Source organism: Gossypium arboreum, chromosome 8, assembly GCF_025698485.1.
Source record: "Gossypium arboreum isolate Shixiya-1 chromosome 8, ASM2569848v2, whole genome shotgun sequence".
Lineage (NCBI taxonomy): Eukaryota > Viridiplantae > Streptophyta > Magnoliopsida > Malvales > Malvaceae > Gossypium > Gossypium arboreum.
In genome coordinates this window covers 5,444,201-5,588,379 of record NC_069077.1, presented here as the reverse complement: position 1 = coordinate 5,588,379, position 144,179 = coordinate 5,444,201, and the positions used below count along the sequence as shown (strand labels likewise).

The following is a 144,179-nucleotide window of genomic DNA, read 5'->3' as shown; positions in this document are numbered from 1 at the left end:
GGAGTTGTCAGAACACTTAGTGAGGTACGACATGTTCCAGAATTGAAGAGAAATTTAATTTCGTTGAGTACTCTTGATTCAAAAGAGTACATATATACAGCTGAAAGTGGGATTTTAAAGATTTCTAAAGGTTCCCTTGTTGTGATGAAAGGGCAAAGAAAAACTTTCAGGTTATATGTTTTGCAGGGTTCTCTTTATTCTTGGTGATGCAAATTGCCGCTTCCTCTTCCTTGTCAGATGATGATATTACTAAATTTTGGCATATGCGCCTAGGGCATATGAGTGAGAATGGCATGGTAGAATTGAGTAAAAGAGGACTTCTTGATGGGCAAGGAATTTGCAAACTAAATTTCTGTGAGCATTGTGTTTTTGGGAAGCAAAAGAGAGTTCGATTCACTAGATGAATCCATAACACAAAGAAAATATTGGAGTATATTCATTCTAATCTGTGAGGGCCATCCAGAGTGCCTTCGAGAGGTGAAGCTAATTATATGCTAACCTTTATTGATGATTTTTCCAAAAAAGTTTGGGCGTTCTTCTTGAAGTAGAAAAGTGATGTGTTTTCCGCATTTAAGTCTTGGAAAATTATGATTGAAAAATAGACTGGAAAACAGATAAAATACCTCAACACAGACAATGGCTTAGAGTTCTGTTCTGATGAGTTTAATAGATTGTGCAAGTCAGAAGGGATCATGAGACACTTGACAGTTCGTCATACTCTACAGCAAAATGGCGTTACAGAACGAATGAACAGAACGATCATGGAGAAGGTTCGATGTATGTTGTCAAATGCCAACTTATCGAAGTCATTTTGGGCAGAAGCAGCCTCTACTGCATGTTTTTTAATCAACCAATCTCCATCCATTGCCATTGAGAAAAAGACTCCACAAGAGGTATGGTCTGGTAATCCTGCTAATTATTCTGATTTAAAGATTTTTGGGTCTCCTGCGTATGCTCATGTTGATAGTGGAAAATTGGAATCGAGATCCATTAAATGCGTTTTTCTTGGTTATAAAGCTGGTGTAAAAGGGTATAAGTTATGGTATCTTGAAAATAGAAAAGTTGTGATTAGCAGAGATGTTGTTTTTGATGAAACTGTTATGCTACCTAACTTATCTCTTAAAGACTCTTCCAATAAAGAAAATCAAAAGCAGGTGGAGCATCAGATTAATACAGAGTCAACTCCTCAAGCCAGAACAAAAATTGAGAATAGAGTTGCTTCTTCACCATAATACTCTATCGCCAAAAAAAGAACTAGAAGAGAAATTAAACCTCCAAAGAAGTATGCCGAGGCTGATCTAGTTGCTTATGCTTTAAATGTGGTTGAAGATATAGATGCGAATCAAGAGCCATCTAATTATTCTGAGGTGGTTAGCTGTGAAGACTCAAAAAAGTGGATGTTTGTTATGCAAGAAGAGATGGAATCACTCCACAAAAATAGAACATGGGACCTTGTGAAACTTCCTAAAGGTAAAAAGGTTGTTCGTTGTAAATGGGTGTTTAAAAAGAAATAAGGGACTCCAGGAGTTGAAGAACCCAGATATAAAGCAAGGCTTGTTGCAAAGTGTTACAGTCAAATTCTAGGAATGGACTTCACAGATGTGTTCTCTCCAGTTGTTAAGCATAGTTCGATTCGACCTTTGCTTGGTATTGTGGCCATGCATGATTTGGAGCTTGAGCAGTTAGATGTAAAAACTGCATTTCTGCAGGGAGAACTTGAGGAGGATATTTACATGCAACAACCAGAGGGTTTTATAGTCTCAGAAAAAGAGGACTATGTTTGCTTACTGAAAAAGTCTCTTTACGGTTTGAAACAGTCACCAAGACAGTGGTACAAGAGGTTTGATTCCTTTATGACTTCTCATGATTTCAAAAGAAATAGTTTTGACAGTTGTGTTTACTTTAAGAAAAACAGTGATGGTTCTTTTGTGTATCCACTTCTTTATGTTGATGACATGTTGATAGTAGCAAAAGATAAAGGAGAGATAAGAAATGTCAAAACCCAACTAAGTAAAGAATTTGAGATGAAAGATTTAGGACCAGCAAAAAAGATACTTGGAATGGAGATTCTTAGAAATAGAAAAACAAGTAAATTATACCTAAGTCAGAAGGGGTACATTGAGAAAGTTTTTTGCAGGTTCAATATGCAGAGTGCTAAGCCTATTAGTACTCCTTTAGCAGCCCATTTCAGACTTTCATCAGTTTTGTCTCCACAATCAGATGATGAGATTGAGTACATGTCACATGTTCCATACTCTAGTGTAGTGGGATCTCTTATGTATGCTATGGTTTGTTCACGTCCAGATTTATCATATGCGATCGGTCAGATTAGCGATACATGGCGAATCCGGTAAAGAACACTGGAAAGCGATTGAAGAGATTCTAAGATACTTACGAGTACTACTGATGTTTGCTTACGCTTTGGAAGAACTAGAGATGGAGTCATAGGGTATGTTGATGCTGATTTTGTCAAAGACCTTGATAAAAGAAGATCTCTCACAGGTTATGTCTTTACAATCGGAGGTTGTGCAATCAGTTGGAAAGCCACTTTGCGATCTCTGATTACTTTGTCTACCACTGGCTGAGTACATGGCGATTACTGAGGCTTGTAAAGAAGCTATTTGGTTGAAGAGACTCTTTAATAAACTCAATGAAGACCTTCAAATTAGCACAGTATTTTGTGACAGTCAGAGTGCCATCTTTCTTACAAAAGATCAAATGTTTCATGAGAGAACAAAACACATTGATGTTCGGTATCATTTTGTTCGTGATATTATTGCTCGTGGTGATATTGTTGTGAGCAAAATTAGTACTCATGAAAATCCTGCAGATATGATGACTAAGTCACTTCCTATAACCAAGTTTGAGCATTGCTTAGACTTGGTTGGTGTTCATTATTGAAGTTAAACCCTTAAGGGGTTTTATGGAAGAGGTGGAGAACTTGTTTATTGAAAGTTCGCGATGAAGAACTTGTTCATTGAGAATTTGTGTCAAGGTGGAGATTGTTAGAATTAAGTGACCCAAATTCTTATTTAAATAAAATACGATGGAAAATAAAATAAAAGTAAAATCCATATAGAACTAGACTTCTTTTATTTTATTTTAGAATAAGGTTTTTAAACCTTATTAAACTTCATCTATTTTATATTGATTAGGATAAGGTGTTTCAATCCTACTAGAATATGGCTTTACAAGCCTATAAATAGACATAGTCTATTCCTCTTGTATTGGATTAAAATTTTCGACATAGTAAGTGTTCTTTATTTTATTTATTTTATTTTATTTTTCACAGTTTCGAAGAATTTCAACTCTAACAGACTTGTTCCATCCAATCCAAATTCCCCTAGCATAGCCAAAAGCCTCCACATGGTGTGAAAATTGAAAACCCAAATTACCAATAATTTTTTCGGCCTTAGATCCACTAACTCTAGTTTCCAACAAGCTAATAATATCTGGTCTATGTTCCATATTATACTCAGGCAAAATGCGGGGAAATCTAGCATTAGCATATCCCTGACAATTCCAAGAAAAAATTGAGAGGTTCATAATTAAAAATAAAAATAAAATTAATAAAGAAACCAAACCTCTATTGTCGGGAGTCATTTAAACCACTAGTATCAGATTCGGTATGCATTTCGGTTTCAGCTTCATTCGAAAGGTCAGAGGATATAAGCTTCGCCACTTCTTTCATGGAGTCAGCTAAAGAAACCCGTGAATTTGCAGAAGCTTTAAAGCGACTCCTACATTCCTTTAAAACATTACTGTTTTTTCCGTCCTCCCCTGGTAATGCCAAGTTTCTCATTACTCTTTCGATCCTTATTTCCTGTAATGCCTGTACTCATATGCTCAAAAGTACAACTTTTAGGCTGACCAGGGGAATTAAAAAAATTTGTAAAAGTGACAGCAGATTATTTTCCACGATCTAAAATATTATTATTCAATTGGACCTCCACCTCTACCGAACCTTCAAAGGCTAGATTAAAGTGCGACTTAATGTCATTCGAATTGCTGGATTACAATTTTGAGTCAAAATAATTTCCAATGTTACCCGCACCCAAATTCAAGGTTTGTCAAAATTAAATTTATACTGGAAAGAACCTGGGAATTTTCAGCATTGGAACATGTAGGAGGGGCCTGCTGGTCACTAACAACCTTGGAAAAAGACAAAGGTCGGTCTTGTTTTTCCACCGATCCAACAGCTTGTAACCCTGTATCCCCTGGGCTCATAATAGAACTGGACGCAATTATGTTTTCTCCAGATGGATGGACCTGCAAGTATGATCCATTTGGATTTTCTTTAGATGACGACCGCCCAAGTAAAGATCCATTCAACCCACTATCCAGTATTGTCTTTTTCCCTAGGCTTTTCAGCCTTATACTGTCATTTTCTTGGCCCAAACAGGTTCCTCCCCTAGCACATTCAACATCTGACTTATAAATATTTTTTGGGGCTTCCGAAACCAAGCCTGGATTGCAATTATTCTTTTGGGTATCTGAAATAAAACTCGAGTTTTTAGCAGATTTAGTATGCAAGGAAGGCAATTATTTAAAAATTTCTTCTTCCCTAGAGTCAAGAATAATCAATTCAGAATCCACCGCATGCTCATTTAATCCCCCTAAATCTGCCTTTGTCGTCCCCTCTTCACCGCCGATTTTCTTGCCATCAAAATTAAGGGCATTAAATCTAGAGCCTATCTTTCCTTTTCCAACAACTATACCGCTAGAATCTTAATATTCCCCCGATCTTTGCTGGGATCGACGCTCCACCAGCATCTAAGGTTTGAAAGTTGGTTCAGAGTCCTTCCCAAGACCGCCGTTGTTGCTGCTAGAGCTGCCATCTGCCACCACTTTGTTACCATCTTTGCTCGAATTTTTTTCAACATTGAACACAACTCCCTCACATGCTCGTATTTTCCACAAGTAAAACAGACCGTTGGTAAGTCGTCGTATTCTACCCTTTGAATTTCCCCATTAACACAAATCTGAGAGATGAAGGGCTTATCCAGATTGATGAACAGAGCCATTCTAGCGAATCTTCCTCTAGTTTTATTATCGGTCTTGAAGTCAAGCTTAACAACCTTACCAATCATGCTTCCAATTGCCTCGAGAATTTTCCTCTTATACATAAACCCCGGTAATCCAGGTAGCCTGATCTACACCATAACTACACTTGGGTATGATGGAAGGGGAGAAAAATATATTGTCCACGGTAACACCATAGCTAATATTTCGGCCTAGAAGTTTTAAAACAACAGTCATCTCCATCTCCTTGTATAATATTTCTTTGACCCAATCAGAGAAATCAATTGCCGGAATTCCATTAATGGTGGTCCTTATGATATCATCGTCTAATAGAATAAAATCTCCATCGTTTCCCTCGACAATCCCCGCAGCTTCCTGACTGGTCCCAGACGAACCAGTCCCAATGAGTTTGTCTTTCCATGATGTTGTCGCACTCAAAGGTGGATCAGAATCCACAGCCATATATGCGTGACCTACTTTAAATATAACTAAAAAAAGGAAACATTTTAAAATTTAGAGAATTAATACAGAACTCAATACTTTCATATATGCTCCTATACCTTCTTTTATACTCATGTTGATTAATGGAAACATTTTTAAATAATGTCAATATATGATTTCATATATTATCAATAAAACAAATATAATTATTATCGATAGATATGTCGTTTCATGTGTTAATAATACATCATCAATAAAGTCAATATAATTATCAGTTTAAAATTAATATATTTAAACGTCTCATTAATGTAAATATACACCATCATTGAAAATTGCAAACAAATTCTAATTAAAATGACAAAAAATCATATTTAAAACTTAATTATAAAATGAGACCCACTTTAAATATAACGAAACATTTTGGAACTCAAAAACTAATCTAGTACTCAATGTTTCCATATATTTTCTCGTACCTTCTTTTGTATTATATATATATATATATATATATATGTGTGACTTCGTTTATTCACTCCAAATTCTATGGATCTTATTTTGACTCAAAATTTAACACTCTCATTGGTTTTTATATAAATTTTTCGTAAATATAATTTTTACATGATTTTTTATCTATTTTAGAAGGATAAATGTACTTAAAAGTTCCTCTAGTATAAGAACTTGATCAAATTAGTCTCTCTACTATTAAATGGATCAATTTAGTTATTGTATTATAAAAGATAATTAAATAAGGTCAAATCGAATAAATTTAAAATTTATTGTTTAACAATGTTAATATTTTTAAAGTTTTTATAATTTTGTACATGAGATCTTTTGTTTGAAATTGAACTTGGTAAAAAAACTAATCTTTAAAATATTTTTATACAATAAAATTAATTCTATTACAATTTAAACTTATTTAAATTTTTAATAATATAAAAACTAAATTAATTTATTTAATAATAAATAACTAATTTAATTCATTCCTAGAGGACCTCCCAAAACAATATTATAAATGTGTTATAATCTCTAAATAATTAAAGTTGTGTGAAAAGCTAGTACAAAAGATTGGCACCTGACACAAAATACTGTACATGCACAGCAGAAATCCGCCACCCTTGTCTCTTGAGGGGACCTACTACCCTCAGTAAGACGACCACTGAGGTTGTGAAACCTGACCAAATCTCATGTCACACAGTGAAAAGATTACTATAATAATACTTGTTATTAAAATATATAATTATGATATTAATAATGTATCTTAAATATAATTAGGGTAAATTACATAAGTAGTTATTAAATTATTAATAAATTTTATTTTAGTTACTGAATTTAAAAAATTATAATTTGGTCATTAAACAATTTAAAAATTTTTATTTAAGTTACTGGGTTGTTAAAAGATATGCTATATAATTTTTTCTGTTCACACTGCATGTACCAATAAACAACTCTCTTTCCCTATTCTCTTTTACAATTTAATTTTTTTTGTTTCATGAAACAACTTTGAATGTCACGAATCTACGAACAAAAATTTAAACAGTTTTTGTCTCTGATTTTCGACATTGATCGTCAGATCGACTTGGATCTAATGTATGTTCTTCTACTCGTCAATAAATACTGATCTACTGCACCGATCATTGGATTGTCGTTCGGAGCTCGTTGACGAAATTTTAGAAAAACGTAACATTTTTATGACTTAAATGAAAATTTTTAAATAATTCAATAATCAAGTTATATTTTTTTAATTAAATAACAAAAATAAAAATTTAACCATAATTTAATCATAGTTTACTCACAATTATTAATAATATATAAAATACAAAACCTTCTATTAAAATGCATCAAACAGTGCATAACTGAAAACAAAATCTGAACTACTACTTTTAGGCATTGACACATCCGCATCCAAATGCTTCCACCTTCATCAATATACATGTATATATCTAACTACTGTTGCAGAGCGTGTAAGAACGTGTAGTTAAGACCCCCCCCCCCCCCCGGCTTCCGGACCTCCCCCCTCATTTTTAGCTGCCTGCCTCTCTTCCTAACTATCACTCAGCGCAAACGTGTAAAAAAGCAATCCGCACCCAACATATTCTCTCTTTATTTCTCACTCAGGTTACTACTTATCATGTCTTGGAAAAGAAACCCATCCTCTGGTCTTTTTCATTACATGAAACTTTAACCAACATGTGTGAAAAAAAACCACTTTTCCTAAGCTATTTCAGTCAGATGTTTTTGCTTCCCAGCTTTGCCTTCCCAAAGCTTTTCTTAGAAGGCTTGCATGTTTAGTGCTGGTCTTGGTGTAAGGTCATTATTAGATTTTCTAGCTAGGGCATGTTTGAGATCTTTATAGTGATAAAACCCAAGTTGCCTCATCTCTCAAAGGAGCTCGATTTAGGTTTTGTTATATATGGAGGACTTAGACAGGCTTGATGATCGTACAGTCTCTTCTTCAAATGATAGTGCAAGGGTTAATAATAACTTAGCTGCAACTGTTACCACCACTGGTTTTCACAGTCCAGTCCATCATTTACTTCAATTTGATCATCAAGCAGCTGATACAGATATGCCTGATGTGATCAAGACCCAGATCGCGAATCACCCTCGTTATCCAGACCTAGTATCTGCTCATATAGAATGCCGAAAGGTGGTTTTTGTGTTTTATAATTTTTCTCGTTCACTTTTGCTCATAGTTTAGTACTAACAAGCTTATATATAGGTTGGAGCACCGCCTGAGCTGGCTTCTCTTCTTGAAGAAATTGGCCGAGAGAACCACCACCCCATAAGTGGTTGCAGTGAAATAGGAGCTGATCCAGAACTTGACGACTTCATGGTACTTCAAAAGTCAGAAGATTCCTTTTTTTTTTCTTTTCTGGAAAACACAAGTCCTCTTAATGTAATATTTTAATTATTTTTTGTTGAAATTTGAAGGAATCATATTGTGATATTCTCCATAAGTACAAAGAAGAGTTATCAAAGCCGTTTGATGAAGCGACAACGTTCCTCAGCAACATTGAATCACAGCTAAGTAATCTCTGTAAAGGAGCACTGACAAAAACTTTGGATTATGGCTCTGGTAAAGATTTTAAACTGCGGATTTTATTATCTCAAACTACTGTATATTTACAATCGGTAAAAAGGGTAAATATGTTATTCTGCAAATTATAGATATTATTTTCAATGAATGTGAAGAACTCTCTCTCTCTCTCCAGTCATTTAACTCTCCTCTTACCGTGCTGTGCTTGTAAATTAATATATGTATGTGTAATGAAATGTTCAAACTTTATCCTTAGGCCACATTTGGTTGGGCTATTTTCATATTTCTGGGATAATATAAACGTTAAATAGTTTAAATTTCCAAAATATATATTTTCCGAAAATTTACATTCTTAAGAATGTGGATATTTCAAAATATATAGTTAATCTCAATATCAATTTTTATGTAATCTTACAATACCTTCATAATGTGAAGCCTCTTATAATTTTACTCTCATTTTTAATCACTTTGATTTATTTTATTTAAATTTTCTCAATAAATTTATTATTATTAATCGAGAAAAGTAACATTTTGTCTACTATATTACATTTAATTTGAAATGTTACAATTATACCACATTTATCATTTTTTAATATTTTGATTAAATTTGAGGTTAAACTATAACAAATAACATGTTTTTATTAAAATATATATTGTTCCTTTTCTTTTCTTTTCTTTTCTTTTCTTTTTCTTTTTATCATTTTGATCAAAAGAGAAGTCTTAGTTAAGAAATGCCTTAATTTATTAGTAAATTAAAATACTATCAGCTCCAACCTTTAATAGTTAAGAATAATAATAAATAAATTTTACAAGAAGAGTTTAGTAAGTTATGTTTTTATGTAATTTTATATTCTATTAATTAAATAATAAAATTCTTTATTACAACCAAATAAATTAATGTAACATATTCATACTAATTAATTTTACATTTTAATAATCATGAACCAAAGTTAAGTTACAAATTATATAATTTTATTTTGTCCAGTTACCTATTACTTACTATGCTCGAATTTAATTGTGTTTCATGAATTAAGCTTTGAAGATGGGGACCGGATGTAAGATTAATCTGGGTTTGTTTAAGAAGACATTATTGTTTGTTTTAATTATAGCTGTATAATTTTTATTGTTAATTAATATTCAATTAAATGATTGAACTTTGTGTGTTGACTTGATGGTTAAAGTGTTCACTGTCCTAGGCGTGGTTTAAGTTCGAGTCGCACTAATCGTGTTGTTGTTAGGGCTTTATTCTCCTCTTATAACTTAAAAAAAAAACCAATTAAATAACTCGTTGTATTTAACTTAGCTTAAATTGAAGCTCCTCAAATAAACATAATAACATTCAAATATTTAATTAACATATAGTTTATTAATGTTTAATTTTGGTTTACGTCGTAATTTAGTTAGTAGTAGATTACCTTTATTAAAAGAATCAAATAATATCAAAGTAAAATAGAACTAGTATTTTTAAAATTTTTATGATTCTGTAAATGGAATTTTCTGTTATGATTTAAACTTATTTGATTCCTTTTAATGGTTTAAGGAAAAAATTAATTCATTTAATAATAAAAATTAATTTAACTCAGTCCCTATGAACTCTAGGTAATTTAACCCATTATATTATATATTTGACCTTCGAAATAGTTTAGTTAGTGTTATATGTAATTGATTTTCAGATGAAGCTTGTGAGTCAAGTGGTTGGGAAGCGGAAGCTTATGAAAGTGGGCAGGAGGACATCAAAGGAATGCTGATGCGCAAATACAGTGGCTACCTCTGCAATTTGAGAAAAGAATTCTTGAAGAAGAGCAAGAAGGGAAAGCTACCAAAAGATGCTAGGATGGTACTTCTACATTGGTGGAACAATCATTATAGATGGCCATATCCTACGGTAAATCACAATGCTTCACTTTGCAATTGCTTGTTTGCTCTCATTAGGGTTAGGTGTTCACTGAGCCTAATGTTGTTACATCATTTACTATATATAGCATCATGCATTGCCCTTGAACCCTATTTGGCTAGAAAGTATTGGTTTATAATGATTAGGAAGGGTGGTGTGTGGATATTTGCAGGAGGAGGAAAAGTTGAAGCTATCAGAGATAACAGGTCTAGACCAGAAGCAAATCAACAATTGGTTCATCAACCAAAGGAAGCGCCATTGGAAACCATCAGAAGATATGAAATTTGCTCTTATGGAGGATTTTGCTGGAAACATTAATGGAGGACCTACTTAAAAAAGACTACACTTGGAACTGGAAGTGATGATCAAGCAACTGGGTTTTTAAGGCATCCCTTTTCCATATGTAAATGTTCGTTTCAATCTTTTACATATATAGAATAGTCTTGATGCATTGAATGGGATTGGTGTTTCTAAATGAGTCGAGTAAAGTCCCTATTGTGTGTTGGATTTATAATTTCAGTGGAGGTAGCATGCAATTGAAGCTCCTGAAATTATTGTTGCAATAAAGACAGACCCAGTGGGTTGCATTGAATGTGAAACTAAGTTTGCTTTAGGTTTGATATAACATTTGTTACATCAATTTAACACTTTTTCTTAATTTAATATCTAAACATTTTTTGGCTCAATTTAATAATTAAGTTTTTTTTTGTAAATATAAAGTATGTTAATATCATGTTTAGACTCGGCCCAAACCTGACACGGCCTAACCTGACCCGGCCCATGAGCACCTCTACTATTATATATCCATAACCAATGACAAATTCCAATTGCAAGTGTAGTACAATTTACAGCCAAAAAGCAAGTTTCATCTGTAAAACTTTTTGCTGTGAATTCACAGCCAAAGGTGGATTCCAACCGAGGGGACTTATCGTATGTCCACAGCCAAATGACAGTTATTATCCACAAACCTGTAGTGGTTTATCCACTACTCGGTGTGTTAGAGAAAGGAGTTCTAAGGAACTCCTATTGTGGTATGTAGCAGTGGGTAAGATCTATTCTATTAAAAATTGAAATTATATGACATTTTTAAAATCATGAGCATATAAATCTTGAAATTTTGTTATGATATAAATATGCATGAGAATTGTATATTAAGGGAAAAATCTGAAATTTGGATTATTCTAATATCTGCTACTATGAGTTCTAATATATGTTAATGATGGTTGCATTGGAAGAAAAACAGATACCTTGAATTGATTGTCTAAATATGATCATATTATGTGATATTATTTAATGTGTCTTATCAATTGTTTGCACTGGTTTTCGTGTGAATGGACTCGCACTGAGCATCATAGCTCACTCTCCCTTTAAATTTCCATCCTTACAGAGAACCAATCAGGATAGGACGCGAACATAGCATCTAGAGGGTTTCATCTCGAAAGAATTTATTTTTTTTAAAGCATTATAAGAGTATTATTTTTATTGATAGACTGTATTAATTATTTTATTTTGAACCATGGCATGAACTTAAAATTTGGGCTTGAATTACTTTGTATGACATTTAACTTAAATTATTAGGATATTATATTATGTTTATTAATTAGTATGTATGAACCCTTTTTTACTAAAATTAAACAGATCAATTTTTCGTTGTAAATATAGAGTTTAAAACTTAGAGGAGTAATAGAACATTAACTAAATTTCTACTAAATTTAATAAATGTTTTAAAGATGATTGTTTTCAAAATTCTGACAATCTGTTAGGCCATCTCGGTGGTTGATGTAATTTTTAATTTGGGACTAACGTCTAGGTCGGATTAGAGAAGTTATAAAAATTTTAAATGTTATATAAATTACATAAAATACTAACGGTGTTAAATTTTTTTTTGTTATGCTATAAAAATATTGTCGAAATAGAGAGAAATATATGTTAAAAATAGGTATTGAGCAATACTTAACAATTAATATTAAATAATAAAAAATATTTTAAAACTCCAAATTAAAATTAAATTCATTATTTTCAATTAATAAAATAAATAATAAATAAATAAAGCTAAAAGTAATTGATGAACGTATAAAATACAAAAATATCATATCATCTATCACATGTCGGTTATACATTGATTATTTTTGCTACCTCATAAAGAACATCTTTAATATATTGAAGTAATTTATAAAATATTTAACAAGTACCAAATCGAACAAAAAATTTAAATACAAAATTAAGAAAAATGTCAAATTTAAATACTAAATTTAAAAAATAAATAAATACCAAATTAAAAATTATCAAATTCAGATATCAAATATTATATTAATCCTTTCTTTCACAATAGTGAATAGCGATGGATAAGTATTGAAGTGGCTGTAAACAACTCAACGGTCAGCTTTTATTTAGTGTTCTTTTCAAGTGTGTAGTCTTGTAATAAGTAGAACTGTAGAAATATTTGTAAGGCACTCTTATATTCTGTAAAGTCATGTCTGCTTTAGCTAAAAGGGTTCTTTTTATGGTACACTTTTTTGAACTTTTATTTGTTATGCCTTTTTTTGTTCACTAATCTTGTATTTTTATAGGAAAGATTTTGGATTTTTCTAAAATTAATTTTCTTGTCACTAGTGTTTTCAAAAAGATAAATTATTTTCATAAAATATGTTTTATTTTTATAAGTGAAGATAAAATCGACGATAACATAAATAAAGAATAAGGTAAGTAACTACTACATTATATCGAGAGTAATTACATATTTTTAATTATACTAATATTTGGTAATACAAGGTAATCTCATTCTCACCTCTTTCGTAAGTTATATTTAGATAATTTTACCTTTAATTTTATAATTTTATTAAATGAAACCAAGAAACTAGTTTAATTAAAATTAGTAAAACTCTTTTTTCAAAATAAATCCACTTCAATTATATTGTTAGTGTCGATTATATGGACTAAATGCAACTCTAGTTTCAACTTAGTGTGTAAGTTAGACTTAAATCCTATATTGTATTTGTTGATTAGTAGTGGATTACTGATCTTTCAGAAAGGCACAATAGAAGTAAAAAGTTCCTCGAATTGCACAACCAAATCTAGAGGTGAGCATTCGATCAAGTCGAGTAGAATCAAGTCAAAAAATTTTGAGTTAGTTGAGTTGACAAATCCTATTTTAGCAATCGAACTCAATTTGAAATTTTTTTTGAATCAAATTAAAAAATTTCGAGTCGAGTCGAGTCAAGTTACATTTACATAGACCGATTATTTAACTAGTAGACGAAATACAAGATTATTTAACTACATAAATAATATAATTTACTTAATAATTACATGTAAAGAACTATTTTAGACATACAAAATAACTATACATAACGCTGCAAGACGATTATTGTAGTCAAATTTGAATTAATTACATAAGCTATTAGACGCATAATTATATTTACCGTACGGGCTTAGGGGAAGGAATCGAAGTTAAAAATCAACAAAATTTTTTAGATTAATATTTTTGGATTTGACTGACTTCAACTACACAAAAGTACTTTACCCAGATTTCACATTTTGATAGGTATAGTTTTACATTTGAATTAAGAATACATATACTTATCATAAAAATTTTAAAAAAATTCATAAGTACGATTACTTTTTTAAGGAAAAATGTTAAATTTTAAATATATTTTGAGATATATATTTTTTTGTTAATTTTATTGTAAATTTTAAAATTTTATCAATGGGAAAGAAATAATTTGCATGTTAATAACATCTAAAATTGTTTCAACTTTTTACTTGTTAACAAAAAGAAAATAAATTCTTTAATAATGATAATTTAGTAAAATGTTATTTTAACCTTTTATCAATCAAACAATAAAATCTTACATTTTAATCAAATAAATCAAATAGCATGTTGTTACATACCCAATAATGTGCTAACCAAATGCCCCCTTGAAGTATAAGGAGTGTGTAAATATTGATGTACGAAATGAAATGTTTATTATATATGGGTTATTATTAAGTATACCGGTAGTGGAATTAAAAAACTTTATAAATGAGTAGATTAAGTCTTAGTTCGATTGATATGGGCATTATTATTGTTATAATAAACGTTGATAATTGCGGTAGAACAATCACAAAGAAATAAGAAAAAAGAACATTAAGAACACACAAATTTTACGTCGAAACCATTTTGGGAAAAAACCACGGGCAGAGGAAGAGAAATTCATTGATGCTGAAAAATGAATGATTCATGAGGACTTTCGACTACATTTATTTAAGGGTTAAAAGACCATGTTCTAATCAAAGTTAAATAGAAGAAGAATAGTTATATACAGATTCAACTTGTATTGTATGGTCTGTACGGCCTTAGGTCGTAGCCCGCCACAGATCCCCTTATTTTGTTACTATATTTATTTCTTCAACAAGTGACGGGATTCGGGCGCACAATCTCTAACAATCTTCACCTTGACACGAATTCTCAAAGAACAAGTTCTCCACCTCTTCCACAAAACCCCGTAAGGGGTATTCTTAAACAATGAACACCAACCGAGTCGAAGTAATACTCAAAGTTGGTTCTAGGAAGTGACTCAGTCATCATATCGGCAAAATTATCATAAGTACTAACTTACGGTAAACAGGGCTTTACTATTGCTATCAAAAAGTGTTTTCGAAAAGATAAAATATCTATTTTAGACATGATGTTATAAAATAGAAAATATGTATTTAAATGTTATTTAAATCCATTGTTATTATGATATATGGAATAAATAAACTTAAACTATAATATTATAAAATATTTAAAATAATTTATTAAGCAATTAATATTATGATGTAAGTAATAAATGAAATATATAAGTTCAAATTCTTTAATATTATGATATATGGAATATATAAATTGTAATTGTAATTGATTATAATAAAAATTATAATTGACTAAAATGTAAAGGATCTTTATTTTCACGTGTTATTATTACCATAATACGAAGCTATTACTATTTTGGTATTAACAAATATTTACAAATATAATAAAATAATTTATGGCAACCCATTGTTAATATTGTGATATATAAAATATATTTTTAAACAATTAATATAAATTATTTGTAAAATTTAATTGGAGTATATAATAATATTTATATTTGATAGTTAATATAAACGAAAGACAAATATATAATTTGTCTAGGTTTTGACTTCTCAAAAGCTGGTTTGAAAAGTTGGTTTGGTTTGAAAAACTATTTGTTTACCATTTCTTTTGGTTTAAAAAGTTGGTTTAACTTTGTAATGATAAGTAAAACATAAGTAAATTTGACTAACTTTACGAGAGTTATGCATAAATCAAATTTATAATAAAACAAATAAATTTAGGCCTAAAAATAAATTTTCTAATTGAGCCATTGATAGAATAGAAAAAAAAAAAAACAATTAAGTCTTCAAGTAATTCAAATGAGCTTCAAATTGGTTGACCTTTAAGGAAGTTCGTTTTTAGACTGCTCACTTCAATACTTTAACTCATCCCAGCTTAAAAGTATGTTTCAATCATATTTAACTTATAGGCTTAATTGGACCTCGAGGAAAACTAAATCCATGACATCTGTTCACTTGAAATTAAGCATTGATACTCGTATCACAAGTCAAGTGGCTATTAAACTATGTATTTTTTTTTAATATTTGATCTTTCTTATTATAAGAAACTAAACATTATGAAATTTAAAATATTTTTAAAATAAAAATTTAAGTATAACGCAGAGATTTAAAGGTAGGTAGTTTTTATTTTTCTTTAAATATAGATTAAAGTTGGTTATTATTAAAATTCGGTCTCACCAGTTGGAAAGTATTTGATTCTTATTTTGGTTCAGTATAACAACTATATATGCTTATGCTTTCAATTTTAGTGAGTAGCAGCTGAAATAATTTATTTCCTAACTTTGAATCATGGTGCCAACACAAATATTGTGGGATGCAACAATTGTCACTCCTAGCAGTGCAACGATATGAACGAAAACCAGGAAAACATACAACCGTAATTGTCTTAAAGAACAAGGAAGTGTGTGAGATGTGTTAGATCAACCTCCACCTAACCGGGCTGTCTTGATGAGGTATTTGTTCGCTGCAGAAGTGAACATCATCCTCATGGTCAGGAATTTATTTTCCATTATTCATTGGAATATTAGCTTTCTATCAACATAAACAATGGGTATGAATTATTTAGATGCCTACAGATGCCGTGTTCAAATGGATAATAGTACGCAACTTCCCTACTCATAACAAAGTAGAGTAATCTTCACAATTAGACTTTTTACGGACAGTACACAATAGCTCACACAGGTTGCAAACTGAACCACAACCTCTTTCCCAAACTTAAAACAGATGGAGAAAAACATGAAAGTCAAGGATTGTTATTCATTACATGATTTTGGCTACTATCATCATATATTGTCCTACTCCATAATTGGTTGGCATAGGCAAAAAACAAGAGAAGACAATGGACACGTTCAATTTTCTGACTATTTTATTATTTTATTGGCCAAAACAACAAATTTCAATGATCCCCTATTCCTAGACACTGCACAATCTCCTATGCTCTTATGGATGTGAACTAGGAATCATATTTTGCTCCTAAGTTGATCCAAAATAACCATTTCCCTTGATCATACCAATAATTCATAAATATTGTAAATGGTAGACTTTTTTTCCTTTTTTTCCCCTAACTGTTGAGGTGAGAAAATATTGAAGTCAATAGATAAATTGTGCAAGCAACTGCTTTACTTTACGTAAGCATAAGTAGAATTCTCACAAACAAATTTTTATATATGCAGTAAATGAAGGTGAATAGAAATACTTGCTTGCATGCTATGTGTACATACCCCCATATAACATGGCAACCAAAGCAGAAAAGATCAATCACCTTGATAACATGTCTTGAACCTGATCAGGCTAAACTGGATATCCTAATTTATTGAGACGTAAGGTGCAACTGCAGAGAACCGATACATGTTGCAAGTAGACAACTTGTTAGACAAGCAGAACCCATATAGCTAAAAGCAGTTGGAATGAGGGATTTCAGGAGAGTTGTTCCTCAATATCAAGTTCCTCCAACAGGTTGACATGGTTGAGGGGATTGAACATTTCAATGTCAAAACACTTGTTGGGAAGCTTTGTTGGGGCAAGAGGGTACTCAACGGAGCATTGTTTAGTGATTGGAATTTTACGTGCAATGACCACAGAGTTAATGACTTCATCAGTGGGATGGAATATGGAGAGGACTTCAAATTCCCGTAGATCACATGGATCAACAACTGGATAAAGGAAAGCCCTAGCACCATGAGCACTCCTCAGCATCAAAAGAGCCCCAGGGGCCATGTACTCAGCCAAATGATCGATGAAACGAACTTTTGTTTCCTTGTCCATCCCCACAAGAGCCGCCAAGAACACAACATCATAGTCCTTCAAATCATTTGTAATATCCATTATATCTGAAGTGTGAAAGAACATCCTTTGAGATAAATCAGGGTCAGATGAAACCAGTTGAAGAGCCATGGAATTGGCTGAAGGGTCGATATCATAGTTGTGGAAAGAGGTGGTGGTAAGATGGAAAGACGCCAACACAATTGAGGTGAGGGGAAGAGGACCAGAACCCACAAAGGCAACTTTCGTCGGGAGATTAGAGCAGTGTTTGGTAAGGATATTGAATTCAAGTTGGCTAAGCTTAAGATAGTTAGAATAGTAAGGGAAAATGTTAAGATGGTGAAGAGGGTTATCATAGGATCCCAAGATGGTTGAGAAATGGCTCTCCAAGTGTCCCTCAGCTTCTCCACATAGTCGAATCAACTTACACCTGATGTCTTGAATTGATTTGCAAAGGTTGGTAACATCGATAGGGTTGGGTGGCATGCATGTGACAACAAGTTGTGTGAAGAGCATGTTGACATCTTTGCAAGGTTTGAGACTCTCGAGGCTTGAGATTTGCTCATACAACTCGCAGACCTTTTGTACCAAGGGATCTTTCTCGCAAACCATGTCGACACTATGAGGTTATGAAAAGAAAAATTGATAATAAAAAAAAGAAAAGAAATAAACTTGTTTGAAGAGGTAGAGACAATCTCAAAACCTCCAATGGAGTCATTATTTATGGGCAATTGTGGGGACCACAACATGCTGAGCCTCGTTTTGCTTTATTAACAGTAGAAGTTGGTTTTGATATTTACAAGTTTTTTACCCTTTTTCTTGGAATATTTACTAGGTTTTCTTTTGTCCTAAGTGCAGAAAGCAAACTTTGGAGAGCTAAGAGTATAATTCGATCTCTTCAAGGTTTAGCAGATCCATGGGGTAATATTTTGCGCGCCCACACGTATATATGTACATAACAGGTCCTTGTAGTAATAACAAATATTTGGCTGAACTCTTTTAATTTCATAATTTATATTGTAGACTAATAATTTCTTCATCCACAATTTTATAATCCCAAAGATTTATTGCCATTAAAAGAGTTAAAATTCATATATAACAGGCTTACTTCAAAAAAACTAATCTTAATTTTTTTATTATTCATAAATTTCTTATGAAACTTATTGATACAAAACTGGGATGACGATAGTTAGAGATATTTTATTCGGTGCATAAAGAGTTGTAAAATACATCATGAGTGTCAGAGAGAAAGAAAGATATAGCTGAGAGATAGTCGTTGAGAGAGGAAGAGAGAAGAGAGAGATCCTAATTTCTTGGCCCTACGAGATTTTATAAAGGACACCATTGATCTTTTCTAAGGTATCACATGTCATTCTATTGATGATTCCATATTTTTTAAAACTCAATTGAGCTATCGACGTCAATTAATCTTAAGAATATGGATAGCAAGTATGACACCTTTGCTAAAGGTATTGTCCTCAATGTGTGTGCTCACCTTGCCATGGGTTTACAAAGTAAAGAGTCCTTAGCTTTTTGTTAGTAAGATATTGTTCTGACAATTGACCTTAACTCACAAAGCAATGAATAATGTCGGTATGTAACAAAATGAACTCACGAGCTATAGGCATAACAAAACTATAGTCATAAAAGTAAAACATTTCATTGTCTCAATGCTAAGGTCTAATTATATGCTCCATCGTACATAACATACTTGTCTTTGTTCATTGTTTATTGGAGTTTGCTAAGTTGCTTAGCTTAGTTAGTTAAAGCTAGTAGAATGTTTTGTTAGTATATAATGCAACTTCATGTAATCTTATTTTCAATTGAATCTGAATGCACAATTCATCCATTACCTCTCAACCTTATCAGCTAAGTTTCGATCACCATTATCATCTTAACAGTTTTTTTTTTTTTAATTTTCTATTAATTTATTAATTTGTATTAAGAATAATATCTTAACAAATTAACATTTCTTATGTTGAAACTTAGCATTTGCCTTATTAGTTATTGGTGTTCACCCTATAACTCATGTTGTGGGATTGAGTTGTAAGAATTGTGCGCTTGTGACGTGTGTGAGACAATAAATTATATATATATAAGGAAACATTTTTTATTTCAACTTTTAACCCCTAGTCCGTAATTAATATTAATCAATAATAGAATCTTTTACCTTTCATAAGGGTGTTTAGATAACCTTTGTAATTAGTGCGGCGCCTCACTGAACTCACTAAATGAATTGGGTGTAATTGGAGCAATCCAAGAGGGAGAGTAAGAATTACAATAATTACACGGGTAATTACAAATAATTATATTCAAATCCAACTACCTATTACTTTCTAAACATGTTTGTACATTATTTAAGTTTAAAAGTTATTTTATATATAATAATTGTATTTTAATTTTAGGATATATAAAACATAATTATATGCTATTTTACTAATCTCATTCAAATAATTTAAATTTTTATTGATTGGAGATAATTTTTATATTTTTGACATATTAAATAATTAACTAAATTACATAGTATTTATTATAAATTATTTATACTTAGATCAAGGATAAACCGATGATAAAAATGATTATATGTTTCATGTTAGAAAGAGAATAACTCAATGAACATGAAGTTTATTAGTAATTAGATAAAATTGCATAGGATTTTTATTTTCTTGTTAAGTTTATGAGTAACTGTATTGTTAAATACTTTTTAGGTAAACTACACCTATGATCACTCTAAAATAGTGTTTGTCTTATTTTAGTCAATTCAATTTTTTCTCAATTTAGTCACCTAAATAAAATAATTATGTGAATTAGTCACTGTCGTTAAAATTTTTATTTTCTTTTAACAAATTGCTGATGCGAACTAAATGACTAACATATGACATTTTTTAAACTTTTGACTAAAATTTATGGACCTTTCTATAATTAATCCAAAAAAAATTTCCCCTCTTTCCCCCTTCAAAGACGATGGCCGAAAAAACCACCATCCCACTGCTCACCCCAAATGAAGGATCTGATGATTACTCCGAAGTATACCTTATCCACACTTCCTTTAACGTTTCTATTCCTAAGCTTATCCACAACGTGAGGGACATCGTTTACCCTTGCAATTCAAACCTCGCAGCCCTTCTCGAGTACATGCTTCGTTCCCTAATGGATCTGCTTGAACGAAGAAGGAAGGAGGCCTAATTTACCTATTTTAAAGTGATCATGGTATAATTTAGCCTAATATATTATATAGGATGGTTTGATGGTATATATGTTTTGCTACTTGTTTAGAGAATTTTTTCTCTCAAGTATTCTTGATAATTTTATAGTAATTAGTATTTTTGAAAATTTATATTTATGTAATTATGCAAGTATAATTTATACTACCAAACATGATATAGAGAATTACAACTAATTACACTTAGTCGACTATATCCAAAAAATTGAATTCATTGTAATTACAAAAAAAAAAAAACTATTATCTAATAATTACATTTTCATCTAAATATTTTATGACATACACAAGAAAATGATTTGGCTCTAGATTTCAACTACTTCTCATGTTTCAGCTTTAATACTATTGAAGTCCCCCAAGATTCCTTGCCTTTATGCTTTCACACTGATTTCTTATATCATATATAATTAAGAACCAATAAACTATAATGAATTAATAACGTTTCTTTCACGTATAAGAAAGAAAAAAGTGAAGGAACATTGTTCACCAATCACTCCATCCACACTTGGAGTGCCAATGACACTTGATGAAATATATATGTTGGTATTTTGACTTTAGGTTTAATTCAAATTATTTAAATAATTTTTAAAATAATATGTAATTCAAATTTTAACATTTATAATCTCTAATTCTAATTTTGTAATTGAATAGACGAATAAATAGTAAAATTTAAAAGATTACATTAATTAATAAAATTTTGATGAAATACAAAACCAAAAATCGAATTACCTTAAAATCTTAGTATTCACCTTAAACAAAATTATCATCTAACAACATATTATTTTTCTTCTTTCTCACATTTCTCACTTTTTTTTCTTGTGATAGTTCAACTATCTAAAAGACAAGATGCCCCTACATAAATTGGATGGTCACCTTTGAAGCTTCAATATATATGTGTTGACATTCCCAAGCTTTGAAAGCAACATACTTTCATTTTAAAAATAATTTAAGTCTTTTGCAATATCATTAAGATAACATATAGTAATAATGGTGCCAATTCCTTGTCTAAATATTATATATGTTTTCTTTATTCAATTTCAATGGTGAATATTAGAGATCATCAATCTCTTAAAGTTAGTGCTAGGTCTAGCTAGTGCTGCCCTAGCCGTTTTGGCTTAGATCTTCTCTCCTTTGTTTTCATCTCCATGTCCAGAAAGTAAGTTTGAAGATGCATGAAAAGCTTCTGATGTAGGAAAATACTAATCAGTAAAAATAATATTAAATATAAAAAGAATAACACATGAAAATATTTAATGGAGAAATAAATTAATAATACAAATTTCATTTTAAAAATTTTCATAAAATAAGTTGTCCAAATAAAGATCTTCTACTTGCTTCTTTGAAGGTTCAAACTTGATTGAGTTTTTTTTTTTTGAATGTATTTACCGGAATGAGCACATTCTGTAGATCCATTAAAGGAGGCCATGAGTTTTAAAACTACTCAATACCTAAAACAAAAATCAAATCCTCGACCACTAGTTAAATAAGAGAGACCATTATCATTTTACCTAACTATCATGATTTGTTAATAACTATCATTTGATTTTTTTTTTAATTGTATGCCAAATCTTATTTTATTACTTTGCATCATAACATGTACATTTTTTTTCCATTTGCATTTTCGTTCATAAAAAAAAAAAAACAAAAAACAAGGTTAAAAGCATATATTGAAGTCCCCTAAGAATTTGTATCCAATGATAAACTTTATTATATAATATCCTTTTTTCCTAACGCATTGAAATTAGCATATCACAAAAACAATATATCTAATATGAATAATTGAATTAATCTTAAAAGGTATCTTATGTGCAGATATTTTGGAAGAATGCATGTAGAAAACCCATAAACTTCATCATCATTTTTGGCCAATAAAAATGGGCTTTACAAAAGAAGGGTGGCAAGTGGCAAGAATTTCATTCCAAAATGAATAGTGAAAGCACAAAATAAATATTTGTATATTATGATTGCGATGAAAGAAAGAGAGAAGAAAAGCCAAATCAAATTCCAAATGGTTGGATGAATGAATAAATAAAGGCAGCTTTCGATTTTCGAACAATGTGATGATGATTGATTCTACTTTATTACCCCAATTTGGCCACTTTCTAAGTCGTTTAAACCACACCAATTTATAGGCCTGGCAAGCAGCCGCGACTACTCGACGTCGAATTTGCCCATGCTTTTTCATGGGGCCGCTCAGCTTTTTAAAGGCTGCTATAGCTAGGGTTTGGTTGACACACACTCCAACACTCTTCCACAAATTGCTTCAAATCTAATGGAACCCAAATTCAAGATCTGCCTTTTTTTTTTTTTTTTCCTTTTTCCTAAAGAAAATTCGTTAAGTACCGATAAATTAGTCAAAAGTAGATACAACTGTTATAAATAGAATGTCAATGGCGTGGAAGGAATTCGTTTTTAAATTCATCACCACTTCATAGTTAATATAGTTTGTTGTACCATTTGATTAATTTTGCTATAGATATATAACTTTATGGAGGTCAGATTTATTTATATTCTCTTTGCCTCATCTCATCCGATTTTGTTTCGCTTTCGTTTAATTTAAATTTTAATTTCTTATCTTTAATAGTTTCAATCTTTTAAAGTTAAATAAATATTTAAATATAATTTTTAAAATATTTAAACATAAAATATATGAATTTTTATTTTATGTTATTATATTTTATTCTTTTAATAGTTATATATATAAAAGGATAAAATGATAATTTTATATAGTGGAATAAGGTAGGACAAGGCAAGAAATTACTATATTTGTTCTATACCAATTCTCCAAAAAAAAAATCTATCGCATCTCACTTTGCATCCAAAGAAAATCGCTCTATTTGGAGTAAATTGATTTAGAATCCATCAACGATTCAAGTTTGCCATCGCAAAAAAAAAAAACAAAATAATAAGGCCAAACAGGAAAACCTTACAAACAAGCCCAAAAAATAAAACAAAATCCAACAAATGCCTGAAGCTCGACTACTATGCAAAACAATCCTTCATGCTTAACCATTATCATCTTGGCTTAAAATATTGTTTCATCTTGAGCCCATTCACCAAAAACCACATGGGGCATCGACAGTGCAAAAGCTTGAGGGTTGAGAAAATGATAAAGCTAATTGTGAAAATGAAGTGTGTTGATTCCTTCTAAAAGGACATAAAGATATATCATTTATCGCATTAGAAGTCGGTATAATCCCCTGCTTGAATGGATAGTACCAGGTCTCACCCTAGGAAATAGGTGAGGCCATACCTCATTCCAAGGACAAGAGAGCTTATTAACAAGCAAAATCAATAAGGAGGGGGAGATGAGTATAATGGTGGTGGTTCACCCTTAACTAAGGCAGAGAGCCACTAGTTCTAATGGATTGAGTGGTTGTTTAGTGGATTGGTTTGCTTGGAGTCTAGTGTCTTAGTCTCACTTTATCACTCCGCCCTCTCGAGTGTTGTGGTTGGGCTTATATATGGAGACATTGGGGTCTATGCATCCCAAGTTTACTAACAGTAGAGTAATGTCTTGTCTCCTTATAATGGCAGGATGTGATGTCTTAGGCTAAGGATATGACTTTTTAAAACAGTTGGGTAATCAATGAGTTTGGAATCCTATGTGTGCTCTATTGAAAAAAACCGATTAAGAAAACAATTTTTAGTTATAGAAGAAGTTTAAAATTTTTGAAAACTGAGCCGATATATGATATTTATAACAATAACCTTATCTGTAAAAGTACTTGTTTTTGTGCAAGATGGATTTGAATCGTTCTTAGCTTTCAATTGAACGACCTTCGCCAATGTTCTCATGCTTCGAATTGCGTCGAGTGTTGGCTCAAGTAGCACAAAACAAACATAAAACCAGAAATGAATTCTATTGCTTTCGGTATGAAAGTAATTCTCTCGACCAAAACCGATAGAAATTGTAATTCCCCCCCCCCCCAAAAAAAAAGAATTCATTCTAAGAAAATAAATTTTCACTACTTTCTAGTAGAATAACAATATATGAAACTTATGTGTAAATAGCTCTACTAATGTCATCTATTTATAAAGAGAGATAGAAGAATCACAGTTGAATAAGAATAACACAAATAATATTTATTTAATAGAACACACTCACTTAATTATACTAGGAGAGAGGGGCGCGGCACACCTTACATTTAGGTCTATCTTGTATTGGGTCAAATTATATATGCTTTATGGACTTTTAACTTAAAACTTTATAATTTAATCAAACCCAATATTGTTTTCTATTTCAAGTAAATCTTATTTATATAATATGACTAATTAAATTAATTTCTCAATTAAATATTTTTTCAATCTAATTCTAATTTCGTTAAAATCATGATAATTTTACCATAAAGAATCTATGAGGAAATATATTTAATTTTCATATTCAACGGATTCTTAATGAATAATTAGTTTTGTAACACCCCTTAACCCCAACCCGTTACCGGAACAGGGTTACGAGACATTACTGGAATTAAACACTAATAACGAACAACACCGAGTCATAAATCTATATTTCAATTTAAAATTTCTTAAATTCCATTTTTAAGACCCTAATATGGACCTACGAGGCCCAAAATATACTTAGGAAGTGTCTTGGGATTAAATCGGGAACTTTGGAAACTTTTCCTTGAGAATAGGGGCACACGCCCGTGTGGCCTGAGACATGCCCGTGTGGCCTGGAACATGCCCGTGGGCAAATATGACTTACTCACATGGCCGTGGGACTAACCTGTGGGCAAGTCTGACTTTGCCACACGGCCTAGGCACACACCCATGTGACTTGGCCGTGGGAAAACATGATATGTGACTTGGCCGTGTGAAAACAAGATTTTTCACCATTTTAAGCTATTTTTGTAATGGCCTAAATTCAAGGTTATCGGAATAGTGGTTCCGTAACCACAAATCTGATTTAAATAGAATTTTATTTCAATATTTTTGCATGAAAATTGATATGATAGGAAAATCGTATGAAAATATTGATAGAAAAATTTTACCGATTTAGTGGTTAGTTAGAAAAAGAAATTATTGAAGAAATAAAACCGAGTGGAAAATAACTTTATAAATATTTATGAAATGTTAGTAATGTGGTATTAAAATTTTGTTAGGAAATTTTAATGTTTGGGTAGTTAATTAAATAAAAAGGACTAAACTGTAATAGGTGTAAAAGTTGCTAGAATGATTAAATAGCTTAAGAGTCTAATGAGAAAGGATTTAAAAGGAAATTAGACCCAAAATTTATTTGGGCTGGACGGCAGGGCATGAAATCAGCAGGAAAATTGATAAATTAAGGAAAAAATTGGAATATTGCAAAATTAACTAAATAAAGCTAGGACTAAATAGGAAATATCTAGATTTCTCTTCAATTCCAGCAGCTAAAAATGCCATAGGAGGGTTCTCTAAGCTGGTATTTCATAATTTTTGCACCAAGTGAGTTAATCCTTGCCTTTTTCTTGTAATTTTTGTGTTTCTAAGACTTTTACAACTAGGTCGTACTATTAAATTCATTAGTTTTTGATTTCATGGATGAAATTGAAAGTCACCATGGTTGAGTGCTGTAATTTTATGATGAAATAGAATGAAATTAAAGCTTTAATTTGTTTATGAGATGATTTTATTAGGTAATTTCAATAGAAATTGATTTTTAGGACCTAATTGTGAAAATATTTGGAATTAAAGTCTACTGCTGAAATTCTAATTCCTAAAGGTTTTAAACTAGTTTAAGGTGATAGAATAAAATTTTAATTTAGAAAAATAAGCTCAATAGAGAGGCTAATTGAGTAGGGATGAAATTATCATTTATTAAAAGCTTAGGGGAAAAATGGTAATAAACAGCTTGCACAAAAACAGTTTGGACAGCAGCAGTAGACTAACTTTGAAAAATCACCATAAATTGTAGGAATCTAATTAGAAGATGAAAAAAATATGGAATTAAAGCTTATTGAGTCTATATTCTCGTAGAATAAATAGAGTAAGCAATGGATTTGTAAATTTTGAGATATAATGAATTTTGTGAGACAAGGTCAGAATGAATTCAAGTTCCCCTGTTCTGAATTTTAAAAATCATAAAAAATTGAATAAAAATAATTATGGGCTTAAATTTATATGTATATAATTCTGAATGAGTCTATTTTTAAGATAAATAAACGAGAACATCATTCGAATCCTGTATGAAGAGATAATTAATTTTTAGTGAAGAGAGGTCAGAACTGTTAGACAGCAGAACAGGGGTGAATTTAAAGAATAAACTGTACTTATTAGCTAAACCAAAAATTCTGAAAATTTTATGGTAAGAAGATATATGAGTCTAGTTTTAGGGAAAATTTACAAATCTTAATTTATAATTCTGTAGCTCAAGTTATAAATAATTTAGTGACTATGACTCAAATACACAGCTTTGAATAAACTATAAATAATAATAATGAAATTATAGAAATTGTTGCATATGAACATGAAATGTATTAAATTGATAATTAAATTTATTTATTTAGATCTAGAAGATTCAAATACGAAGCTAGATCGAGGAAAGGAAAAATTTCAGGATTAGTAGATTTTTGTACACGAACAAGTATCAAGGTAAGTTCGTGTAACTTGAATCATATTCTTAAATGCTTGAAATGCATGTTTTTGATATGAATATGATTTGAATGTTGATTATATGAAATTTTATGAAACATTGACATATTTGATAAAAGAGAAAGAAATCCCGGTTGAATGAAAGGAAAATTCGATGGATCTCTGAAAAGGAATTGACGGTAAAAAGGATCTACCCGGACGGATGATCCTATCCTGATATAGCCCTCCCGAAGAATATGTGGAAAATGGATTTAGTCCGGACGGGTAATCCGAATTAGGGTCTGAATTTAGCCTAGACTGGTAATTCAGATCCAAGCTCATTAGAGTAATTTTCGTTGCAGGGGATTTAGCCTGGACTGGTAATCCCGCTGCAAGGTTAAGGTTCGCGGGAGTGTGCTCTCTGAAATGGAAATGTGCGTATATGAATATGATTTGACGGACCCGAAATTGTACACTAAAAGTGTACCTCTGAAAAATCCATCGAAATCCCGATAAATTCAACGGAATAAATATGGAAAAATAACAAGGAAATGGAAATCATGGTATTGATGAGCTCATCAATCATGGTACATATTATTGGTACATGGAAATTATTGTACTAACTTGAATGTTGAGTTTGTGCATGTTAGGGTAATAATGTATTGAATGGACATAAAAATGTTTATTGTATTATATTGAAAATATTAGGTAAGTATAATTTTTATTACATGAGCTTACTAAGCACAAAGTGCTTACCCTGTTTCCTTTTCCCCTGTTTTGTAGTGATAAGAGCTTGGAGGTCAGATTTAGTCGGAGACACGTCACACTATCAACCTCGGGATTTTGGTATATAAAGAAACTTTATTTTGGAAATCAATGGCATGTATAAGCTAATAAAGTAAATGATTCTGTGAAATGAATGTAAGGTCAGCCAATGGTATGGCTAACAAATCTTGGTTTTGTTGTGTAATGAGGTTATCTTATTATGCATGAATTTATCTTGAAAATATGTTGAATTGGATTGGTCGATGTGGATTGTTTTTTGTTTAAAATTGTAGGGAAGGTTAGATATTTATAAAGGGGTTATATTGAGTTAAAAAAAAATTTAATTCGTAAACTCCGGTAATACTTCGTACCCTATTCCGGCAATGAATACGGGTAGGGGTATTACAATTTTCACATACTAAACACACCTAATTCATACCCAAAACATTTACTTATAAATCTTGATCAAATAACATTCATCAAACCTTTCAAACTTAGCAAATTTTCATTCATTCATCTCATTACCTCTTAAGGATTATGCACCACATTTACATTCAAAATATAAAACATTTACAAGTGACAAACACCAAACCTAGTACATGCCACATTTCTAAAAGATAGATGTGTAATAGCCCAAATTTGCCCGGGCCCGTGAAATAGAATAAAACAATAAAAAATAATAAAATAAATTTAATGTCTGTAATGTCCAGTTTACAATAAACGGGCCTAAAGACCTGATGACCCAAGACCGAATTAGCCTAAGAACCCAAGTGCCCATTAGACCCTCAACCCAAAAAAAAAATACGGGGCCCAAGAGGCCCAAACCGTAAATTAAGGGCAGAAGACCTAAGGTTTCAGAAACCCTAGGTGCCGCAAGCACTCCAACTGTCACCCTCCATCGACGCCTCTATCAGTGCCGTGATTCTAGGCTCCGTATCGCGCCGTGATCGGCGCAAGAATCAATGCCAGCGTGTCATCATCTGTGTCCGATCATCGCTAGTCTCCTCGTCGTCACCTGCAAAAAAGAGAAAGAAGAACACAACAAACATGGCAAGAAATCGAATAGGGAATACACCAAACTTGTAAATAGAGGCTATAAAAGCCGAATGATTTCACTGTAATCTGGGACCCGTTTTTTGAAATATATACGAAAGCAGATACTACAAGAAAGAAGTACAAGCAGATTTTTTTTTTAAAGAAAGGTGATTTAATCATATATCTAGTTCATCGTAATTTATTTCCTTTTATTTAGCACATTCTTTACAAAAAAAAAACTGTTAATATTTAAAAAGTAAAGGATTACCTGTGTTTCGCCCGAAAGAATAAAGGCTTTTGACCTTCTGACTGCCGTGTACGGCGGTACATGTAGCGCGTGGGCACGTGCTGCCCAGTAACCAGAGACCGGAGCCCGGACGGCCTTCTCCTCTCCTCTTTCAGAGGATTTCAAAGTTTTTTTTTAAACAGTTTCTAAAAATGAATTTTGGGCCAAAAACTGACTTAAATAGTACAATAGAAATAGTGTCGTTTTTGCTTAGTCTAATAAGTACTAAAATGGTGCCGTTTTAGCTTAAGATCCGCGTGTTGACCCGTGACCCGAGGAGGATCCGCGTGTTTTTGGTAAATAGGCAAATTGCCCAATTGGTCCTTCCGCATTTTCAATATTTATAATTTCATTTTATTTTATTATAATTTGGCCTTGTCTTTTTATTCTTATTTTAATTTAGTCCTAGCTGCTATAATAAAGCCCATTTTGGAACGTCACCATTTTGGGACTAGGGATAAATTGCCCAGTGAGTCCCTTAGTTTTAGCGCGTGTTTTAATTGGGTCTAAAATTCTTTTAAAATTAACCCTAAAGTTTTATTCTTATTTCATTTTAATCCGTTTTAATTTTTTATATATAATTTATCTATTTTAAATCTTTTTATTTTCACTACAAACATTATTATATAAAAATTATTATATATATTTTAATTAGAAATTTATTTATACGCTTTATCATATATATATTATATTATTTTAATATATATTTTATTCATTATATCATTTTCATTATATATTATATTATATTTTTATTTATTTATTACTATGTACAATTTTTCTAAAAACTTTAACTAATATTAAATAATATATATATCATTATTAAATATTTAGTATTTAATATTCTAAAATTTATTATAAAATTTTGTTCTTATTCAACATATTATTATTTTTATAAATATATGTTAAGCCACTACATTATATAGTATAATTTTTATATTGTTTTAAATTCTTATTTGTATTTAATCTTATCTTTTCTTTTCTTCTGACTTTTGTTATATATTCCTAACTTATTTATTTTTATACTATTTTGTGTTTATTTAGTATTATTTTAATATGTTAACTGTATCTTATGAATTACTTGTTATTTTTATTTCATTTATTATTTTATATATTTGCATGGAAATTTGTGTTGTTATTTTAAGTTATATTCGCATGAAATATTGTTGTATATTATGTAATTTGTATTGTTCTATTCATTATTCTTTATGTTGTATTTTGCATGGAATGATAATGTATATTTATGTTATTTACAATTATATATGCATGAACTGTTAATGTATCTTGTGTGATTTACTTCATTATTTATCATTTTCCATACTATATTTACATGAAATGTTAAATTATGAATCGTAACTTAGTTTACTTAATATTGATCCTTTGTAATATGTTAAATACATCATTACTTTTTAAAAAAATTATATCTCATTTAATCCAAAAGAATTTTAAAAAGAGAGGCAATGTTTTTGGTATTTAGGAATTCAGGAAGTAGTGCCCTAACATGCTGGGTTGCGATTTCCCGTCTGTCTAAATGTCTAAAGTATCCTTCTAAATAGATTTTATAAATCACGAGATGATTTCAATTTCGAAAGATTAAGAATATCGTGTCCAATCATGCTGGATGTGATGTTTGTACTTTTTTGGAGCGAAAAAACCTCGATTTTTAGCAAATTATTAAAGCTTTAAAAAGGGATCTTATTTCTAAATTCTTTCAAACTTTTGACATCAAGATAGAAAATTAATTTGGTACCAATTTTGGGCATTGCAAGGGTGCTAATCCTTCTTTGCACGTAATCGACTCCTAAACCCATCTTCTCATGTTTCTTTAGACCAAAATGTTTTATAAAGTGATCCAATTATACCTAAAAAGGTTGGTGGCGACTCCCGTTTTCAAAATACCTCCCTTTTTGAAAAAGAGGTTTCGACAGCTTGGCGACTCCGCTGGGGAATTTATAAGAGAGTCAAGCCAAAAAATTGATTTTTTGTGTCTTAATGTCAAAAGTTTGAAAAAATTTTAAAATATCAATCTTTTTACATGTGTTTGCTGCACATGTTTGTTATTTTTAATTTCCCACACATTGCATTTACATGACCGCTGTGGTCGCACCCTTAAGTGGGAGTGAGAAGCTACGCTTTCGTGAGGTTTTCACCTCCGTATGGGCTAGTGGATTGCTTCCGGGATACATTTGTACCTATGTCTTCGTGAGATTTTCATCTCTGTATGGCCATAGGGAAATGTGTTCCCCTAAACGAACTTGGTCTATATGAGCCTATAATGGGTGAGGACCGAGGAATCTGCTGGTTCAAGTACCCTCGCTTTAGAACTGAAACACATATAGCGAACTTTAAGTGCTTACCGTAGGAAGTATAGTGATAGCCTTAGTAAGTTACCCTTATAAGTACCTGTTTATTATACTTTTATATGATACTGACTTATTTTATTTTGCTATCATTGCATGTTACTCAACATTTAAAGGTGTCGATTCACGGTTCGATTTCTAGATTAGAAAGTTTTGTAATGAGGAACGAATATATTGATAAAGTGGAGGACAACGCTTCTGTCTATGCATGGTCAGAGAAAACCCAGTTAGAAAAGGGAGATAGTGTTACTAAGGGGTATACGTCAGAGTTGTGGGACTTTACTCGTATCAGTTCAACACAGAATGAGTTTCAGGAGTTGAAGGACATTTGGGCCCAATGGGATGATGAGGCTAAGCAGTTGTTCTACCAGAATTATGGAGATCTTCCCTATTTGCTAGACATTAAGGTGGATAAGTATCTGTTTCGAGCTATGGTACAGTTTTGGAACCCTACTTATAGTTGTTTTACATTTGGAGAGGTAGACTTAGTACCTACTTTGGAGGAGTATACGACCTTGCTCCGCTGTCCAAAAATCCAAGGTAACAAGGCGTATGTTAGGGCTGCTAATCTCCCTACTTTCGTGAAGAAATTAATGATGATCACATGGATGAGTGAACAGTGGACCGCAGCTCGAGTCCAACAAAAGGGTGATGGTAAATGCATTCCGTGGGCAAGTTTGAGGGATTTGATATTGGCACACCCAGATGTGAAGAAGAGGGTTGATGTTTTGGCCTTAAGTATTTATGGTTTGGTGATTTTCCCTAAAGCTATTGGGCACATAGACGAGGCAGTTGCGGATTTATTCGATCGTCTTGGTAAACAGAACACACCTGTGCCTGCAATCCTAGCCGAGACGTTTAAATCCTTGAGTGCATGTTCGAGAGGTGGTGAAAGTAGATTCATTGGATGTGCACAGTTGTTGTTAGTATGGTTCCACAGTCACTTTTGGAAAGTTGATAAGGTTCCCTGCCGAGTGTTCTTTGAGGATTATTCTCCCTTAAGGGAAGCAGCAGTTACACCGAGGAGAGATGACATTACAGAAGAAAGGTGGATAGAAATACTTCAGAATCTCCGAGAGGAAGATGTAATGTAGAAAGCCCCCTGGATGGCTCCTAATGAAATCCTTTATCGTTGCGGAAGTTTTGATTGGGTACCCCTTCCTGAAATTTGGGGAGTTGTTGGTTATGCACCATTACTCGTCCTAAGGCAATACAAAGCGGGGCAGTTTATACCGGTAACACAAGGTTTAGCTCAGAGTGATTTCTCATATAAGGGGGATTATTATTAGAAGAAGATGCGAGAGATTTCCGAGGCTTGAAAGATAATTTGCTGTGTGAAGATTCTGACGGAAGGACCGACGACGACCCTTGGATACAAAGAGTGGTTTAGTAAGAGGATTAATGATAATATCCCTAGGCCAAGTTTGGGGGCTGCTCGATCGATGGAGGAGAGTTTACGAGTGATTCCATCAGAGTTGGAAGTTATAAAATAAGAGTTTGAAAGGAAGAATTTGGAGCTCGGGAGAAAGATAGAGAAGCTTGAGGAAGAGAAGATGTACCTGAGCTTAGATGTCAACGTTCATAGAATTGAGGTCGAAAAAGAGAGGAAAGAAAATAGGAAGATTGAGGAAGACTGAGATGACTTGAAGACGCAATATAAGAGGATACAATTATCAATGAAAAGAGCTGGATTAGGGAGGTCTTCAGAGCAGTGGCAACAAGAGGTTCAAGAAGAAAGAGCCAAAGCAGAGTATTGGGAGAAGAAGTTCCAAGAGATGCAGTTGCATAATCAATCCCTGGAGAAGGAGAATCAAGGATTAAAAACTAAGGTGACTGAGCTTGGACGATCTCTTCATCATCACTGAAGTCGTAACTCTGCAGTCGAGTTAAAGGCAAGCCTGGATAAGATCGAGGAAATGAAGCACAATATTGGAGGGTTGGAAACAGCATTGCAGAACTGCGAGCTACGAATTGAGCAGCTCAAGGCAAGAGAAGAACATTGGAAGGGAGAGCTTCACCATTTTCCGGATCAAGTCAGAGATAGGGACTGCCTCATGAGAGAAGCTATAGTACAGATTCGAGAGGTTACTGATCATTTGCAAGACCTGGCAGCGCAAGCTAATGTATTGAGTACAAAGTATGAGTCAGTGTCAGATAGAGGTCTAGAGTTAGCTTTGTTATTGGATAGGGTTAAAACTTTGGGCCTAAAGGCGAAGGCGTACTTGTAATCCGTTTTGTGTAAAGATTTTTGTTTCTTAAATAACATTTTCTAAAAGAAACTGAATCAGAATTGATATCTTTTTTGCATTCATGCATTTGCATCTTATTGCATCATATGCTTTCAAATTTATAGAAAGATCCTAATTAGTTTAAATTATTAAGGGACAAAGAGAGAGTGAGAGAAAGAGGAGATCTGGAAGCAACACATCCTTACGGTACACGCACCAAGACAAAGAATATAGATCAAAGACTTGAGCAGATCCAGAAAGAAATGCAAGAGCAATTACAGGAACAATTGGAAAAAATCCAACAGGAGATGAAAGATCAAATGTTAGAGGCCCAAAGGAATATGATGGCTGAAATGGCTCAGCTACTAAAAGGGGCAACAGATAAAGAAAAGGCCCCTATGACTATCACTGAAAAGGATAATGAGGACCATTCTCTGAGTTTTACTCCACCCCATGTACAAACTCAACCTGAGGCGTATCCCCAAAGGTCGTCCATCACAATAAGATCTCAACATGGGTAAGTTGATGCTGGAATACCCATGAATTTTCAAACATGTAATACTCTGAAAATTTTTACAGTAATATATTATCTTTGATATAGTAAAATAAGGAAATAAAGTGACAAAAAGGGAAATTTTGAGTTATGTCAATATTGAGAAGTATATTATGATATATTACTTCAAGAAAGGACTAAATGGTAAAAGTGAGAAAAGTTTTGTTGCACAAGAGTAAATACTCATAATTTGAGGGGTTAAAGTGTAAATATGAAAATTTTAAAGGACCAATAGTGTAAATAATTTAAGAGTGGAATGATCTAGAAACTAAGGAAAATGGATGAATTAGGACTAAATTGAATAGATGAAGAACTATGAGGGACTAAATTGCAATTTTACCAAATTAAATGATGACTCAATGATGAAATTTTAAAAGATAATGAAGGAAAAATGGTCAATTGGAAGAGAGAAATCTAGAAAGTAATAATGATGCTAGAGATATTTTGATATTTTATAATTATTTAATTAGATAAATATTATTTTATTAATACTTTAATAAGATATTTTATTATTATTTTATTAGTATATAAAGAAAGAAAGATGAGAAGTTCTCATCCATATTTTCCCATGCACTAACGTGAGAGAAAGAGAGGAAGAAAGAAAGTTTTGCTTTCTTTACAATTTGGTCTTTTTACCAAAAATTCACCATTTTCACCCAAAAATCAAATGAATTTCCATAGCTACCAAGAGACAAAAATGTTAAGGAGAGTATGGGGAGTTAGAATATCAAGTTGGATTCAAGAAATAGAAGCTGGAGGAGAGAGAAAATCAAGTTAAAGATTAGTATCAATAGAACAAGGTAAGTATATCAAGATTTCAATATGTTTTTAAGTTTGTTATTATTGACAAAGTATGGAAATAATGTTATAGTAGAGTTTTCTTACATAATGTCCTATGTTTTTGATATGTTAGTGAAGAGAAAATAAGAGAAAGTGATGAGAAATGGTGTAGAAAAAGAAAATAAGGGTGTTATAACATGGTAATTAATAGCTTGCACAAAAACAGTTTGGACAGCAGCAGTAGACTAACTTTGAAAAATCACCATAAATTGTAGAAATCGAATTAGAAGATGAAAAAATATGGAATTAAATATTATTGAGTATAGTTTCTCATAGAAGAAATAGTGTAAACAATGGATTTGTAAATTTTGAGATATAATGAATTTTGTGAGACAAGGTCAGAATGAATTCGGGTTCCCCTGTTCTGAATTTGAAAAATCATAAAAAATTGAATAAAAATAATTAGGGGCTTAAATTTATATTTCTAAAATCCTGAATGAGTCTATTTTTAAGAGAAACAAAGAAGAACATCATTTGAATCCTGTATGATGAGATAATTATTTTTGGTGAAGAGGGTCGAACTATCGACAATGAGCAGGGGTAACTTTAAAGAATAAACTGTACTCATTGGCTAAACCAAAAATTTTGAAATTTTTATGGTAAAAATTTATATGAGTCTAGATTTAGAAAAATTATCGGATATTAATTTTGAGTTCTATAAATCCAGATATAAATAATTTAGTGACTATGATGCAGATAGACAGCTTGAATATTTATAAAATTAAATAATAAAAATTATGGATAATGTTACTTACAAGTGTGTTATCTACATTAAGGATGTGGAATGGAGAGGAGGAGGAGGAGGAAAAATATGTATGAATATTCATCTAGCATGGCTAATTTGCATATTTTAGGCTCAGGGACTAAATTGAATAAAAGTAAAATTTTATGGGCAATTTTGTAAACATGCTAGAAATGACCAAATTGCATGAAATGGATTATTTTATTATTTAAATTACAAAATTTAATGAAATTATTAATTTAGTTCAAGATCGGGAAAACATGTTTTAGGAATTAAATTGAAAAGTGTTGAAATTATGAAAAATTCGATATTTTATAGAATTCATGGATTGTTATCAATATATATAAGAATAATAGCTGGAAATAAGGATTAAATTGCAAGAATTTTATTTTCCTGACCCTAAGGATGAAATCGTCATTAATTAAAGTTTAGGGCAAAATGGTAATTTTGCCTAGAGCATTTATTAAATGCATTAGAATATGAAATGAATGAAAATGATGATCAAATTTATTTATAAAGATCCGGACGACTCAAATATGAGACTTGATCGTGGAAAACAAAAGATATCAGATTAATGAAATTATAAACACAAACAAGCAATAAGGTAAGTTCGTGTAACTTGAATTATATTCTTAAATGCTTGAGATTGTATGTTATTTATGTGAATATGATTTGAATGTTCATTGTATGAAAATTTATGAAACATTGATAAATTTGATAAAAGGAGAAGAAATCCCGGTTGAATGAAAGGAAAATTCGATGGATCTCTGAAAAAGAATTGACAGTAAAAAGGATCTAGCCCAGACGGGTGATCCTATCCTGATATAGCCCTCCCGAAGAATATGTGTAAAACGGATTTAGCCCAGACGGATAATCCGAATTAGGTCTGAATTTAGCCTGGACTGGTAATTCAGATCCAAGCTCATTAGAGTAATTGTCGTTGTAGGGGATTTAGCCTGGACTAGTAATCCCGACAATACTCTATGAGTTTATATTACAGGGGATTTAGCCTGGACTAGTAATCCCACTGTAAGGATGAGGTTCGCGGGAGTGTGCTCTCTGATATGAAATGTGTAAGACCATGGTTGAAAGATACCATGGCAACCTGATATGAGATGTGTAAGACCATAGTTGAAAGATACCATGGCAACATGACATGAAAAGAATAAGACCATGGTTGAAAGATATCATGGCAACATGACGGGAAAACGAATAAGACCATGGTTGAAAGATACCATGGCAACATGACAGAAAACTAGTAAAACCATAGTTGAAAGATACGATGGCATCACGTCAAAGATAAATAAGACCGTGGATGAGAGACGCTATAACATCTGTTGAACAATTGATATTCAGGTAAAATGTATCAGATGATGAATGGTTATATGAAATGGTTGTGTGAAATGTTTACAAGAACTGGTCATATGTAAATACATGTACAAAAGCGTTGTATGAAATAATTATGAAAATGGATAAACGAAATAAGTATAAGTACATGGAATATAATTTATGTTAAGTTTGATATAAGCTATTACCAAAATAAATATACATAAAATATATGGAAATGATGAAGCATAAAATATTGATATAATGAAATGAATGATATATGCTTGTGAAGAAACGGTAAGAGTATGATATGTTTCATGACATGTACATATATGATTATCTTTGATATGTTGATACAAGGAAATTATGTAATTGAGACTATTATTAAACTCAAGTGCAACATGTCGAGAAAATAGATATATCAATGTTGAATTTATATGAGATATGTGCAAGTATACTAACAATGTTGTTGTTTGATGCTTATACAAGTGCCAAACTGTTGATTGAATGGTAATATATTTATTTTATATGATGCATTGAATCGGTAAGTATTTTAATTTTTTTAAGTGATCTGTAAATGGTAGTAATGCTCCGAAACCCTGTTCTGGCAGCGGATACGGGTTAGGGGTGTTACACAAACTGGCTCGGGATTTAACCTAGGAGATAATCCTACCAATCCAGTCATCCCTGATTTAGATGTAGCGGAGAAGGAAGAGATGAGACTCGAATCATCAAGGCAATTAAATGAATGTTGCAGATGGTTAGAGGAGAAATTTAAGGCATTAGAAAACGCTGATAATCGTCAGGGAATTGATGCTAAGGACTTAAGTTTGGTCCCAGATTTGGTGCTTCCTCATAAGTTCAAGATGCCGAAATTTGAGAAGTACAATGGGACTACTTGCCCTGAGGCCCATATCGCAATGTTTTGTAGGCGGATGACTGACTATGTAAAGAATGATCAATTATTGATCCATTATTTTCAAAACAGTTTGGCTGGTGCAGCGGCTAGGTGGTACAATCAATTGAGTCGCGCAAGGATTACTTCCTGGAGAGACTTAGCACAAGCCTTTATGCAGCAGTATAATCATGTGACAGATATGACTCCTGATAGAATCACTTTGCAGAACATGGAAAAGAAGCCTAATGAGAGCTTTAAGCAATATGCGCAGAAATGGAGGGAGGTTGCCATGCAAGTTCAACCACCGCTTTTGGAGAAAGAGACTACCATGCTGTTCATTAACACCTTGAAGGCCCCATTCATTACTCATATGATTGGAAGTACCACAAAAAGCTTCGCTGATATAGTTATGGCAGGAGAAATGATTGAAAATGCCATAAGGGGTGGTAAGATAGAGGGGGAAGCTGTTAAAAGATCGGCCCCAAGAAGGAAAGATAATGAGGTGAACAATATGAATAGTTATAATTCAAAGGCAATTACAGTTAGTCAGCCCAGAGCAACTACAGTTGGGCAACAGGATTCCCAAAAGCAAGGATCTGGTTTGAGATAAAATTCTGAAAAGGTCTCATTTACGTCTATCCCAGTGACATATAGGGAGCTTTATCAAAGTTTATTCAATGCACATGTAATAGCTCCTTTTCATTTGAAACCGTTACAACCCCCATATCCCAAATGGTATAATGCAAACGCCAAATGTGAATACCATGCGGGGATATTGGGGCATTCAATCGAAAATTACACTAGTTTTAAAAAGGCAGTGGAAAGACTAATCAAGTGGGGGTCGTAAAATTTGACGACACCCCTAGTACAGAGAACCCGTTGCCAAACCATGGTGATCAAGGGGTAAACGCAATTGGAGACACTGGTATTAGAAGGATCAAAGAAGACGTGACTGAGGTAAGAATGCCGATGAAAGTAATCTGGGAAGAAATGGTGAAAAGAGAAATGGTAATCTCTGAAGAAGGAAGTAGAGGAGTGAGGGACTACTGCGAGTTCCATGCAGAAGAGGGACATGAAATCCAAGAATGTGACTAGTTTAAGGCTTTAGTACAAAGCCTTATGGATAATAAGGAGCTGGAATTTTATGAAGCTGGCTCAGGTGAAAGTCATGTATGCGCATTGGAAGGGGAACCCAAGAATCAAAGAATCAACCGACCAAAGATCATTATTTCTCTACCAAGGAATAATGAAGTTAAACACAAACAGCACCGAAAGTCATTATTCACAAACCCGTTTCCTTTCCTTATAAGGATAACAAGAGGGTACCTTAGAATTATGACTGCAATGTGACAATACCGGAGAAAGAGGATATAGCTAGTGCTTCTAAGGAGGCTCAAGATGAGGGTTCTTATACACGTAGTGGGAAGCGTTATAATGTAGAAGGCGTCAGACTTGAACCTGTGAAAGCAAAAACCTTTGACAAAGGAAAGGGGGTTGAAGTACTTGTTAATGAGCCAGTAAAGGAAGAAGAAGCCAGAGAGTTTCTAAAATTCCTAAAACACAATGAGTACAGCGTGGTTGAACAATTGTGTAAACAACTGGCCAGCATATCAGTATTGGCTTTACTTCTGAGTTTCGAGGTACATCGGGAAGCATTAATGAAGGTACTCAACGAGACTTATGTTACTAATGATATATCCGTCAATAAGTTGGATCGACTGGTTAGTAACATAAGTGCTGATAATTTCATTTATTTCAATAATGATGAAATCCCACCTAGTGGCATGGGATCAGCTAAAGCTTTGCACATCATCACTCGCTGCAAGAGATATATATTGCCAACTGTGCTTATTGATAATGGATCAGCCTTAAATATCTTACCATTATCTACATTGAACAGATTACCCATAGATAGTTCTCACACGAAAACATGTCATAATGTAGTGAGAGCATTCGATGGTACGGAGAGAAAGGTCATGCGAAGAATTGATATTCCTTTGATGATTAGGCCAAACACTTATGAGGTAGACTTTTTAATGATGGACATCAAGCCTTCTTACAATTACCCGTTAGGGATGCCTTGGATACACTCGGCAAGAGCGGTGCCCTCATCTTTGCACCAGAAATTGAAGTTAGTAGCTGATGGACGGTTGGTCACCATAAATACGGAGGAGGACATTATAGCGACAGCTACCAGTGACGTACCCTATGTAGAAGCAAATGAGGAGGCCATTGAATGCTCTTTTCATTCATTAAAATTTGTTAATGCAACATTCATTTCAGAGGGGAATGAAGTGCCAGTGCCCAGGATATCCAGAACTACAAGAATAAGTTTGCAGCTAACAATGGGGAGAGGAGCCTTACCAGGAAAAGGATTAGGAAGATATCTTCAAGGAGGGATTCAAATTCCAGAACTAAAGGAGAAGAGAGACCGTTTTGGCTTGGGTTTTAGGCCAAACCACAAGCAGAGGAGGAAGGAAACAGAGAAGCATTAAAAAAGAAGAAATGCGCGTTTAAGTGGAAGAGAAATAGAGTAGGAATTGATGACATTCCCTCATATACCCCAAACCTTTATATTATGAGGGATAATTCACCTTGAGAGAGGGTTTCTTGAAAAAGAAAGTTATCACATCAATACTGTACATAGTGAAGAGTCTGAACGAAGAAACCTTGAGGGCATTCGCCCTTACGAACCGGGAAGCTCTTTAAACAGTTGGATTGTAGAAGAACTTCCTGTAGTTTTTAAAGACTTTTCAGAGTAATTTTCAGAACACTCTTGTTGCTCTAGAGCCTAGGAGTAATAAGGTTTCGTTCGTAAAATAGGCTCATGATTTTTTCATTTTAATAAAACATGAATTTTGTTATCAATCCAAGTGAATATTCTTTTATACCGATCAATATTCTTTTGACCTTTTTAAATTCTTTTAAAATTTTCATTTCATACATAACACATAAATAAACATTCTTAAAATTCATTCATTCTTTGTACATTTCATACCCCGCAAGTCCCTAGATATCAATGACATGAGTACTGATACTACAAATCATGAATTCTTTTTTGAGCAAGACATGTGTGTAGAAGAACCTCAGGATTTTGAAGATGACGGGAATTGTGATGTGTCTCCAGATCTATTGAGAATGATGAAACAAGAGGAGAAACAAATCCTATGCCGTGAGAAAGAGGCAATAGAGAATGTAGTCTTGGAGGAAGGAAAAGAGGTGAAAATAGGGACACATATTACAAAGAAAATGAGACAAGGTCTTGTTGAGCTACTGCTTAAATTCAAAGATATCTTTGTATGGTCATATGAGGATATGCCGGGTTTGAATACTGATATCGTGGTATATCGTCTCCCCATAAGTCAAGATTGCAAGCCAGTCCAACAAAAATTGTGAAGGATGAGGCCTGATATTGTGATGAAAATAAAAGATGAAGTCAAGAAGCAATTTGATGCTGGATTCCTACAAGAGGTTAAGTATTCAGAATGGGTGGCTAACATTGTACCTATCCCTAAGAAGGATGGGAAGGTATTAATGTGTGTTGATTACAGAGATCTGAACAAAGCTAGCCTGAAGGATAACTTTTCTTTACCGCACATTGACACTTTGGTGGACAATACAGCGGGATATTCGTTGTTTTCTTTTATGGATTGCTTCTCAGGGTACAATCAGATAAAGATGCATCCTGAGGACATGGATAAAACTACCTTTATAACATTATGGGGCACATTTTGTTACAAGGTAATGCCCTTCGGGTTAAAGAATGCAGGGGCAACATACCAAAGGGCTATGGTGACCTTATTTCACGATATGATGCACAAGGAGATTGAAGTGTATGTTGATGACATGATTGCTAAATCTCGAATAGAGACGGAACATATTGAAGTCTTGAGAAAGTTATTCCTGAGATTAAGGAAGTTTCAGTTGAAGTTTAATCCAGCAAAGTGCATTTTCAGAGCTAGGTTAGGGAAATTATTGGGCTTTGTGGTCAGCGCAAAGGGAATAGAAGTTGACTCAGACAAGGTTAGAGCCATACAAGAATTGCCTCTACCACGTACTTAAAAGGAAGTTCGGGGTTTTCTTGGAAGATTGAATTATATTGCTTGGTTTATTTCACAATTAACTGAGAAATGTGATCCTATATTTCGCCTCCTTAGAAAACACAACCAAGGTACATGGGATGAGGAATGCTAGAATATTTTTGATAAGGTTAAGCAATACTTGTTAAACGCTCCGGTATTATCTCCGCCCAGTCTAGATAGACCATTAATTCTGTACTTATCAGTGTTTAGTAATTCTATGGGGTGTGTGCTTGGTCAACGTGACGAGTCAGGAAGAAAGGAGAAGGCGATATATTACCTCAGCAAGAAATTCACAGAGTGTGAGATGAGATATTCGCCAATTGAGAAGTTGTGTTGTGCTTTGATCTGGACGACTCGATGGCTGAGGCAATATATGCTATATCATATGACTTGGCTAATTTCGAAACTTGATCCATTAAAGTACATGATGGATTCAATAGCCCTAAATGGAAGAATGGCAAGGTGGCAAGTACTGCTTTCAGAATTTGATATAGTCTATGTGAGTCAAAAGGCTATAAAAGGAAGCGTGATAGTAGAATTTCTGACTAGTAGAGCTCTAGAAGATTATGAGCCATTAAGCTTTGATTTCCCTAATGAGGAGTTGATGTACGTGGCAACTATTGAAGAACGTCCATGGAAGTTAAACTTTGACGGTGCATCCAACGCGGTAGGAAATAGAATCGGGGCAGTCTTGGTATCCCCAAATGGTGATCATTATCCATTTATATGTAAATTAGATTTTAACTGTACCAACAATATGGCCGAGTATGAAGCATGCATCATAGGAATTCGAGCGGCCAAAGAGCGAAAAATTAGAACCCTGGAAGTATATGGAGATTCTGCGTTGGTAATATACCAACTTAGGGGTGAATAGGAGACAAGGGACCCCAAATTGATTCATTATCGAAAGGTAGTTTTGGAGTTACTTGAGGAGTTTGATTATATCACTTTCAATTATCTCCTACAAGATGAAAATCAGATGGCAGATGATTTAGCAACATTGGCTTCCATGATTAAAGTAAATAAACAAGAGGATGTTAGACCAATTCAGATGAGTATTTCCGAGGTTCCAGCTCATTGCTATAACATCGAAGAAGAGGAAAATGATGACAATCCTTGGTATCAAGATATATTACGATATGTGAGAAATCGTGAATATCCTGAACAGGCAACTGAAAATGATAAAATAACTTTGAGAAGGTTAGCCTGCGAATATGTACTAGATAGGGATATCCTTTATAAAAGAAGGAAAGATCAGGTACTTTTGAGATGCGTCGATGCTATAGAAGCAAGACAAATCCTGGAAGAAGTACATGAAGGTGTTTGTGGGACACATGCTAATGGCTTTACGATGGCAAGGCAAATCATGAGGTTTGGATACTATTGGTCTACTATGGAAGGTGATTTTATAAGCTATTCTAAGAAATGTCATAAATGCCAGATATATGGGGACAAGATTCATGTACCCCCTTTACCCTTATATGTAATAACTTCTCCATGGCCCTTTTCTATGTGGGGCATGGATGTCATTGGGCCAATATCACCAAAAGCTTCAAATGGGCATCGTTTCATTTTCGTGGTCATCGACTACTTCACAAAATGGGTAGAGGCAGCTTCATATGCTAATGTTACCAAGTCGGCAGTAAGTCGATTCTTGAAAAAGGAGATTATTTGTCTGTATGGAATGCCTGAGAAGATCATATCGGACAATGCGTTGAATTTGAATAACAACACGATAGCGGAAGTTTGCAACCAAATCAAGATTAAACATCATAATTCATCTCTATATCGCCCAAAAATGAATGGGGCAGTGGAAGCTGCCAACAAAAACATCAAGAAGATAGTGGGGAAAATGACTGAAACCTACAGAGATTGGCATGAGAAATTACCATTTGCACTCTTAGCCTATCGAACGTCCGTCAGAACCTCTATTGGGGAAACTCCTTTCTCGTTGGTTTATGGGATGGAGGTAGTGTTACCTATTGAAGTAGAAATACCTTCTCTTCGAATTTTGTCAGAGATAAAGCTGGATGAAGCAGAATGGATTCAAGCGCGGTATGACCAATTGAAATTGATTGAAAAAAAGAGGCTAAGGGCTATTTGTCATAGTCAGATGTATCAGAAGCGAATGATGCGAGCCTACGACAAGAAAGTTTGTCCAAGAAATTCCACGAAGGGAATCTTGTATTGAAAAAGATTCTTCCCATACAGAGGGACTTTAGAGGTAAATAGATGCCGAATTGGGAAGGACCGTATGTTGTGAAGAAGGCTTTCTCTGGTAGTGCACTGATTTTGACAAAAATGGATGGGAAGAGTTTACCCAATCCAGTGAATTCAGACTCAGTCAAGAAGTACTTTGTCTAAAAGAAAAGGGAATCCAAGGTAAAAACCCGCAAAGGGCGCTTTGAGATTTCTAAAAAAAAAAAATAGAGAGGCCAAGGTGAAAACCCGCAAAGGGCACCTTGAGACCAAAAAGGTTTTGAGTTGAAAACCTGAAAGGGTTGCTCAAATTTCGAAAAGCATGTAGATGCCTTACTATACCGAATTTGACAAGAAGTGGAGTGTGCTATATACCGGGGCATCAACAAAGTACTTTGGATATTTTAAACACATGTTAAACTCAAAATAGTCTTCATGGAATTTGTATACAGAAGCTCAAGCCGTGATATGTTGGATATTTGATTTTTGTTCCGTTTATTATCTTTGGATTCTTTTTCTTCTCAAAGATATGTTTTCAGATTAATTTCCCGTTGTATTCTGATGATTTATCTAACTATTCTTAAGATCAAATTATTTGTCTTCCATTATTCATAAAGTGTGTTGCATTGAAATAATGATTGATGAACTAAATATTTTTACAAACGAAGTTTTGCATATTACTCTGGAAATCTCTAGAGAATACAAGAAACTAAAACAGATCAATTGTTTGAAGAATTCCTAAGAGTGAGGGGCGGAGGTACTCGAGGAAATTTCTCCTTCAGTCCAAAGGATAATTGGACAATTTAAATGATTCAATCTTAGGAGAGGATTGTCTCTAGCAAGTTGTAACGTTCGGAGAATGGTACAATAGGACCAATTTGATTCAAAGCATACAAGCAGAGTATGATTGATATTTCGAAAAAGAGGAAACTCGGAGGGAGGTATGAATAAAGGCGTCTGAAATAGGAATCATTTTCATAACATTTGCATCATAATTAGGAGCATTTGATTCATTGTGAGCATGGCATCTTAATTATCGGGCATGAGTACATATGCATTTTACAGGTTACGCCCTTTAAAGGACAATATAGATCACTAATAGCAGATTTGGCGTCTCTGTATTGTCAGAGAGCAAATCGAAGATAAAAGGTTTGGCGTCTCCGTATTGACAGAGAGCTCTGTATTGACAGAGAACAGATCGAAGATAACAGGTTTGGCGTCTCTGTATTGACAGAAAGCAGATCGAAGATGTCAGATTTGGCGTATCTGTATTGACAGAGAGCAGATCGAAGATGACAGATTTGGCGTCTCTGTATTGTCAGAGAGCAGATAGAAGATAGTAGATTTGGCGTCTCTGTACTAACAGAGAGTAGATTGAAGATAGCATTTCTGATATTTGTATGCTTACATCGAAGCAGATTGAAGATGACAAATTTGGCCTCTCCGTATTAGGCAAAGAGTAGATCAAAGATTTCAGCTTGACGTTTCTGAGTTCGTAGGAAGCAGGTTGAAGATAGCAGATTTGACATTCCTGAGTTACGGTGAAGCAAGTTTGAAGCTATCAGAATACCTTTGAGGAAGATGAGGATCAAGATTTTGAGACTTGGCCAGGCCGAGCAAATTTGGTCCTCTTATAATCTTTGCCCTATTCTTGTTACACGGTAATAACCAAAGAGGGGCAGCTGTAATAGCCCAAATTTTCCTGGGCCCGTGAAATAGAACAAAACAATAAAAAATAATAAAATAAATTGAATGTCTGTAATGTCCGGTTTACAATAAACGGGCCTAAAGACCTAATGACTCAAGACCCAATTAGCCTAAGAACCCAAGTGACCATTACACCCTCAACCCAAAAAAAAAACATACGGGGCCCAAGAGGCCCAAACCGTAAACTAAGGGCAGAAGACCTAGGGATTTAGAAACCCTAGGGGCCGCAAGCACTCCAACCGTCACCCTCCATCGACGCCTCCATCAGTGCCGTGATTCCAGGTTCCGTATCTCACCGTGATCGGCGCACGAATCAACGCCAGCATGTCATCATCAGTGCCTAATCATCGCTAGTCTCCTCATCGTTACCTGCAAAAAAGAGAAAGAAAAACTTAGCAAACGTGGCAAGAAATCGAATAGGGAATACACCAAACTTGTAAATAGAGGCTATAAAAGCCGAATGATTTCATTGTAATTTGGGACCCGTTTTTTGAAATATATACGAAAGAAGATACTACAAGAAAGAAGTACAAGCAGATTTTTTTTTAAAGAAAGGTGATTTAAACATATATCTAGTTCATCGTAATTATTTCCTTTTATTTAGCACATTCTTTACAAAAAAAAAACTGTTAATATTTAAAAAGTAAAGGATTACCTGTGTTTCGCCCGAAAGAATGAAGGCTTTTGACCTTCTGATCGCCGTGTACTACAGAACATGTAGCGCGTGGGCGCGTGCTGCCCAGTAACCGGAGACTGGAGCCCGGACGGCCTTCTCCTCTCCTCTTTCAGAGGATTTCAAAGTTTTTTTTTAAACAGTTTCTAAAAATGAATTTTGGGCCAAAAACTGACTTAAATAGTACAATAGAAACGGTGTCGTTTTTGCTTAGTCTAATAAGTACTAAAACGGTGCCGTTTTAGCTTAAGATCCGCGTGTTGACCCGTGACACAAGGAGGATCCGCGTGTTTTTGGTAAATGGGCAAATTGGTCCTTCCGCATTTTCAATATTTATAATTTTATTTTATTTTATTATAATTTGGCCTTGTCTTTTTATTCTTATTTTAATTTGGTCTTAGCTGCTATAATAAAGCCCATTTTGAAACGTCGTCGTTTTGGGACTAGGGATAAATTGCCCAGTGAGGCCCTTGGTTTTAGCGTGTGTTTCAATTGGGTCTAAAATTCTTTTAAAATTAACCCTAAAGTTTTATTCTTATTTCATTTTAATTCTTTTAATTTTTATATATAATTTATCTATTTTAAATCTTTTTATTTTCACTACAAACATTATTATATAAAAATTATTATATATATTTTAATTAGATATTTATTTATACGCTTTATCATATATATATTATATTATTTTAATATATATTTTATTCATTATATCATTTTCATTATATATTATATTATTTTATTATTTATTTATTACTATGTACAATTTTTTCTAAAAACTTCAACTAATATTAAATAATATATATATCATTATTAAATATTTAGTATTTAATATTCTAAAATTTATTATAAAATTTTGTTCCTATTCAACATATTATTATTTTTATAAATATATGTTAAGCCACTACATTACAGGTACGGGTGTCCGCTCGGGTACGGGGCCGTGTGCTGGCATACGGGGCGTGGGCGTGGCGCTAGGAGGCCGTACGGAGGCGTGGAGGCTGGAACTGTTGCGGCGCAAACAAACTGTTAGGGTTCCGCCCTAATTTTCGAATCTTGGGCCATTTGAGCTTAACGTATTTGGGCTCGGGTTTATTTGTAAATGGGTTGATTTGGGCTTGTATAGGGTATTAGTTTGGGTCAAAACCTGTAAATGGACCGTTATAAGATTTAAGTTTTGGTCTTGTATTAATTTTAGATTTTGGACTATAAAAAAGGATATTTAATGGACTATGGTTATTTATTTATTTATTTTTGTATATATTTTTTGGGGTTTTAGCGGGCCCGGGCCAAAATTAGTCATTACAAATAATAATAATAATAATAATAATAATAATAATAATAAGTAAATATCTTTTACTTAATAAATAAGTAAATATATATATAACATACATTTGTACTAATAATTTTAATACACATGTATTTATTCTCTATCTTACACATGTCACTAATTTGGTTTAATTACTAATTTATTCCCTTGTCATTTTTCTCTATTTTAAAATTAATCTTTTACGCTCTATTCAATTTAGTCCTTTTTAATAATTACTTCTAGTTAAACTAAATTCACCTAATCAAAATCTAATTCAACCCATAACTAACTTCGTAAATATGTTTAATAAATATTTACGGACTTGTTTTCCTAAGACGGAGGCCCTAAATTCACTTTTTCGGTGCCCGTGAAATGTGGGTCGTTACAAGTTTAGTTCCATTTTCGAACTTCAATTGTTTACAAATTAAATAATAATTCAAAAACCTTAAATTAATTCTCAAATCATTTTTACACTTAGTGAGAAAACGCATTTTGTAATACCCCTACCCGTATTCGTTGCCGTAATAGGGTACGAGGCATTACCGGAGTTTATCGAATTAATTTTTCGTTATTACAAGTTAAATACTATTCGTTTACCTAAACTTGTCATGACGTCCCTTAGATGGGCTTCCAAAGCCCAAAACATACATCGGGACCAAACCAGGATTAAATCGAAACCATAAGAATTTTTTCGCAAAATTCGAAGTTTTTTTTTTTTCATGAACTCACTATAACCCCTTTATAGATATCTAACCTTTCCTGCAATTTTAAACCTAGACCAATCCAAATCAACTAATTCATTTCGACATATTTTCAAGATAGATTCAAGTATATCCATAAGATAACCTCATCATATACCAAAATCAAGATTTGTTAGCCATACCAATGGCTAACCTTACATTCATTTCACATTAACATTTACTTTATTAGCTTATACATGCCATTGGTTTCCAAAATAAAGTTTCTTTATATACTGAAATCTTGAGGTGATAGTGTGATGTGTCTCCGACCGAATCCGACCTCCGAGCTCTTAACATTACAAAACAGGGGAAAAGGAAATAGGGTAAGCACTTTGTACTTAGTAAGCTCATGTAACAAGAATTACACTTACCTAATATTTTCAATACAATGCAATAAACATTCATACATCCATTCAATGCATTATTACCCTAACATGCACAAGCTCAACATTCAAGTTAGTCTAATAATTTCCATGTATCAATAATATATACCATGATTGATGAGCTCATCAATACCATGATTTCTATTCCCTTGTTATTTTTCCATATTTATCCCGTTGAATTTTTCAGAATTTCAATGGATTTTTAGAGGTACACTTTTAGTGTACAATTCCGGGTTCGTCAATTCATATTCATGTGCACACATTTCCATTTAAAAAAGCACACTCCCGCAAACCTCATTCTTATAGCGAGATTACCAGTTCAGGCTAAATCCCTTATAATATAAACTCATAGAGTATTGTCGGGATTACCAATCCAAGCTAAATCTCCTCCAACGACAATTACTCTAATGAACTTGGATCTGAATTACCATTCCAAGCTAAATTCAGACCCTAATTCGGATTACCAGTCTGGGCTAAATCCATTTTACACATATTCTTCGGGAGGGCTATATCAAGATAGATCACCCGTCCGGGCTAGATCCTTTTTACCTTCAATTCCTCTTCAGAGATCCATCGAATTTTTCTTTCATTCAACCGGGATTTCTTCCCCTTTTTATCAAACATATCAATGTTTCATCAATTTTCATACAATGAACATTCAAATCATATTCACATCAATAACATATATTTCAAGCATTTAAGAATATAATTCAAGTTACACAAACTTACCTCAATACTTGTTCGTATACAAAAATCTACTAATCCCAAACTTTTTCCTTTCCTTGATCTAGCTTCGTATTTGAAGTTTCTGAATCTAAATAAATAAATTTAATCATCAATTTAATACATTTCATGTTCATATGTAACATTCTCTATAATTCCACTATCATTTATAGTTCATTCAAAGCAGTCTACTTGAGTCATAGTCACTAAATTATTTATATCTCAAGCTACAAAATTACAAATTAAAAACCGTTTGATGTTTCTGAAACTAGACTCAAATACCTTTCTACCATAAAATTTTCAAAATTTTTGGTTCAACCAATAAGTACAATAAAATCTTCAAACTTACCCTGTCTAACAGCTTCTACCTTTCTTTGCTAAAAATTAATTATCTCTTAGTACAATATTTGGATGATGTTTTAGTTTGTTTCTATTGAAAATAGACTCATTAATAATTTAAACATGTAAATTTTAACCCCTAATTATTTTTCTCCAATTTTTAATGATTTTCCAAAGTCAGAAAAGGGGAACCCGAATTCATTCTGACCTTATCTCACAAAATTTATTATATCTCATGATTTATAATTCGATTGCTTATACTGTTTCTTCCACGAGAAACTAGACTCAACAAGATTTAATTTCATATTTTGTTCATCTTCTAATTTGATTTCCATAATTTATGGTAATTTTTCAAAGTTAGTCTACTACTGCTGTCTAAAATTGTTTTAGTGGAAGATGTTTATTACTATTTTTCCCCTAAGCTTTTAATAAATGATAATTTTGTCCCTACTCAATTAGCCTATCAATTGAGCTGATTTTTATAAATTAACACTTAATTCTATCACTTTAAACTACTTTATAACCTTTAGGAATCATAATTTTAGCACTAGACTTTAATTCCAAACATTTTCACAATTAGATCCTAAAAATCAATTTCTATTGAAATTACCTAATAAAATCATCTCATAAATAAATTAAAGCTTCAATTTCATGCTATTTCATCATAAAATTATAGCACTCAACCATAGTTTCTTTCAATTTCAATCATGAAATCAAAAACTAATGAATTTAATAGTAGGACCTAGTTGTAAAAGTCTTAAAAACACAAAAATTATAAGAAAAGGGAAAGGATTAACTCACTTGATACAAAAATTATAAAATACCAGCTTAAATAAACCCTTAGGACATTTTTGGCTGATGATAATGAAGAAATATGAAGAGAATTCTAGATATTCCAATTTGGTCCCATTTTTATTTTAGTAAATTTTGTTATTTTCCCATTTTGCTCTTATTTCACCAATTCTCCTGATTTTTCTTAGCTTATGCCGCCCAAACTATATCCTTTTGGGCTTATTTGCAATTTATTTCCCTCCTCATTTAACAATTGAGCTATTTAATCCTTCTAATAACTTTTACACCCTTTTCAATTTAGTCCTTTTCACTTAATTAACTACTCAAACGTAAAAATTTTATAATGAAATTTTAATACCATATTACTAACATTTCATAAATATTTATAAAAATATTTCTGACTCAGTTTTACAAGGTCAAGGTCTCGATACCTTGTTTTTACTCAATTTCTTCAATAATTTCTTTTTCTAACTAACCACTAAATCAGTAAAATTTTTCTATCAATATTTTCATTCAATTTTCCTATCATATCAATATTCATGAAAAAATATTAAAATAAATTTTTCTTTAAATTGGATTTGTGATTACGAAACCACTGTTTCGATAACCTTAAATTTAGGCCATTACACATTCATTTGTGAATGTGACTTTTCTAACTTTATCATTTCCATTAATTTCTATTCATTTGGTTCTACATGGAAGGATCGATTGGATATATATAATTAGGGCTAAAATAATTTATAATTAAAATCTAGCTCTTTGCTTATTAATTATAAACTTATTTAGACATGACGTCATTTCACTATAGTATTGTGACTGAGCTCTCCCTAATTATATATCATTACGAAAGTACTTAATCAGTGCTTGTCCGATGACCTTGTCAATATCTTTCTTCATGAAAATTCAATTACTATCAAATAGTAATGATGGGGGTAGCGGACCAAGATTGTATTCAAGTTGTTCGACTTGAAAAAAAATTAGGACCTGGCCTGAAAGAAGAAACAAATAGATTTAGAAACAAAGAAAATGAAAACAACTAAAAAATTAAATTCAACAATAAAAAAAATAAAGATTCAAAACATGAATAAATAAAGAAAACGAAGGTGGAAGATGGATCGAATAAACCGATAGATATGGATAAAAGATAGTTGTCCAACTAAACCTTTCGAGATATAAACCCCAACAAATTCAATTAATTACTTTAATCAACTCTCCAAGAAATAATCTTTGACAATTTGAAAGATGAATAATGGATTTGGCCGCATTCGCACGTGTGCATAAAACAAACAATTTTATAAAACAAGTTTAAAATGCAGTTTTATTGCAAGCATACAAGTCAGTTGTAATATGTGTAGTGTTACAATGGAATATTGGACTATTCCAAGGATAAAAACCAAAAGAGATGGCGGGCGAATGATAAATAGCGTACACTATAGAGTCGAAGTGGCTACTGATATGATTTTATAGTACGGCAAATCATAACAAGAAAATTTTTCAAGAAAATTATATATGCTAATCTAAAGGCTAAATTGCAAATAGTACAAAACCAAAAAAAAAAAACCAAATAAATGACTAACGGTGGTTGGTTGATTTCGATGTGGGTCGCCGGTCCTCGAATGAGAGACTTAAATCGCTTAAATTACTAAGTGACTCCATTTTATCTTTCAATTTCAATTTTACCGATTTAGACGAATTAATCCGATTTATCTCTCGATCTCACTAGTTAACCCGGGACTAATGAATGAGTGTGCAACAAGATTATCTCTCGGTATCACTTGCCTAGATATTCCCTTAGGGGCATCACTTCTTAAGCTTTTAGGTCTATTCAATGTAGTCCAATTCATTACGATTTAGTCCTTTGTCCAAAAATCAACTTACCCACATCTTCATCAACCAACCTCCTTTTAGGTTTAACTGCTCATGCTGAAAATAAAGAGAATGAACATAGAAATAAAAACAAAGAAGCTATTAAAGTAAAACTTAAGAAAAATATAAAAGTTTGGATTTTTATACAAAAAAACTTAAAGAACATGAACCTAAATGCATTCAACAAGAAAATTTAAAGCAATAAACGTAAAAGGAATAATTTTTAGTTGATTTAAAATAAAAAAAAAACTGAAATACATTAAATTAAAACTAGAAATATCTTACAACCAAAGTATAGGAACTGAAAGTGTAAACAAAGTTAAACTACAATGATAATTAACTTAACTAACACTAATAACTCACCTCCTGAAAGAGGAGCAAGGATCATCCTAATCATTGGTCTTTTCTAATGTAATTTGGTTTCCACTCGACAAGCCCAAAGCAAATTCTCCTCAAAGCGGTTAAGATTGAAGATGCACTTGAACATTTTCCTTTCTTTTTTTTCCCATCCTGGCGTTGTCCTTGGTCGCCTTAAAACATGCAACTTTCTTAATTTGCAAAAAAGGAAAAAAAAAAAAAACATTTTGTTCTACTATGCCAACCACCTTAATTTTTGCTATGATATTTGACTCACTGGAACGGAGGGTGCTTAAAGAGCACACCAACAAAGTTTTGATCCCCCATACATAACTTAGTAGAAAAAGTCCAAACTCTCCGATATTTGTTCCAAATTAAATAAGGCTTTCATCAGTAACAACTAAGCATATATGAGTTTCTTCCCAAGTTTGTTTCTGCAAACTACCTAAAAAAAGCTTTCCTCTCCTCATCAGTTTTGACATTAGTAACTTCAGTAACAGTGTTGCTTTTTTCCACCTCCTTCGCTTTCTCGACGTGGTTACTTTCCATTAAAACTTTCTCCCTTTCCCTATGCATAGAATCTGTTCGAGCAAATTAGAAATGGATTTTATAATGAGTTTCTAAAAAAGGGAGATTTTAATCATACACAAAATTTGCATAAATAATGTACAGAATTGGCCTTAGAGCTAATGAATTCTCTAATTTATCTTTGTAATAGTTTAAAATTCAATTTTGTAAGCAATTTCCTCTCACCAAAACATACATTTATTGTGCCTATGTCATTGGAAAATTTATTGTGCATCTCTTCCCGATGCCTAACCCTCCACTCATGGGCTAATGTCTCCATCTTTTCTAGAAACCTAATCATACAAGATTTATTTAATTAAAACCCTATATAATAGTCTTCTCATATGATTTTTTTTTATATTTATAATATTTTTAGCGTACTCGAACCCATATCTTTTTATATTAACAATAATATCCATGTCAATTGAACTACAACTCAACCAACTATTTTATGTGATTTTTTAAATGTAAAATATGCAAGTCAGATGGAATTTCTTAATTAAGTCAAAATATATGCTCTTCTTGCATTATGGTAAGCTTTGAATATTCACAAAATTAATTTTGGATCTTACAATATTACATGTATTTAAGTCGCATGAAATTTTATTCTATATGTTAAATTATAGAGTCAAGTTCCTTATCTAATAGCTCTAATTGTCACTCATAATCCAGATATCTCATATAGCTATCATTAAGATGTAATCTTCATATACATAACTACAACATTTTATTAATGAAAAAAATCATATATAATATATTCGTGTTATATGGTTGACTAGTCTCCAAATTGTTTGACTAAATCCTAAATCTTTAGTATTAATTTTTAATTACAATTTATATACATATATATTGAAAATTAGATAACTTAAAATTAAATTATAAATAAAATTATATTAAATATTTAATATTTAAAATTTAAAATTGAATTAATTTAGAATTTAATAATTTTACACAAATTCAATAATTAAAATACAAACAATTTATGCAACAAAATAAATAGACTTAATTAACAAATCATAAACAAGGTCATACACACAAATTGTAATAATTAAGGGTTCTCGCTTTATGTTTGAAACTTCCAACTAAAGGAGTGTTGTCTGTTTTCATCTTTTTAACTAAAAAATCATATGGATACTTAATGATCATACGAACACATAGTAGCTAATATGAACAGGTGATCATATATATATATATATATATATATATATATATCTGATTTTCAAGACCTAATTTTAGACCTATTGATGTGATTGATTTACACTACTTTAAGGTCTAATAACAAGATCAAAGGTCAAGTAAATCAAATCAAGATTTGATCAAAACCAGTATATAAAAATAAATCTTTTCAAAAAAACGAGGAATGATACATGCACAGGATGTGTGAAATGTATTCAAGTCAATTCAATCAAACTGTCAATTTTCAAGTTGAAAAGACTAGTTAACTTGCGAGAAATTTTTGAATAGGCTCTAGACATTTTTAGATTAAAATGTCTCATAGCATTCGAAGATCTATCTTTTAGATTCGAAATACACTTTGAATCACTCAATTTCGAGTTCGTGAACTCAAGTTATAACTATTTTAGTGAATATTGCGCAAACAAAATTTCTGGATAGGATTATTATAAAAATTACGAGTTTCGTTTTATTTAGATTTGTTTAGCTAGCCTAATAAAATCTTTTACATTGTATAAAAGAAAATCAATTCATTATTATTTAACAACTTTTTTTTAGTTAATAAATTCTAGTTGAGTTTTTTCTTTTTATTGTTAAGGTTTTTGTTTTTTTTTTTTTGAAGTGGAAATTAGAGCCAATTGAAGGGGTTGTGAATTCTTTTTGTTTTCAAGGCTCCTTACGTCTTCTACACGACATGTTTCATCTTTTTCATTTATCATCTTTATTTTCTTCTTTATTATTTTAATATTTGATTTGTTGTTTTATTTTAGTTATTTATTTTAATTGATTCTTTAATTTTTTTATTTGACTTAGTTGTGTCAAAATACAAATTTTTTCGAACATCTAGAATTTTAAGTTAAAATATCATTTGATATTTGAAAATTTTAATTTAATATTTGACAATTTACCACCTCAATAATTTTTGATCACTTTGGCCATTCTGCGTTTCCTTTATCTACCACGTTACGCCATTTACAATTTTATTGAAAAAATCCTTCAAACCAATCAAACGGTACCACTTGTAAAAAGCCAAAATTCCTTAATTTTTTCAAAAGATTAAAAAATCATAAAAGTTGAAAAAAAACCCTTTAAAACGTATTATATTTTAAAAAATATCATAAATATCTAAAATTTTAGTAAAAATTGAGATTAAATTTTTTTTAACTTAAAAAAATTTAAGAATTCATTTTAGTCCAATATTTTCTCATCAAATTATAAAAAAAGAATTGAAAAGGCACAAAAAAAAAAGAAAAAGAAAATAGAGGAAGAGGGTGGTGGAGCCCATCCATGTTGTCGAAGCATCAAAGAAGTCAAATAAAGAGTGGGCTCTCTGGTCATGGACCTCTACTCCATAAATTGCCCCCTTTATTTAGGCTACTGCTTCACCTCTTCTCTCAAATTTTTTTCTTCAGATTTTGCTTTAACTTTCCCATCTCATTTCTTTCTTGTACATTACATGCAATGCCAATAAACCCTTTTATGTACCTGACCCATGGACAGATTCCTTTTTCCTTGTATTTGGGCCTGTGTTTTGCCCGTTAAGCCCATAAAAGCGACCCTTAAATCTCATTATGGTCGCCATTGGCAATAAAAGAATTCCGAGGGATCAAACCCTTCTCTAACATCTCATTAATAAGTCCATTTGCAGTCTCCTAGTTTGCCTTTCTTACATAATCTCTTTACCAAGACATTGCATGTCACAACATAATCCCCGGCCTTCTTACCTTTCTTAATCAGAAATTAAACAGTTGTCTAGGTTATAACAGTGGGATCAATGCCCTTACTTATAACATCATCAAACAGATTATAACCAAGTTCCAATAAATGGGAGAGGTTGAAATCTTTACTCTCTTACCATATAAGGTAACTATAAGATATCAATAAAAATATATAAAGTAACCATTGAGGCCTTATATAAGAAGTCGGATTGTATTTTGTTCCATTTATTAAAAATAACTAAATTAGTTCTTATATGTTAGATTAAAAAGCAAACTATTCATTATGTTAAAAGTTTCATCTATTTTTATTATTAAAAATTGGTTATTGTATGTTAACATGAAGTATACGTGGCATGTCACATGTTACTATCTAGTTATTTCATTAGCTAAATTAGTTTTAATAGTACAAATGGATAATTTTTTAATAGAAAAAATTAATTTGTTCTTTAATCTAATATATAATGATTGATTCACCTATTGTTAGTAGAAAGAGTAAATACAATCTGACTCTCGATACAAAGTTCTCATGGTACTTTTACTGTAACAATCAAGTTAGCAACCTAAGAAAAGGAAAGAAAAAAAATGGTTTCTTTAAAATATCTTAGAGTGAGGTCTAGGTTATCCTTAGAATTAAGCAGTTGTTGCAAAAGTATGACAGGGTAATTTTTTTGGAGATGATTATTAAGGCTCTTCCAGTGTTGCTTCGATAATGAGTTCCATGAGAATATGCTTGTTTCAAGGGAAAATGTTGCCGAGTCTAAATTTCCCATGTACAAGGATGGGTACGGCATGCAACAAATAGGGCTTAAAGTAACAGTAAGATGTTATTTGAGATTTTTGTTCTCTCTCGTGCAGAGTGAAACATTCTCGACTCAATTTCTAGTAGTGCTTGAGTGTTTATTTGATGTCTTCTATAGTTTGTATGAAAAATTAGAATCAGTACAATAAAAAAATTTTGAATTGATACCTCATGTTTAGACTATCATGGTAGATGTAGAACAAGAGTTGCTTTATGTAACTATAAATGAAATGAGTTACCGCTTTTTGTTTTCACTTTATAATTTATTGAGTTTTATTTATTTATTTATTGTATAATTTTTCATTACTTTTCTTTTCTCATACTTAAGCCCAGTAGTACTTTCTAGGAGTCTAGACACATTGGTACTTGGTCCCAAAGAAAAGGGCAAAAGGGTAAAGTCAACAAAATCCAAGGGTTTATGAAGGGTTTTAACTCCACCTCCATACTGCCTAATAACCCCCATTTTCCCCTTGAATCTTCTCCTCCAATGGACTATCTCTTGCTGCCATTTTAACCAACCGCTTCCTCATAAGATTCCTTTTCTACCCCTCGACTGCTTCTAAATCCCTTCCAATGCTGAAACTCCTGTCTTCCACTTCTTCTCGTGTCCACTGCCTCACAACACCGACACCGAGCCTCCGAATCAAGCAGGAGCCCAATTCTGTGTTCTATGCATTGGGTCGACTTACCGGGTTGACTCAGAGGAGCCCTAAGAATTCGTTCTTCAGGGCTTGCTTCTGTTCTGATTCCAGCAATGGGTCTGGGTCGGGTTCTGGGTCCCAACCGGCGGTCGAGGTCGACGAAAAGGGAGCTGAGTCACAGTCCGGGGCTGACTCGAAAGCGTCGTCCGCGATTGTGTCTACTTACCCCAAGCCAGAAGATTATTTGACGGTTGGTTTCGGAAATTATGAATCTTTTTTCGGTCGGAGTTTGTTTAGTAGCACAGTTTCAAGAAAAAAGTTTTTTTTTTCCCTAAAACCTCTTCTAAAATTTGTTGCTGTTAAAAATTATGAATTTTTCTGAATGTTCATTGGTTTTTGCTCTTCCAGGCTACTGTTCAGGTAAAATGGGCTCTTTTCATAACATTTATGGTGTCAATTTTTGTTGGACTTGAATAAAAAAAAGTTTAGTATTGTGACATTGATCGGATTTGATGAAATGAGTGGAAATTAGTGAATTTAGAAATCCATGTTTTGTACTGCTTTATTCTCCCTTGAACATAGTCAAACAAATTGTAAAGTTTTTTACTTCAAGGGTATGTCTTGAAATTATGAACTGCATTTCCAAACAAAGCTCGGTATTTGTTCTTTACCACATTTGTTTATTGAATTGTTTATGTTATTTGTTGCAGGTTTTGGCGTTACCTTTACCTCATAGACCCCTTTTCCCTGGATTCTATATGCCTATTTATGTCAAGGTATGACATGCTGTCCACTTACATGGACTATGAAATTTTCCCATACGTTTTTTCCTTAGGGCAGTGATAATTTATGAAGTATGTAGTATGAGCTACATTGTTGAACTCTATGTTCTCTTATGGTATTACAGTTTATAGCTTGCAAACATACAACATAAATCGGTTATATGCACGTATAAAGTGTTCAATGATATTAATCAAATTCAAACTCTAGTTGGATCATTTCTTATGAATTTTATTGTAGATCTTATCGTGATCAACATGTATCTATGGCATTGTGGAGTTAAGAGGATGAACCTTGAAGTGGAGTGTTTCATATATTAGATTTTTTAGAGCAAAATTGTTGTTTTATAACTCAGGAAATCTCCACTTGGTGCTCTGTATTCTTCTACTTAACTTTGGTGATAATATCCTGTTGAGTTTGTAGCTTGCACCATTAGCTAGGAGTTGCATTCAATGGATTTGCTTAGCATGATGCTTTCTTGTGCAGGATCCTAAGCTGTTAGCAGCTTTGCAAGAAAGCCGAAAGAGGCAAGCTCCATATGCTGGTGCTTTCCTTCTTAAAGATGAACCAGGGACTGAGTCTAGCACTAGTTCTGAAACAGAGAAAAGTGTATATGATATTAAGGGAAAGGAGTTGTTTAATCGACTCCATGAAGTTGGCACCCTTGCCCAGGTATGTAATTTTTTTTTTTTTTTTTTGCTATTCTTTTAAGTAAAATAAGGTCCTTCTATATCTTGTTTGGTGTTAAGTGCTATAAATTTAATGGCATTTAGAGATGTATACAACCACAAAACATGTCCCTTGATGCATATATTTATAATGTAATCTTTTCAGATCTCAAGCATCCAAGGAGACCAGGTTATCCTTATTGGTCACAGGCGGCTTCGAATTACAGAAATGGTGTGTGGGAACAATCCTCTATTCATCTTTTCACCTTCCAAAATTTGATGTTTGTTTAAAATTATCTATTTCCTACATAAGTGGAATCTTTGTTAAATGCAAAACATTCTGAACTTAACAATATGATTTCTGAACAGGTCAGTGAAGATCCCCTTACAGTCAAAGTTGATCATCTCAAGGTACATTTTCTATATGTTATCATTTCCACAGTTCTATGCTCAAGTTTGAAACATAGAGTTGATGGTTCCTAGAATGCAATCAATAGTTTATTGATGTATCAGTTCACCTAGTTGTCTTTATGATCCAGGAAAAACCTTATAACAAGGATGATGATGTCATAAAGGCAACATCATTTGAGGTTATATCAACCCTAAGAGATGTTTTGAAAACTAGTTCACTTTGGAGGGATCATGTTCAAACGTATAGTCAGGTGTGTTCTTTCTTCCAAATTTTTATCTTCTCTTCATTTCTAGAGCTCCTAACTTCTCTTTGTACTTGTACTTTGCCTAAATTATTCCCTCAAAGTAGGTAGATCCTCCTTTGCTATTCACATTATATGATCATCTTATATTTGCCAAGATACTTAAGCAAACATTCTGTGATTAAGTTTATTGTCACAACGAGTTAGTCTTATATCATGCCAATTGCTTGTGATAGAAATGGTTATATGTGCATATTTATTTCAAAATGTACTAGTTGTTCTGATCAGTTAGCTTTCATGAGCTACCTGTGACGTCTTTATTTTTCTGTTTTTTGTCTTCTTTCTCAATGTATGCAGCATATAGGTGATTTCAATTTTCCAAGATTGGCAGATTTTGGAGCTGCAATATCTGGTGCAAACAAATTGCAATGCCAACAAGTTCTTGAAGAATTGGATGTAAGTTGCTTGGATGTATATGTTATTGTTGGTCACTAATATTTGAGGGCCAGTTCTGGTTTTGTTTGTTCTGTCTTTGAGGATACAGTTCACACGCTTCTACCATGTGAACTATGTTGTCCTGCTGTCTTCACCTTATGGAATTTGTAACCTATTTGTTTGTTTCTATACATTCAAAGACTGGAGTAGTTATCTTCCTCATCTCTTTAAACTGTGCTATACTGTTAATAGGTGCATAAGCGTTTACAACTTACGCTGGAATTAGTAAAAAAGGAAATGGAAATAAGCAAGATTCAGGTACTTCATAGAAGCTCTATATTGACCAAGCATTTTTGTTGTCATTTGATTTGGAGTGCTTCTAAACCATTTGGAGGTTATTTTTAGGAATCAATTGCAAAAGCAATTGAGGAAAAGATTAGTGGTGAACAACGCCGATACTTGTTGAATGAGCAGCTTAAGGCAATAAAGAAGGTATTTGATTCTTCTGAAATGTTCTTTATGTATTTCTTTGGCGGTAATGCTTTTACCAAATTATCTTTATAAATTATGGTCAAATGTGTGTGTGTTTAAACTTTCTGTGCATTCAAGTCTATATTCTCAATTCCAACGTCTCTTAGAAATTAGAATTAAATTCATTTGTTCTGGTGCAGGAACTTGGTTTGGAAACGGATGACAAAACCGCCCTTTCAGGTTAGTTCTGTTTCATGATATATTTTGCAGAAAAGGAAGATGCTATTTAGCCACCTGCTTTTCCTCTTTTATTCTCCTCTCTGTCTTTCTTTTATAAATGATGATTTGCAATCATGGATGCTTCTTTTGAACCAGTTTGTTGTTGAAATTAGTGAATTTGCAAGCAAACTCTTCTAAAAAACGAGGTCCATAAATCTGTTTTTGAATTGCCTGTTAAAATCAGTTTGTGTCATTAGGGGTTATTTGGAAGTCCAAAAGTTCTGTACTTTTGAAACTATAGAATTTTTAGTTTTTTATTTTTGAATCATTTATGTGTCCTTTGATATATGGTTACTTTCTTTCATTGCAGCAAAGTTCAAGGAAAGACTTGAACCAAATAGAGAAAAATGCCCACCTCATGTGTTGCAAGTTATAGAAGAGGAGCTAACAAAGCTGCAGCTGTTGGAGGCCAGTTCGAGTGAATTTAACGTAACTCGGAACTATCTGGATTGGTTAACAGTACTCCCTTGGGGAAATTACAGGTTCGGTTACTTCTGAAAAGGAACACTTATTAAGATTTGGATTATGCGAGTCTCTGTATGGTTCAGCAATGAAAGCATATAATATATATGTTAAATGGGTCCTGATTTTCAAATACAAGTGATTGTGATATCATGATCCGATAGCAGGTTTTGTTCACCCTGGCACAAGTAGTTCCATACATTAATGTATAACCTTTAATGGTTATGCATGAAAGTGGGAGCAAAATAGAAAAGGTCAACTCAGCAGGCTTAAAGAATTCCATCTGTTTGCTTAACTCCAATGTCCATTTCTCTATGCAGTGATGAAAATTTTGATGTTATTCGGGCACAAACAATTCTTGATGAAGATCATTATGGATTAACTGATGTTAAGGAAAGAATATTGGAATTTATAGCTGTTGGAAAACTCAGAGGAACTTCACAAGGTCAGTCTAGTTCTTTTCAATATAGAAAATGCTGTTAATGGATGTTCGATGTTTTTCTGTCTCAGTGGGTTTCATCTGGTAGTCATCTGCAATACTGTATCATTGAAACTATTAATTTATTCTCCTTTGATTACAGTCATAATAGCTAAAATTGCTTGAGGAAGTGCAGTCTTGTTCATGTGAAGTTCACTGGGAGAGCTTGAACATAAACGAGAGGGGGAAAAAATGTCCTGGCAAGAATTAAATAAAGACAACTTACGAGGCCTTTAGGATGAGCCATATTCGTTTAAAAGTTTTTCTTTAAAGAAAATTAGGCACAATTGACCTTTTCTGCTTGTATTCCGTTGTAGTGAAATAGCATTGATCAATCTCCACTTTGTACCTGAATATTCTAAACAACAGAGCAGTGAGAGGAAATTTCAAACTAATTGCTGTAATAAATATATTTGGCTGCTCTGATATATAAAATAATGCATGACATAGTAAACTAATTGTTTGTGTATGGTTGCTCAAATGTCTCACAATTTTCTGTTAAGTAACTTCTATTTATACTTCTGCCTGCAGAATTGACATGGTTTTTGGCTTCTGTTTGATGAATCAAAGTCTCAAGAAACCAAACCTTTTTTATTCTTTCCTTTAATATAAATATGTTATTGTAAGGAATAGCATTGATATAGCCATCTCCTATGAGTTTGATTTTGACGTTGTGTAGTCTCCTAACATGGTTTTATTAAATTAATCTTGTCGAGTCCAATCATCATTGATGTGTGAAGGTTGAGGCTGTATAAATTGGCTGTCTATTTTTAATTTCAACATAACAGCATAGACTGATTCATGATCTTTTGCTGGTGCAGGTAAAATTATCTGTCTCTCTGGCCCACCTGGAGTGGGCAAAACTAGTATTGGTCGTTCCATTGCCCGTGCTTTGAACCGTAAGTTCTTCCGGTTCTCTGTTGGAGGACTGTCTGATGTTGCTGAAATCAAGGTTGTTACCTTTCTGTGCTCTGATTAAGAATGTAAACATCTCAAACATCATTCTATTGATCCCTTCTGTTGTATCCTAATTTATATCCAGGGGCATCGTCGAACCTATATTGGTGCTATGCCAGGAAAGATGGTGCAGTGCCTGAAAAATGTGGGGACAGCAAACCCTCTTGTTCTAATTGATGAGATAGACAAGGTATCTTAATAGCTAATGCTTGAAAACTTTGAATTTGTATTTTGTTTTTGGGTTAATGATTCACTCGTGCAATTCCTTGGATATGGGCTTTCTACCCTTCAGTCTTCTTGAATTTGATAATGGTTGACCATTTGAATTCTAACATAATGGCAGCTGGGGAGGGGACATGCTGGCGATCCAGCAAGTGCTTTGCTTGAACTCCTTGATCCTGAGCAAAATGCTAACTTTTTGGATCACTATCTTGATGTGCCAATTGACCTATCAAAGGTGATGGTTGATTTAGAGGATCTATTTTGGCTTACTTCGCCTTTTGATAAATTTCAGGTTGTTGTGTAATATTTATGAGGGAAACTTGATGCTTCACACATCATGAGCATTTGGTTGCAGGTTTTGTTTGTTTGTACTGCGAATGTTGTGGACAACATACCAAACCCTCTCTTGGACAGAATGGAGGTCATTGCTATTGCTGGTTACATCGCTGATGAGAAAATGCATATTGCTAGAGATTATCTTGAGAAAACTGCACAAGAAACATGCGGTGTCAAACCTGAACAGGTCCTTTTGTTATCAGTTTTACCATGATGATAGTTCTGTTTCTGATGGATATATTTTGTAAAATGAAAAAAGGAGAGTGTTTTGACTTCTCTTCAAACTGTTTCTTCCAGGTTGAGGTAACTGATGCAGCTCTTCTTGGCTTAATAGAAAATTACTGCCGAGAAGCAGGAGTTAGGAACCTTCAAAAGCACATAGAGAAGATCTATCGTAAGGTTTTGCTCAACTGCCCATCTTATGATGATAAAACACATTTTGCAATGGTTACTTGATTTCAATCATAAAGCATCACATTAAACTGTCACATGGGTTCACATGCACATTACACACACTCCCTCTGTAGTCTATCATATGAATTGTATGGAATCTAGGACCTGGATTAAAAACTATGTTGGTGTATGGCAGATTGCTCTTCGACTTGTGAGAGAAGGATCATCCAATGAATCTGTCATTAGTGGAGAGGTAGTCCAATCTGCTGAAACCAAAGCAGAAGTTGATGAAACTGATCAGCATGCAGCTGCAAATGAGACTGCTGCTGAAGTTGAATCAGTAGGGAATAGCAGTCATGAGCTTAAATCTGAATCCTCAGTTCAGACAAGTGACCAGCCTAAGGATCCAAAGGTATTTTTAAAGTCATCCACATGATAAAAAAGGTTTGGGAATTGAGAAAGCTTCCAACATTTGTAGCAAAAAACAATTATGGCACCTTCAATAGTTTGTGCTAATTGTTAGGATATGATGCCCTTCTTGCTTTAGTTTGAGAGAATGTGATCGTATTGCTTATTGCTCTAATTGGTCATTCAAAAATCTTTTCCTGCAGGATGCTACAGAAACTGAGAAACTTAAGGAAACTGAAACAAGTAAGGCAGTTGAGAAAGTGTCGGTTGATGCCTCAAATCTTGCCGATTTTGTTGGGAAACCAGTTTTCCATGCGGAGCGCATCTATGATCAGACTCCTGTTGGAGTTGTGATGGGTCTAGCTTGGACTGCCATGGGTGGTTCCACCTTGTACATTGAAACTACTGAAGTTGAGCAAGGAGAAGGGAAAGGTGCCCTTCATGTCACTGGTCAACTTGGAGATGTTATGAAAGAAAGTGCGCAAATTGCTCACACACTTGCCAGAACCATTTTGCTGGAGAAAGAACCTGATAACCCCTTCTTTGCCAATACCAAGCTCCATCTCCATGTTCCTGCTGGGGCCACCCCAAAAGATGGGCCCAGTGCTGGTTGCACCATGATCACTTCCTTGCTATCCCTTGCCATGAAGATGCCTGTTAGGAAGGATCTAGCAATGACTGGGGAAGTGACTCTGACTGGGAAGATTCTTCCGATTGGAGGGGTAAGCTTAAACAAACCTTTTTTCAGGTTATATAATCTTTTATTACCATATTAAAGTCCATTCATTCTCTACATTAATGGTTAAATACTTATCAGGTCTCTAACTGATAGAGTTTTATGATTAGCTCTACATAAATATACTCGGTCTTTTCTCCTTCATATTCGTCTTTAAACTTACAAAAGTGAATTTCGAAATCATCAGGTGAAGGAGAAAACAATAGCAGCAAGGAGGAGCGAAGTGAAGACCATCATATTCCCGTCTGCTAACAAACGTGATTATGATGAGCTTGCACCAAATGTAAGAGAAGGTCTTGATGTGCACTTTGTAGATGACTACAGTCAGATATTCAATTTAGCATTTGATAATAACACAGGAAATTAGTTTCTTATGGTTTTAAATAACACCGTTTTCCTGGGTTTCTGCCTGAATATTCCTTGTAATTGATTTGGGAACCAAAACCCAATTTTGTATTGTGGTACACCAGCATTTTAAATCAAGAAATTACAGAGTAGAGCACAAATTTGTGATCAGATATTCAGAAATGAGAAATGAAGTGGCAAAACATTCCAGTTTCCAGTTAACGTCGTCATTTATTCTAAATTGACTCATAAAAGCCAAGGTAAGCCCATTTTCGAAGCCGAAACAAACTTATTAGGACACTTGTGAGTATTAGTTTCTCACTTTCTCTTTCGTTTCAATCAATGAAATATGTGGTTGGAGACAGAGATTTTGTCAGGTTCAAATTTTTTTATTTTCATTCCTTCTCTGTATTGAGGAAAAAATGAAAAAGAACAGAATGAAACATGTTCTTTGAATTAAACATAATCACTCTTTAGCCTTATTCTTAGAACTTAGAACTTAGAAGACTTGTTGTTAGCTTATTTCTTGAAGTTTGAAAGAAATTTGAGGAGGTTTGAATAAAAATATTATATCTGAACAATTAACTTAGGATAAATATTATATTTGAAAAATTAGCTTAGGTAAAAATGTCTATTTAAAATATGATTCGAGTTTAAGTTTCAATATTTAAAGCTCGAACATGATTTTTTTGTCAAAACAATTAATTTAATATTTATCAAATTATTATTTTTACTCCGGTATTAATATATATAATTAATTTTGAAAGTCACTAGATAAATTAAAGAAAAGAATCGATTATTGGACTTTGATGATTAAGCCTAAGTGATTACCTACTTCTCAAATTATTTTTAATTATAATTAACTCTATTAAACTTAATTTGAAAAAGTCACCAATTGTACCTAGCATAGGAGTGGAAGGGCAATAAAAAAAAGCTGATGTCGAGAAGAGCCACTAGACGGGTGATGCGAATGCAGATTTGGCAGCGGGGGAGCGTGTGTCCTTCAAAGGTAAGTAGTCACAATCTATCAGACCATTTAGCTTGGTTGATGAAGGAATGAAGAGGACCTTGATCGACAAGATGAGGATGTTATTACGGATTACATTGATGGAATCCCTTCTATCAAATTTTTAGATCGATCTAATCATCTAATTGAGCAAAGCGTGGTGAAAGTCTTGATCATAAAATTACTACGTAGGAGGATCGGTTTTAGTAGTTTTATGGCAAACATTCCAAGCTCATGGAAGCTGTAACTAAATGGCAATTGAACTTGGAAAGCAACTATTGTCAAATTTCATTTCATAGAGGATTATACTAAAGTTCTTTTGAAGGGTTCATAGGTAGTGTTCGGCCAATACTTAGCTTCATAACTTTTCTTAAATGAAATTGACAATTTTTCTTAACAAATATTTGGGCTTTGATAGTAAATTAACTTAATTGGATTGGTTTATGCAACTTAATAACATATTTTGAAGATTTGAGAACTCATCCTAGACTTTGGTAGCATATCCTAAAGATTTAAGATCTTATCCTAAACTTATTGAAGATATTTTTTATATTGATTATCTTATAATTTTGATGGAAAGGATGATAGTAATTGACTTTTAGTTTAACAAGTATTGAACTCTTATATATTGAAAGGTTTGTGTATGTAAAAGGGTGGAGAATTTTAGCACTTATTCAGTTATAAGGTTTTTATATGTAAAATGGTAGAAAATTTTAGCACTTACTCTATTATTTGGAACTTGTTTTTCAAAGTGAATTTTGTAAGTAATCAAGTGAGTTACTTGATTTACAAGCTAAACTTTTAGGAGGGAAATTTAGGGAAGAGTGATTTAGATACTAGGTGCAAAAGTGAATTTACTAATCTGATAAGTGTTGCTGTTTATAACCATATATATAAAGTCTTAAGATAATGCATTATCTCTAAGTCCGTAAACGTAGAAAAATCGAACTACATAAACATATTAAGTGTTCTTTGTTTTTTTTTTTTGGTCACCTGTGCTTGAAGAAGCACTGTTTAGTTTACTTGCAATTACTGTTTTTATTCTTTCAGACCTTGTGACTAATGGGCAGCCAAAGAAGATGTTTGAAGTTAGATAGTGTCAATTGCTTCGCGACACATGGTTTTCACTTTCAATCTTAGTGGATTATTGATAATATTTCATGTGCTATTAACCTTGTTGTAAACGGGAGCAAGTTTGAGACATTGTCTTTGGCTTGGTCTGCTAGAATATTTGGCGACAACGAAATTCAGTTCTTTTTTATTTAGAGAACTATAAATCTTATGAGATTATAAGCGACAGTTTGGCATCGCAAGACACATCACTGGTGCCATCACAAAAAATATTAAAAGAACACCACAAGAATCTAAACATCTGGTGTGAAATTGTCCAGAACGGGTGGATAAAATTCAACACTGATGATGCAGTTTTGAGTACTTCAGCTTCAGCCTCTACTCAGGGCTTTTCGATATTGCAAACGATCTTGGGTGTTGGGGTGTAGCAAACAACTGTGATACTATAATGTTCTACATGCAAAGCTATGTGCCATCTTTGAAATTGGCGTGGGATCGTGAAGTTCGTAAACTACTAGTTCAAAGTAATAATTTAAGTGCCATTCCAATATTATATGTGTTAGAATTAAGTGACCCAAATTCTTATTTAAATAAAATACGATGGAAAATAAAATAAAAGTAAAATCCATATAGAACTAGACTTCTTTTATTTTATTTTAGAATAAGGTTTTTTAAACCTTATTAAACTCCATCTATTTTATATTGATTAGGATAAGGTGTTTCAATCCTACTAGAATATGGCTTTACAAGCCTATAAATAGACATAGTCTATTCCTCTTGTATTGATTCAATTTTTTGACATAGTGAATTTTCTTCTCCTCTGGGGGTGGTTTTTTTCCCGAAAGGGTTTCCACGTAAAATTTGTGTGTTTTTTATTTTTATTTTATTTTATTTTATTTTTTCTCAAATTGGTATCAGAGCTTCCAGGTTATTCATCTCGATCACAGTAATGGCGTCTTTGAAATATGAAATTCCGTTGTTGGATCGCAACACCAGATTTGCGTTATGGCAAATTAAGATACAAGCAGTTCTTGCACAAATGGATCTGGAGGATGCCCTGCTAGGGATAGATAAGATGCCTTCGACATTAACAGATGAAGAGAAGAAGCGTAAGGATCGAAAGACGTTAACACAATTACATCTGCATTTGTCCAACGAAATTTTGCAGCATGTGATGAAAGAGAAGACTGCCGCTGCATTATGGAATAGGCTAGAACAAATATGTATGTCGAAAACTCTAACAAGCAAGTTGCATATGAAGCAGCGTCTTTATGCTCATCGTTTGGAGGAAGGTGCGTCTGTACACGAACACTTAACAGTGTTTAAAAAATTCTCTCAAACTTGGAGGCCATGGAGGTTCAGTATGTTAAAGAAGATCTAGGGTTGATTCTACTTTGTTCGTTGCCCCCGTCTTATTCAACCTTTAGAGACACGATTTTATATAGCCGCGAGTCTCTCACAGTTGATGAGGTTTATGATTCTTTAACCTCGTATGATAAGATGAAACATCTTGTGGTTAAACCCAACTCTCAGGGAGAAGGTCTCATTGTTCGTGGGAGACAAGATCGGAATGCTGATGATGATCGCAGTAGGACACAGGAACGGAACCCTCGTGGTAAATCTAAAGGTAGATTGAAATCTTCAAACAGAGGTAAAACTTGTAACTTCTGCAAGAAGAAAGGGCACATTAAATCTGAGTGTTATAAGCTACAAAATAAGATTAAAAGGAAGGCTGCGAATCAAAAGGGAAAACAACCAGAAAATTTTGGTGAAGCTGATGTAGAAGATTACAGCGATGGTGAACTTCTAGTTGCTTCTATCAATGATTCTAAAGTAAGCGAGGAATGGATAATTGATTCAGGCTGCACCTTCCACATGAGTCCCAATTGGGATTGGTTTACAACTTACGAAACAGTATCTGAAGGTGTTGTTTTGATGGGAAATAATGCTTCATGTATAATCGCAGGTGTTGGAACAATTAAAGTTAAGATGTTTGATGGAGTTGTCAGAACACTTAGTGACATGCGACATGTTTCAGAATTTAAAAGAAAGTTAATTTCGTTGAGTACTCTTGATTCAAAAGGGTATAGATACACAACTGAAAGTGGGGTTTAAAGATTTCAAAGGGTCCTTTGTTGTGATGAAAGGGCGAGAAAGATTGCCAAGTTATATGTTTCTGAGGTTCTCTCATTCTTGGTGATGCAAATTGTCGCTTCCTCTTCCTTGTCGGATGATGATATTACTAAACTTTGGCATATCGCCTAGGGCATATGAGTGAGAATGGCATGATGAATTAAGCAAAGAGGACTTCTTAATGGGTAAGGAATTTGCAAACCGAATTTACGTGAGCACTGTGTTTTTGGGAAGCAAAGAGAGTTCGATTCACTAGAGGAATCCATAACACGAAGGAACGTTGGAGTATATTCATTCGATCTGTGGGGCCATCCAGAGTGCCTTGAGAGGTGGAGCTAATTATATGGTAACCTTTATTGATGATTTTTCTAGAAAAGTTTGGGCGTTTTCACAGCGAAAGCGATGTGTTTTCCGCATTTAAGTCTTGGAAAATTATGATTGAAAAACAAAAGGGAAAACAGATAAAATACCTCCGCACAGACAATGGCTTAGAGTTTTGTTCTGATGAGTTTAATAGATTGTGCAAGTCAGAAGGGATCATGAGACACTTGACAGTTTGTCATACTCCACAGCAAAACGGCGTTGCAGAACGAATGAACAGAACGATCATGGAGAAGGTTCGATTATGTTGTCAAATGCCAACTTACCGAAGGCATTTTGGGTAGAAGCGGCCTCTACTGCATGTTTTTTGATCAACCGATCTCCATCCGTTACCATTAAGAAAAAGACTCCACAAGAGGTATGGTCTAGTAATCCTACTAATTATTCTGATTTAAAGATTTTTGGGTGTCCTGCGTATGCTCATGTTGATAATGGAAAATTGGAACCGAGATCTATTAAATGCATTTTTCTTGGTTATAAAGCTGGTGTAAAAGGGTATAAGTTATGGTGTCTTGAAAATAGAAAAGTTGTGATTAGCAGAGATGTTGTTTTTGATAAAACTGCTATGCTACCTAACTTATCCCTTAAAGACTCTTCCAATAAAGAAAATCAAAAGTAGGTGGAGCATCAGATTAATACAGAGTCAACTCCTCAAGCCAGAACAAAAATTGAGAATAGAGTTGCTTCTTCACCACAATACTCTATCGCCAAAAACAGAACTAGAAGAGAAATTAAACCTCCAAAGAAGTAAGCGAGGTTGATCTAGTTGCTTATGCTTTAAATGTGGTGAAGATATAGATGCGAATCAAGAGCCATCTAATTATTCTGAGGCGATTAGTGTGAAGACTCGAAAAGTGGATGTTTGCTATGCAAGAAGAGATGGAATCACTCCACAAAAAGCAGAACATGGGACCTTGTGAAACTTCCTAAAGGTAAAAGGCATTCGTTGTAAATGGGTGTTTAAAAGAAAGAAGGGACTCTAGGAGTTGAAGAATCCAGATATAAAGCAAAGCTTGTTGCAAAGGGTTCTGATTAAATTCCAAGAGTGGACTTCACAGATGTGTTCTCTCCGGTTGTTAAGCATAGTTCGATTCGAGCTTTGCTTGGTATTGTGGCCATGCATGATTTGGAGCTTGAGCGTTAGATGTAAAAGCGCATACGCATGGAGAATTTGAGGAGGATATTTACATGCAACAACGAGAGGGTTTTATAGTCTCGAAAAAGAGGACTATGTTTGCTTGCTGAAAAAGTCCCTTTACGGTTTGAAACAATCACCAAGACAAGTGGTACAAGAGGTTTGATTCCTTTATGACTTCTCATGATTTCAAAAGAAGTAGTTTTGACAGTTGTGTTTACTTTAAGAAAAACAGTGATGGTTCTTTTGTGTATCTACTTCTTTATGTTGATGACATGTTGATAGCAGCAAAAGATAAAAGAGATATAAGAAATGTCAAAACCCAACTAAGTAAAGAATTTGAGATGAAAGATTTAGGACCAGTAAAGAAGATACTTGGAATGGAGATTCTCAGAGATAGAAAAACAAGTAAATTGTACCTAAGTCAGAAGGGATACATTGAGAAAGTTCTTTGCAGGTTCAATATGCAGAGTGCTAAGCCTGTTAGTACTCCTTTAGCAGCCCATTTCAGACTTTCATCAGTTTTGTCTCCACAATCAGATGATAAGATTGAGTACATGTCACATGTTCCATACTCTAGTGCAGTGGGATCTCTCATGTATGCTATGGTTTGTTCACGTCCAGATTTATCATATGCAGTCAGTGCAGTTAGCAGATACATGGAGAATCCCGGTAAAGAACACTGGAAAGCAGTTCAGTGGATTTTAAGATACTTACGAGGTACTACTGATGTTTACTTACAGTTTGGAAGAACTAAAGATGGAGTCATAGGATATGTTGATGCTGATTTCGCTGAAGACTTTGATAAAAGAAGATATCTCATAGGTTATGTCTTTACAATCGGAGGTTGTGCAATCAGTTGGAAAGCCACTTTGCAGTCTACAGTAGCTTTGTCTACCACTGAAGCTGAGTACATGGCAATTACTGAGGCTTGTAAAGAAGCTATTTGGTTGAAGGGACTCTTTAGTGAACTCAATGAAGACCTTCAAACAGCACAGTATTTTGTGACAGTCAGAGTGCTATCTTTCTTACAAAAGATTAAATGTTTCATGAGAGAACAAAACACATTGATATTCGGTATCATTTTGTTCATGATATTATTGGTCGTGGTGATATTGTTGTGAGCAAAATTAGTACTCATGAAAATCCTGCAGATATGATGACTAAGTCACTTCCTATAACCAAGTTTGAGCATTGCTTAGATTTGGTTGGTGTTCATTGTTGAAGTTAAATCCTTAAGGGGTTTTATGGAAGAGGTGGAGAACTTGTTTATTGAAAGTTCGCGATGAAGAACTTGTTCATTGAGAATTTGTGTCAAGGTGGAGATTGTTAGAATTAAGTGACCCAAATTCTTATTTAAATAAAATACGATGGAAAATAAAATAAAAGTAAAATCCATATAGAACTAGACTTCTTTTATTTTATTTTAGAATAAGGTTTTTTAAACCTTATTAAACTCCATCTATTTTATATTGATTAGGATAAGGTGTTTCAATCCTACTAAAATATGGCTTTACAAGTTTATTTTAGAATAAGGTTTTTTAAATCTTATTAAACTCCATCTATTTTATATTGATTAGGATAAAGTGTTTCAATCCTACTAGAACATGGCTTTACAAGCCTATAAATAGATATAGTCTATTCCTCTTGTATTGATTCAATTTTTCGACATAGTGAATTTTCTTCTTCTCTGCCCGTGATTTTTTTCCCGAAAGGGTTTCCATGTAAAATTTGTGTGTTTTTTATTTTTATTTTATTTTTTTCTCAATCTGAGACCTTAGAAAATAGCTGAGACTTAACTTTGATATGAAGAATTTAGGAGATTTGAAAAAGGCTATACGAAATCAAGTTTGCTCATATTCCTCGATGGACTATATTGTTGCTGATTGGATGGCATAATTGGCCTACGGGAAATCAAGTTTGCTCATATTCCTTAAAGGCCGGATGGCAAAAAATAAAGCATTCTTGCTGTGCACCGTATAATTTCCCGTAAAAAAATAAAAGGTGATATTTGATACACCAAAGTGTAATTTTTTTTTATTTCACAATCAATTTTACTATATCCTTATAAAAATTTGTCAATTTTTCATGTGAATTCTAAAATTTAACTACAATATATCAAATATTTCTCAAAAAATAACTTTTATATGGTATTTTAAAAAATATTTTTACATAAAACTCTTAAATTATTTTCTCTATTTTAAATATGAAATATTTTAATCTTATATCATAAAAATTAAAATTAATTATAAAACAAATAAAAGTTAAAAATTATACTCTATAATCTTCAACGGATCAATTTTTTTAAATTTTTGCTCAACCTTGTAATGGTTATAATCTTTTTTTTTAATATTAATATTAAAATTGTGTGAGCTGAATCTTATTTGATCTAGTCTGAAAAATTTGAGATGCAGTAAAATTGAAGATTTATGAGGTGAAGGTCCGAGGGCCAAAACTTGTGTAGTTGAAAATATCTTGTATTTTTGTTTTTTAACGTTAATAAATTTCTCCTTCTCTATCCATAATTTTTCTTGATTAAAATTTTTCACATAAAATTTGTGTGCTTTTATTTTTTTTTATTACTTTGTAATAAATTTTACTGTCATTATCGATATTTATTATAACATAATGTTGTTAGTGAGGCACAGATTTAATGTTGTAGTTGTCTTTTATTTTTAACAAAAAGAAAGCAAATTATAAATCGTAGTCACGCGCTGTATTGTTTAAATTTAATATTATATTTTTATTATTTGTCAAGTCATAATCATATTATTTAAATATATTTCGGAATGACGACTGTGGAGTGCTAATTGCTTTGCTTTGTTCGTAAGATGGCTGCACCATCCAATTCCAATCATGTAAGTCGTTAAACTCAGCCGTTTTCTTTTCTCTTTTGTTTTTGCGTTGGAAATGTGGCCAAATATTTCATTATATTTATAACCATAAATCCATAATTTATAATATATATATATTTCAATAAAACTTATTATTAAGAGTGTATTTAGACCAAACAAACTAATTAATTTTACATTTGTAATTTTCAATGTTGATTAATAAATTATAATTACACATCTACGTAATGTACTTACAAATTTTATTCTATAATAACAGAATTTTAAACAAAATCACTTGAAAAAATACTTCAATCCTTATATATCATTTCCTTAATAGTAATTTTAAAAAAGTAAATAAAAGGTTAATTATATTATTCATACAATATTGCACTTACACAATGCCATTTAATAGGATTTAGATAAAAATCGAAAAAACTAAATAATTTTAAATACTTAAATTTAATTTTTTAATTAGATTAGATTTGACTTTAACACTTGTAATAATTTAAAAATATATTTTTTGTCAAAAAATATATTTGATCCAGTTTCATTTTAATTCATAAGTTAAAAAACCATTATTATATCAGCAAATTAAATTACATTTTATTTAATTTTAATTAATTTTAATATTTTACAAAAGAAATATTTTGTTTCCAAAGTAAAAAGAAAATTTAAAATGTTACATAAAAATATTGTTAATTTTAAAAACAATTTGAGATAATAAAACTAGGTTTGAATCAATACGATTATTTATGGCATTGTCTTTATTTTTCAAAACAAAAAATAATAACAATCAAAATTAATCACAAGAATTAAGTAAGATGGAAAGAATTTCACCTACCTTAATCAGTAGTTAAGAGTTTGATTTTTATCTTAAGTATGAAATTGATCTATTCCATTAATGTACTAAGTATGAAATTGATCTATTCCATTAATGTACTTAGAGTGATTAATCACTTGGTACAATTCCTACCCCTAAACTTTATATATTAAAAGATAGTGTAATCTATTAAAATAGTCACTTTTGTTTACCTCAGGTTACATTTTAGTCACTTATGTTTGAAATGCACGTTTTAGTCACTTATGTTACTATTTTGTTACAAAGTGATCACTCTACCGTTAAGTTCAGTTATCTCTCTAACGGTAATCCTATGTTGGCAGTCCAACTAGATTTTAGATGTCAACTTGGATTTCTAAATGGGATGAAAATAGATTTTTAATTAAAAAATTTAATTAATTAAAATTTTTAAACCTAAACCTTAACTAAAAAAACTGTTCACTCCTCTTTTTAATTTTTCTTCAGTCTCTTCTTTTTTTCAATGGTTTTTTTTTATTTGATTGGAAAAACTATTATTAAGATTAAAATAGTTGAAATCAAATTGACTGCTTCATAAAGATGGAGGTATGTCTTCTTTGCATTCCTCCATCTCTTTTATTTAATACTGAAAAATAAAAGATTGGATTTTTTATTATTTAATAAAAACCCTAAATTAAAATTCTTGATATGAATATTAACAACTTAAAGAATTTCAGATAAAAAAAAAGAGATACCCACAAAGGGATGTGAACAAACAAGCCGATTCAGATCAGAAAAAATCGGATTGAGAAACTAATTATTCAAGAACGTGAAGAATTGGAAAATACAATGATTAGGAACAAAAACGATTATCATCTTCTTATTTGTCAACAACCACTTCATTTTAAGTTTTAGAACATAAATTTGTCGGTGAAGAAGACATACCTGGACTCTCCATTGGATCCTCTTTTATTTTTGTAGGTGAATACAAAATTTTGATGATAATAGCTTTTTTAGTCAATTGAAAAAGAAAACTAACAAAAGGAGGAGATGAACGATTTTTTAACTAAGATTTAGGGTTTAAAATTTTTAATTAATTAAATTTATTTAATAAAAAATCTATTCTCATCTCATTAAGAAATTCAAGTTGGCACTTAAAATCTAATTAGACTGTACGTAGGATTACCGTTAGGGAGATAACGGAACTTAACGGAAGAGTTATCACTTAGTAACAAAATAATAACATAAGTGACTAAAATGTAATATTTCAAACATAAATGACTAAAATGTAACCTGAAATAAATAAAAGTGACTATTTTTGTAGTTTACCCCAAAAGATAATTAAGAATAAATAAGTGGATAAACAAAACGTAGTTTACGTAGACGTAGGAGGAGGAATCGTTGTGTATAAAACCAAATTTTCCGTAGCTACTTCTCTCTCTCTGAAATCTGTTTGAATATTTTCCTTTCCATTCGGCACTTTTTTTCATGTTGTGTCCGCTATAATTCCTCAAACAGCTCAAACTTTAATAGATTTCCGTATCTTCTTCTTCCTCCCCTACTCTCCTGTTTGTTTGATTGAAGACTATATATATATATATGGAGTCTGGCGTTTTTTTTCCGGATGATAATATGAATATTCCTATGAACTTTGATTTTCTCTTCGGGAGCTGCTCACAGTCCACTCCACAGGTTTTTCTTTTCTCTTTTATTTTGCAGTATTTTCTGACCTTTTCCTTTTCTTGTTTTGAAGTTGCACCCAGGAGGAGTTTACTGCATTTTTTTTTCTTGATTGATAGCTTTAAGCGTGAGGCTAATGTGGTTTAATGCATATTTTCATGGTTTATACTTAATAATAATGATCAAATGATAGATTCATGGTGAAGACTTTGATGTAACCATTTTGCTAACTATTTTGATCCTTAATTTAAGTATAATTCATTTTTTGTTTAATTATTGTCACAGGTTAACTCATATGATCAGGAGACTCTTCAAACGTTACCTGTTCTTGGTTTAAAACTTTCAAAAACACCAGATTTCCTGGAAAAGCTACAGAAACTAACCCAACAACAATTACAAAACTCCAATGTCAGACAGCGACCAAATTCTAACGTTGGTCGTGGTTCTATCTCAGCTACACCAAAGTCAAAGGATGTTTTCCTACAACAAACAATTAATAAGATCAAAGCTGAAAACTTCCCAATTTCTTTGCTTAAGATTGGCTCATGGCAGGTATAAATTCATTCATTTCTATCTATGTAAGTGACACCAGTCCCGAGTTCAATCCTTACACTTTTCTCAAATAAATGGTGGGTGCAGAGGGTATCAAGGAATGAAGGTGACTTGGTTGGAAAGTGCTATTTTTCCAAAAAGAAGCTGGTTTGGGAATTCTTGGAAAATGGTTTGAAAAGCAAGATCGAAATTCAGTGGACTGATATCACCTCCATGAAGGTTTCCATGCCAGAAAATCAACCTGCAGTTCTTGAAATTGAGTTAAATCAACCACCTACATTTCATCATGAGATTGACCCACAACCAAGGAAGCACACTCAATGGAGACTTGTTCCAGACTTCACCGGCGGACAAGCTCTTACTTACAGGTTAATATTATGCGCATGTAATGTAAAATATTATTGTTCATTTAATTCTCTTCGTTAATTTCCAACATATGTGTGTTTTGTTAGGAGACACCACCTTAGATGTCCTCCAGGATTACTTAACAAGCCCCTTGAGAAGCTTTTGAATAGTGACTGTCGATTGCTTCAATTGATTCAACAAGGTTTTCCAACAAAGTCACCATACTTTAAATACTCTTTAGACTTTGGTGGAAAAGGATATATCAATTTTGAACATCAACAACAACCGCAGCAACCATTTTCATTCATATCCAATATGAATGATACACATTCACCTCTACCAGGTATTTTATATACTTAATTTCAATCCATATATATAAACTTGCCAACTAACACATTTCGTATAATACTAGTTGTGCCAGTCTGGGATCAATGGATGAGCAGTACTGATCAAATCTGCAATCAAATACAAATGCCACTCTGGGGTCAAGAAGCTATGGATGATCAACTTGCTGGACTTCAAACACTAGATGATCATCAAAACATGTCGTTGGTCAATTTCGATGATGGGATTGACATGGTTTACAAAAATGAAAAGAATGTGGTTGATAATAATGTTGTAGCTATGAGCAACGATTGCTCAAGCTGCACTGGTGGTGGTAGCTTCAGTTATCCGCAAGCTAATAATTGGCTGTTACAGTTTCAAATTCTTGATGAGAATATGAATATGGTAAATGGCAATAACTTGTATTCGTCTGCAAATTCTGAGCCAACCATGCGTTACTTATCCAATAGTCAATGACTGAGATTGGACCTGCATTGTTTTGAAGATAGGAAAGTATCACTATCATGCATGCTGTAAATCATGAGATGATATAGGAAGATTGTTTTTTTTTTTTTTTGGTTTCTGTATTTAGTTTGTTTCTTCAGTTGAGTTCTAAATTTTCATTATCAATATACCTACTTCTCTAGATACGTGGCACACACAGACTAACTCTCTATTTTTTTTCATTAAAAATGGTTTATTTTCAATTTTAATTATTTTAATATACTTAAATTTGATATTTAATCATTATATTATAATTTCTAACATAATTGGTCTCTATATTTTTATAGTTTTATTAACTAGTTCAAATAATTAATATTTTAACTCTTCAATTAAAATATTACATGGTTATAAATAATTTGAAAGCGAATTTTAAATCCATAAAGTAAAGAGATTAAATTCTTGAAAATAAAAGTTGGAGGACTAAATTTTAAATGTACGAAGTGTAGAAAGTTAGAGTAATGGTTGTTTGAATCGGACCGAACCGATCGGGTATTGATCTGGAGAGAGGAATTAGATCAATTAACCCGAGAACCCGTATGAATAGGTTGAACCAAGCTAAAAAATTAATTGAACTGATTTTTTTAATATTTTATTTATATTTTTTATGATTCATTTAATCAAATCGTATGAATAAGTGGCCTAATCAATTTGATTACCGGTTTAATTTTAAAAATTCTACTTAAAATATATTTAATATTTAAAATTTTAATTTAATACAAATAAATAATCAAGGTATAGATGGAGTATTCTATAATGATTAAGTTAAGCAGGAAATATAGGTAAGGTGGTGTGAAGGGACAAAAATGAAGTTGTAAGTAAGGTGAGTCGTCTTGCCGTCATGAAATTAAAAAATGAGTCCACAACGTAAGGCAAAGGTCAAAGATAACTCTTAAAAATGATGATTATGATGACACGACGGCTTGTTAATTAAATATATAGACAAGAAACCGAGTGAATCACAAGTCAAAACCCTATTTCATATGGCTGCTTTGCATTAACAGAGCAAGTAATGGAACATTATTTAGTAGGTTTTTTTTTATATATATATATATAACATAACGAATTATCATTAGAAACGTGTTTCCCAATCAAGGATGGTTTTTCAGGTTAATATTCCATATGATCATATATTCTTCCGTATGTTCATGTATTGGACGCACATCAAAGCAAATATTGCAGCGTAGGTTTTTTTTTTATAAAACAAATGAAGCGTAGTTAATTATTACACATATTTTGGTGAATTATAAAAACAATGTGAAAATAGTTTTTCTTTAATAAAGTTAAGGGCAATAAGAAGGATAAAGTCTATTTATATTCAAATAATAATAATAATAATAATAATCTTTATGGATTTTGGTTGGGGAAGTGCGGCTGCTGCCGTGAGTAGGGCTACAAAGGAAGTGCAATGACAGGAGGATGAATCTTCGGATGGTGGAACTATAGGGATGGAGAAGGATTTGGAAACCCTAGTGTCTTTCAAAGACAAATTCCTTTGTGGAAGTTCGAGGACTAAAGAGAGAGATGATTTTGAGGATGATGATTTTGTTAGAAAATTGAATTTGGAAAATACAGTGGAAAATAGGTTTAAGGAAAAATTAATGATTTAATTTTTTTTTCAAAAAATAAGAATCTGGTTGTGTTATCTAGAAAATAAACATTTAATTAAAATCGTATATTTATGATTCGTCTCAGATGAACGCTTCTACCATGTAGTTTTATTCGCTATCCTCAATCTCACATATAGATAAATATTAAATTAAATTTAATATCTCAATTTAATATCTAGATTAATATTAAATTTAATTTAGTATTAAATTCATTAAAACAATATTATCTTTAAAAAAGTTAATTTAAAATCAAGTTACTCATAAAGTCTCACTAGTAGTCTAATTTTTTCACTACTCAACCAACAAAAAACCACTATCACCGACCATCCACCAGATCGTAGTTGCCGTAGTCATTGTGCTGAATAGTGCCATCGTCGGTGCAACTCCCTTGGCACCCCGAACCATCGTCGATTTGCCCGAATGGGCCTGCCTGGATCAGCACCTCCTTCTGAGGCTGCTGATTTTGTCGCTAGGGCGAGGCTGACCATTTGAACGGCTGGCCTTACGCCCAACCTACCCCTCTTCCCTGATTGGTAGGTACCTGCCCAAGCCGGTTGTTCGCACGACCAGCTGCACGGGGTGTAACATCCCTCGGCCAGGTGTTCGCACGCCTACCCTGATGTTGCTGATGGGGTTAGCCGAAACCCCCAACAGGTTGTTCAAACAACTTGCTGCCATGGTCGGGGCACCATTGGCCAAGCATTCGCATGCCTAACTGGGGCGACAGCCGGTTTGATCCGGTCATATGTAGGAATGCTACTGTGTATGCTATGATAACCTTGGATGGGAAATGGAATTGGGTTATGTTCGCTAGTGATTTACCGTAGGATGTCTTGCATGTTTTAGCTAGAATATGGCCTCCTCATGTGGATGCTGGGATGGACCGATGCATATGGGGAGGGATGAAAACTGGTTGTTTTATTGTGGCTAACAACTATCAGTAATTGCATCAGCTTGCTTGGGATCCTTTGAATCCTGAATGGAAATTGATCTGGAAGCTTGGGGTGCCTCAGCGCATTCGAAAATTTTTATGGTTTGTTTTTCATGACCGTGTACTTAAAAATTCTGAACATTGTAAGCGTGGCATGACGGATGACTGCTCGTGTATTATTTGTGGTTACTTGCAAGAAACGATTGTACATGTTTTGAGGGATTGCCTAGCAACACGCTTAGTGTGGAAGTCGATTCTCCCACAGAAAATGGGGAATGGATTCTGGTTGACTTCTATTAATTCTTGGATTGTGAACAACCTTCGTAACTGTACAAATAAGCTAGTTGAAGGGGTTCTATGGGAGGTGCTGTTTGGTGGATTTGGTTGATTAGTAACGAGTTTATTTTTAGTCAAGCAACCCATAGTGCATTAGATGATGTGGCGAAAAGCTTGGCATGAGCAAAGGTTATCTGTCAGGTATTAGTTGAAAAGTGGATTAATTTGAATGTGAGATGGTTTCGGCCACCGGAAGGGTGGCACAAGCTGAATACGGATGGAGGTGTTAATCTGACCACGGGCGTTGTGGTTGGAGGTGGATTGCTACGGGATTCGGAGGGACGATGGATTGTTGGGTTTGGACGAAAAAATGGATATTGCTAAATTTTGTTGGCTGAGTTGTGGGTTGTGCATGATGATTTGGAGGTTGCTTAGGAGATGGGAGTTCGAAGATTGGTGGTGGTGAATGATAGTTGGGAGGCTATCGAGATCCTTAAGTCTCAGATAAAAAAATGAACGATTAACTTGGTTGATAATATTTGACAATTAATGTCTTGACAATTGTAAGTGGAGGTACAACATGTAGTGGGTGGTGTCAACTCTGCAGCAGATGCCATGGCTAAGGTTGCAAGAGGACTATCTCCAAGGGTACATGTTTTTGAACAGCCTCTTGCTTATGATACATTGCTCTTACTAGGCTTACGTTTGGCTTTCTTTTAAATCACCCCTCCCCCCTCCAACCCTCCAAAACAAAGATAAAGTCTAAAACACTGAAGTAAAATCACAAACATTATTAAATTTGGCTTAACTCTAAATAAAATGTTATGCTTTTATTTAATGTTATGTCGTTATTTACAAATTTCTCCCTTTTCGTTTAGGCAATGGTTTTTTTTTTTTTTGCTTCTTTAAAATATTTTCAAATGTCTTCAAGCTTATCTTTTATTTATTTTTCTTTTCTTTGATATGGAAAAAGTATTTGGTCATATTAAAAGAGAAAAAAATTTACATTTTCTTTATTTGAAACCCAACAAATAAAAAATTCAAAAATAGTTGAATACACAAACTAGGCTCAAAGTAAAACGAAAAATATAAATATAAAAAATAATCTAATTAAAACATCAAATTTATTGCACTTGGGTAATACTATTTAACTAATCTTTTAGTTCGATTTAATTAATTTTCTATGGTACAAGAAATTTCCGATTCAATGGAGTTGGTTGAATTATTAGACTTGTCGGTTCTTATTACAACTAATTCAATCAATTTTTTCAATCTAATTTTGACAAAACTACTATTAATGTCTTCATTTAATCATATGAAAAAAACATATATTTTGAAAAGAATATTATTATGAACATGCTAACACAATTGTGCCACCAAACGATTGACAATCTTAAAACTTGTTAGAGAGAGACTAAAATATCTCTTTTAGGATTATGCTTAAATTTTATTATTCCATACCTCTCTTTAAATAGAATACCTATTCTAGAAAAGAAAGAGCTTAATATACAATTGGCCTTTTAAGTATTTCATTTTTCTCGATTTTGTACTTTAAATATTTTTCATAATGGTTTGGTACATAGAGTTTTCTTCCATTACACGATCCATCCTAAAGAATTAACGACGTTAAAAAATTAGTTGCTACCTCTAGTCAATCAGAAGCTATCCCGTGACACATCCATATAAACACAAATAAAATCATTTAATAAATTATTTAAAGTCGTTCATGTGTTTGTCTTTCTTCTTCTTCTCCTCCTCCTCTATCAGAACATGCTGGTGCAATTACAACCAAAGAGACTACAAAAATGTCATGGACTTGAACTAAACACAAACATGTTTGTGTCAGTATATGGGGATAAAAATAAACTTAAAAAGAATTAATTAAAAGTTTCAAGGTGTGTAACCATATTATTTTTTTTACGATTTTATTCATCACCACCATGCATTTTGGTGTGCAAAAGAGTTACAAACAAACCTAATGATTGTTTGCATTTTACACTGACAAAAATATTCCATTGAACATGGTATAACAAGATAAATATCAATTTCTATAGACAATTTTTGCAACAATTTATTATAAAATAATCTTTGAATATAAAAGATGTGGGAGAACAAAAGTAAACTTTGTTTCTATGCTTTTCTCATTGTGCCTTGCAAATGAAATTTGAATTAATTCTATTTATAGGAATTTTCATGCCTCTTCATAAATACATATCATTTAATAGATATCTATTTTGAGGCACATCTCCTAAATAAAAATAACTATTCAACAAATATTACTTAAATAATTATAATTCTTTATTAAAATCAAGTAATAAATTTTGATATTTAATTGACATAACTCATCATTATAAATAATGACAATTTTTACTGATAACCAAATATTATAAGTATTGATTATTTACAATTTTCTAATTATAATTATTAAAATAGTAAAAATATTTTCAAACTATTCCAAAATACAGCACCAAAAAAAGTTTCAAGAGTCTAAGTAATATTTATAATGTTTTGAAAATATTTCAACATACATCAGAGGTGATAATGAAGAAGAAAAATAGAGTGAGATTTTCAAAGAAATTATTAAGTTTTTAATTTATTTTCATCATTTTTGTTATTTTTATTTAATTAAATTAATTTTGAGAATATTTCAACATAAGAGAGAAAATAAATTATTAAATTTTTTGTTTTATTTATTTTCATCAAACCATTAAAAAACTTTAAGTAGTATTTGGAAAGTCACTTAGTAATTAAATTTAGGTGTAATTATGTGTAATTACATAAAATAACATGTTTGAGTAACCATTGTAATTGGTGGGTCTCACCAAATTGAGAATAATTGGAGCATCCAATTATACTTTCTAATTAAATAGGAGAATGCTGAGATTTTGAGTAATTATACTCAAATCCAATTTTTAAAAAATTATTTTTATACAAGTTATAAAGATCATATTATAAGCATGGACATGTATGTGTTTGAGATAGTTATGACAAAACATTTCTTATATTATAAATACTAAAAATTATATTATAAAAATAATATATGTATTTTATAAAGTTATAAAAAATATATCATTTAAATCCAAAAAATTTAAAGTTATGAAAAAAAGTTTATTATAAAAAAGAATTTACATGTTATAAAAGTGTTATAATATATTTATTTATAAAAATTTGTGGTCAAGAAGTATGAGTATAACTTATTTATTTGTCCATACTATATATTATAAAAATAATATACTTATTCATAAAAGAATGTTATAGCTTTTTTTTATCATAACTAAATTATAAAAGATAACTATTTTAAATTATGATAAAAAATATTATTTATAGGAAGTGTTATAAAAGTTATCGGACAATTTATAAAATCTTATTCATAAAGATTATATATTATAATTTTATACCATTTTACTTAATTTATGCACTATAAAAGATATATAACCTAGTATAATTTTTTCTACAAATTAAGTTTATATAAGTTTTATAATTAAAGTTACTACCATTTGGACTGTGAACCCAAATATTATAAATTGATGCTAATTATGCAAATACAAAATATTCTCTTGTACTATATCGTGGGTATGATATCATTTAAGAAAATGGTGTTAGACACAAGCACCATAGATAACTCACAAAATTTTTAATTTGAGACATTTAAGACTTCGAAATATGATTAAAAAGACATATGCTACGCTAAAAATATATTTTTCATATTAACATTACCTTAGTATAGCATAAAAAAAAGGTTAGATTGAACTAGCATGTTGCATATTTCAGTGGAATTAATATGATCCATACTTTGAAGAGTATATGGAAGAATGAGATCTTAATAATCTTAACGATGCAAATTATAATTCAAATGATGATAAACTCGATCAATGATCGTGAGATAATGATGAGAAGAAGTATATATTAAATTTTAAAGGAAATAACCCAACAAATATATACTAGAACAATTACATAAAATTACATATGATGTTTATTTTTCTTTTTTTCATTTCTAATCATATTATCAATTACTTTTTAGACTAACATAATACATATAATGATTTGATTTTAATTTTGTTAAAGAGATTATTTTATTAGACTAATAATTTTTATAGTAATTAATATTTTAAAAAATATAAATTATATAATTGTGTAATTACAATTTGTACTATCAAACATGATATAAAGAATTACAATATAACTACATTTCGTCACTAAATATGTCTAACAAATTACAATTTTTGTAATTACAAAAAATGTAATTATCACTTTAATAATTATAATTTCATTAAATTAGAGAACTAAATCCAAGACAAAAAATTAATTGAAATAAAATTGCAATAAAAAAATCCTAATCCTTAATTAGAGAGCCAAATCTAATGGCGTTTCCTAATATAGTTTTCGTCACAAAAGCATCCACGACATTATCGTTCCACTATAAAATATCCCAATTCAATCTCAATTTCCGATTCTGCGTCATTAGATAAGCTGATTCCAGTTAAAAGAACTTCTTGTATTGATGTCTGACTGTATACAGTTCATCGCAATTATAACATAATAAGTCACTACAAGATAATACATTTTTAGTGACAGTGAAAATGGCCTACAAAAGCATTAAATTCTGTCACTAAAACTCACAGTCACCTACCATAAAAATTAACTCCACTCCCACAATTATATTGGTGACAAGTCAATTAGCTGATTTTTTAATGACTGCGTTTTTTTGTCTAATTAATTTCAAACATTTTGTCACAAAAACACATTTAAATAGCGTCTAAAAACATGTTATCACCAAGATTTTTAGAGCCTGGTCGATGTTCGAATTGACTTATCTGATTTATTTAAATAAATTAGTAAAATTATAAAATTTTAAAAATAAAGAAAATTGGTGTAACCAATTTTTTAAATATTATTTTATTACATTTATATCGATTTACGAGTCAACTAATCTAATAATTTATTTTAAGCTAATACTTCGATTGATTATCAATCTAATTACTGTCTAATTCAATTTTAAAAACAATGGTCATTACATATTTCAAATTATTTAACGAATTTGGGTCAATAGTTTTCCTAACTTATTGTCACCCTCAAAAAGTTTAGATATCGAATATTCATTAGGGAATTGAAATTGCCCTCTCTACCTTGTCAAAGTCCTATGATTATTTCAGACACGTAGCATTTACTGCTTCTGTTCAAAGACTACAGTAAGGGTCATGGATAGGGTGTATTTGATCCAAATCACAAGGGAGAGGGAAGCGATAATTGCGGAACTCTGATTAGTCCATCACTCCCAACTTAATTTGATAACGTCAATGGCTGTGAAACAAACTTGTTTGCCTCGTTAGCATGTTGGTTTCTAGAAGAATTGTTCACACTGATGCAACGAAATCAATGGATCCTTCAACCCATCAAAATTAGCAAAATTTAATTTCGTGTACGTCAAGGCACCTTTTTCAACTCACCTGGCAAAGGCATTTAGTATACCCAGGTTGTATTATTGCTCGTAAAATCGCAATAAATAAACCTGGAAAATAAATCCACTTAAATAAAATTATAACTTGAAACCATAAGCCTTAATTAAACCGAAACTAGTGACCTTTCCTAGTTCGGCCACAAAAGCATCCACATTAAATATATTGAACTACAAATTATATGACTCCATCACATGTTAGTATTCTCCTTATTTCAAAAAAAAAAAAAAATGTTAGTATTCTCCTTTAGTCCTTGTAATGAATATACAATACACAAAGGTTCAATGGCTCTGTAGAATCAGCTACTACATCATATCTTAGATGTGAAAATGCGAAGCTCGTGCATGACTGCGTTGCCACAGCTGCCTATTAGCTTGCAAGCCATGCGTGGATGTAATATTCCGACAAGATCTTTTGCATTGCAGCCAATCTTATTGTTCACCTTCACCTTTGTCCAATGAAGCAGATAAATAGCTCAAGATGAAGCTGTCTAGATCTCCCTCTAGCACAGAATCGGGATCGGAGACCTCATAATTGGTCCTCAGATCCTTCACCAAGCGATAAGGCTGCATCAACAGATAGCAAACCAAAGTTCAGTGTGAACGAATTTGTTTCTTGTCAGAAGGGAACTTACAGTGCAAGTTTCATGGCAGCAGAGCATTTACATGAAGGACGTAAGTGCGTATCTGGTTGCCCCAACTTATCTCGGTAAGAGACTGTGTGTGCTGCGAATTCATCTGTGCTTGACGGGCCATCTCAAGCTGGTCTAATCGAGACTGAAGCACAGCCATTGCTGAGGCCTTATTCTGATGTTGTGATCTGTGTGTTTACAACTAAATTATAAGCTTGGATTAAAGAGAAAACAAGAGTAATCGGGCTCCATTATTAGCAAAAACAAAACAGGAAAACTGCAGTGCTTTTGACAATCAGCACACTATTCACACCTTTCATTTTGACAAGTAGCAGTTACTCCTGTGGGAATGTGGACAATTCTCACAGCACTCTCGGTCGTGTTAACATGCTGACCACCGGCTCCCCCAGCACGAAACCGTTCAATACGAAGGTCAGATTCATTAATTTGTACTCGAGAAGATCCATCGCCTAGGATTGGAATTACAGCAACAGCAGCAAATGAAGTATGCCGGCGTTTTCCACTGTCAAAAGGTGAGATACGAACTAACCTATGAACTCCTACTTCTGCTTTGGCATATCCAAAAGCGTATTCACCATCAACTTTTATAGTTGCCCGCTGAAAGAATAAACAACATCAGGTCAAAAACTTATAGCCTCCTTCCAAGGAATTAACCAAAACAGAGCCAAAAGAGTCTAAATTAAAACCTAAAAGTACAGTTTAATGGACTTCATGCTTAGCACTCAACTGGCATTAAAGTTCCCAGATATTGTTGAATGTGTGTTATTCTATAAATGCTTAGTTTCCCTCTATACCAAATTAGGTAATAAAAATCGAGATTAATGCAGCTTAAATGAAGGATGAACAGGGATAAGATATGAACCTTGATGCCTGCAATTTCTCCCGGCATTTCATCCACTACTGTTACTCCATAGCCACGCCGTTGGGCCCAGGTTTTATACATTTGCATAACCATTGCTGCCCAATCCATGCTCTCAGTTCCTCCAGCTCCGGCTTGTACCTACACCATAAACCAAAAGATCGAGGTTGAGATTGTGATTGGCAGCAAAAAAAGCAGAGGGTTTCATTATCCATTGGGACAATGGAATATAAGAAAGGAAACCCTTAACTTCAAGGCATTACATTTTTCTTTCAAATGCATTGAACACAGTCAAAGAAGTATATAATTGAAACCTCTATATAACAAGAGCAAGAATCGTGCTCTCCAGCTAACAAAGCTTCAAGCTCCTTGTCCTTTGAATCTCTTCTCATCCTCAGCAATGCTTTCATTGATTCCTGCAGAGGAAAAACTTAACTAAGTAAGAATTGGCCACTAGAGGAAGATGCTTAGTAAAATACAAGTGAGGTTTCTCATAGATTCAAAGGAAGATATTAACAGCAATAATGTCCCTACAAGAGACAAGTTAAACCACCACATCAGTGTCATTTCATCAAATCTTGCTAAATCACCTTTTGATCACGAAAGTAAATAACATCTTTCGATCACCAAAAATATGCATTAATGATATGTATAATTAATCTAAAGAAACTAAAAGAAGTAATTGCATTATCATCTACAAACCTATGAGAAACAAGCCCTTAATCATAAAACATAAGAATGAAGACATGCCTAGATAAGAAGTAAGAGCCCACCGATTCCAACTCAGTGTCATCCTCTTCCCTTGCAAGTTTTACCATATCTATATGTTCAAGCAATTCTTGCTCAAATGCCTTCACTTCTTTCATTTTACCCATTAGTGAGCCATGTTCACGGCTTATCTTACCAGCATGGACAGGATCATTCCAAAGGTCAGGCTTATTCAGCTCTGCAGATAACAAATCCAATCTAACCATCAATTTCTTCCACTGCATCCAAAAAGACAATGAAGAGTTTAACAAACATGTTCTTATGGAAAGTCCACTGAGAGAAAGATTTAATTTGAAAGTAAATTCAAATATGTAAAAGCAGAAACTGAAATCACAATTTCATCAATCATTTGTCTTCACATGTATAAATTCCCACTAAAGAACCATGAGAGTTTATAAAAGGAAAGAACAAAATAGCTGCAGAACTCCAATCTCAAATATTAATTTAATACCATTATTAAGATAAAATATAACCCTGAAAAGCATGAACTTTCATCTCACACTGGATATAAGGATTGACTAAATCCAATAAAACTAATACCTGAAGGCGTCTCTTGATAACTTGAATGGACTGAGCAATTGCAGCAGCATGGCTCTTCCAGTCACTTTCACTCTCCTCAAGAATTGTCCACTTACTGCTAGCAATCCCATCTATTGTGAGTCCATCAGACGTACATGGTTCAATAGCAGCCTGGGAACCAAATTCTCTTGCCCAGATCCAGCCTTTTCGACTTAAACGCAAGGAATGTTGATTTTGTGAACCCAGAAGGCTTGAACTTGGAAGGAAAGAAAAGGACCCAAACGGCTTTTTCAGTGAGTTATGCAAAATCGAAGGACACCCAGGATCAAAAACCTTGGAGTTTTGATTGGAATCTAGAAAATTGTCAAGAGGCTGTAAGAAAGAAAAAGCTCTGGTTTTGGTTCTAATGTATTGAGATATGCAAAAGGATCCATTACTCAATCTCTTGAAAATAAAATAAGACATATTTAGAAGGGAAAAAAAGAGTCTTCTTTTACCCCAAAAGATTGGTTTTTTGGGGGTTTAACAGGAACTATATATCAATTTTCTTGTTCTCGAGGGTTTATGGCCATTGGAAAGGCGGGACCCTGAAACGACGCAGTTTTCTGTATTGGACAATGCTGGATAAATTGAAAGATCCAATTTACCAACTGCCATAACGTGACACAAATGCCCTTCTTTTCCCTTCACCAAGCCCAACAATGCTTCTTCCTTTACAGTCCAAAACCCTTGTCTAAATTTCCCAGAGCCAGAACCCTGTTCTTCCTCTGCTCAAAAATGTCTTCAAATTCCAATTCCCTCCAAAACTACCCAACACCGCTATCCCCTCCCTTGCCATCAATCTCGAAAGACATAGAGCTTGCCAGGGCCATGTCAGCTTCTTCAAAATCAAGCCTTTTTGGACTCTCAAGAAGTGATATTTTATATGAAGACGAGTGGCTCATTGCTGTCAACAAGCCTCAGGGGATTTATTGTGACACCATTCTGGCCTCAGTTCCTCGCTTTCTATCTGACTCGGCCCCGTCAGATCGGCTCCGTGAAGGTCTTTCTACCTTTTCTTGGTTTATTCAGCGATTTTTTTCTTCTTTTTAATTTAGTTTATGGCTTCTGCCCAAATATATATATATATATATATATATATATATATATATATACTTTGTGGCTAATTGTGAAATATTGGTTTCTGGGTTGACTTGCATATTCTCATTAGCAAAGTATTCAACTCTTGCCATGGTAAAGTTTGTTTCTAGCTGAAATAAGCTGATCTTAGATGTACTTCCCTGAAATTGGACTTTATTATTATTATTATTATGTAAAAGGAATTCATTCATTCATAAGTGAATAGTATTCAACTCCTTGCCATGATTGGCTTGGCAAGCACTGAAATTCCTCATTAAGCCTCTGCAAATAAACTATAGGGCCAATGGGGGATAAATCCTCATCCGTTCCATTTAGAGCCTTTATCACTGCAAAGCATAGCCTTCCAAATTGATGCGTTGGAACCCCATTTTGGCATCAAATTCAAGGGCTTTAAATGCAGCCAAAGCTTCGACTATAAAGGCATTCATAGCTTTGTTGATTCTGGAAGCCACAGCCCCCATAACGAAGCCTTAGTGATCCTTGACCATCACACCAACACTGCCCTTTGGATCATCTTCAATAAAGGAGCTATCAAGGTTCACTCTCAGTTTATTAGCACTTGGGGCTTTCCAGCGTGTAATGCTTGATTGCACATAGGTGGGGTTGTGATTTGCATCCTTTTGAACTTCCTTGTAGGCTAAAGCAATATTTCGAGCATCCCAAACAGCCCAGAGCATCATAACTGCCATCAAAGTCATCCTTGCTAGGCATCTTGCCCCCTCTTCTAACCAATCGACCACTCAAGCAATACTTGACAACGTGATTCTATGGGAGAAGCCGCTAAGTTTGAGCATCTCCTTGGATAGTGGGCAGCTCCTTAGCATGAGTGTCCCATCCTCTTCTGCCCCTTGACATCGCTCACATTCTGTTTCAATGTCCAGCAACCTTTTGGCCAAATTTCCTTAATTGGCAAAACCTCCTGGCAGCATAGTCAATAGAATAACCTAACTTTACAAGGTATGTTCAGTGACCAAAAGCTCCTTCAGATTTTTCGTCTAGGTCTGTGTCCCATTTTGAAGGAGAGTTGACTAAATACTTGCTTCTAACACTATACCAGCCATTCTTCACATTGTGTTACAAGTTTGTGTGCCTGGTTTATTCAGGCAAACCCCACTAATCTAGTCAACCTCATAATGGTTGAAGATTTTCCTAACTAGTCCTTCCTTCTATTTGAGCAGCTCCAAATTGATGAGAGCAGAAACAGTTGCATCTCTTGGAAGTGAGCTTGTGGCGTGTGGATTTAGAAGTTATCATTATTAGGATCCATCTATCTTCCCAAATCCTAATAGAAGAACCATCTCCAATACTCCTTTTGGTGTTGCTCCCCAGCACATCTTTTGGTTGCCTAAGGCTTCCCGAACTATAGAAGGGCTTGGAATTGAGGGGCACATTCAAGAGTGAGCCATTCAGGAAATATCTAGATAGGAGGACTCTAAAGAAAAAGGAGTCTATGTTTTGGAGAAGTCACCTAGATTTATTAAAGAGGAGAAGGTCTTGGAATCCCACCCCTCCCATACTTTTGGGTTCACAAACATTATCCCATTTTAGCCAACAAATCCCACTACCATTGAGTTTGTTTCTCTATCAATATTTCCGAATTATTGCTGTCAATTTCTTACAAAGGGTGACTAGAAATAAGAAGACATTTGTGGCATAGGTAGGGAGTGATCAAAGGACAGCATTAATGAATAGTTCCTCGCCTCCATGAGATAAAAGTCTACCTTTCCAGCTATGGGTTCTTGTGTGCACCCTATTAGTTAGTTCTTGGAAGGCCTTTTTCTTGCCTTTTTCAATGATATTTGGTAGTCCCGGGTACTTTTCTAGATTTGAGGCTTCAAGGATGCTAAACATTCGTTGGAGTTCCATTCTTTGGTGAAGGTGAGTGTTCGGACTAAAGAATAGCAGAGACTTCTTGTAGTTAATCGTTTGGACTGAACTTTGTTTATACTTAGAAAGCATGTCTTTTATTTTCTCTCCCACCCTTTTCTCAATCGGCGTTAAAAGTAAGTTGTCATATACAACTAGGAGGTGGTTAACCCTCAACCTTGCTCTGTTAGCTTGTAGACCCACCATTTATCCTTGGCTTTCTGCCCTTAGCAATAGTGCTGATAACCCTCCCGTGCATGTCACAGCAAAAAGGTGATAAATGGTTGCCTTACCTCAACCCTCAACTCAGTATGAAAGTCTTGATAACCCGTCCAGTCACAATAACCGAATAAGAAGCTGTAGTAACACCTTGCATGATAAGCCCAACCCATTCTTTTGCAAAACCCATTTTCTCCATGATTGCCTTAAGATAATGCTATTCTATTCTATTGTAGCTTTTACTCGTGTGGAGCTTCAAAGCAAATTGTCTTTTCTCCTTGTTTTTCTTCATTTTCAAAGCATGGATGAGCTCGTATGTAACAATAACATTGTCCATAATCAATCTCCTTGACACAAAGGCACTTCGGTTCTCACTTATTTAGCTTAGCAGAATTTGTTTCAACCTGTAAACTATCACCTTGACAATAATTTTATAAATGACGATATATAAGCTAATCGGCCTAAAGTGTTTAATGTTTAAAGGATTGCTTATGTGCGATTGAGATCACACAGATCGATTAGTCTATTGAGGGCCTTTAAGCAAATTGAGACAACATCTTTACCAACAACAAGCCAATACTTTTGGAAAAACGAGGCAGATGTACCATCAAAATTAAGAGTTTTGGTTGGGTGCATCTAATTAAGGGCTGTCAATATTTCCTCTTCCTTGAATTCCTAGAGAAGTGAGTAGTTCATCTTGCCTGACTCTATTGAGGATATGTTCATGGACTTTCGGTAAGAGGAATCAAAGAGTTTCCTAAAGGACCTTAAAACCACATCTTGAATGCCCTTGTTCTCAACCCAGCATCCATTGTTGCCTTCCAACTAGAGAATTATGGTTTTTCCTTCTTATGGTTGAAGCTTGAGCGTGGACATATGAGGTGCTTTTGTCTCCCTTTTGGAGCTATAGGATCCGAGAGCATTGGGAGTTGGGACCATTAGATCTCTATTTCAGATAAGGCTTGTAGTGCTTTCTTGGTTTCCTTAAGCCTGTCAATGGTTTGTTGGTTAACTGGCTGTTCTTTGATATCTTTGATTTTCTGATGCCAGTGTTTGATTCGGTTTCCCACTACCCATGCTAACATTATGCCACTCGCGAAGTTTTCTCCCAATAAATTGAATATTTTCGACAAGACTACTGTGATGGAAATTCCTCTGTGTGTTACTAATCACCTGTTTGCACTTAGGTTCTTTTGTTCATAAAGCTTCAAAGTTTGATTCATCTCCTTCCCTTAGTGCTCCCCCTAATTTATTGGCCAAGCAAATCAATTCTAATAGGGAAACGATCAGATGTCGCACGGGGGAGGTGCTCGACATAGGCATTTGGAAACATATTGATCTAGTTCTGATTCACCAAGGCTTGGTCAAGTCCCTCACATATTTTGTTATCCGCATGTCTTTTAGAAGTCCATGTATACCAAGAACCTTTGAAACCCAAGTCATAAAGCTGACATTCATCAACATCTTTGAAAACTTCCATTTGCATTTCAACTCTTAGATTGCCTCCCACTTTTTCTTTGGTCATAATCTCGGTGAAGTTGCCAAAACTCCTAAAGGTAAGACCAATTGGCTATTTAGGATAGCAAGGAGTGCCCATAACTTACTTCATTGACTTGCTACTTGTTCACCATAAAAGTCTGTAAGTCGGAACGTTGCTTGTCTCGCCTCTAGGTACTCCATGTCAATATGATTCTGCAAATAACAGTTCAAATCAAGAGCAATGTCCTCTTTCCACATTAAGGCAAGCCCTCCACTTTGGCCTTCGCTTTCAACCATAAGACAGCCTTCATCTGTATCGTTCTCCTGGTCCTCTCTATGCCATCCTTGTTTGATTTAGTTTCACAAAGGATTAGCATAATGGGGGTCTTTTGTAGAAATCAGAGTATTTTTTATACTAAATAGAACATAAATCAGAGTTTTTATATACAACCTATGACACTACTTTAGGAAACTCTAAGTTAGGAAAGATACTAAATAGAGATATGATCCCTTAAAATAAGGGATTTTAATAAAAAATATCTACAAAATATTCCTAAAATATTTACGAATATTCCTACACTCCCCTCAAGTGGAGAATATACATTGTATAATCCCAGGCTTGAATAGGAATTTATTGAACATGTGTTTTGGCAAAGCCTTGGTAAGAATGTCTGCAATCTGTCCTTCGAAGGAATGTAAGAAAGAGTGGTCATCTTTTTGTTGACTTGATCGACAATAAAATGCCTATCAATTTCAACATGCTTTGTTCGGTCATGTTGAACTGGGTTCTTGGCAATCTGAATGGCGATTGATTATCACACAAAACTTCAAAATGATCCTCCGATTTGTGCCAAGTTCTTTTAGTAATTTAAGTAGCCAAATTCCTTCAGATATCCCCAAAGCTAGTGCTCTAAATTCAGCTTCAAGACTACTTCTTGAAACAACAGATTGTTTCTTACTTCTCCAAGTTGTAAGGTTACCCCAAACAAAAGTGCAGTACCCACTAGTGGATCTTCTTTCAGGTGAGATCTCCACCCAACTAGAGTCTGTAAAAATCTTAACAGTTTTGTCTTGTGTCTTCTTAAACATTAAGCCGTGTCCTGGAGTTTTCTTCAAGTACTTGAGAATTCTATTTGTTTCTTGCCATATGCTCTTCAAGAGGATTAGTCATGTGTTGACTTATCACATTTACGGAAAAGCTATATCCGCCTTGTCAAGGATAAGTAGATTAGTTTCCCAACTAACCTTTGAAATTTCTCTCTGTCTACTAAGGACTCATCTTCTTTATTGAATCTCAAGTTTGCCTCCATTGGTGTATCACCGACTTACGACCAAGAAAACCAGTTTCTTTGAGTAAATCAAGTACATACTTTCTCTAGTTGATCACAAGTCCTTCTTTTGATCTTGCCACCTCCATTCCTAGGAAATACCTTAGCTTTCCCAAGTCCTTGGTTTCAATTCTGTTTAACAACTTCTTCAAATTGCTAATCTCTTCCTCATCATCTCCAAGAAGAATGATGTCATCCACATACACAATTAGGATAGCTTTCTTATTTGTAGAAGTTACCTTGATGAAAAGCGATAATCGGCAAGGGACTGCTTGTAGCCATTTTGAAGAATGACTTTAGCGAACCTCTCGAACCAAGCTCGGGTGATTGTTTTAACTCAGTATAGAGACTTGTTGAGCTTGCAAACCTTGTTGCTACCTTCAATAGACTTTGAGCGGTGGCAATTGCATATAGACTTCTTCCTCAAGCTTGCCATTAAGAAATGCGTTTTTTACATCAAGTTGGTGTAATTTCCAATCGCAATTTACAGCCAAACTTAGGAGTACTCGAATAGTGTTAAGCTTTGCCACAGGTGCAAAAGTTTCTGTGAAGTCTATCCCATATGTTTGCGTGAAACCTCTGGCCACTAGTCTAGCTTTGTATCGTTGGATACTGCCATTGGAGTTATACTTTACAGCAAAGATCCATTTACAAATGACGACCTTTTTTCCTTGAGGAAGGTGCGTAATGGTCCAAGTAGCATTTTCTCTAGTGCACAAATTTCCTCTTCAATGACCCTTCTCCATTTTGGATCCTTTAGAGCTTCAATATGCTTGTGGGAACACGTTCTTTATCCAAAGTTGCTGTAAATGCTTGAAAAGACGGCATCAATGAATTATAACCAATAAATTTTTCAATAGGATGCTTGGTGCCTTTATCTAACCCCGTTTCTAATAGCAATAGGAAAGTCATCTAGAGTAGTGGACTTATTGATTTCTTCTTCCATTTTGGCAACCGGACCCAAATCCAATTCTCGGCAAGAATCAGATTGCAAAAGCAGTCTCGGGGATATGTCTTCTTTTCTTGTGTGACACGAAAGTTGTTTGGGTGGTGGTGTTTTTGAAGACCATCAATTGGAGTAGGTGTATTTTCGGAAGAGTGTTTAAAGTGGGTGTAGGTGAATTAGTCATAGGTACTACAGAGAATCAATGGGAGCATTCACGGTGATGATCTGCAGTAATGGCGAACAAGATGGCAATTCGAAGGTTGAGAATGAAGATTAGGAGGAGATACTGTTGTGGCTGAAAATCACTCCATGTTTCCCAAATTTCAGCTGAGTGAAATAGGAATCTGCTCATTAAATGTTATATCCATAGTGGTGAAAAATCGTTTAGAAGGAGGATGATAGCATTTATAACCCTTCTTAAGTGAAGAATACCCAACCAATACACATTTTAAAGACTTAGGATCTAACTTGGACTTATTAGGAGCAATATTTTGGATAAAAACAGTGCAGCCAAAAATTTTAAGTGGCAGAATGGAGGAGATAGGCTTAAAATGAGGAAAGTCTGCAAAAATATAGATTGAGGCGTTTGAAATTTTAAAACCTTACTAGGCATCCGGTTGATTAAATATGTGGCGATTAATAAGGCTTCCCCACAAATATTTAGGAACATTAGTGGTAAATAGAAGAGAACGAGTAACTTCAAGAAGGTGCCTATTTTTCTTTCGGCAATGCCGCTTTTGTCAGGGGTTCCAACACAAGAACTAATCTGAACTATGCCTTTTTCCTTAAAAAATCGCCTAAAGACCTAGCAAAAATTCACCGCCATTATCGATTTAAAGAGCTGGATTTTAGACCCAAATTGAGTGAGAACCATGTTATAAAATTGCACAAAACACTAGCAGTTTCAGATTTATCTTTCAATGAATAAGTCCAAGTTATCCTCATGTGATCATCAATAAAAGTGATAAACCACTTACAATTATCAGCATTCTTCACCCGAGAAGGGCCCCAAATATCACTATGGATCAAAGCAAAAGGGTAAGAAGGCTTGTATGTAGAAGGAAAATAAGATGATTTAGTATGTTTGGCAAGAGAGCAAACTTTGCAAGAAAAAGAATTAGGCCTTTTATTAATGAATAGAGCAGAAACAATTTTGCAAGGTATTGGAAACTAGGATGGCCTAAACGAAAGTGCCATAACATAACAAGATCAACTTTTCCTAAAGCGGTAAATGACTTGGAGATCTCGATTTTAGGAGAGGTAGGGAGGATGTAGAGACCATTATGCAAGTGGCCTTACCAATCATCTTCTTGAGTTCAAGTTCGCAAAGTACAATCACGATCATTAAAAATTACAGGCAAAGTGCAAGTCTGTGGACAATTTACTAACAGATATGAGATTGCACGCAGATTTGGTACAAAGAGAACATTTTAAGTGCAATCTGTTCATTGAGAATAACGATGCCATGTCCTCTATTTTGCACAAGGTACCATCACCGTTTTGATGACTTTACCAAAGGTATGGAAAAATTGTGAAACAATGCCTTGTTACCATCATATGATCCAGTAGCACCGAATCGAGGATTCAATTAGGAGTCAACTGGGAGGAGAAAAATGCAGTAGAAGAAAGGTTACCTTCGGATCTTTTATGACCAGATTACCTCACAAGACCCTTGAAACTTTCCAAATAGTTTTTGAAGTTCAAGAATCTGTTCTTTAGTGAAACTAGTGACAGAGGTGGCAACAAGGCTTGATTTATTATCTTGAGAGTGCTTGGACTTCCAGTCCTGAGGCTTACCATGAAGCTTCCAACACTTCTCCTTAGAGTGGCCGGGCTTTTTGCAATGATCACACCAAGGTCTCCCCCGTTTGGAAGAGGGAGATGATTGATGGGTCGAGAAGGCGATCTTTCGAAGTGGAAGATGGTTCATCGACAACATCACACACCTTGACTTTCTTCCTTCTTGACCATAGAAAGCCTCTCGAAGGGAGGAAGAGGAGAAATAGCCAGACCCTGCCATGAACCTCGTCCGTGTTCTTATTTAAGCCTTGGAGAAATTGAAAAGTCTTCGTTGAGTAACAATTTCTTGATAAAGAGCAAGATCTCTTGGATCTACCCAATCATAATGTGCATACAAATCTAATTGTTGCCAAAGAGCGATAAGGGTATTGTAGTAGAGAGGAACAGGCATGGTTCCTTGTTTAAGAGTGGCTGCTTGATCTTCAACATGATATAATTCAGCAATGTTATCCGTGCTAGAGTAGGTTTCATGGACTGCACTCCAAATTTCAGCGGTATGTGGTGTAAAGAAGAAAGTTTCGCTTATACTGGGTCATGGAATGAAGGAGCCAAGTCATAACGACCATTGTCACGCATCCACTTAGCAAAACCAGCATCATCACAAAGAGCTTCTTGATTTCACCAATGCGTAGTCCAATCTTTCTCGCCCAAGAGAAAAATCTTAACCGATTGGGACCATTCAAGAAAATTGTTGCCATTCAATCGATGGCGGTGATAGTCGACGGATGAATCGATGGAGCATCGAACTAGAAAAATTTTCTGGATTTGAAGTAATCTCAAGTAGGAGAAGGAGTTTGGACATGGTCTAGGTTGAAAAGAAATCGTAACCTAAGCTGATACCATGTAGAAATCAGAGTATTTTTATACTAAATAGAACATAAATCGAGTTTTATATACAACCTATGACACTACTTTAGGAAACTCTAAGTTAGGAAAGATACTAAATAGGAGATATGATCCCTTAAAATAAGGGATTTTAATAAAAAAAATATCTACAAAATATTCCTAAAATATTTACAGAATATTCCTACATCTTTCTATTATTTGAGCTTTCACAAAGCTCAAACTTGCTTTGGGTATCCAAGCCCATGACAATTCCAGCTTATGAAGATCATGACCCTTGTCTATGGTAGTAGCTAGTCTTCTCCATTGTAAAGTAATTTATCTCCCAATAATCAGTCACCTATTTTTCACTAAAAGTGGCTTTAGTCATACCTAAGCACAATTGTTAATAAAAGATACAAATCTGATGGAAGGTTGGGTGGGATAGGTCTCATCGCTTGAAGAGGGTTCGGAGTGAGAGACAGGCAGGGGTTTACACCAACACGTGCCTCTGCAAGTGTGCGTATAAAGATCAATTCCAGCCAATTCAATCACTAAGCTTGAAATACATCCCAGATCGAGAGCCTCAGTCCCTAAATAGCCCTAGTAAGCTGAGCAGTCATCTTTAGAAAGCTTGAAATGGGCAGGAGCCGAGATGACAGTGTGGTAAAAACTCACCAAAGGTCTTGTGCCTTGTTCCAATCCTCTAGTTAGGGCTCCAAAGAGCAGAGAAAACTCGAACTTTAAATCATGCAGAGGTGTGTGAAAAGGAATATATTTTTTTCAATTTATTGATGTCAGGCTTTTTATCTTAAAAGTTCTATATTAATTTTGAAATGATTTAGAAGCAGCAAATAGTTGCCTTAGTAAATGAAATATTATAAGTTTAGAGTATTTTTAGTTTTATACAGCTCCTTAACAGTGGATTAACAGTGGATCAGAGTCCAGAAAGTGACCTTGGATTATCTAAAATTACATGGGCTTCACTTCATCGGATCATATATGGATTTTCAGTTAGCTTGTGGAGTTGAAAAGCATTGTATCACTGTCTATTTCTGACCCTTAATAGTTTAATACCTCTTCAGGAAGTGTAACATCCAAAATCAGTATAAGAAGCTATCTTTTGATCTGATTGAATTTCTTTCTTTATCAGCTGTTTACATACTTTGGTATCTATAAATTCCAGGGAACCAAGCCAGCACATTAGAGCTCCATCTGGCCAATCGACTTGATCGTGACACAAGTGGTGTCATGGTTATAACCAAGTCACACAAAGTAGCTTCTGTGCTTGTCAAAGCATTTACTAATCACAAGGTTCAGAAAACATATGTTGCTTTCTGCATTGGTTCAGCTCCAAAATCAGAAAGAATCACCATCAAATCAGGTCATGGTCGATCAAAGTTCGGAGCATGGCGTGTATATGCTGCAGGAGATGTAGGTCGAAAACTACCAGGAGGTTCCATAGTTAGGGACATGGAAACTACATTTGAGGTATTATCAATCAACGGACAGCAGAATTACAAGGAGCAATCTGAATGTGTGAAAGATGAAGAACATAGTATTGTAGTAGAAGAAAAAGCTATTACAGATGTTGATGCAAACAAAGACGAGATTTTGGTTAGAGCATTTCCTCGAAGTGGAAGGACACATCAAATTCGATTGCATTGCCAATATCTTGGGTTTCCTATTAGAGGGGATGTGAAATATGAGGGTGTCTATGAGTGGAAAGGGAGAACATATGACGCCCACGAGCTTCATGCTGAGAGCTTAACTTTTCAGCATCCAATTACTGGTTTCCCTCTCCTGATTCAAGCACCTCTTCCTTTGTGGGCGAGCCAAGCACTGCAGCTCTTAACAGATTAAAGGGAATTCTCCCCATTCATTCTTATGTGCACTTAACACTTCTTTTCTATTCCTTCTTCGTGGTATTTGTAGGATTCTGCATTCCAACATATTTGCAAACCGGATACGCGATTGTAAGGCCTCAATTTTAGCATGATTCGTCAGTTGTTTTTGCAACCTTTTCCTCACTTAAATGTTATCAAGTTGGTAAGTATCATTATCAACAACGGTTTCTATTTTCTTTTGAGAAATATATTTCAGGAACCACTTGACATCATTTTATTGTAAATATCCCTATCCTGTTGATGATTTTTGGAGGCAAATAATAGCCTGAATTTATGTATATAGTGACAACTCTTAACCCCCAGAATGTTGCAAATTGCTGAATTTAAGTAGGTGTTTTACTGAATGGCAATATTGTTAGTCTGTGTAATTGGTTATTCTTGTTTCTTTTCTTTAGGAAACATTTACATATACATTACTGCTATAGTCAACACAAAAGTTGCAGGTTATGTAAAATTTGTTATCTTAATTCTTAAATACGTGAATAGTGAATTTATGGTTGGTTAACTGAATAAAGAAATAAAAAGGGGGTAAGACAATTGAAAAGGAAAACGGAAATCAGAATAACAAGACATTCAAACAAATGGGGTGCAAGTTTATGGTAAACAAACTTCTTCTGGTTTATGGTTTATTCCTCTCAAATATTCCTCCTCCTCATCATTATTATTATTGGCACTAATCACCAAACAACGGGCTAGACAATCGTATTAGACAATTCCGTGGTTTAAGAATCTAAAAAAATTATTTCTTTATTTAGTATTTACAAAAAAAAAAAAGCACATTTAAGGGTTTTATAGTTTGAACTTTTGCAGCCTTTAGACCATAACCTCATTTTAAATATTAGATTATGAGATATTCTTTGAGTGAAAAACTATATAATAAATATATTTATAAAAAGTTAATATAATAAAAGTTGAGATAATAAATATTATGATAATAAAAGTTCAAATCTCATTTTTCTTATTGTATGCATATATTATTTTAAATTTATTAAATATAGAAAAGATATAATACTTTCAAAATAAAATTTATTACAGTTTTAAACATATTATATTACTATAGATATATAAAAATCAAATTTGTGACAAACCAAGGGCTTTTGGTAAGGTGTTTTGATATTCAATCCAGGTACTTTTCCTAAAGCTGAAAATGAAACCAGTAAAGTTAAAAGTAGCTAGTTTTTATGACCTGGAAAGCATGCAGGGAAATGGTATTTGCATGCACCAATCATTTTTTTTAACCCTTAAAAATAACTGAAACGTCATAGGTTAACATAAAAAATAAAACCCTACCCATTGTATTGTCTCGTAAGGGTTTGTAAGGGTAATAGTTCCTGTATCAAATTAGTTTTTCATACTTTAAATTTATTTATTAAACTTTTATGAGGGTAGGATTAAATTAGTCTCGTTACTATTAACTATATCAATTTAATTATTATATTATAAAAAAATTAAACAAAAGATCAAATATCAATAGAATTAACATTTATTGTTTTAAAAAGTTATTATTTTAAAGATTTTTTTATAATTTTGCAAATAAAATTTTTGTTTAAATTTAAACTATAGATGAAAAAAATTCATATAATTTTTTAACAACAAATGTTAATTTTGATACAATTTGAGCTTATTTTATTTTTTATAATAGTACATAGACCACTTGCTTACATCAGTGAAAAAGAAAGGACCTAAACCACTTGGCTGACCTTGCTATGTTAACAAAGAAGACATTTGATGGTAATTTTGAAAACTTGGGAACCGAAAAATATCTACACATTTCTACTAGAAATTTCAATAACCTGCAAGATGACTATATGCTTAGGTTTAACGACTTGTCTATTTCAATGTTTTGACCCACCCTTGATCTTTAATATGAATACTTCTTTGTAATTTGCTTGAAGAGAAATTTTTAATGAATTGTGTAATTGTCAAAATCATAGGTTAGCCTGTTGAACACCAAAGCCAAAAACCCCTATCTTACCAATGGAAGCAATGCCGTGGCAGGTTGATCTAGTGAAGTTTATATTCATATACATATAAAATAATGCTTACAATAAATGGTGACTATCAAGAATTAGAGTTGTATTATAAAATAAGTTACTTTTCTCATTTTTGAACAGATGGAGAACATAGCAGTTGAAAATTCAAAATAAATGCAGCTAAAAGTTGAATAAGTTCAAGCAATTAGAAGCTTCATGGATATGGAAAAAGTAAAAGTAAATGATTAATTAGTCTGCAGTTAATTAATGAATATTGAATTAATAATTGATGCATTTTGATCTTATCTCCCCACATAGTAAATGCTGTTGTTGATCCAACTTAAGAAAACCTTTTACAGCATGATCTTAAATGTGGAGTGTGAAAGGAGCACATTGGATAAGGACAATGACAAAAACTTAAAACTGCTAATCAAAACAACTGGTAAACACATCCAAGGTTTAGAAGAATCTAATCATTTTTGTCCCATCTGTCGTTCAAAACAACCAGTTAGTCTATTTCAATAGCCATGCAGTGCCTGTAAGACCACTTTTTTCCATTGAGTTCAAATTTCCAAACACTAGTTTTCTTTTACTACATTTTGCTAAGACAAGCCGAGAAACAAAGTGAAATATTGCTGAGAGTTTGTGGAGATGAGTGCCTTGAGTGAGGGTCTTACCCAAATTCTGATACCTTTAGCTTCCTTGGTGGGCATTGGTTTTGCAGTGCTTCAATGGTTTTTGGTCTCTAGGGTGAAGCTCTCATCACAGGATTCAAGCAATGGATATAAACAAAAACTGATTGAATCTGATGAAGAAGAAGAGGGTATTAACAATCTTGAGATTTCCATCAAGTGTACGGAGATTCAACATGCCATTTCTGTTGGTGAGCTTTTATTTCTGTAAATTTTGATTTATAATGTCTGTTACTTTCCACTAACACTGTTAGTATTATGTTCACAGGAGCAACCTCTTTTCTCTTTACTGAATACAAGTATCTTGGTATCTTCATGTGTGTATTTGGTGCTATCATATTCCTCTTCCTTGGTTCAGTTAAGGGCTTCAGCACCAAAAGCGAACCATGCACATACAGCCAGGGAAACACTTGCAAACCAGCCCTGGCAAATGCCATCTTTAGCACAATTGCTTTCTTGCTAGGGGCTCTTACTTCAGTCCTCTCAGGTTATCTAGGGATGAAGATTGCAACTTATGCCAATGCCAGAACAACATTAGAAGCAAGGAAAGGTGTTGGCAAGGCATTTATAACAGCTTTCCGCTCTGGAGCTGTCATGGGTTTCCTGCTTGCAGCCAATGGCCTTTTGGTGCTCTATGTTTCCATCAATTTGTTTAAACTCTACTATGGTGATGACTGGGAAGGACTCTATGAATCTATTACGGGTTATGGTCTAGGTGGTTCTTCTATGGCCCTGTTTGGAAGAGTTGGGGGAGGAATATATACGAAAGCAGCCGATGTTGGTGCTGATCTTGTCGGTAAAGTCGAGCGGAATATCCCCGAAGATGATCCACGAAATCCAGCTGTAAGTTCCCACAGTCCCTCCTCATCTATTTTAGCATTTTAAGTCTTTTTTTCATAAGAACAGTCGACGTCTGGTAGATAGTTCTTGAGTTCTAACACAACTTTTAAACAGGTTATTGCCGATAATGTGGGTGATAATGTAGGAGACATTGCTGGAATGGGATCTGATCTATTTGGATCTTATGCTGAATCATCATGTGCTGCTCTTTTTGTTGCATCCATATCATCCTTTGGTATCAGCCATGAGTTTACAGCAATGTCTTATCCCTTGCTCATTAGCTCAATGGGAATTGTGGTATGTTTGATAACTACACTTTTTGCAACTGATCTGTTTGAGATCAAGAAAGTAAGTGACATCGAACCATCATTAAAACGACAACTGCTTATCTCCACCGTTCTCATGACTGCTGGGATTGCTGTCGTTAGCTTCTTTGCATTGCCATCAGAATTCACTCTCTTCAATTTTGGAACTGAAAAGGAAGTGAAGAATTGGTATGCAACCTGTAAACTGTTTTCCTCTTCATTTGAATTCACTCCCCTTTGCTTTATTTAATGATTATGTATAATGCAGGCACTTATTCTTCTGTGTTGCTATCGGATTGTGGGCTGGACTCATTATCGGTTATACTACAGAATATTATACTAGCAATGCTTACAGGTGAGGATGTTTGCGAGTCTTCATCGGTGTGTTAATTGTTAGATTAGAATTGATATAAAGCTTATGCTTACCGTCCTCTTTGAATATTTTTCCAGTCCGGTGCAGGATGTAGCAGATGCTTGCAGGACAGGAGCTGCAACAAATGTGATTTTCGGGTTGGCTCTGGGATACAAATCGGTCATTATCCCCATATTTGCCATTGCCATCGCTATTTACGTGAGCTTTAGCCTGGCTGCAATGTATGGAATCGCGGTGGCCGCTTTGGGGATGCTCAGCACTATAGCCACCGGTCTTGCAATCGATGCATATGGTCCCATAAGTGACAATGCTGGTGGTATTGCAGAAATGACCGGAATGAGTCACAAGATTCGCGAAAGAACCGATGCTTTAGACGCTGCAGGAAATACCACTGCAGCTATTGGGAAGGTAAGATTTATAAGTTACTTCCATGATCTTTTTCTTCAAATTCATCATTGGCCCTTCCACTAAAAAAATGCCATGTATTCTGCTTTTTCATCTCAGGGTTTCGCAATCGGATCGGCAGCCCTTGTTTCACTTGCTTTATTTGGTGCCTATGTTAGCAGAGCAGGCATCAAAACCGTAGATGTATTGACACCAAAGGCTTTCATTGGTCTCATAATTGGAGCCATGCTCCCTTACTGGTTTTCCGCCATGACAATGAAAAGTGTCGGAAGCGCAGCTCTCAAAATGGTCGAAGAGGTTCGTCGGCAATTCAATACAATTCCAGGACTAATGGAAGGCAGGGTAAAACCAGACTACGCAAACTGCGTCAAGATATCAACCGATGCCTCACTCCGCGAAATGATCCCACCCGGTGCACTCGTTATGCTTACTCCACTTATAGTAGGAATCCTTTTCGGGGTCGAAACTCTCGCTGGTGTCCTAGCTGGTGCACTAGTTTCTGGTGTCCAGGTACGAAACATTTCCATCACTTTTACCAGCCTATGTTCATATAAACAAACGCCATGATCAAAATTTGTGTTGCCATAGGTTGCCATCTCAGCTTCAAACACAGGAGGAGCATGGGATAATGCCAAGAAATACATTGAGGTAAGCCTACAAATTGTTTTATGATGTTGTAAGCATTGGGTTTGTCTTGCAATTAATGGTTTTATGTGTTAAAAGGCGGGAGTTAGCGAACATGCAAAGTCATTGGGACCAAAAGGTTCAGAATGTCACAAGGCAGCAGTGATAGGAGACACAATAGGGGATCCACTGAAAGACACTTCAGGTCCATCACTCAACATCCTCATCAAGCTCATGGCTGTTGAATCTTTGGTCTTTGCTCCTTTCTTCGCCGCTCATGGAGGCTTTCTTTTCAAATTCATCTAAATTTCAAGCTCCTTTTAACAATAAATACATACATGCATGCATATATATATATATATCAACAGTAGAGTTGTAAGTTAGAGGATATGGGGAACTTTTGTATTAAGAATAAGATATGTAAAGGAAAGGCAGGCCTTGCTTCTAAGTTAGTTCTTATATCAACATGGTAAGTTTATGATTGAATAAAAATGATTTTGTTTTGAGGAACTTTAAAAAATTGCAAATGGTTAGATTCCAACTTCAAATCTCAAAACAATTTAATATTATCTTTTAAGGAATTTATTTTTGAGGGATAAATAATAATAATATACAAAATTTTAGCCATAAATATCAATAATGACTTTAGGCAATGGCGTAGCTATGTCGGGGTTGGTAGGTGTTCATCTCCTAAAATAGAAATTTTTTTTATTTAGGACTTTTAAAATTTATAAAAATTTTAAGAAAAAGTCTCATATTCCACATGTCAAAAAGAACCATCAGCCTAAATTTTTTCTCAATCAAGTTCATATTCCACATGTCAAAAAGAACCGTCAGCCTAAATTTTTTCTCAATCAAGTACATATTGTTTATATGATGCACATGATAATCCTGATAGGCGAATCCAAACAATAAAAACTATCGAATGTAACTAAGACGTCGTAAATAAAAGAGAGCAGAACACGATTGAATCGTTAAGCACTAACCATAAACAATCCACGACACTTCCGAAAGAACTTTAGTCCTTAGGATGAAACTTTTCCATAAAATAATTGTTCCCAAGATCAACTAACTGAACAGGTTGCATAGGTTTCCACAAAATCATAGCTCTATTCCAAAAGGCATTGAGTCCTAATCTTCTTTAAGTGCTCAAAACGAACTTCTCCTTAGGGATAGCCACCCTCCTTGTCAATCTCCATGCCAAAATTTAATCTTTAAAAAGACATGATTAGGGTAATAGAGTTAAGGAAAAGGCTGAAATAAAACAAAAGCAGGGATTAGGGCTGTATAATACGAAGCCCAATAGAAAGAGAGACCAACAAAAAACCTTTTGTCTCCGACTAAAAGATCAGATCCAAAATAAGAAGATCCATTGCCGTCGCCCCATCCCCAACTACACTTGCGATTTGAAGCACCTGATTGGTCCGAACAACTCACCCACCCAGTCAAAACTCGCCAACTCGCCCTTATTTATATACTCACCAACTCCCTCCCTCTGTTTTACTTTGACTGAAGATTCATTTCTTTTTTTCTTTTAGGGTTAATTAGTTTTAGTGAAGGAAAAAATAAATCTAGATCATGTTTTTGTTCGATTGGTTCTATGGGATTCTTGCCTCCCTCGGTCTATGGCATAAAGAGGCCAAGATCTTGTTTTTAGGGCTTGATAATGCTGGCAAAACCACGCTGCTTCACATGCTCAAAGATGAGGTATTTTCATAATTCCACCCTTTATGAGTCTGGGGAATTAGATTTGTGTTCAATTTTGTTGGTTTTTTTCTGATAGAGTTCTAATATTTCGATCTAACAATGTTTTGAATGCCATTAAAAGTTTAATCAAAATTAAGGCTATTTAACATGTTCTACTCTTGTACTATTGATGGGATTTTTGTAGAGATTAGCCGTTAGCTGGAAAATTTTTATTTTATCAAACGAAGAAAATAAAAAAAGGGGTGCTTGCTCTATTTTTTTTGAAAGTTAATTCGAAGTTGGGTTTTAATGGGATTTGGCAGAGATTAGTTCAGCATCAGCCAACACAGCATCCCACATCAGAGGAATTGAGCATTGGGAAAATCAAGTTTAAAGCTTTTGATTTGGGAGGCCATCAGATTGCTCGAAGAGTTTGGAAAGATTACTACGCCAAGGTACATTTCTTTTACCTACAAATCCATCTGATTAGTTGCAATTTGATATGCGTGTGTGTGTGTTAGGTGTTCATTAATGATGTGCAGCATAGACTTCATCGTTTGGAAATGTTATTCATTGTTTAATTGAGCATTAGGTAATAAATTCTAAAGTGCATAAGCGAATTGTTATTCATGTTTGGTAAACTATGGTAATGTTTGTTGGATTACATAAATAGGGATTTTAAAAATATGGGTAATCGGGTCTGGTTGGTTGCTTTTCTTCTTTGTTATTTCACTTGAGGATCTGTGCGATTGCAATAGTGTTTGTCGTAGTAGGCTTCTCCAAGTGTGCCTCTATAATCCTAGATAATGGTTCTTGTGATTATCTGATTCATGAGGGGCAAAGAATGAGGATGGGGAGTTCGCTGATAACAGCTTTAATTTTAACAGGAAGTTGTTTTAATAGTACCTCTTCACACAATACGATTGCATTCTATGTTAGTGCAGTAACAATATGAAGATTTCAGTGTAGGAATATTGTAAAAGTAACAAAATGGGATTCTCTATGTGCACTCTGGTTCTTCATTTTGTTCGAACTCTTTCACAATAGATTCATTCAAGTTTTTTGATTTTTGTTTTTACGGATGTCATGTTAGGAAGGGGAGCATAGTTACCGTAATTTGTTTGAATTTGTTTGTAGGTGGATGCAGTTGTTTACCTGGTAGATGCTTACGACAAGGAGAGGTTTGCTGAGTCGAAAAAGGAGTTGGATGCTCTCCTCTCTGATGAATCTTTGGCTAATGTTCCATTCTTGATATTGGGTAACAAGATCGATATACCATATGCTGCCTCGGAAGATGAGTTGCGTTATCACCTTGGCCTGACCAATTTCACCACAGGCAAGGGTAAGGTCAATTTGGGAGACTCCAATGTTCGTCCCCTCGAGGTATTCATGTGTAGCATTGTCCGAAAAATGGGTTATGGAGATGGTTTCAAGTGGGTATCTCAGTACATTAAGTAGGTAGCTAAAGAGAAATCAGACATGCTATGCTTTCTTTCTTAATGTTATTTTTATACTGGATTTAGTTGGGTTATCCCTTTCACTTTTTCTTCCATTTTTGTTTGAATTGGTAAGCATACCTCCCCTCTACGAAACAATGAGACATATAAGTAATTGATGATTTGGGTTAATTTAGAGGGTTCCCCTTTCACTTTTTCTTCCATTCTATGTTATCTCTTTTTGCATATGAAGTTATAGCCTCCTTTTTCAACAGTTCTCCATTATTCTAAAAGTATTCAACCATTTCAATGCCTTCTTTCTTCCGAACTACTAAGTGAGTTTCTATCATCTCAAAGGACCGATTCTGGTGACCACCATATGAATGCTTCTGAGGTGAAGAAATGCTGAGGAAGCACAATATATATATACACACACACTCATCATGAAATTATCATACCTCTACTTACCTATGTTTCAAATGCAAGGTATGATATCATTACAACGCCCTATTTTCAAATGGATCAAATTGTGAAACTAAGGTAAATTAGCAAGCTTCTTCTTGAGCAACTGCAAGAATTATGGCAATCTGGTGCAAAACAATGCTAGCTGCAACAAATGAATCAATGGTAAACATGATTAGTTAATTTAAGCATATACGATGAATGAATTTCCCATCTTTTCGACAAAACCAGGTTTTAACGGCTTCTCTTACACAAATGACGGAATGTGAGACAAAATATTGTCTGGTAAGCCACTGATCCTGTCTTCTTTCTTTGCTTGCTTCTTTGTTTCTATACCGTCAGACGGCCATTGATAAGTGTTTCTTCTATTGAGGCATATATAGTATCATGAGGCTAGGGGTGACTTTTATAGTCCCTCTATAGTTCCAAATTTTATATTTTTGGTAAGAACACCACTATGGTTATTCTCAATTTCAATCCTCTAAAAAAGTGAAGCAATTTAATCTCATTAATTTCAAAAGTGAATAAATAAACACAAATAACCATGAAAATTAATATTTTCTATCAATGGTATCTAATTCTAATTGATTTGATTGATTTAATAACAAATTAATCTCTCAATATTGATTTAATAACAAATTAATCTCTCAATATTTACATGTTCACAAATTTGATTTTTGATTTTAAAAAGCTTATTTGAAAAATGTATAAAATTTTAAAAAAATGAAAATGAAAAATGAATATATAAAATATTTGTAGTTTCATATATATATATATATATATATATATATATATATATATATATATATATATATATACGGATAGAATATGTAAATTTTGAGAGTTAAAATTGTTTTATTATCAATTAAAGTTATACAAACTATTAACGTTGTGATTAATTGTTCTTAAATAATCATTTTCGAAATTGAAAAAGTTAAATAGCTTAAGTGCTTTTGTGTCATGAGAATGCAATATATTAAATTTTCGAACACAAGATTCACAATAATCACACTAACAACAACAAATTTTATTAATCAACCTCTAAAATTATTACTCAATCACGATGTTAGGAATCTCATACAAAATCAATAATCCTAAAATTATTCAATAACTAAAATAAATAAAATTTGCATAGAAATCTTAATCTATAAATTTATAAATTTTTATAAATTTATCAATAAAATATAAAAAGAAAAAGAAGAGTTGTTACCAAGTTGGGAGTTCAACATAAAGTATTGAAACATTAAATGCCTTTAATGTAAAAATTCTAGAAAGAGAATAAAAGAAATTTGAAAAAAAAAGTGACTCAGTGTTGAAAGAAAATAAAAAATTAAGGATTCTTACGTTTTTATTGGGAGAGATTCATTTATTTTTATATAAAATAATTTATTTTCAAAAATTTGTGGGCCTTTTTCGAATTCTTGTGGAGTTATTTTAAAAAAATTAAATTAATACATCAATTATATAAAAGTTTTAAAAATTATAAGTAATATTTTCATTTAATTTTTATGGGTCAACTCACCCCACAATCTTCAACGTGACTTCGACTAATCTCTTTCATTTTCATATTCAACACATTTATTTTATTTTTAAAATTTTAAATATTTTTATAAATATATTTGTTTTATATTATTTTTAAAATTTATATCTTTTGAACTTTTTATGTATTTTTATTTTAAATTTTTATAATTATAATTTTTGAATTTTGAAGACTAGGTTCTAATTGAGATAATATGTAAAATATATGAGGGATAAATTTGTTAAAATTTTTAAAATTAAGATCAAATTGATAAATTCTATAAAATGTTAAAAGGCAAAAATTATTATTATATCAATAAAAGAATAGTACATCAATATTTTTAACTAGTCATCAAACTAGTCATCAAAGCATTTTAACGATGGAATGACTATAAAATAAAATTGAACTAACATAAGTAATTAAATTTAAAAATAAAATTTGAATGACCAAAACAAAAATCATTAAAATTTGGGCCACTAGCTCTAGTTTACCCAATTAGTTTACCCAATTAATATCATTAATACTGAGAGGGCAACAATGGGCAGAGAATAGATAACTAAATCAAAAGTAACACCCTCTAAATAATTTTCTCCATCATTGAACTTATGTTACTACTAAACTCTAGGTGTATATTTGTAACTCTCCAAATTTTGAGATGTTCAGTTTTGACCTAAAATTTTTAAATCAAGTCACTTAAAAAAGTTAAATTAAGAAATTTTCGAGAATAAATACAATAATAAATTAGCTCTTTTTAATTATGATGTAGTTATCTATTAGAATTAGTAATTGATTAGTATGAGTGTTTAGTAATTAAGGCCTATGGATTAAATTGTAAGATTAATAAAATTAGTAGGGTCAATGTGAGAAAATTAGAAAATAACATTTTAGAGAAAAGAGATCCTATTTTGGAATTTACCCAAGCTCCTCTAAGCAAATTGCCTATGTTGAAAATTTGTTAAAAGGAAAGGGTTATTCCTCTCCCATTTGCCAAGTTTTTCTTCAAAAAAAGAATGACCAAAATTCTCTCAATTTTCAATGAGTTTTCATGCTTGAAGTATACATTATGAAGATGGGGCTTGAAAGACAGACAGTTTCAGGGACATCAACACAAATCATGTTGGAATAAAAAGAAATTACTGTAAGGGTTACCAGGTTTTGGCATTGGAAAAGGATAGGAGGCATGTTGATACCACCAACTCCAATACCAAAATCAAAATTCTTGAGAATGGACGTAACAGCAGCAGCAGCAGCAATAATCCATTGAACAAGAGATGGGATTTCTTCATATACAGTATCTTCTCTAGAACCAAAATAATACCAAAGAGAAAAGCTTGTAAGGGACAATATCCTATCGTTATTCCCAGTTAAAATCTCATTAACGAAATTAATGAAGCTAGGTCTTCGCTTGTTCTCTTCTTTCATAGACAACAAATCTCGGTTGAAAAATCTTAGATATGGTTTGTTATTTAAGTATATACAATGAATCCAAGTCCAAACTCTTTTCCATCTTTTCGACAAAACTAAGGTTTTGACAGCTTCTCTTAGTTCCACAAAGGACAGAATGTGAGACAAAATATCCTCTGGTAAGCTACTAATCCATGCTTTGCTTTTTGGTCTTTGATAAGGGTTTCTCATGAAGATTTGCTTCAGCTAGTATAACAAAATAATTTAGCTAATTTTAGTAATTTCTGCTTTGTTGCTAAGTTCTAGAAATTTTTTTTAGAAATTATGAATATTTTAGTATTCTATTTTTAGTTGTTGAATTTTTTTTCAATATAAACACTAGTTTTCAGTTCAATAAAATACACTTTCAATAAAAATTATTTTTACTTTCCTTTTGACTTTCTTGTTTTCTTTTCGCTCTAAAGTTTTTTCTCAAAAAACTCTAGTATTATAGCTATCTTCTCGAGGGAACTGTTACTAAAGGAAAATATTTTGTCTTCCTTCTCTTTCTATGGATTCAAAAATTCCTTTCACTGCACATGCACCACCCGGTAAAGGTTACCATGTCTGGGTAGTAAGGATGAAGGCTCATCTAAAGGCAAATGATCTTTGGGAAGATGTGGAGACTCATCTAAAGGCAAATGATCTTTGGGATGCTGCGGAGGAGGATTACGAAGTTCATTCATTATCTATCAATTCGACTATGGCGCAAATCAAGAATCACAAAGGAGAGAAAATCAAGAAAATCAAATGCAAGAGTTACATTATTTGCTGTAGTCTCATCTGAAATCTTTCTCAAAACCATGAGAATGAAATCAACCTTTGAAGTTTGAAATTTTTTGAAGGAAGAGTATAAAGGAGATGAAAGAATTAAAGGCATGAAAATGCTAAACTTGATAAAGTATTTCGAGACGATGAAGGAGTAATTCGACAAATTGCTTGGAATCGCAAACAAAATAAGATTATTTGGATTTGAATTTATTGATTTCAGATTAGTTCAAAAAAATTCTTATAAATGTTTCTGAAGTATTGAAGCTACCATTTTCTCTTTGGAAAATACTAAAGATCTTTCAAAGGTTAGTTTAGCAGAATTGATGAATGCTTTACATGCACAAGAGCAGAGAAGGCTCATGAAGGATTTGTTGAGGATGCATTAGCTGTGGAAGCTCAATACAGTCAAGGAGGAAAGGGAAAGAAAGAAGGGAAATTCAAGTTCTGATTCTTCAGTTACAGTATAGGAATAAATATGATTTCCCCCCTTGTAAGCACTACGGAAGAATGAGGCATCCACCTTTCAAAGGCTGGAGAAAGCTAGACCAGCAATGTGAAAAGTGCCAAAAGATGGAACATCATCAAAATTTTTGCAAAAGCAATACTCAGCAAAAGATTGTCACACAAGTGAATTTGTAGCAAAAGAATGTTGCTCAAGTTGCTAATAAAGAAGAGGAGGAGCAACTCTTTGTGGTCACTTGCTTGCAATCTGTCGAAGTGAAATGACTCATTGTCATTGGTTGCACCAATCATATGACTTTTGTTCGTGATCTTTTCAGAGAATTGGATAATTCAGTAGTTTCCCAAGTAAAGATTGGCAATGGAGAGTACATTCTAGTTAAGGGAAAAGGCACTGTTACAATTAAAATTTGTTGAGTGATGGCCAGTTAATTCAAAAGGGTTTCAAAGTTATCTTTGAAACAAATCAGTGTTTAATCAATTATGCAAATGACAACGATGTATTCAAAATAAGATAATAGTTTTGCACTTGATCCATTAGAGGAGTAAGTCGTATTCTCTACAACAAATGTCCATGTTGAAGTTTGGCTCAAGAAGCTTGGACATTTCAATCATGCAGCTCTTGTGAATTTATAAAGAAAGTAATTGGTTCAAGGTCTCCCTTGTCTTGAATCTAAAATTCTAGATTGTAGAGCTTGCCAACAAGGAAAGCAATGGAGACTTCCACTCAAGCTATTGAAAAGTTGCAAGCCATGGTGCAAGATTTGAAAAAAAAAAATGACGCGGAGTTGAAATTGATATTGGAGATGCATAGACGTGAATTTACTGATTCGAGAGATGTTCTGGAAACGAGAGATTCAGACTACAAGGAATGGGCCCGTGTTCAAAGTTTGAAATCCCGCCTCGATGAGCAATATTTGAAGTTGTGTGTTAAGAAAGCTAATGAAGCTGAAGCGATATCCCAGCAAAGGTTGGCTGCTGCAGAAGCTGAAATTACCGACTTGCGACAGACATTGGAGGCTTCCAAGAGGAATAAGGCTAGGCTTTTTGATACTTTGAAATCCAAAAATGACGAAAATGAAGCTTACTTATCTGAATTAGAGTCAATTAGACAAGCATATGATGACATGCAGACGCAAAACCAGCAGCTACTGTTGCAAATTACGGAGAGAGATGACTATAACATCAGGCATGTTTTGGAATGCGCAAAGGCAAAACAGCTGCAAGACACTCTCCTCTTGGAGAAACATAACATGGAAAAGAAGATTCAACAATCCAGTGCATCCCTCAACTTCTATGAGATGAAAGTTGCAAAAATGGAGGACCAGGCGACCAGCTGAGGTTCTGGTCAGACCAGGTTCACAAACTTGAAGAAGAAAAATCTCAAAAGTCAGTTTCATTAGAAAATAAACAAAAATTATTGTCAGATGTGAGAAACTCATCTCATCAAGCAAGGGAGGCACAATCTAAAATTGAGAAAAGTCAATTCGCATTGGCGGACTTGCAGATAGAATTAGAGAAGGAAGGTTGAGTTGGTTTAAAGTATTTGCAAATTTGAATTTCAACTAGCTAATATATTTACCAAAGCTTTGCCCAGTAACAAATTTGAGTCTTTCAGATAAAATTTGCTTCAGCTACTATAACAAAATAATTTAGTTAATTGTAGCAATTTTTCTTTTAGTAGTTTATTTTTAGTCAATGGCTGTTTTTTTTTCTTTTCCTATATAAACACTAATTTTCAGTTCAATAAAATACACTTTCAATAAAGATTACTTCTATTTTCCTCTTGTCTTTGTTTTCTTTTCACATCATTTTTTTCTCAAAAACTTCAACAGTTTCAAGTGGCTTTAGAAGCTAAAATTTTTACTAGGTTTTCTGAAGTAAAAAGCTTAGAATTATATTTCAAGAAAAAAATTGAAATGTTCAAATAAAGATATCCTAATTATGTTGTTTTATTCAAATAAATCCTTTTTTTTTAAACAAGCCCTTTGTCTTTTAATAATTTAGATAAACCCTTTATCTTTTAACAATTTAGATGTAAATTAAAGTTTAAGAACTTATTTTGTATGTATAAAATATTTGATGACTTAAATAATAAAAAAATTCGTAAAATTTTATTAGAAGCAAGCCGAAAATGCTTAGAAACATAATTATTTTTATTTCTGAACTTAGAATAAACCACCCAATTTAAAAGTATTATAAAACTTTAGATTATATTCTATCTTCTCTACTCAAAAAATAAATTAATTAATTTTTATATATTAAATTAAAAACAAATTATTTTTTGTTAAAATTTCATTAATTTCTACCATTAAAATATAATTCTTATACATCAAAATGAAATAACCGTAACAATAGATGAAATTTTATTAAATAAAACTAATTTACAATCTAACTATTAAAACAAGTGTCTCTATAGTATTTTAAAATAAAAATACCTTTATTTCTAGACATGGCATAAACCACCCAATTTATTGGTAGAGAAAAAGAAAGAAATTATCTCCAAAAACCACGTACTAAAAAGATAAATCACCAAGTTGGTTCCATTGAACTCTTCCCTGGTCCATACTCTTTATTTCTCTACTTCAACTCATCTCCATTCTTCCACAAAAAAAAATTAATAACAGTGTACAGTTTACCTGAATTCCATGGTTCTATAGGGCAAGCACTGAGCATAGAACCCCATAAAAGTAGCATACTGCATGGCATAACATAAACATGCATCCATAGATGCTCAAGTTTAGTAATTTTTCCATGACTGAACTCGGAATCTGGAAGATGAATGAAGCATGGTGGGCAATTTTTACTTTTCTATCCTTTCTGAACCGGGAAACCTTACAAATCAGGCAACCTCCAAAAGCCTGAATAACTAGAGTCACGTAAAACAATATGTAATGACACATAAACAAATGCGATCATTTTTTAGATGATCCGAACCCACCAAACCCCATCATAGCTGCCACATCAGGATCAATTTCAGGTTCCTCTTCTGCGGCCTTCTCTTTCTGAAAGCCAGACAAAATCGCAATCAATCATTATTTTGAGAAGTAAAATTCTTACTATTGAGGAAACAATAACAAGGAAATTAGATATAGGCTCTAGGGAACGGCTTAGAACTGAAAAAGCAGGCTTGCTTACAAACATTTCAATATGAAAAGCAATAACCTAATGGCAAAACAACAACCAGGAATTTATCAAATCTAACTACTGACCTTTTTCTCTTTCTTTCTTTCTCGTCGTTGGCGCTTTCGCTCTTCCTCTTCTTCCTGCTGTTTGATGATCCGTTCATCAAGATCTACATAAAAATAGGAAGGTGGAATGGAGTAGAGATATCAATCATCTTAAACTAAGCTATAATCAAAGTCCAATTCCAACTAGTTAGGAACTGAGACAAAAGTCACCTTGCTCTGTGAAGCTTCCAGGAGGCTTTCGCTTTTTTAATTGCTCAAATCGCTCTTGAACCTGCATGCAGCAAGCACAGAAATTGACAAAGTGCAACTTAACATCGTTTCTTTTGGCCCTACAAATTATATCATTATATGCCACAGATTTTATTTTTGACAATCTCCATGCATCTATACTACTGAGTTGATGTCACGTGTTAACCGGACACCAACTTAGTTGGAAAAAGACTAAAAAACGAAACCTTTAAAACAATGATTTTATTATAAGGATATTTATTTCTTTTAATAATTTTATATATATTTTAAATTAAATAGCTTAAAAGCTTAAAAGAAATCTCAAAATGGATGAGTGGTTAAGTTAGAAGATTTAAAATCCTTTGGATACAATCCTGGGTGTTGATGTTAATTTTATATGATTTTTTTCCTTGAACTGAAACATGGGTATCACATAATCTAATACATAATAAGCCTTTAGGAAAAGGACATATAGCCTTTTCCTCTAGTTTTAGATGGAAGCTCGGAGCTCCAATCCACCCAGCACTTTTCTACCAATATTATGAAACTCTTACTACGGTCACTCCCAAGGATGCACATATCTAATGGATTGCATTTCTATACTTAAATAATTTATTTCTAATATTAAGAATGCACAGCATTCGTTGAATAACAAGATTCTGAACTCAACAACTTGGACAAATTAATTGTTTTAAAAAAAGCACATAAAAATTCCCAACTAAATACCTGTTTAAGGGATGCCCGTTCTACTCGCATGGACATGCCTAAAGCTCTTTGATCTGAAAAAAGAACCAGGAGCAATCAGATTAGTGGAAAACTAATGTGCATGTCTATACAAGTCAAAACACATCCATGAGATGATAAAACAAGAATCTCTAGAACATCACATACGTTTCTTCCCATTGATGTGATCCAAGTAGTTTGCAGAATCTTTCACAACACACTCGCAAACTGAGCAATAGTATCCAGCCTGTCAAAAAACCAATTTAATGAACACACCTTATACAAAGTCTTGACAGAGCTGATAAATTTCTGATTAAAGAAAACCGCAATGCTTCAGATGAAAAGTTGAGTTACCCTCTGGGCTAAATGAAGCAATGAACATGAACCAGTTAGAGAAATACAATTTGCAATCAACAATGAACATCAAACACCCAGAAATTAGATAGTAACGTAAGTTCAAATGAGGAAGAAAATGATAATAATTACCTGCTGACTTAAAGGTGCTACTGGAGTAACAACCTGCAGAAAGTAAAAAATCAAATAAAATGGTGCAATATAAACGTAAATTATGAATACATACCAAGTTCAATCCAAGCACTTATACTAACCTGAGTTTTACCCAAACGAGACTCAAGATCGACTTCATAATCCCTATGCTTCAGGGGTTTCCTTTGCACTGGAGGGCCTTTTGCTGCATAGATAGACATATAAATATTTGATTTTCACTGTGCAGATTCCATTTCTTAAATTCAAACATAAATGCTAACAGGTAAGAAGCTAATCAGGTTTATTTAAAAGAATTGAAATCAATCACCTTTGGATTTATTTCGGCCTTCTACTTCCTGAATCAAAATCAAATTTTTTAAAAAGAAAATCAGCAAAAGGATCGATCAAGCTTAAAAAAAAAAAAAAAAAAAAGAGAGGTTGTGATAATAAACCTGTTTCTCACGCTCTCGAGCGCGTTCCAAATATTCTTCTCGATCGAATTTCTTTCTGAAGGTATTATCAACACCAAGAGTCTGTACAAAATATAATAAAAATAAATAAATACCATAGCTAAAGACGTAAAAGTTGAAGCAGAAGAAAAAGAAAAAAAAATTGTTCTTACATTATTGTTGGCAGCCATCGATATTGATCCCCAAACGGAAGACGGGAAGAGTTAATTGGCTTAGATTAATTCAGAATTATAGAGGGGGAAAGGAATAAAAATTTGAAAACCCTAAAAAGTCGAGCGAAATTTAATTGTTCCCAAAGTTGAGTCCAGAAAGGGGTTGAAGGGAGAAATTCGATTCCGATCAATATCGTTAAAACGGTAACAACTTGCGGCCGTTTTCAGCTTTCATTTGGTTAAATGGGCCAAGTATTCAGTGAGAGTTTTCAAATCTTTACTCAAAGCCCAATTCGACCCATATATATATATGAAGACTTGAATGAGTCCAATAATGTTTTCAAAATAGGTTAAAATATGGATGTATGATCGAATCGAGTGAAAAATTTCAAGTTAATTGAGTTTATAAGTCTTATTTTATCATTCTAAATTAATTTTTTGAATCTAATTAAGTGAAAAGAAATTCGAGTCGAGTCGAGTCGAATCGAATCTAATCGAATTGAGTAAAATTGTTTGAGTTAAATTAAAAAAATTAAACATGCCAAATAAAAATATTGTTATAGTATAACTAATTTTATGTTAGAGCTCATAAATTTGAGACCATATACATTTGAAAATTTTTCAAACAAAAAAAAATAATAATAATAATATACTTGAATATGATAAATTTGAATCATTAATTAGGTCTCAAAATTATTATTTAAAAAATTAAATTTTAAATTTTTCTATATATTTTTAGAATTTTTAAATTTTTAAAAAATCAAATTTTGAAATTTTATAAATATTTTTGAATTTTAAAATTGTTTAAAATTTTTGAATTTTTTTTATTTTTTGTATTTTTGTTGAGAGAGACCAATTTGCTTATTTTCAAAGTTGACAGGACCAAAAGAGTATTTACACCAATCTGTTATTTAAATTATTTGAGTTATTCGAATTGTAAAATTCTACTTGACTCGAAGTCGAAACTCAAATCCAGTTATTCGAGTTGACTCGAATAATTCAAATAACTCGAAATTTAATTTTTTTATTTATTTTTTCGAATTGAATTGAGTTTTGATCACCCCTAGGTTAAAATATGCTCCAAACTATTGTAGTCTTCGTATATTTAGAATTTAATTGTTCTATTTTGATTTTCAAAATTTAGTTTTTCTACTTTTAGATTTCAAAATTTTGATTCAATTGTTAAACTATTAAAATATATTTTTTAAAAATTAATTAGTGTGACATTTTGAAATGAAAGAAATACTCAGTCATGTAACTAGAAAAATAACATTGTAATAAACCTGAATTTAATGGAAGAACTTTAACTCTGTCAATAATTGAACTTGCATTTTAAAATCTATAAAGTATAAGGACTACATTTCTTGAAATAAAAGTAGATAGAATAAATTCTAAATATACTAAAATACAAGGACCTAGTTCATATTTTAAACCTTCAAAATATTAAAACATTAAAAAGTTCTTGTTATTATTATTTTTTGTTTTGCACTATTCTTAAACTATTCATAACACTCAAACTCTTAAATCGAAGGGGATAATACTCACTTAAGAATGCTTGAAAACATGTCATCTTGATTGTTGTAGCCGCAATGATGCGGATTGAGCTAAGAATTAATAGAATTAATATTTAGTGTATGGATATATAATTCTATACATTCTCAATAAATTAGATGTATTGTTATCTGATTATTATTTTTGGCCACTATTATAATTTATTAACATGGTATAAAATTATACACCATTAATGCATAACATACAAATTAGTTTTTAAATGCATTTGAAATTATATTTTCGAGTAAAAATTATATAACTTTTGGAAAATATTTACATTTAAAAAATTAAAATTTTTGCATTTGTAGTTTTCTTTTCAAAATTTTAAAATATTTTTGGATATTTTATATAATTTTGGAAAAAGATTTAAATTTAAAAGTTCAAACTCTTGCATTTTTAGTTTTTTTTCAAGGTTAAAATATATAAAAGTATCTGAGCTTGACAATTTGTACTTACTTGGTATATATATATATATATATATATATATATATATATATATATTAGACCTAATTGATACATAAATTTGGAAATAATAAGCCAACTTGGTACATTTTTGGGTACTTAACTAACACTGTTAGTTTTTCATCTCAACTAATTAAATTATGCCATATGTATTAAACAACCAATCATATTATGTCACGTGTAAAATCATTTAATTTTAATTCTTTTCAATTTCTTTTAATTTTATTGATTAAAAACAAAAAACCTTTAATTAATTAATTAACTTTTTTCAATTTTCTTTCTTTCTTTTAATTTTTGATCCATCAATTTTTCTTCTCCCAACATCACCACTATTCTCCATCGTCGTCATCTTACTTTGCTAGTTAAGCCTTGACTTGGTGTCATTCACACACCTTTACCAACACCCTTTTCAACTGAAGCTTGAGTTCATTTTTATCATTGTTGAGTAACAAGCCTACATCTTTGAGCTTAGTAAAAAAAAAATTGGCTTGTTCAAATGTGCTAACATTACTCGTTATTTTTAAACTCTAGTTGTATCTTAACAAATTAGATGCATGAAAATCAAAACCCTAGGGAACCATACCCACTAGACACACCACCTCTAATAAAACCACCATACCCATCACTCATTTTTTATTTGGGGAAAACTGAAAATAAGAAACATAAAAATAGTCAGTAGAACGTTGCGTTTTGGGGTATTTCATGTTAATGAAAATGGTGCGTATAAGTTTAATGAAACGGTGAGTTTAGTGGGAAAAGCTATAGCTGTCATGTAACAACATTCCCAACTAACTTAGGTAACAGCCAAATTCTTTTCTTTTTTAACAGCAAAGCAAGAAAGGAAACAACTATGAAATTGGTTAATGAATTTCTTCCTTTTTTTCTCTTTTTTTCTTCGTTTTCTCTTTTTTCTTGTTTCAAACTTTTCTATTTTCTCCACAACGTGGTGCATCAAAGGTATCAGAGCCTATTGACCCTCCATGGTTGGTGATAGGGTCACTACTAGCTTGCAAAATGATGTTGGTCATCTTCAACAAGAGGTTGCCAAACTCTAGGGTGAGCTATCACAATGGGATACTAAGTTGGACTCTCGACTAAAGGAACTCAAGGACAATTTTAAAAAGAAGCCGAGATCTAAGCTTCAAAATTTATTTGAGCAATACTTGGGCAATCCAACTACAACTATGAGTAATGTAGCTGTTTAGGTTAAAGGAAAATGTATTTTGGGAGGTGTTCCACCTGGTTTCCCTTCCAAGAATCCACTAGATGCTCTAACAAGTTTCCCTTTCAAGGATTCTTTAGATTCCCATCCTTTAGTGGAACTAGGGACTTGAGGAACTCCTTCGCATTCAAGTCTTTTGGACTAGAATTCTTGATCTCATAAGCTTGAATGCTCCAAGTTTGATGGTTCAAATTTTAGAGGATAGTGGTCTAAGCTAAAACAATACTTTGAGGCAGAAGGTGTAGTCGACACTGCTAAGTTCAGATTGTGATGCTTCACCTTGAAAGGAGAGCACTCAATTGACATCATTTCTACACCTAAAAATACGGAGGGCTACATCTATTGAATTAGACCTATTATGCACATAGCTTGAAGGAACGCTTTGGTTCTAATACGTTCCGAGATCCTATGGCTAACCTAGTTTCCTTAAAGCAACATGGATCAGTTGAGCAATTTCATGATGCCTTTGTAAGTTTATTAAACTAGCTTTAGTTACTTGAATCATATAATTTGATTATTTTTACCAATAATCTAAAGTTAGAAATTGGTCAATATCTACAATTGTTTAAGCCTAAGTCATTAGTAGAAGGCTTTCTAATTGCTAGATAAGTAGAGAGAATTCTTCTCAATTTCTATAAGAGCAGTCTTTTTACTAATTTTGGTAATCCATCTCGACCCCTTACTGTCCCACCTACATCACCTTCACTGGTTAAACCGATTCCTACTGCTAGCTCAATCCATGTTGCCTCTAGTTCTCAACCTACTACAAAAAATGCCAATGTGTCAAACAATGAATTGTCACTAATTGAGATTGCTGAAAGAAAATGGAAGGGTTTATACTTCTGGTGTGGAGCAAAATATACTATTGGTTATTAGTGTGTAAAGTCCCAATTATATAAACTTTTATTAGAGTTGCATTCTGATGGAGAAGGGAGAGGAGTTTCAGGAGTATTTGGAGTAGTTAAAAGACCTTCTATAGGAAGAAAGTCCACCTTAATCCCTAATTTTATTTTTACACGTATTTTAAGGCTTTTAGGATCATAATACCATGAGAATTACAGCTAGGCTTGGGACTACTTGGGTTATCATTTTGGTGGATTCTAACTGTACCCACAATTTCATATATGCTAAAATGGTTGGCAAATTGTCCCTTCTAACATGGCAGCAAGACTAGGTGAAAGTAACCATTGTAGATAGGATTTCCTTTTTACTAGTAGTACTTATTGTTGAAGTTGGTCTCCATGCAGTACATGCAGCCAAGGAGCAACACATGCACTCGAGCCATGCGTGCAACAGCTGAAGCTCAATGTTACTGTCCATTTCAGTTTGTTTTGTTACTTTAAATGATGTTTTGTAACTTAGTTGAGTTAGAACCAGGTTGTTGATGGACTTGATTGTATTTTGTTGACATTTGAGCTGATAAAATAGCTTCACCATGTGTACAAGTTTAGTCTTTCAAGTTTCAATGTAATTAGTGGAGTTAGGTAATGTTTAGATGATGTTAGCCTTACTTTGATCAGAAAAATATTTGATATTTGTATTGGCATTATGCCATTATTCAATCTTAATGAAATTATCATCATTTTCATTCAATATACTCTCCATTTTTCTTGACTTTGTTTTCAATTCTGCTTCGAATTCTGTTTGTTTCTTCAGCAAGTCACGAGTCTTGTTGTGCAAGCCTCTATGTTCTAAGGCTGTTCCTTGTTCATAACACCAATAATTGGTATCAGAGCTGTAATCTCAGTGGACCTATTCTGGTTGAGCTACAAAATCGAATAGCTTCATCAGGCTTCTCACCAACTACACCACTAGTCTGCAATGGAGAAGGCTATCACATATGAGTGGTCAAAATGAAGACCTACCTGCAAGCATTCGACCTATGGGAGGTGGTCAACTCAGATATTGAACCAGCACCACTCAGAGCCAACCCAACAGTGGTTCAGATCAGGCAGCATGCTGATGGAAGGACCAAAAGGTACAAAGCCATGTCCTGCATCCAAAATTGTGTGTTAGATGTGATCTTTACAAGGATTATGGCCTGTGAGACACCAAAACAAGCCTAAGATAGATTGAAGGAGGAGTTACAAGGGATAGAGAGGACAAGGTAGTAACAACTATTGAACTTAAGAAGGGACTTCGAGAATTGAAAATAAAGGAGGAAGAAACTGTCAAGCAGTACTCAGACAGAATTATGGCTGAGGTTAACAACATAAGGCTCATTGGAGAGCGGTTTAGTGAAGCAAGGATACTGGAGAAGGTGATCTCAACCTTACCTGAGAGGTATGGGGTAAAAATATCTTCCCTCAAAGATTCAAGGGACCTGACCAGCATCTCTTTGATAAAGCTGATCAATGTTCTCTATACACAAGAGCAAAGAAGAGCCAGCAGACTGGAGGAGTACCAAGAATGTGCCTTCCAAGCCAAAACTAAGCCAGCCTCGAGCAACTCTGCCTACAAAGGCAAAAAGACTTGGAGAGACAAGCCTAAGTTAGATGCTTCAAGAAGAAGGGATCAACCTTGTAGGCATTGTAAAAAGCTTGGTCATCCAGAGGCCAATTGCTGGTTTAGGCAAGATGTGCAGTGCCAGTACTGCAAAAAGATAGGCCATGTTGAAAAGGTTTGCAAAAGCAAAGGCAAAACGAGGCAGGGTCAGCCACAACAGCCAAAGTTGAAGTTCGAATAACTGAAGAGGGCAGTGACCATGAGGAGCAAGTCTTTATTGTGTCATTCTCAGTTGCTCAAGACAATATCACAAATAGATGGCTCTTAAACAGTGGTTGCACCAACCATATTACACCAGATGCTGCCATCTTTAAGTCATTAGACAGAAGCTGCAAAACCAAGGTTAAAATTGGCAATGGCCACTTCATCAAGGTAGAAGGCAAGGGAGATGTCTTGATATGAACTCCAACAGGTAACAAACTTATTTCAAATGTGTTGCTAGTTCCTGAAATTGACAGAAATCTTCTAAGCATTGCTCAACTGCTAGAGAAAGGCTATTCTATTGTGTTCAAAGGTAAAGAGTGCCAAATTAGTGATCCAAGTGGATCTGTGCTCATGTCAGTCACTATGGTTGATAAAAGCTTTGTTGTTGACTGGAATAAAGCCTTAAACTCAGCTTATACAGCTTCTCTTGATGAATTCAAGCTTTAGTATCAAAGGCTTGGTCATGCCAACTATAGATTAATAGACCAGCTAACCAAACAAGATCTAGTTCAAAACTTTATCAACTCAGTTGAGAAGAAGGATATTTGTGAGGTGTGTCAGCTAGGAAAGCAGGCCAGGCTGCCATTTCCTTCAAACAATGCCTGGAGAGCCTCAGAAAAGCTGCTGCTTGTGCATACTAATGTGTGTGGCCCCATAAAGACTCAGTCACTGAATGGTAGTAGGTATTTCATTTTGTTTATTGATGATTATTCGAGACTTTGCTGGATTTACTTTTTAAAGGACAAATCAGAGGTAACCTTAGTGTTTTAGAAGTTTAAGGCTACTGCTGAGACTGAAACAGGCTGCAAGCTTAAGACTCTAAAGTTTGATAATGGAACTAAGTACACCTCAGCTCAGTTTCAAGCCTTTTGTGATGAACAAGGCATCAAACACCAGCTTACCAATACCTATACACTTTAACGAAATGGTGTTAGTGAAAGAAATAATAGAAGCTCAATGGATATGGCGAGGTGTCTACTGTTTGAGAAGAATTTACCCAAAACCTTCTGGGCTGGGGCAGTTAACACTACTGTTTACATTCAAAACATGCTATCAACCAAAACTTTGGCTCATAAAATACCATTTGAGGCTTGGTTTAGGTTCAAACCTTTATTGGCTCACCTGAGAGTCTTTGGCTGCATATGCTATGCACATGTCCCAGCTGTGAAGAGGGATAAATTGGCCAAAAAAGCACACCTAGTATTCTAGTTGGCTACAGCACAGTCAAGAAGGGCTATAGGATCTTGGATCCTTCAACAAACAAGGTGCTTGTGAGCAGATATGTGATATTCGATGAGAAGTCAAGCTGAAATTGGGAGAAAAATGAACCAGTGGCTGTTTCTGAAGACTTTATGGCTGATTAAACCGAGGCTGATCAAAATGGTCCTGAAATGGACATTGATGATGAACCAGTCAGAGGTACAAAGACATTGGCTGAGATTTATAAGAGGGCTCAAGTAGCTTAGGTAGAACCAAGCTATTTTGAAGAGGCTAAAGCTCATGAAGATTGGAAACAGGCAATGGCTGATGAAATTGCTATGATTGAGAAGAACCAGACATGGGAATTAGTTGCAAGACCAGCCAATAGGAAAGTCATTGGGGTGAAATGAGTTTATTGAGCCAAGAAAAATGCTGATGGGAGTTTGAATAAGCTGAAAGCAAGGCTAGTTGTCAAGGGGTTCAACCAGAAGTATGGTTTGGACTATCTGGAAACCTTTGCACTTGTAGCCAGGTTAGACACCATCAGACTGCTAGTTGCCTTAACAGCACAAATGTAGTGGAAAATTTACTAGTTTGATGTAAAGTCAGCATTTTTGAATGGATTCCTTGAAGAGGAGATCTATGTTGAGCAACCTCAAGACTTTGAAGTTCTTGGTAAAGAACACATAGTTTACAGATTGAATAAAGCCTTATATGGCTTAAAACAAGCACCAAGGGCCTGGTATAGCAGGATCGATAGCTACTTGGTTAGCCTGGGATTTGAAATGAGCATTAGCAAGCCAACATTGTATGTTAAGAAGGAAGAAATTGAAACTCAGCTCATTGTGTCCTTGTATGTTGATGATCTGTTGGTGACTAGAGGAGACCAAACAATGCTGGCTAATTTCAGAGCCAAAATGGAGCAGAAGTTTGATATGTCTGACTTGGGAAAATGTCTTATTTTCTAGGCATGGTGGTGTCACAAACTAAGGATGGAATTTTCCTAAGTCAAAAGTCTTTTGCATCCAAAATTCTCCATGCAAATCTGCAAAGCAACAAGCATACCGGTTGCTGTTGAAGAGAAACTATCAAGCCAAGGTAATTTTGTGCAAGTAAATAAATCTGTTTATAGGGGCTTAGTTGGTTGTTTGCTGTATTTGACTGCCAGTAGGCCAGACATTATGTTTGCTATAAATTTGCTCTCAAGGTTTATGCATTGTTGTAATAAAAAGTATTTTCAAACTGCAAAAAGAGTGCTTAGGTACATCAAAGGTACCCTGAGTTATAGAATGCTGTATAGCAAGGCTGAAAGCCTAAGATAAATTGGCTATACTGATAGTAACTGGGCTGGCTCGATGGATGACATGAAGAGCACTTCAGGGTATGTTTTCACCCTTGGTTCAACCATATTTTGTTGGAGCTCGAAGAAACAAAATGTGGCTGCTCAGTCAACTGCTGAGGCAGAATATGTGACAGCTATTGGAGTTGTCAACCAAGCTATTTGGCTAAGAAATATTTTGGCTGATTTAAATCTGCAGCAAAGGGAAGCAACAGGGATCATGTGTGACAATCAATCCGTTGTTGCAATTGCAAAGAATCCTGTTTTCCATGAGAAAACAAAACAATTTAAAATCAAGTTTCATTTAGGGAGATGGAACAAGCTCGAGAGGTGGAGCTGATTCATTGCAATTTTGAGGATCAAGTTGTTGACATCTTAACAAAACCCCTTAGTATGTCAAGTTTTATTAAACTGAGAGAGCAAATGGGAGTTTATTGCATGGAAACCAAGGAGGAGTGTTGAAGTTGGTCTCCATACAGTACATGCAACCAAAGAGCAGCACATGAACTCGAGCCATGCGTGCAGCAGCTGAAGCTCAATGCTACTGTCTATTTCAGTTTGTTTTGTTACTTTAAATAATGTTTTGTAACTTAGTTGAGTTAGAACCAGGTTGCTGATTGACTTGATTGTATTTTGTTGACATTTGAGCTGATAAAACAGCTTCACCAAGTGTACAAGTTTAGTCTTTCAAGTTTCAATGTAATTAGTGGAGTCAGGTAATGTTTTGGTGATGTTAGCCTTACTTTGATCAGAAAAATGTTTGATATTTGTATTGGCATTATGCCATTATTCAATCTTAATAAAATTATCATCATTTTCATTCAATATACTCTCCATTTTTCTTTGCTTTGTTTTTAATTCTACTTCGAATTCTATTTGTTTCTTCAGCAAGTCACGAGTCTTGCTGTGCAAGCCTTTGTATTCTAAGGCTGTTCCTTGTTCATAACACCAACACTTGTCGAGGACTTAGGTGGGAAGCCCACAACAGTAGCTTTGTAACTAATTTTATGATATTACTCTTGAAAGGTTATGACATGGTTTTGGGGATACAATGGTTTCTCTCCTCTTATGGTCTGCTATCAGTATGGACTTCATCAAGGGGCTCCCTACTTCGAAGGGAAAAGATACAATTTTGGTAGTGGTGGATCGATTTACCAAATATGAGCATTTTGTAGTCTTATCTTCTCCTTTTACTACATTGACAGTAGCACATGAATATTTAAATCAGATATACAAGTTACATAGACCGTCTGACTCCATTGTTTGAGATTTTGACAAAATATTCATTAGTCATTTTTGGCAGGAACTGTTCAAAAGGCTGAGAACTCAGTTGCATCTTTCGACTGTCTATCATTCTAAAGTAAATGGTCAAACCAAGGTCCTTAATTGATGTTTAGAAGGCTATCTACGATGTATGACTAGTGAAAAACCAAGAGATTAGCTGTTATGGCTTCTTCTTGCTAAATAGTGGTACAATTCTACCTTCCATTCAACAATTCATACTACATTTACGAGGCCCTCGGTTGGTAGTATGGATTGGAGTTTATAGCACCGTGATGCTGCTAAAAGATTTCTTCATTTTCACTTGAAATGAGCCCAAGACAAAATGAAGCAATTGGCAAATCGACACAGGAGTGATAGGGAGTTCTAAGTAGAGGAGTTTGTTTATCTCAAGTTGCAACCCTATCGATAACACACGGTCCGAAATGTGCTGAACCAAAATTTATCACCTAAGTATTTTAGCCCTTTTACCATAGAGGCCAAGGTAGGACAAGTGGCCTATTGGTTACAATTGCCTCTGGGGTCTCGAATTCACCCTACTTTCCATGTTTCCTAACTTATAAGGCATGTAGGAACAATTCTAGTTCAATCCACTTTACTAGTAGTAGGTACTGGTGGAACTATGCTCATGGAACATGTTCGTGTTTTAGAAAGACGTATGGCCAAGAGGGGAAATTAGGAAATCATCGAAGTGTTAGTGGAATGGACCTCTAGAAGATGCCACTTATGAGCCATTACAATAGCTGCAAATCAAATTCCCTACTTTTGATCATTGAGGACAATAATCTTTTGAAGGAATAAGTATTTGTTATGGCGGAAACTAAAAATAAGAAATAAAAATTTAATCAGTAGAATGTTGCGTTTTGGGGTAATTCATGTTAATGAAAACAGTGTGTATAGGTTTAATGGAACAGTGAGTTTAGTGGGAAAAGCTACAGCTGTCATGTAACCGCATTCCTAATTAACTTGGGTAATAACCAAATTCTTTCCTTTTTTTTTTTTTAAATAGCAAAGTAAGAAAAGAAGCAGGTATGAAATTGGTTAATGAATTTCTTTCCTTTTTTCTCTTCTTATTTGTTTTCTCTAATTTTTTTCTTCAAACTTTTTGTGTTTTCTCTGCAACGTGGTGCATCATCCTTATCCCTAATAGAACCTAGTTTCTCATTGTTGAACCAACAAAAACCCTACAATACAATAAACCAAATAAATCAAGACATTAAAACTAGCGGCCAAAATAATAGAAGAGCTCAGCAAGAGAAAATGCATACTCAAAATAGAGGCCATCTGACAAATGGAGAAAAAGATCGGAGACAAGGAAGGTCAAGGCTCAAGGATGGATTTTAGAATTTTCAAGGAATTTTTTGAGAAAACAAATTGGAAAACTTGAAAGAAGGGAAATGGATGAGTATATCAGAGCAAGGCGACTCGAACGGAGTTTGGCAGTAACGAAAGATGATGGTGAATGATGGAAAGCAACAATGAAGAAGAAGAAACTATGGCAATAAATTTTAAATTTTATTTTATTTAAAAAGAAAATTAAATGATTGAAAGATTTCTAAAGTATATTCTTTTTAAGTATAAAAATATTAAAACAATAAAAAGGATAAAAATAATTTTACAACCAAATTTATTAAAATATTAAAATTATAATTTTTATTTTATGATTTCAAAATTTTTAAATTTTTATTTTTAAAATTATTTATTGATGTGAGATATAAAATAAAATAAGACTACCTCGTCAATAGAAGGTTGAGAGACAATTTACTCCAAATAAAAAATAAGACCAAATTAAATAAATGTGTAAAAATTAAAAACTAAATTTATTATTATGTCACATATATGAAACACTGAAATAAACATTTAATAGCTTAATTTTATCGGGGATGATTTTGCTCCTAAAAGATCATTTTACCTGATTATTTTAGTAAAAGAACCAAAGATAGTATAAAGATTTTTATGATATTTTTCAGCAGATAAAATTAAATTTTTATTTAAAACAACTAAAATCCAATTTTGATCGAATGTAAAATTTCTAGCTTGTCATTAACATTGACATATGTTACAAAAGGCTCCGAAACTGAGGCACCAGCTGCTGGATTTCCTGTTGATAATAGTTTAAGGCCTCGTTATTACGGATTAAGAACCGATAACTTGGGTGTTAATGAATGTTAGAAGGGGAGACAGAAGACCGAGTCATCCGGGAAATTCTGGTGAAGTTGAATGAAGGTTGTCAGAAAATAAAAGCAGAAATGGAGTTGCAGAGAAGATAATGGGGTTACGTGGGTGAAACAGTCGTTTGGAAGGGGCACAGACTGTCACATATTTTGGCCCACCCACTCGACTCATAGTTGTTTTTATTCATGTCATGTAGTATATTTATTATTCTCTTGTTCCAAACAGACAAATGGGTGCCTCTCCATATACATAGCCCTTGGTTTTGGGATAGGCTGTGCCAATTTCCCTCTCTCCCTATTTGCTCGTCATTTTCAACGTTCAACTTTAACAAAAGATCATTGTAGATTATAGTGCATGAATCGTTTTGATCCATTTGTCCAGGTTTGCAGGGCCTAAACTTCCCTTTTTGCAGAAAGTTTGAGGGTATTTGTTCTGTTTATATACAGCTTATATGGGTTATAATTCACCAAATGTCCTCAAACTTTTTTTTTTTTATATATTCTAAATTAGTTTTTGAACTCTCATCTATCAATTTAGGTATTAATATCAGTTTAGATATGATATAAACATATTAAATTTTATTATTTTTTAATATGTCAGATCTAAATTATTTATATAATAGATAAATAGTTAAATACGTGTTTATAATTTAATACACATTTTAAATATGTTCCACGCCAAATTGAGTTAGCATTTAATATCTAAAATAAATGAAGATAAATGATAAGCTCATGAAAGAACTTGATTTATACGATACTAATACATTGAGGATTCAATTACAACGTTTTAAAGTTCAGAAACTAATTTAGAATCTGTGCCATAGTTTAATGACGTGTGATGAAATTAACCACAATTTCTCTCTCAATCATGATTGTTAAAACTAAATCGAACCGGCTAGTCAAATCAATTGGACCGAGAATTGTTTGGTATACTTGTCCAAACAAAGTGTTGAACCGACTTTGGACTAAGTCTTAAGCAAACCGCTTAGAATTACTTAAACTAGACTAAAAGTTGATTAAATCAATTCTTTCTATTTTTAATATTTTTAATTTTAACTTTTATAAATTTTTAATAATTTATTTAATTAAAATCAAACCGATCAATTTAACTAAAAATTAGTAGTATAATCTATTCAACAATTTATCCTATTTTAAAAACCTCTCCCTCAATTCTCGAGTTTGGCAGTACGAAAGTTATCCACGTGAAGGGAACTTGTTTTGCCTTTAACTTGTTCCAAGTTCACAGCAAACTTCCACGACAGGTTAGAACATATGAGTTGACACTTACTTAAAGGTGGCAAAACCATTCAAATATGCTACAATATGCAATTGGTAAAAGATAACTTAAAAGGGTTAGAAATGGGGCCATAGCATTTAGGGTAGAGATGCAAAATGAAAAAAGAAGCAAAGTTAAACCTGAAATCTCCATAACTCTTTTAACCAGTTTGGTTCATCAAAATGATGCTTTGGGGATAACTCTGAAAACTGTATAAAACAGCCCCTCCAATATAATAATGCACAAAGCTATGGCCCCATGTTTGATGTGATTTTTAGCAATGCTGGAATTGGGACCTCATATATCCTTTCGTCTGATATTTCCTCACCTAATAATTTCCATTTCTCTTTCAATATGTTTCAATGATAATTTGGCTTTGTGGTATCCAATTACCGTTTATCACACCAAAGCTTATCTATAAACCAATGGTAAGGGACACAATGTTGGGCTTGTTATAAAAAAGAAATGGAGTACCATGATGATTCATTAATGATCACAATTTAGAATTTAAAAAAACCCATATAGAAGAATCCAAAAAGAGATCAATCAAATGTTTGGAATTCGAAAACACTATCAAGATCAAGTCAATGTCATATAATCTCTAACTCCTTTATGTCCATTCCTCATGATTACCTTTTATGTCAACATCTATACAACAGGCCCCCGGTTTCAAAAAAATTTTCTATCCATCATTATTTTCTTTCCCTCGTAGTTTTAAGCTATAAGCATGGATGTTTTCCATGTATCATTGGTAGATTTTTATAGAACATGACTAGCATCTCCATCTCTAATATTGAGGCCAACAAACCCATATGATATAATGCAAAATATAAAGACATGATGTGCATTTGTGGGCTCAGTTCATGTGGGGGGAAGGGGAGGGGCAAGGGCATCCTCATGTGCTTGTGCTAATGTGGGTTAAACCATTGGCCATATGCCACCAAATTGCAACAGCCAGCAGGGGAAGTTAGAGATTTGAGATCCTAGAAACTCAACTATGTGTTGTTTGATATTGTTGCTTCCACAATCTAAAAGGAAAAAGAGTGTTATGTTTCTCAATGAGAACCTCAAGCCATATCAACTTTTATATAAACCCACTTCAAAATCTTACAAATGCATCAATAATGTCGGCAAAAATATAATGGAGATCCCTGTATTAAGTGTTGGATTACATTTTGCCCCTCTACTAAAAAATGGGCAAATTAATTCCTGTACATTAGATTAAAGAGCAAACTAGTCTTTTTTTGTTAAAATTTTCATTCATTTCTATTATTAAAAACTAGTATGACTAACATAAAAACCAAATAAAGGCACGTGGTGTGCCACGTATATTTTAGGTTGACGTATAGGGACCAATTTTTAAATGTAAAAATGGATGGAATTTTAAACAGAATAATTAATTTACTCTTTGATCTAACCTACAAGAATCAGTTTACCCATTTTTTAGTAGAAAAGGTAAAATACAATCTGATTTCTAAATCAAGAACCTCTATGATAGTTTTACCCAGTAATATCATATAATGTTGTAATTATAAATATCTCAGCATTAGCAGATTATAACCATTGTTGTGAAAGTGAAAAAAATAAAGGAGTTGCAAATCTTCTTATTTGAACATATGAGGCTTAGATTTAGGTAAGCAATTGGAAGAAAATTTTTATTTTACAAATCAAAGTATCATTCACTAATCTTTTGTTACTGTTTCTCTTATAATATAGAAACTTTGTTTATCATAATTAAGAATGTATGAATGTTGTTATTGATAAAATTTTATGAGAAAAAGCACAAAAGATAAATGAGAAATAGATATTAGAATGTGTTACAGGGCAAAATATGCATAGGAAATATTGGTCTAAATTTTTCTAGAGGAACAGCTTCTCTTTTGAAACAAAAGAGAAAATGTATCAAACTGTAAAATACATTTATATGATCATAAAGTTAAAATCTTAAGTATAAAATATATATTTCTATACTTTCTTTGATACCCTCTAATTAACTGGGGTTTAGCTGGAGGAAACAGGATTCAAAGCTCTAGCTAAGCCATTCATGGCACCATAACCTTTTGAGCTAAAACTCAAGCACCCGAATAAGCCTTGTTTATAAGGCAAAAAGGTCTTCTTCCTCATTTCTTCAGCCTGTGCTCTATTTGCTGTGTAATGCAACTCATGTGGTGATGGTGGAACCCTCCTCTTCCCTTTCCCTATCCCATTCACAGGCTTACTCTTAATGCTCCTTTGATTCTCTGATACCCCATTTGACACATTGCTTGGCTTCTCTTTAGATTGCTGAATCACACAAGCACTGGTTTTGGTCCCAGATTTCTTTTCTTTAGTTGGAGAGAATGAAATGGTGGACCAGAACTTATTGTTGCTTCTCCCTTCACTTTTGCTCCTTAGGAAATCTTTCAAGAAAACCCATCTCTTTGAGCTTCTCCCAGCTGAAGAAGACCTTGAAGAAGAAGCTGACATTGAAGCACTTGTTTCATTATACATCTCTTCATCATCATGGTTCTTGCTGTCAGCTTTTTGCTTGCTTAAACCTTTATCCAAGCACATGTTTTGGTCATTTCTTAAAGGGGACATGGATCTTGTTCTTCTCCTTAAAGACTTATCCCTTAGCCTTAGATCTCTGCCTCTTGCTTTGTTATCAACATCTTCAGTTTCTTCATCTTCTTCATGTTCAAGATCCAACAAAGGAGCCAAAACCTGAGGTCTTTCCAAATGAGTGGATAGCTTCATAGGCTTGATTTGTCCATTCAAGAAAAGTTCATCAGCTGAGCTCATGGACCCTGTTTGACCCAACCCTGAAGACCCAAATCTCCCAGAGAACTCAAACTCAAAACCTAGAGGCACTGAGTTATCAGGGGAGGATGGTCGGGTTGATGACACAATTGAAGCTACTGAGGTCATTGCGAAGTGCATAGGGCTAGCTGGTGCACTATAAAAGAACCCGCCATTGATGGATCCTGGTCCAGGTGCCCGGCCAGGGCTTGAAGGAGCACTAACATAGGGTGTGGAACAGGTGCTATCATAGTCTTCAGGGTAACCTTGGCGCTCATGGGGGTCTAAGGCTTGGCCATGTTGGCTTGATTCATGGCTGTTTGGGGTTAGAAACATCATTGCTTTTTTTGGTTGGGTGACCAAACAATAAGATAGAAATGAGAAAGAAAAATGGATGTGTTGTGTTATGAGATTTGTTCATCCATGTGGTGTTTTATAATAAGTGCTAACTACCCAAAAATGTCAATGTTCACTTCCTATTTGTCCGTACCAAATTGGAAATTTAATTGATTTATCCTAATTAATAATTTCCCAAGTTACATCCTTTTTTTTCAATGATTAATTAAATTATAATTCTAGATCTCATCTCATCTAATTACTCACTAATCAATGATGCCTATCAATTTGATTGATAATGTTGCCAGAAAAATAATTATTGTCATTGTCTTTCTTTTTCTATTTGATATTATCTAGATTTAATCTCTAATCTCTATCATTACCACCATTTTTTATAAACAAATTTTTTTAAATATGTAGATGTGAAAATTCTTTTTATAATATTTCTTTTTTCCTTTTGGGCTACTTTGACATGTATAGTAGCCGAGGTTCGGTTTTTTTTTTTTTTTAAAGAAATTCGTGCTTGATTATTGAGAGAAATATTGATGAACTACGGTCAAGGTTCACTATATTAATTTTTTTTAGTTTACTTTAATTAATTTATTTAGGTTTGATAAGCTTTTTGAACAAAGATGGGTCGGTCAAATTTCACCATGATTTTGCAGCAGTTGGAGGCTTGGTATGGGATGGCAATGGTAAATGAATTTTCGATTTTTGCAAATATTTGGATTACTGTAGTGTGTTGAATGGGTTGAATCTGGCACTAGATCAGGGGTTCCAGTGTATTTTAATTTAAACGGACAGTTGTGAAACTGTTAACACCATTTAGGAAACACTTGTAGGAAGTTCCAAATCAGCTCTAATTAGGAGAATCCATCAACTTTTATCAAAAATTCTTCATTGGAGTATTCAGCATATCCCTCAAGATGAGAACAAGTTGGTAGATAGATTGGTTAAGCAAATTCGCGACAAGAAAATAAAATTACATCTTTTGGAAGATCCCCGTTTGAGGGTCTAGTTTAATTTCTTTATTTTGTTTTTATTTTGTTACACCCCCCCCCAAAAAAAGGAAGAGAGTAACAAAGTTTCGTTCATTTTAGTTAAACATACATTAGTATAGATAAAAATTCATAATATTTATTTAAAATAGTATAATTTAAACACGTTACATGTTTTTAGGAGCGAAGCTTGACAATTTTTTGGGGGTTGGAAGTAAATTATATATTTTACGATAGTAAAATGTAAATTTATCATTTTAATAGTCCATATATTTGTAATTTTTAAAAGATTAAATTATATTTTATTATTTTTAAGAAGTCAAAGTGCGATTTTACCATTTTAAGAAAGCAAGGCCTTGCCAACCTCGAAATCGCGACTACATATTTTCTTTTTAAAAATAAATTACTTTTTAAATATAACTAATTACAAAATAACATAACATTTGAATTAAAAAGGGGCAACAAATATAATTACCGAGATCATTTTTGTTGTACTTAAGTCATCTATACCACCAATATATTTGTTGTCAAGAAACATGCCACCAGTATGTTAGCATACCTTATCCCGGTGGCTTTTGTTAACTTTAACACCAAACATAATCATGAAAAATTTTGCCTATAGTGGATAAATCCCAATCCAATTTCTCAATTTTCAACATTTAATTACTTGGTCACCTTTTTTTTATCCTCCAAGATGAAAAATACCCACTTAATACTTCGAGTTCATACATTAATAAACTTTCAAAAGATCGAATTTTTTTTCCTTTGAACATATTGCCATCTCAAAGCACCAAGGTCTCGAAAGCCATTTCCCTTATCCCCTTATGATATTATTCATCCTTACAGTTGAACTAATCTACCAAAATCTTATAAAAAATCTCTAATTATTTCCCTAAACCTTAAATCTCAAAAGTCATGAGGAAGTTTCCACAGCTTGGAATGGATTGACGTTTAAGGTGTTCATGAGCCAAGTTTAGATTAATATTTTCAATCTCGAATTGATTTGACCTGACCCAACACATTTTACTATTAACAAAGAAAACTATATAAAAAATAGTTTATATTAATATTTATAAACTGAATTTAAATAAATAATTTTAAATTATTTTTTAAGCTGTGAAAAGAGTTATTAGGGTTAGTTGACCTAGGCTTATGGCTAGAATTTTTTTAAAAACCGAACTTAGACCTGACTCATGAATACTCTAGTTGGCACTAGCCATGGCATTTGCATCTACACCCATGTTTGTAGAAACAAATATGTTGGAGTCATTACCTCCAATTGAATGCACCAAGTAAATCAAACTTTGATAATAGATCCCATATACATGGCATGAACCATGTTGCTATACTTGTTTGAAAATAACGTCCTTTATATCATTCAAAGTATCCAAGTTTTAGCATATTGCTCTATCTGCTCGACAGTTTTATTAGCTGGAGAGGTTGATTTCGTAAGTGTCTTCAACTAAGTAAATATCTCCTTGCTCCCATCACATTCCTTTTGCTCCTATTTTGGCCAAGCGCCCAATAGTTGAAAACATAACAACACTAGCTCAATGCTTCTGTCTCCAATTACAACTTGTCTGCCAATTCTTACATCTTTTAGCATTGCAGTCCCCCATGAAAGTGAAATATATGTGTTTCCAACCTCCATCTTTTCAATAATATGGCAGGCAACTCTAACACCTTTTCAATCTTAGTTGTTTTAGATGTTGTTAATAAACCAACCATTGTTAAGTAGTCTTAGAAATGTCCATCCAAATCAGAAAATTTAAGATTATGTCGAGCACAAAAGTCCTCTCTCTTTGCTATTCAAAATATAAAAAATTTAATATTTAATTTAATAAAATCTAAAAATAAGTTTATAATAATAGAATATAATTGTAAAAAATCTAATAATGGTATGCAACCATTTATATAAGCTAAAAATTAAGGTTATTTTGCTAGCTAAGGGGTTTTAGGATTTTCCTAAGAATTTTTGTGAAAAACAAAAAGAATGGAATGAAGTATTTGAGACAAAATAATATTAAATATGAGTAATTCAAACTATAACTATAATAGAGTTGATTATTGAAATATTTTTAGTTTCTTTATGAAAATTTACAATAAACAAATGTCAATGTAGACAATAACATAACAACAAGAATAGTTTAGCATACTCTAATAAGAAGTATTAAAGCTCAAATTTGCTAATGCACAACCATGAATCTAGTATTTAACAAGGAAGTATGTTTGGAGTGAGATTTAATCCCTATACTCCCTTTAAAAAATAAGTTTAAATTCAAACTCAAAAGTCAATGCCAATGGCTTCCAACTTGATTAGTTAAATAAATACCCTGCCTAAAGGGTGAGTGGGAGCAGAATGTCTCAACTTGTGGCCTAAAAAACTTCTAGTGTTCATTAAAAGAATTAAAAAGGGTTAAGCATTGAGAGAAGTGTAGGGGGTCCAAGTGGGGGTTGTGAGAAACAAGCTAATGGTGGGTTGTTTAAATGGGTGGTACATTTATTTATGCTTAGTATAAAAATAATAATGACAATGAGATTAAATATTATATCGGTACTGTAATGTGAGACAAAAAGAAAGTTAAGCGCACTGCATTGAGATAAACGCCCACCCAAAGGGACTTTAAATAGGTTAAATATGCCGATTTTTATTAATTGGCCAAATAGGCCATTTTTTTTCAAAATTTAGAGAAATAGACCGATTTCGGACTGCGTGTATGAAAGTGTGTGTTTCTACTGACATGTCAGTGAAAGTGCATTCAACTGGAAGCGTTTCTGAAAATTCCAAAGAAAACGCGTCCAATTGGGTGCACTTTCCTTGATATGTCAGTAGAAAGCTCGTCTAGCTAAACACGTTTTTACACTCTCTCTCTAAATTCAACTTATTTCCCTAAATCTTAAAAAAAGACCTTGATCAATTAAAAAAATCGTCTTATATTACCTATTTAGCCACCAAAAATATTTAAAGTTTACAAATATAAAAAAATACCTAAATTAGTACATTTCTAAATTAAAATCTATAAAAGAAATTTGACAAAAATAAAAATAAAACTTTTTTATACAATTCCTACGGATGGTGCAATTTAGTTAACATAATAATAAAAATTTTAACTTTTATTATGAAGAATGAAAATAAATATAAAAAATTATTTTAGAGTAAAATAAAATTTATCTGAACAACATAAAATAACTTTAAGCTCCTTTTTAGAATTTAACTAACTTTCTTTATCTCGAGGGATAATATTGGTAATATAGGTGACCCATTCAAAAACAAAAGGTTAAACTATTTGGCAGGTCAGGAGCAAATTCGTCCTTTTATTATAAAATTAAATAATTTAGTTTGTTCCAGCTGTTAGATTTGGCTGGTATAGTATAAGACTTAATTCTATTTTAATTTAGTTGCATTTGGACGAAATGGGTTTGGTATGTTAAATCTTTCTAGGCCCAATTTCTTAGTAGATCTTGGTTTTGCTTTCATTCTTTGTATTTATTTTTCTGAACCTTAGCTCAAATTCTGTTTCATGCATTTTGTTTTATTAATAAAACCAGTCAGATCATTCATTCCAAAAAAAAAAAAATTTAGTTTGTATAATTAAATTTGAAACAAATAGGTAAAGTTGTAAATGGCGATAGTATAGGGACCTTCAACAAAATTAAACCAAAAGCAAAACTATAGCAACTCCTCCATTGGATCCTAATTGTGGGGTAGCTGCTCCAAGGCTGAAGTCCTAATAATTCATAATTTTATTATTGTTAGAATAAAGTGTTTGACTTAATATTAGGGGTATGATTAAATTAAGGGTTTTGAAGGATTACTAACATGCTCATTTATAATATTAAGTTCCTAATTAAAAGATGTTATTTCATGGATAATTTTATATTTAGTTGGTAATTTATAAATCTATACCATATTTTCTTAAAATATGCTATTAGTCCTTATATTTGTATAGAATTTTGTGTACTTTAAAAATTAAAATTTCAATCCTCTTACTTTTTCAATTTAAAATCTAGTCCAATCATTATCATCATTAGTAGTTTTTGTTAAAATTTGTCAACCTAATATGTTTATTTTCCATTAATCATATGACATGTCACATGAAGGTAACTTATTCAATGTGCAAATTAACAAATTTTCAAAAAAAAAATACTTTCTATTTTAATGATTGAACTGAGATTTTTAAATCAAAACAGTTGAAGGACTTAATTGTTAACTTTTTAAGTACAAAGATTAAATATCAAATTTTATCAAAGTATAGGGGCTAGCATCATATTTAACCTTTCGAAATTTTAATTTGATAGTTTATGGCAATATTTTTAAAATCAAACCGGTAATCAAACCAGTTAGGCCATTGTTTCATGGGTCCCACTGATTCAGTCAATTCGATTAAAAAATATTAAAATTTTAAAAATTAAAAAATCTACTTCAATCAGTTTAACTAATTTTTTTTTCTAATTCAACTAGTTTGTACCAATTTCCGAGTCAATCAGTTAAAACCCTCTCTCTTTATCGGTACCCTAACCAATTTATGATCCAATTGATCTAGCCAATCAATTCATTCTTTCTGATTCAAACAAAATTAATTTATGAAAAATTAAAAAGATAAAATAAAAATCAATTTGTATATTAGAATTTCAAGGTTTGAGCTTTGAAGAGAAAAAAAGAAAGTTGAAAATAATGAATGATGTTCATTATTGGTAGTACACACATGCATGACAAATTGACAACCAATTTGGTGAGCTAAAGCTAAAGTAGTCATGCAATTGGAAGCTGCCTATAACTCCATATTTAAGATGCAATGCCTCTTGTTTTGGATGATAACTTTAAATGCTTGAGTCGGATATCAAACTATAAATTTGAACATATTGACTGAAATGATATACATCTAATTAATAAACACCACACCAGGGATAGCTAAGGGGGTGTAATTAAATGGATTAACTATCTTAGTCTTTCATATTATTAAGAGTTTAGTTTAAATAATTTTTTAATATCAAATTTTTGACTTCATCTTTGCACTTCATTAGTGTATGTTGTAAAAAGTTTTATATTTTTAAAATAAGGTCTCAAGTTTGAGTTTAGTGGTTTAAGAAAATTATATTGCAAGAAATTTGTTATGATAGATCATATAGACGTCTCATATAGTATTATAATTAAATAATAATTACATTTCTATAAAAAAATTAGTCCAAATTAAAATTAAAACTGACATAAAGGGTAGAAAATTATCTTAGCTCCCCAACATGGTAAATTTGCCTCTTAACCCTTTTAAAATTATAAAATTATAAATAAATATAAAGGTAAAATTATACCTTGATCTCTCAAAAAATTATTATTCAATTTTGACTCCCTAAACAAGATTCTAACTTCGCCTCTTAGTACTTTTAAGTTTAATCAAGCTTCAATTATTAAATAAAGTATGAACTAAATACATGTTGATACTCAAGTAACTATTTTTTATTGATGATGAGCTAATTAGAAATTAAAGTTAATGTGTAAAAGTTACATATTTAGTCACATCTTCTAAAAAGTTGTGTGTGTATTTGGAAGATTAAAATCACAAAGACTCAAAAATTTCAACATATCAATAAATTCAAAAATGCTTTTGCTGCTTCTTCTTCTTCTTCTTCTTCTTCTTGATAATTTGAAATGAAAAATACTAATAGATAAAGAATTATATCAATTTTTATAGTTCTAACATATTATCCGTAATTTAGTTTAACTTTAAATTTAATCAAAACCTAATATAATAATTATGGAATGTATGAGAAGGAAAAAAATCATAAACATCTCAACAGTCAATTCTAAACTGTTTTCATTAGGTTTTGAAGTTTGAGCCAGTTATGTATTCACCAAGTATAAGTATCATTTTGGATATCAAAATTAATTTGGACCGTTAAATAAAACCAAACCCTAAATAGTAAAATTATAACCTTTCATTTATCTGTTCTTACCGTAATAAAAGGTCTTCCATTCATTTTCTCTTCCCCTTTTCCTTTCTCTAAGCTAAAAGCCTCAAAAGAAGAAGAAGAAGAAGAAGAAGAAGAAGAAGAAGAAAAGAGAGGAGGTCTGAAGATAGGGAATTAAGGCATCAGAAGATATGGAAGATTTCCGGCACTCTTCCCACCATATGAAAACTGGTGGAAGCGACGGCCGGAACTTCAAAATCATTGATGCCAACATGTTCAAATATGTAAACAAAGTTTACTTAAGTCGAACTCACCCATCCTATGGCCCTTCTCTATTCGATCAAAACCCGATCGACAAAAAGAAAAAGACGCGGTCATCATCATCGTCGATCACGTCGTGGTTTAATGAACCAAAGATGAAAAGAAAGATGAGACTTACCAAGTATAAGATGTATGCCCTTGAAGGGAAGATCAAGGATTCATTAAAGAAAGGGAAAAAATGGATCAAGAAGAAATATCGTAAGCTTGTGCATGGTTTTTAATTGAAGACACAATGATCACATGCAAACGAAAAGTAAGGGCAAAAAAAAAAATTACAGATAAAATGTAAGGTTTCTTTTTTTTTTTTTCATTTTGCACTCTTCTTTTAACGTGCATTATATTTTTTTAGGGTTGTAGTACTTTTTACTACTTGAGAGTCCGAAAGTTTGATCCAACGTTTTATATTTTAACATGTTTTTCATTTGTATAGACGAATAAATGAAAAAAAGCAAATATAGTGTGTAATGTTCATATTAATTTTTTTATTAAATTTAAATTATTGATTCAAGACAGAGTTATACATGTGTTTTATTTTTATTTTAAAAATAGGATATGCTTAACTCAAATTGGATTTGGGGATAATTACTATTTGATTGGAAGTATTTAAGGTAAAGTCTTTCTAACAAGTGTGTTTCTCAATGTTTAAACTGATATTGTCACCTTTACGAAGTATAAGGCCGCTTTCACCTTAACCCAGAAATTATTAATACTTATGCATAATATTAATATCATACTATATCTAACTTGATACATAAGTATCTCCATTAATGAATACATAATTTATGTAACTTTTAGC

General features: G+C 33.1%; 10 protein-coding genes, 1 non-coding gene and 1 pseudogene across 11 annotated transcripts; 8 read left to right on the top strand and 4 right to left on the bottom strand.

Annotated features, from left to right (window-relative positions):
* Positions 1-7,469: 7,469 nt before the first annotated feature.
* Positions 7,470-11,016, top strand: LOC108469306 (homeobox protein knotted-1-like 1). Its single transcript, XM_017770198.2, has 5 exons — positions 7,470-8,107; positions 8,180-8,293; positions 8,392-8,536; positions 10,171-10,382; positions 10,564-11,016. The coding sequence occupies exons 1-5, from the start codon at positions 7,871-7,873 to the stop codon at positions 10,723-10,725; spliced, it is 870 nt and encodes a 289-aa protein (XP_017625687.1). The 5' UTR covers positions 7,470-7,870; the 3' UTR covers positions 10,726-11,016.
* Positions 11,017-16,246: 5,230 nt separating this feature from the next.
* Positions 16,247-18,488, bottom strand: LOC108468137 (nicotianamine synthase-like). Its single transcript, XM_017769000.2, has 2 exons — positions 17,266-18,488; positions 16,247-16,467 (listed from the first exon to the last, which is right to left on the bottom strand). Exon 1 carries the CDS (start codon positions 18,375-18,377, stop codon positions 17,421-17,423), a length of 957 nt encoding a protein of 318 aa, XP_017624489.1. The 5' UTR covers positions 18,378-18,488; the 3' UTR covers positions 16,247-16,467; positions 17,266-17,420.
* Positions 18,489-58,310: 39,822 nt separating this feature from the next.
* LOC108469996 (lon protease homolog 1, mitochondrial-like) lies at positions 58,311-66,416 on the top strand. The gene is made up of 20 exons (XM_017771164.2): positions 58,311-58,882; positions 59,343-59,408; positions 59,899-60,084; positions 60,247-60,312; positions 60,450-60,491; positions 60,620-60,742; positions 61,091-61,189; positions 61,421-61,486; positions 61,574-61,660; positions 61,840-61,879; positions 62,229-62,400; positions 62,701-62,825; positions 63,680-63,810; positions 63,901-64,005; positions 64,159-64,272; positions 64,393-64,560; positions 64,671-64,772; positions 64,963-65,178; positions 65,378-65,896; positions 66,098-66,416. The coding sequence occupies exons 1-20, from the start codon at positions 58,565-58,567 to the stop codon at positions 66,275-66,277; spliced, it is 2,925 nt and encodes a 974-aa protein (XP_017626653.1). The 5' UTR covers positions 58,311-58,564; the 3' UTR covers positions 66,278-66,416.
* Positions 66,417-87,366: 20,950 nt separating this feature from the next.
* LOC108468170 (peptide chain release factor PrfB2, chloroplastic) lies at positions 87,367-90,692 on the bottom strand. The gene is made up of 7 exons (XM_017769045.2): positions 90,106-90,692; positions 89,571-89,783; positions 89,112-89,213; positions 88,801-88,938; positions 88,231-88,535; positions 87,952-88,105; positions 87,367-87,852 (listed from the first exon to the last, which is right to left on the bottom strand). The coding sequence occupies exons 1-7, from the start codon at positions 90,547-90,549 to the stop codon at positions 87,718-87,720; spliced, it is 1,491 nt and encodes a 496-aa protein (XP_017624534.1). The 5' UTR covers positions 90,550-90,692; the 3' UTR covers positions 87,367-87,717.
* LOC108469711 (RNA pseudouridine synthase 1) lies at positions 90,596-101,959 on the top strand. Its single transcript, XM_017770714.2, has 2 exons — positions 90,596-91,126; positions 100,871-101,959. Exons 1-2 carry the CDS (start codon positions 90,754-90,756, stop codon positions 101,545-101,547), a joined length of 1,050 nt encoding a protein of 349 aa, XP_017626203.2. The 5' UTR covers positions 90,596-90,753; the 3' UTR covers positions 101,548-101,959.
* Positions 101,960-103,951: 1,992 nt separating this feature from the next.
* Positions 103,952-107,323, top strand: LOC108470008 (pyrophosphate-energized vacuolar membrane proton pump-like). The gene is made up of 8 exons (XM_017771182.2): positions 103,952-104,447; positions 104,525-105,099; positions 105,211-105,590; positions 105,670-105,756; positions 105,852-106,182; positions 106,279-106,689; positions 106,768-106,827; positions 106,903-107,323. Exons 1-8 carry the CDS (start codon positions 104,216-104,218, stop codon positions 107,107-107,109), a joined length of 2,283 nt encoding a protein of 760 aa, XP_017626671.1. The 5' UTR covers positions 103,952-104,215; the 3' UTR covers positions 107,110-107,323.
* Positions 107,324-107,979: 656 nt separating this feature from the next.
* LOC108467446 (GTP-binding protein SAR1A) lies at positions 107,980-110,117 on the top strand. Its single transcript, XM_017768059.2, has 3 exons — positions 107,980-108,510; positions 108,813-108,944; positions 109,627-110,117. The coding sequence occupies exons 1-3, from the start codon at positions 108,382-108,384 to the stop codon at positions 109,945-109,947; spliced, it is 582 nt and encodes a 193-aa protein (XP_017623548.1). The 5' UTR covers positions 107,980-108,381; the 3' UTR covers positions 109,948-110,117.
* LOC128279881 (small nucleolar RNA snoR83) lies at positions 109,286-109,409 on the top strand. The gene has a single exon (XR_008270073.1). It is a non-coding gene; the product is annotated as a small nucleolar RNA snoR83 (small nucleolar RNA).
* Positions 110,118-115,249: 5,132 nt separating the features above from the next.
* LOC108468628 (E3 ubiquitin-protein ligase BRE1-like 1) lies at positions 115,250-116,357 on the top strand (annotated as a pseudogene).
* A 643-nt stretch (positions 116,358-117,000) lies between these two features.
* LOC108467804 (uncharacterized) lies at positions 117,001-120,064 on the bottom strand. The gene is made up of 10 exons (XM_017768586.2): positions 119,830-120,064; positions 119,660-119,740; positions 119,536-119,563; positions 119,330-119,412; positions 119,208-119,240; positions 118,890-118,968; positions 118,725-118,777; positions 117,981-118,041; positions 117,792-117,874; positions 117,001-117,584 (listed from the first exon to the last, which is right to left on the bottom strand). Exons 1-10 carry the CDS (start codon positions 119,845-119,847, stop codon positions 117,495-117,497), a joined length of 609 nt encoding a protein of 202 aa, XP_017624075.1. The 5' UTR covers positions 119,848-120,064; the 3' UTR covers positions 117,001-117,494.
* A 5,194-nt stretch (positions 120,065-125,258) lies between these two features.
* Positions 125,259-126,220, top strand: LOC108468629 (uncharacterized). The gene is made up of 3 exons (XM_017769506.1): positions 125,259-125,715; positions 125,802-125,948; positions 126,012-126,220. The coding sequence occupies exons 1-3, from the start codon at positions 125,259-125,261 to the stop codon at positions 126,218-126,220; spliced, it is 813 nt and encodes a 270-aa protein (XP_017624995.1).
* Positions 126,221-134,809: 8,589 nt separating this feature from the next.
* Positions 134,810-136,262, bottom strand: LOC108468195 (uncharacterized). The gene has a single exon (XM_017769080.2). The coding sequence runs from the start codon at positions 136,158-136,160 to the stop codon at positions 135,045-135,047; it is 1,116 nt and encodes a 371-aa protein (XP_017624569.1). The 5' UTR covers positions 136,161-136,262; the 3' UTR covers positions 134,810-135,044.
* Positions 136,263-144,179: the final 7,917 nt, after the last annotated feature.

Coding starts and splice junctions, on each gene's coding strand:
- LOC108467804 (XM_017768586.2), bottom strand. Junction 119,564..119,659: donor CTCGAGAGCGTGAGAAACAG/GTTTATTATCAC, acceptor ATTTTGATTCAG/GAAGTAGAAGGCCGAAATAA. Junction 117,585..117,791: donor AAAGAAAGAAAGAGAAAAAG/GTCAGTAGTTAG, acceptor TCTGGCTTTCAG/AAAGAGAAGGCCGCAGAAGA.
- LOC108467446 (XM_017768059.2), top strand. CDS start 108,382: ATGTTTTTGTTCGATTGGTTCTATGGGATTCTTGCCTCCCTCGGTCTA. Junction 108,511..108,812: donor TTCACATGCTCAAAGATGAG/GTATTTTCATAA, acceptor GGGATTTGGCAG/AGATTAGTTCAGCATCAGCC. Junction 108,945..109,626: donor GGAAAGATTACTACGCCAAG/GTACATTTCTTT, acceptor ATTTGTTTGTAG/GTGGATGCAGTTGTTTACCT.
- LOC108469996 (XM_017771164.2), top strand. CDS start 58,565: ATGCTGAAACTCCTGTCTTCCACTTCTTCTCGTGTCCACTGCCTCACA. Junction 60,743..61,090: donor ATGTTCAAACGTATAGTCAG/GTGTGTTCTTTC, acceptor CAATGTATGCAG/CATATAGGTGATTTCAATTT. Junction 64,773..64,962: donor TAGAGAAGATCTATCGTAAG/GTTTTGCTCAAC, acceptor GGTGTATGGCAG/ATTGCTCTTCGACTTGTGAG.
- LOC108468195 (XM_017769080.2), bottom strand. CDS start 136,160: ATGATGTTTCTAACCCCAAACAGCCATGAATCAAGCCAACATGGCCAA.
- LOC108468170 (XM_017769045.2), bottom strand. CDS start 90,549: ATGTCTTATTTTATTTTCAAGAGATTGAGTAATGGATCCTTTTGCATA. Junction 89,784..90,105: donor TTATCAAGAGACGCCTTCAG/GTATTAGTTTTA, acceptor TTTTGGATGCAG/TGGAAGAAATTGATGGTTAG. Junction 88,939..89,111: donor CTTGCTCTTGTTATATAGAG/GTTTCAATTATA, acceptor TTTATGGTGTAG/GTACAAGCCGGAGCTGGAGG.
- LOC108469306 (XM_017770198.2), top strand. CDS start 7,871: ATGGAGGACTTAGACAGGCTTGATGATCGTACAGTCTCTTCTTCAAAT. Junction 8,294..8,391: donor CAGAACTTGACGACTTCATG/GTACTTCAAAAG, acceptor TGAAATTTGAAG/GAATCATATTGTGATATTCT. Junction 8,537..10,170: donor AACTTTGGATTATGGCTCTG/GTAAAGATTTTA, acceptor ATTGATTTTCAG/ATGAAGCTTGTGAGTCAAGT.
- LOC108469711 (XM_017770714.2), top strand. CDS start 90,754: ATGCCCTTCTTTTCCCTTCACCAAGCCCAACAATGCTTCTTCCTTTAC. Junction 91,127..100,870: donor GTCAGATCGGCTCCGTGAAG/GTCTTTCTACCT, acceptor TATAAATTCCAG/GGAACCAAGCCAGCACATTA.
- LOC108470008 (XM_017771182.2), top strand. CDS start 104,216: ATGAGTGCCTTGAGTGAGGGTCTTACCCAAATTCTGATACCTTTAGCT. Junction 104,448..104,524: donor TCAACATGCCATTTCTGTTG/GTGAGCTTTTAT, acceptor TTATGTTCACAG/GAGCAACCTCTTTTCTCTTT. Junction 105,757..105,851: donor TATACTAGCAATGCTTACAG/GTGAGGATGTTT, acceptor ATATTTTTCCAG/TCCGGTGCAGGATGTAGCAG.
- LOC108468629 (XM_017769506.1), top strand. CDS start 125,259: ATGGCTGAGGTTAACAACATAAGGCTCATTGGAGAGCGGTTTAGTGAA. Junction 125,716..125,801: donor CAAAGGCAAAACGAGGCAGG/GTCAGCCACAAC, acceptor TGTCATTCTCAG/TTGCTCAAGACAATATCACA. Junction 125,949..126,011: donor CCACTTCATCAAGGTAGAAG/GCAAGGGAGATG, acceptor ATGTGTTGCTAG/TTCCTGAAATTGACAGAAAT.
- LOC108468137 (XM_017769000.2), bottom strand. CDS start 18,377: ATGGTTTGCGAGAAAGATCCCTTGGTACAAAAGGTCTGCGAGTTGTAT.